At 49.2% G+C, this 143,092-nt stretch overlaps 4 protein-coding genes across 5 annotated transcripts in view; 2 read left to right on the plus strand and 2 right to left on the minus strand.

The window, feature by feature from the left end:
* Positions 1-35,699: 35,699 nt before the first annotated feature.
* NDC80 (NDC80 kinetochore complex component) lies at positions 35,700-60,007 on the minus strand. The gene is made up of 17 exons (XM_077293663.1): positions 59,869-60,007; positions 55,340-55,433; positions 52,275-52,355; positions 51,862-51,979; positions 49,002-49,174; positions 48,419-48,521; positions 48,069-48,155; positions 46,469-46,562; positions 46,073-46,179; positions 45,659-45,803; positions 45,360-45,565; positions 43,862-44,014; positions 43,658-43,747; positions 42,664-42,756; positions 42,427-42,557; positions 42,156-42,258; positions 35,700-36,060 (listed from the first exon to the last, which is right to left on the minus strand). The coding sequence occupies exons 2-17, from the start codon at positions 55,426-55,428 to the stop codon at positions 35,920-35,922; spliced, it is 1,914 nt and encodes a 637-aa protein (XP_077149778.1). The 5' UTR covers positions 55,429-55,433; positions 59,869-60,007; the 3' UTR covers positions 35,700-35,919.
* TAF13 (TATA-box binding protein associated factor 13) lies at positions 59,963-65,612 on the plus strand. 2 transcript variants are annotated; one of them, XM_077293665.1, is made up of 5 exons: positions 59,963-60,090; positions 60,246-60,324; positions 60,625-60,722; positions 65,288-65,474; positions 65,506-65,612. In XM_077293665.1, exons 1-4 carry the CDS (start codon positions 60,064-60,066, stop codon positions 65,456-65,458), a joined length of 375 nt encoding a protein of 124 aa, XP_077149780.1. In that variant the 5' UTR covers positions 59,963-60,063; the 3' UTR covers positions 65,459-65,474; positions 65,506-65,612. The 2 variants fall into 2 exon arrangements, with proteins under 2 accessions (XP_077149780.1, XP_077149779.1); XM_077293664.1 differs by having other exon boundaries at positions 59,964-60,090; positions 65,288-65,612.
* Positions 65,613-66,533: 921 nt separating this feature from the next.
* On the plus strand, positions 66,534-119,623 carry KPNA1 (karyopherin subunit alpha 1). The gene is made up of 14 exons (XM_077293666.1): positions 66,534-66,894; positions 91,897-92,030; positions 92,584-92,691; positions 92,890-92,989; positions 94,368-94,462; positions 98,084-98,215; positions 98,319-98,407; positions 98,635-98,734; positions 110,368-110,531; positions 110,616-110,694; positions 110,903-111,028; positions 111,976-112,103; positions 114,075-114,253; positions 118,286-119,623. Exons 1-14 carry the CDS (start codon positions 66,603-66,605, stop codon positions 118,471-118,473), a joined length of 1,914 nt encoding a protein of 637 aa, XP_077149781.1. The 5' UTR covers positions 66,534-66,602; the 3' UTR covers positions 118,474-119,623.
* A 22,733-nt stretch (positions 119,624-142,356) lies between these two features.
* Positions 142,357-143,092, minus strand: part of LOC143817880 (protein FAM162A-like) — a 13,557-nt gene continuing 12,821 nt past the window's right edge. Inside the window, exon 5 of the mRNA XM_077299352.1 lies at positions 142,357-143,092. This exon is cut by the window's right edge and continues 169 nt beyond it. The gene's annotated coding sequence lies outside the window, so the exon portion shown is untranslated.

Here is a 143,092-nt window from a genome sequence, read left to right on the forward strand (position 1 = left end):
GAGTTCTACTGACATCTATTAACATGAAGACAGACACTATGGATGAGGTAGTGAAAGCGTGTGTTGTCCTGCACAATTATGTGATATCCAAGGAACAGGTTTCCATTGAGGACCACTCAGAAGAAACCACCTTGGCTGATTATAACAACATAACCTATAGAAGTTCTGTGACTGTTTCCCAAATTCTTGATCAATTCGCAGAATATTTTATTTCACCCGAAGGAAGAATAGACTGGCAGGATGAGAGAGTTTGAACAATTTGTTTAACAAGTTTTTAACCTTTTACCCAAGTTTGATGTTACCTTTACCCAAGTTGTGCACCTGTTTGGGTTGTACCCAAAGTATTTAACCTTTTACCCAAGTTGTGTACCTGTTTGGGTTGTACCCAAAGTATTTAACCTTTTACCCAAGTTGTGTACCTGTTTGATTTTACCTTTTACCCAAGTTGTGTACCTGTTTGGGTTGTACCCAAATTAATTTATCTTTAAACCAATAAACCTTGTTGTACCCAAGTCTTATCTATACCTTATGAAGAAAATACAAATTGGCTGTAAACAACACAATTTTCTTAAAATTTTTTTTAACACAACAAAAACACCCCCAAAAAACTAAAGGGTGGAATAAGTCGGGGTGGAGATAGTGCTGGAGGGGCTGTCAGATAGGGACACTTCGACAGTGGGAGTGTGGAGAGAGGAATGTGTTGGTGGTGGGGAAGGATCAATAGGTAGTGGTGAAGGGGTGGAGAAGGCAATTGGACAGGAAAGTGGGATTGGGGTTAGGAATTTGGTAGGATGGAGGGGTGTAGGTGATGTTTTGGGAGGATTGGGAGGCAGAAGCAATGATGGGTGGAGAAGAGGGTTGGGAAGGTGAAAGAGGCTGTTGGTAGCGGGCAGGGGGAGGAGGAGCGGATGAAGCAGATGGGAAGTGGTATGGGTCGGGATCATCATATTGGTCAGAATGGTGGGAAGGGGCATGGGCAAGACGCTGGTAGTCTGGCTGGTTGGACTGGGCGGGATGCTGGTAGTCTGGCTGGTGGGATGGGGCACTGGAACACTGGTAGTGTTGTGGCTGGTGGGACGGGGCACGGGCACGATGTCGGTGATGGTGGGATGGGGCACAGGCAGGTTGGTGGTACGGGTCAGGAGGATGGTAGTGGCTGTAGTGATGGACAGTGGAGGAAGGGTGGGGCAGGTGCAGGATGGGTGGCAAGAGTCTCAGCTTTTGAGGCAATGAGCGCTAGAGTTGACTGGCAGGATTCCATTACTTGCATCTGCTGAGAAGCAGATAGCATCTCCATTTGCTCGAGTACCGACTGGAAAATAGTGTTCTTCGGTGACTGTCTTGCCTCTTAACTCATCGTTACCTGAAGTGTATGCAACTCAAGTATACTTTTATTTATTAAATTAAAACCTGCAGCCATTTGCTCGGACAAAACTTTGAGACAGTTCTGAAAGGATGCGTTCAGGTGTAAGTGCAGTGCCCCAGAGTCCTGGTCGTTGCAGTAACGTCGCTCACCCACCAGGGGGAGTTATGGTACGTCCGATGGTACTAAAGGAGTTCACCTGACCAGGTATCACAGTCACACACTACACTTCACACTCCAGGCCGCCAGGGGGAGCCAAAGGTTCTATCTATTAGGGCACTCCTCACACACGGGTAAAACTGGTGGGTTGGATAGGAAGTCAGTCAGAAGCTGCCTGGGTTTGACCCAGAGAGGACGTGTCAGGCAGACAGGGGGAGAAGGAGGAACATCTGAGCTGCAGACAGAGGGTCCCTGTCAGGGGTGGGATCCTGACAGAGGCCTAGCACGAGACAGAACGTTACGGAGCTGCTCCTGCACCTCATTGCGGCAGCATCCTAAGAGAGGACACGAAGTGAAGTATATTGTGGAGAGTGAGCAACGAGATCACAGCACAAGGAGATAGTACCAGGAGGAGTCCTGCCCTAAGACCGGCAACATCCTTCTGAGGCGCGTAGCCGGTGGCCGGAACACCTAGGGAGTAATAGGCTCTACACATTACTTCAGAGACCGGCAGGACAGTTAATTCCAAGTTGGCTGCCCGACCTTAATACCTATGAAGACAACGGAGGCAAATTGTGGGAGAGGGGCGTCTCTAGGGTCCCTATAAAATAGCTCCAGGCCTACCCCGTCATACGGGTTGTCCTATCCATACCATCTGGGGGACAGAGAGAGAGAGCATCAGAAACAGATACAAGAGTTGTGAGGACTATCCCGTGGTGCTCAGCAGGGAGGGACTACAACACACAGGCGCTAGTAGGAAAGCTACTGATTTCCACCTGGATAAGGGAACTCTGGATGTGCCTTCGGACCGGCCGGACTTTGCCTGCCCTGTGAGCGGTACTCTGCACTGTGGACTCTGAAGTCTTCAGTAAAAGGTAAAGAGACTGCAACTTTTGTGTCCTCGTTATTCACTGCGCATTACAACGTCCACCATCACCACCTACACATCTGGGAAGCCCTGGGGACATACTTCACCTGTGGGAAGGTAAACCATCTAGCTGCCATTCCATCACCCCAGCGGACTCCTAAGCAGCATCAGTCATCCTGACCGAATACCACAGGTGGTGTCACGAACACTTGACAAACTTCCATCACCTTTAATTGGGCGCCCCTCAGCAGGGCCACGGACCGGGTCGGGCCACTGTGACATCCCCAGAACCGAGACAGAGGGACCCGGTGCCGAGTACCCCATTGCCCTGCACCTGGGGGCGATCCATAAGAACTCGGGCGCATAGCTCTGTACCTGACCCCTCTGCCGCTGTCGCCCCGAAGCTACAGGTGTACTAGAGGTGGCAGCAGCAGAGGGGTGGGGTACAGGAAACGCTATATCCTCACCAGCAGATACATGCAATGGAACCGGCCAGGATGCTCCAGCGCTCGTGGATGGGACAGAGGGATCCGATGTGTGGGAAGGCTGGGAAGGTGCAGAGTGGGAAGGTGCAGAGGGGCCGGGACTGTCGAAGTGTCCCTCAGTGGCGGCCTCCTGAGGGATCGCCCCAGAAGGGTTCAACTGTGCTGCAGGCTCCCGACTGCTCCCGACAGTGCTGTGGAACAAAAGAGAAAAACAAACAATTAATATACTGATATTGCATGGCCCTGGCTGAAAGAGCAAAAGAGGTTTACACATGTTAAATATTGGTTATTACATATGGTGGGTAATATTTACCTTCGAGTCACCATTGTTGTCCTGAGGAACGACAGGGCTTTGGCATACTTGTATCTGCTCCTGCGTCCTCCAGAACCACTCGGGGCCCGCATCTCTTTGTTGAATTCCTTCTTAAAGCGATCCCTGATCGACCGCCACCGTTTCACAATCCTCTCACCTGTTAAAAAAGGAGAAACACAAATTGGTTAGAAACAATACTTAGAATGCATCAACAAAACTGAACTGTGGATACTTACGTTCTTGATTCTGGGCCCGAAAATCGAGGTCCTCCCACTTCGCAATAAGCTCTTGGCAGACTTGCTCCAAGAGTCGACTGGTCACGATGATATCAGCATGGCGGCAGTCACCCATGTTCCACAGCGGCTCCCTGTCTCGGATCAGCTCGATGAGGAGGTCAATATCGAGTCCGACCTCCTCACCGTCCAAATCAGGAGCACGCTGTGAAGCCTGTTGTAAAAAAGGGAAAAAAAATGAAATTAGATTGCAAACATGAAGAAAAATCCACAAAAAAAAATTAAAAAATTTACATATATGCTTACACGATGACGGCCGCCCTGACTCTGATGCCGACGACACTGGGAGCCACTGGGAGGACCTCTGGATCGAGCACCAGAATCCGAACTCTAGAAGAAAAATAACATAAAAATTATGTGCTTGTATGTAGCCTTTTTATGTGTTGTGTGCCATGTGATATCTATCATGATCATTTTGTATGTGTTGTGCGATGTCTGAAATGGTCAGTTGGTATGTGTTGTGTGCTGCGTTCTTTCTGTAAGTATCTTGTGTTGTTATGTATTGGGTGTAGTGTGCGGTTGTGGTTCTGCGATAAATGAAAGAAACATACCAATTGTGATCCCGCTCCAGGTATTTTTCCACCCCTTCGCTCTTCTTCTGGGAGCACCTCTGATGCTGCGGCAGCAGCTTCCTACAAAAAAGAAAGATGGCGAAATAAATTAATATATAAACACACACATACACACACATACATACAGACACATAAACACACACATATACACACACACATACATACAGACACATAAACACACACATACAAAGAGAGAGAGCGAGAGCAAAATTATTTAAAAAAACATATTTACCTCAGTGTGCTGCCGACGGTAGGGAGGGCTCCCAGAAGAAGACATGGCTTGGCTCCGCTCTCTGGCAGGTTTGGCTCTGCTCTCTGGCAGGCTTGGCTCCGCTCTCTGGCAGGCTTGGCTCTGCTCTCTGGCAGGCTTGGCTCTGCTCTCTGGCAGTTTTGGCTCCGCTCTCTGGCAGGCTTGGCTCTGCTCTCTGGCAGGCTTGGCTCTGCTCTCTGGCAGTTTTGGCTCCGCTCTCTGGCAGGCTTGGCTCCGCTCTCTGGCAGGTTTGGCTCTGCTCTCTGGCAGGCTTGGCTCCGCTCTCTGGCAGGCTTGGCTCTGCTCTCTGGCAGGCTTGGCTCTGCTCTCTGGCAGTTTTGGCTCCGCTCTCTGGCAGGCTTGGCTCTGCTCTCTGGCAGGTTTGACTCCGCTCTCTGGCAGGCTTGGCTCCGCTCTCTGGCAGGCTTGGCTCTGCTCTCTGGCAGTTTTGGCTCCGCTCTCTGGCAGGCTTGGCTCTGCTCTCTGGCAGGCTTGGCTCCGCTCTCTGGCAGGCTTGGCTCTGCTCTCTGGCAGTTTTGGCTCCGCTCTCTGGCAGGCTTGGCTCTGCTCTCTGGCAGGCTTGGCTCCGCTCTCTGGCAGGCTTGGCTCTGCTCTCTGGCAGGCTTGGCTCTGCTCTCTGGCAGGTTTGACTCCGCTCTCTGGCAGGCTTGGCTCCGCTCTCTGGCAGGCTTGGCTCTGCTCTCTGGCAGTTTTGGCTCCGCTCTCTGGCAGGCTTGGCTCTGCTCTCTGGCAGGCTTGGCTCTGCTCTCTGGCAGGTTTGACTCCGCTCTCTGGCAGGCTTGGCTCCGCTCTCTGGCAGGCTTGGCTCTGCTCTCTGGCAGTTTTGGCTCCGCTCTCTGGCAGGCTTGGCTCCGCTCTCTGGCAGGCTTGGCTCCGCTCTCTGGCAGGCTTGGCTCTGCTCTCTGGCAGGTTTGACTCCGCTCTCTGGCAGGCTTGGCTCTGCTCTCTGGCAGGCTTGGCTCTGCTCTCTGGCAGGTTTGACTCCGCTCTCTGGCAGGCTTGGCTCTGCTCTCTGGCAGGCTTGGCTCTGCTCTCTGGCAGGTTTGACTCCGCTCTCTGGCAGGCTTGGCTCTGCTCTCTGGCAGGCTTGGCTCTGCTCTCTGGCAGGTTTGACTCCGCTCTCTGGCAGGCTTGGCTCTGCTCTCTGGCAGGCTTGGCTCTGCTCTCTGGCAGGTTTGACTCCGCTCTCTGGCAGGTTTGGCTCCGCTCTCTGGCAGGCTTGGCTCTGCTCTCTGGCAGTTTTGGCTCCGCTCTCTGGCAGGCTTGGCTCTGCTCTCTGGCAGGTTTGACTCCGCTCTCTGGCAGGTTTGACTCCGCTCTCTGGCAGGCTTGGCCTCGCTCTCTGGCTGGTTCTTTTGGCAGGGTCTTCTGGAAGATTCTTGGCAGGGTGTGGGCTCTCTGGCTGGCAGTATGGCTGGAAATGAGTGAAGGCCTCAATGGCATTGGTTTATATATGTGTCCTGGGGGCAAGCCAATAGGTTTTGAGCATGCTCAGTTTAAAAAGCCGGATCAGGCCACCGGATCCTTTTTTCCGGATCCGGCGCAATCCGGTGTCCATAGACATGCATCGTAGCGAAAAGCTGGAAGAGCAGGATCAGGCCCTTCCGGCTTTATCACCGCAGACAAAAAACGTTACAGTAGACGTTTTTTCCAGACATCGGAATTTTAGCCGGATCCGGAAAAATTAGGAAGAAACGCAGGGCCATCTGGGGCAATCCGGTGCTAATACAAGTCAATGGAGAAAAACCGGTTCAGTTTTTTTTTTTTACCGGTTCCGTTTTTTCTCTAAAGAGCCGTAAACAGCTGGAATTAAAAAACCTGATGTGTGAAAGTAGCCTTAGGAAACACTCGTTGTGTAACACATCCCACTGCAAAACTCTTGAATGGAATTGTGCCCATAAAACTGCTGGGAAGCGTGATGTCTAAGGACCCAGCAGGGACATTGCACCCCTAGGAGACATGGAGGATTTTCTCTATTTTAGATACTGGTAGATGACATTCCAGAATTTCCGAATCGAGCATAATCCCGAGAAACTGCTGAGCTTTAAAGGCCACTAACCTGGATTTCTCTATATGCAAACAGCCAGCCCAGACTTCCTAGTAGATCATTATTTCCTCTAGGTGTTTATTACATTGGTTTGTGGAATTTCTTACCACTAAGAAATCATCCAGATGAGGGATGAATAAGATATCTCGTCTTTGCACATGAGCCATGACTTCCAACACTACCTTTGTAAATACCCTAGAGGCTAAACCAAATAGGAGGGCCCTGACTTGGAAGTTCCTAACCACTCCATCCATGACCACTGCCACCCTACAGTGTCTCTGATGTTATAAATGTATGGGCACATGATATTTACGCGTCCTTTAAATCCAGTACCGCCATGAAACAACCAGAAAAAAAAAAACAGTTTTATTGTCGACTTGATAGACTCAATCTTAGGGCTTGTTTCCACTTGTGAGAAACACATCCGTATCTCGCATGTGAAAACCAAGCTCAGGCGCCGGCACTTTGGAGCGGAGCGTGCAGCTCCATGTGCGGTTATGCGGCCGCACGCTCCGCTCTGGAGTGCAGGCGCCAGAGCTTGGTTTTCACATGCGAGATACGGACGTGTTTCTCACAAGTGGAAACAAGCCCTTAAAGGTCTGTACTATCGGGAATTTATTCAGGACTTCCCTCTGTAGGGCTGACTGCTCCCTCAGAGGAACGGGAAGGGGTCAGAACAAACCTTTTGTGAGGAATCAGTCAGAACTCTAACCTCAGACCTGATCTAATCAGGCGGAGGATCCAGTGACTAGCTGCAATGCTTTTTCGGGCAGGGAAGAAGTAATAATAATAATAATTATACTTTTATTTATATAGCGTCTACATACTCCGCAGCGCTTTACAACTTATAGAGGGGACTTGTACAGACAATAGACGTTACAGTATTAGGCCGACGTCACACTCGGCGTAAGACAATACGCCACGTATTATACGTCCGTACTACGGCTGTAATACGGAGAAATGTTCCCAAAATAGTGATCCGTAGTCAGGGTGTGTCAGCGTATTTTGCGCATGGCATCCTCCGTATGTAATCCGTATGGCATCCGTACTGCGAGATTTTCGCGCAGGCTTGCAAAACCGACATCTAATGGATTTATGTGCTCAAATGTTCATTAAAACATATATACAGTATATATATATAGATATATATATCATTGAGACACATATATATATATTCTGTATTTATATTTCATTCAGCGCGATATCTGTGAACAGCCGGTAATTCAATTGCCGGCTTTTCATTTCTCCTGCACAAACCTGACATGATATGAGACATGATTACATACAGTAAACCATCTCATATCCCCTTTTTTTTGGCATATTCCACACCACTAATGTTAGTAGTGTGTATGTGCAAAATTTCAGCGCTGTAGCTGCTGAAATAAAGGGTTAAATGGCGGAAAAAATTGGCGTGGGCTCCCGCGCAATTTTCTCCGCCAGAGCGGTAAAGCCAGTGACTGAGGGCAGATATTAATAGCCAGGAGAGGGTCCATGGTTATTGGCCCCCCCGTGGCTAAAAACATCTGCCCCCAGCCACCCCAGAAAAGGCACATCTGGAAGATGCGCCTATTCTGGCACTTGGCCACTCTCTTCCCACTCCCGTGTAGCGGTGGGATATGGGGCAATGAAGGGTTAATGCCACCTTGCTATTGGAAGGTGACATTAAGCCAGATTAATAATGGAGAAGCATCAATTATGACACCTATCCATTATTAATCCAATTGTTGGAAAGGGTTAAAAAACACACACACACATGATTAAAAAGGATTTTAATGAAATAAACACAGCGGTTGTTGTAATAATTTATTGTTCTCGCAATCCATCAGGAACACCCTCGCTTGGAAAAATAATAAACGCACAAGATACATACCTTCTGGTGAACCGTCTCGTCCCACGAAGTAATCCATCTGAAGGGGTTAACTAATATTACAGGCACAGCTGCGATAAACCACTCGCTCGTACCTGTAATCCCCGGGTGCTGAAAGGAAAGCTGGATCTGTACTTACATTGAGTCGCGGTGAGGCGCCCTCTGGTGGATGTTCTCATGAACTGCAGCCTGGGAACTTTTTCCCACGCTCCAGGTCATATGAGGACATCCACCAGGGGGCGCCTCACCGCGACTGAAGGAAATGTAGGTCAATGACCTACATTTCATTCATTCGCTGGGGAATTACAAGCACGAGCACACAGCTGAATTAGCAGGGCTCCTGCCTGTAATATTAGTTAACCCCTTCAGATGGATTACATCGTGGGACGTGATCTGACATCAGAAGGTATGTATATTGTGCGTTTATTATTTTGCCAAGCGAGGGTTTGCAAATGGATTGCGAGAACAATAAATTATTACAACAACCGCTGTGTTTATTTCATTAAAATCCTTTTTAATCATGTGTGTGTGTTTTTTAACCCTTTCTTACAATTGGATTAATAATGGATAGGTGTCATAATTGACGCCTCTCCATTATTAATCTGGCTTAATGTCACCTTCCAATAGCAAGGTGACATTAACCCTTCATTACCCCATATCCCACCGCTACAGGGAGTGGGAAGAGAGTGGCCAAGTGCCAGAATAGGCGCATCTTCCAGATGTGCCTTTTCTGGGGTGGCTGGGGGCAGATGTTTTTAGCCACGGGGGGGCCAATAACCATGGACCCTCTCCTGGCTATTAATATCTGCCCTCAGTCACTGGCTTTACCGCTCTGGCGGAGAAAATTGTGCGGGAGCCCACGCCAATTTTTTCCACCATTAAACCCTTTATTTTACAAGCTACAGTGCACAAATTTTGCACATACACACTACTAACATTAGTAGTGTGGAATATGCAAAAAAAATGGGGATATGAGATGGTTTACTGTATGTAATCATGTCTCATATCCTGTCGGGTTTGGGAAGGAGAAATGAAAAGCCGGCAATTGAATTACCGACTTTTCACTAACACCGCTGCGTATTTCTCGCAAGTCACACTGCAGGTCCGTGTGGAATCCGTATTTTTCTCGCCCCCATAGACTTTCATTGGCGTATTATTTGCGCAATACGCTGACAAACGCAGCATGCTGCGATTTTGTACGGCCGTAGAACGCCGTATAATACTGAACCGTAATATACGGCTGATAGGAGCAGCCCCATTGAGAAGCATTGTGCCGTATGTAATGCGAGTTTTACGGACGTAGTTTCTGCGCTCTTACGTCCGTAAAACTCGCTAGTGTGACGCCGGCCTAACAGAAATCACAGTTCAAAACAGATACCAGGAGGAATGAGGGCCCTGCTGCTCGCAAGCTACAAACTATGAGGAAAAGGGGAGACACGAGAGGTGGATGGTAACAATTGCTTTCGTTATTTGGACCGGCCATAGTGTAAGGCTCGGGTGTTCATGTAAAGCTGCATGAACCAGTTATCAGCCTAAGTATGTAACAGTACAGACACAGAGGCTATTAACTGCATAAAGTGTATGAGAACATGATGGAGGAACGTGATTATGTTGTTGTTTTTTTTTATGATAGGCCACACAGGGATCGTTAGGTTAATGCGTTGAGGCGGTAGGCCAGTCTGAACAAATGAGTTTTTAGGGCACGCTTAAAACTGTGGGGATTGGGGATTAATCGTATTAACCTAGGTAGTGCATTCCAAAGAATCGGCGCAGCACGTGTAAAGTCTTGGAGACGGGAGTGGGAGGTTCTGATTATTGAGGATGCTAACCTGAGGTCATTAGCGGAGCGGAGGGCACGAGTAGGGTGGTAGACTGAGACCAGAGAGGAGATGTAGGGTGGTACTGAAAAATAGAGAAAGGAGCGCACTTACCCTGAAGGAGCTTTACATCACTTTATTGGGACATAATACAAAAATCAAGAGCAGGGAGGGATAAGATCAGCCAAGGACGACGATCGTTTCGTGCTAGATAGCACTTCAACGGGTCCACACGCTGGTGAGATCCGGGGAGTGTTTTATAGACCCACCTGGGTCGCAGACTCCTCCCCTACCTTGCTCAAAACATGAACACAATTACATTTAAAAACAGCAAATTGCAGGTTAAAAACAATCTGATCAATGTGCATTACCTATAAGACGGAAAGAAAAATCAATAACTAAAGACAAAGCTGTTACAAAAAGACGGACATATCAACCTTTTCATTCAAGCCAGATGGTCCCGCTGCCTCCGTGCGCAAGATCCATCTGGCTTCCCTGCATAGCAAGAGACGATTCAGGTCTCCTCCCCCCTCAGGAAGGGAGACACGCTCCAAGCCAGCAAATCTGAGTGCATCTACGTCACTCCCATGGTGGGTACGGACATGCTCTATCAACCTCGGTGCTCCCTTCCCTGTCCTAACAGAATTGAAATGTTCTCTGATACGAACAAAAAGGGGACGGATCGTTTTTCCGATGTAGAATTTCCTACATGTACAGAACAGGACATAGACTACATGGGTAGTCCTGCAGGATATAAAATCCCGCACAATGTGTTGTATGTGACCTACTCTGATTCTATCTCCTGTGAAATGGTAAATCTTGCCGCAAGATCCCGATCTAAAAGAAATAGTAGATAGGGGGCCGTTATTCGCTAGCTGATGTAGCAGGAATATTAGAGACAGTATAGTCCGTAATCGTTTTGTGACAAAGAAAGGTAATTGGCTCACCAATAGCATCCCAAAGGGAAACTTTAAATGCGGGGGATGTAGTTTTTGTAATTACCATTTCACAGGAGATAGAATCAGAGTAGGTCACATACAACACATTGTGCGGGATTTTATATCCTGCAGGACTACCCATGTAGTCTATGTCCTGTTCTGTACATGTAGGAAATTCTACATCGGAAAAACGATCCGTCCCCTTTTTGTTCGTATCAGAGAACATTTCAATTCTGTTAGGACAGGGAAGGGAGCACCGAGGTTGATAGAGCATGTCCGTACCCACCATGGGAGTGACGTAGATGCACTCAGATTTGCTGGCTTGGAGCGTGTCTCCCTTCCTGAGGGGGGAGGAGACCTGAATCGTCTCTTGCTATGCAGGGAAGCCAGATGGATCTTGCGCACGGAGGCAGCGGGACCATCTGGCTTGAATGAAAAGGTTGATATGTCCGTCTTTTTGTAACAGCTTTGTCTTTAGTTATTGATTTTTCTTTCCGTCTTATAGGTAATGCACATTGATCAGATTGTTTTTAACCTGCAATTTGCTGTTTTTAAATGTAATTGTGTTCATGTTTTGAGCAAGGTAGGGGAGGAGTCTGCGACCCAGGTGGGTCTATAAAACACTCCCCGGATCTCACCAGCGTGTGGACCCGTTGAAGTGCTATCTAGCACGAAACGATCGTCGTCCTTGGCTGATCTTATCCCTCCCTGCTCTTGATTTTTGTATTATGTCCCAATAAAGTGATGTAAAGCTCCTTCAGGGTAAGTGCGCTCCTTTCTCTATTTTTCAGTATATTTTTGCACTTTTGCTGTTTTTTCTGGATGCGGCACCCCTGTGGTTTACCTAATGGAGCGGATGCAGAGGTTTTGCAACATTCAGGTGTTGAATGGACAGCATGATGCGGTCCTGGGTGGATTTTAATCAGCAGTGCGGATGTGTGTTTCATTCTTTTTTTGGAGGACTTTGAGTATTGACTTTCTTTCACACACTACCGGCACGCTGAGTTGCCTACACCCATATATCACACCAGGTTGTAACCTATACGTGATTGATCACTCACTGACCCGGACTCCATAACATGGAGCAGGAAGCTGCATCTTTATCACTTGGACTTTTAGCAGGGAGGGAAAATGTAGATTCCTACTTTTCAGAATGTGAACTACACGATAATGTGCTTTCTTTAAGTACCAAGACACTGGAACATAAACTTTTTTTGGCCGCTGAGAGAGAAGTAAATTTGTTTTGGACAAATAACTCTTTGAAGTCCTATATGGAATGTGGCCGGGTGCCAAGGGGACTAAGAGTCACTAAAGAAATTGCTCAGTATAAAGACAATGAATCTTTTATTAAGGAGTGGGAGAAAATTTTATTACATTGTTCCCAAGAGTTACTGCGTTTGGTCCTAAAACAAAACATTATTAATTATGAGGCCACTAAAGTCGAGTTCCTTAAGACAAAAGAAGAACTTAAGACCAGACTGTCCGAAATTCAATGGACAGCGGTGGACAAAAAACTGGATACTAAACTAGTAACCCTGCAAAACGAAATAAAAGAAAGGAAGAGAGACAAGTTCATAAGAGATAAAGTGGACTTTGAATCCGGCAGAATCTTTAACTGGAATAAAGGTGGACCGCCAGAGGGTCATCGGAGATTTCGTAAATGGAATCAGAACAAAGGACAAGTGAGGAGTAAGCCCTTCTTTAAAAAGAATAAGCGGGACTACCTCACAACGAACTCTGACTCGAGTGCTACTGAGGATCCCTGCACATCTAAAAATCTGGTGCTACTGCAGCGCCCCAGAGTCCTGGTCGTTGCAGTACTGTTGCTCCGCCACTATGGGGAGCTATGGTGCGTCTGATGGCACTGAAGGAGTTCATCTGACCAGGTATCACAGACACCAATACATTTCACAGCTGGGCCTCCGGGGGGAGCTAAGGGTGCTATTCATTAGGCCACTCCTCACCATAGTGGGTAAACTGGGGGTCAGGCAGGAAGTTAGATCAGAAAGCTGACTGGGTTGGAACCAGACAACACCTGGTGGCAGAGGGTGTTGTGGGGGAAGAGACAGTAGGGTCTCTGTCAGGGGTGGGATCCTGACAGAGGCTTGGCAACTTGAAAGAACGTAACGGGACCGTGCCTGCACAATATAGCGGCGGTGCCCAAGGAAGGATCAGAAGCGAGATAGATTGTGCTGAGTGAGAAACGAGATCAAAGCGATAGGAGAAATACCAGTAGGAGTCGTGCTGTAAGACCGAGGCAACATCCTACTGAGGCGCACTACCGGTGGCCGGAACGCCGAGAGAGTATTATAACATTCAGCTTCAAGCAATACTCTAAACAGCGGCAGGACAGTCAGTCTAAGGCGGGCTGTCTCACCTAAATCACCTATGCAGTCTTGGGGGGCAACTTGTGGAGAGGGGCGACTCTAGGGTCCCGGAAGAGCTCCGAGCCTACCCGTCATACGGGTGCCGTTCCAACCAGAACATCAGGGAGGGACGGAGGATTAGCAGAACATCATCTAATCGAGTTGTGAGGGAACTTAAGAAACAGACACAACAGTTGTGGGGACTTTCTGTAAGCACAGCAGGGAAGGACCACAACACATAGCGCTAGCAGGAAGGCACAGATTTCCACCTGTGAAGAGAACTCTGGAGGTGCCATTGGACCGGCCGGACTTGCGCAGCCTGGTGAACCGTATTCTGGACTGAGGACCCAGAGATCTTCAGTAAAGAGGTAAAGAGACTGCAACCTGGTGTCCTCGTTATTTACCGCGACCTGCACCCCACAACTGCACCACCATCACCACCACTCCATACCTATCTACCGTGCGCCCCACGGCAGGGTCACGGACCGGGGCCTAGCCACCGTGACAACCCCAGAGCAGAGACTCAGAGGCCCGGTACCGGGTACCCCTCGGCCCTGCGGTAGTGGGGGCGCTACAACTTGGCGTCACGAACAGGATGTACTTAAGCCTGAAGAATCAGGTCATGTGTGCCTTGGAACTGTGATTTATTGTGCTTGGACTGTACTTTATTGCAAAAGACTGTGTGCTGCGCCATTTACCGCCAAAGTCCGCCGCCATTACAGCGCTGAGGAGAGCCCAGGAGAAGAGGAGGGGTGTGGAGTGGGCGTAGGCAAGCTGGAGAGCGCGAACAACAATGGCCGCCCAGTCTAAATATTTCTGTGTCCTGAGGACGTGTCCGTCAACAGCCGAGGTCCGCCTCCTGATCCTGTTTGGAGGGTGGAGACCATGGAGACGGGGCCACCCACGGAAGAGACCGCGGGAAGAAGACACTGGAGAGGAGATAAAGATGGCGACGCCGGGAGCACCGCGTGGGGATAACCTGACTCGGCATGGAGCCGCATCACCAGACACAGCCTCGGAGACGCCATCGTTGCGGGGACTGGCCCTTACGGAACCACCGATGGGTCGACCCAACTGGCAGATGTCCGAGGAGTGTGTGGCCGCAGCCGAGGCCCGACAAATAGCACGCCGCTTGGAGGCTGATGCCCGCGTGCTTGCTCGGCTGGGCCAGCCCACGGAGATCCGTCTATCTCCGGTGTCCCCGACTCCTCCCAACCCGGCTGCGGCTGAAGGTACGCTGCAAACCCAGGGCATGAGGATCTTGCCGGAGGCCGAACACCTGCGGCACCTGATGACGGCGTGGCGGAGCCGGCCCCAGCCTGCAGCTCAGATTGATTTGACCAGTGTGGGAGAAACCCCGCCGTCACACTGGGGTGTAGTGGTCTCCTTCAACCCCCGACATGGAAGGGGGGTTATACAGGAGATTGGGGAGCCGCTACAAGTCCACGTGGACCGGGAGGAGGTCGAGCCCTGCGGAGGAAGGTTTGCTCGCGACCTGGAGCCTGGTGATGCTGTAACTTACACCAGGTGGAGGAGGGCAACCGGCGAAGCTGGCTGGATGGCGCGGGGCGTCCAGCGGTGCGTCGCGCTCCAGGCCGCCGCTGCAACATCTGAAGATGAACCTCCCGCCGAAAAGGCCATGGAACCTGACCCTGCGGAGCAGCGGGGAACCCGGACCCACCATGTACCTTGGGGGCGTGCCGGATCCTCGGTGAAAAGAGCATCGCGGCGAGGGATCCTGTCGTTGCTGGGACCAGAACCACTTCCTGGATCGGCAGCACGACCCGTTGGTCTGGTGAGGCCCGGAAGGAAACCACCTTCCCCACCGAAAAATGAGTGAGCATGAATGCTTTAAATATGTAAATAGTTTCCTAACTGTTTGTTTCCTGATTTATTTTTGCTGCTAAAACCCGTCCAGGGTTAACTCTTAAGGGGATCCTTTTGTTGACCCGGGATCCCTATTGTTTTGTTTGATTTTTCTAAAGTTTTGCACAAAGTTTCCAGAACTGCCGCAATCATGAACAGTGCATGATACAAACTTTTTGTATATAGTTTGCACCTTATTAAAGGTGCTCCCTACTGGTTTTACTTCAAAAAGGACTCTTTGTGAAGATACCACACTGGAACCTTTGCTGAGTAAGGACTGGTAGTTTGAGAAGATATGCTACCTCATAGAGAATTGGTCCCCTCTTAAAGGGGATGTTCAATTGTCGCACTTAAACAGTGATATTGCTTTAAGACAGGTAGCAATAATGTTCTGACACAAGAAAGGGATGATAATGTTTATATGAGAAAGTTATATGTAACCAACTAGTTAATTGTGAAGAAATACTGATGATGTTCCCTGAAAGCGAGAGAAAGATGGAAGACAGTTTAATGTTCTATAGGAAATGTTTGATAATGTTGATAGACAATGAGGATAGAAGGTAAACCCTGAGTCCTCATAGGAGCCATGTAGAGATGGCTCAGCGCTCTTAAAATTGAAGGTAATGTTATGTTCTATACTGTGTATAGTAGTTGAAAAGACAGAAGGCTCGGGCTGAAAGGAGCGGTCCTGTAAGAAAGGAGAGGCAGTAGGTCTGGTGCCGTTAGGACAGGCGGTCCTGCAGATTTAAAGAAGGAGAATGTGAAAGTTAAAATTGCCTTATAATGTGATTATAAGAAGGTCTTTAAAGGATTTAGAGTGTACGTCCTTAAGGGCAATGTTAAATTATTGTTCAACAAATTTTGCACTTAGTAGAATACCCGGTTGGGTAACAGGAGTTATTTATAGCATGTTGCTATAACATTTAACCATGTTTTGTAACGTTCAAGTGTCCTCACCTCCCATAAAGGGAAGCCTGTTTAAATATGCTTACTGTTATTGCACTCACAAAAATTGTATGTCTTTTTGCTAACCTGTATTGTTGTTTTCTTCCCAGTCCCGGAGTACTGTGTTTAACCAGGGGGGAGTGCAGCGCCCCAGAGTCCTGGTCGTTGCAGTACTATGGCTCCGCCACTAAGGGGAGCTATGGTACGTCTGATGGCACTGAAGGAGTTCATCTGACCAGGTATCACAGACACCAATACATTTCACAGCCGGGCCTCCAAGGGGAGCTAAGGGTTCTATTCACTAGGCCACTCCCCACCATAGTGGGTAAACTGGGGGTCAGGCAGGAAGTTAGATCAGAAAGCTGACTGGGTTGGACCAGACAACACCTGGTGGCAGAGGGTGTTGTAGGGGAAGATACAGTAGGGTCTCTGTCAGGGGTGGGATCCTGACAGAGGCTTGGCAACTTGAAAGAACGTAACGGGACCGTGCCTGCTCAGCATAGCGGCGGTGCCCAAGGAAGGATCAGAAGCGAGATAGATTGTGCTGAGTGAGAAACGAGATCAAAGCGATAGGAGAATACCAGTAGGAGTCGTGCTGTAAGACCGAGGCAACATCCTACTGAGGCGCACAACCGGTGGCCGGAACGCCGAGAGAGTATTATAACATTCAGCTTCAAGCAATACTCTAAACAGCGGCAGGACAGTCAGTCTAAGGCGGACTGTCTCACCTAAATCACCTATGCAGTCTTGGGGGGCAACTTGTGGAGAGGGGCGACTCTAGGGTCCCGGAAGAGCTCCGAGCCTACCCGTCAAACGGGTGCCGTCCCAACCAGAACATCAGGGAGGGACGGACGATTAGCAGAACATCATCTAATCGAGTTGTGTGGGAACTTAAGAAACAGACACAACAGTTGTGGGGACTTTCCGTAAGCTCAGCAGGGAAGGACCACAACACATAGCGCAAGCAGGAAGGCACAGATTTCCACCTGTGAAGAGAACTCTGGAGGTGCCATTGGACCGGCCGGACTTGTGCAGCCTGGTGAACCGTATTCTGGACTGAGGACCCAGAGATCTTCAGTAAAGAGGTAAAGAGACTGCAACCTGGTGTCCTCGTTATTTACCGCGACCTGCACCCCACAACTGCACCACCATCACCATCACTCCATACCTATCTACCGTGCGCCCCACGGCAGGGTCACGGACCGGGGCCTAGCCACCGTGACAACCCCAGAGCAGAGACTCAGAGGCCCGGTACCGGGTACCCCTTTGCCCTGCGGCGGTGGGGGCGCTACACTACCACAACAAGGAGCCGTCTCCAATGTCTCCCCTTTAGACGCAGGACGCGTCGAGGGGGTAGGAGAAATGGTAGAAGGAAACGCCAAAAAAAGACGACAAGTGTCGTGGAGACCAACGAAATAACTGTGGTCAATTTAACCCCACGCGTTCTAGACGAGGCGCATTTATCTGTCCTATCTAAGGGTCTCAATTTTTGTCTTTCGGAGCCTTTTGATATAGTAGATTTCAAAATTGACTTATTTAAAGCTGTTCGTAAAATACAGTTATTTAAATCGTTTGCCACAGCTCATAAGAATGTAGCCCCATGGGAGGTACTCCCAGGAGAAGTGCCTTGCCGAGTGGGCCCTCTTGGCTTTTTTGTCACCGAGGACCCATTCGGTGACGTACGGGAAGAGACTAGTGACCTTCTTGATTCACTGGGTATGATACCTAATTTAGCAGATGTTAATGAATCGGCCACTATACCCTTTACAGGGGGGGTTAAGTCCACCTATATGCCTCCAGTGTCCCCGGGCAATTTAGCTGACGTCTTTCAATTGCAAGTTCTTAAAGACATAGAGGCTTTGATCTACGAACCGCCTGTAAATAATCTCCGGTTGAGAGAAAAACGTGCCCTAGCAGAAATACGGGGTTGGCCTGATGTGATTGTCCGTGGGGCAGATAAAGGGGGAAACGTAGTTTTGATGACAAGTGACTATTACCAAACCGAAGCATTAAGACAATTATCTGATGGGAGGACATATCTTAAATTAAAGGGGGATCCCACTTCAAAATTTAAAAATCTGCTACGGTCGTTATTAAGATGCTATGTGGAAAAAAAGGTTTTTTCCTCTAGACAAGCTGAAAAACTATTACCAGCATTTCCGAGAAGACCGCACTGGTATCATATACCGAAATTGCATAAATCAGCAGAGGCCCCCCCCCTGGCCGTCCTATCGTGTCGGGGGTAGGGTCCCTGAATGAGCCACTGTCCTCCTACATTGACTGTCTGCTGCGCCCCCTGTTGCAAGATATCCCCTCGTATATTAAAGATACGGGAGATTTCCTAAAGATACTAAAAGGGTTTGAATGGCATGAATCATATGCTTTGACTTCGATTGATATCGAAAGTCTATATACAAGGATCCCACAAAAGCAAGGGGTGGATACAGTGAGGCGTATTCTAGAAAACACACCCACGGGGGTAGATACTGTACAATTCATCTGTGAAGGCCTATCCTTCATTTTAACGCATAATGCGTTCCAGTTTGATAGCCAGTGGTACTTGCAGACGGTGGGTACCGCGATGGGCACCCCCGTCGCATGTACCCTGGCTAACCTCTTCCTTGCCAGGTTTGAGGAGGAGTACATTTACTCCCCAAGTAACCCATTTCTTAGACATATCAAGCTTTATGCTAGATATGTCGACGACATGTTCATGGTGTGGGATGGGCACCAGGATACTTTCACTGAATTTGTGAGGTACCTGGGGACATCCAACACCATGAACATGGGGTTCACCTCGCAATTCGGAGGAGATAATTTGGTCTTTCTGGATGTGAAATTACACATTAATGAAGGGGGCATAACCACAGAGGTATACAGAAAACCTTCCGCTTCAAATTCTTTATTGCATTTTAATAGTGCTCATCCACCATATATGAAAAGATCATTGCCATATAGTCAGTTCCTTAGGGTCAAAAGAATCAATAATGACCCAGCAGGGTTTGCGCAGCAGTCAGTTGATTTAGTGGATAGATTCAGGAAACGTGGTTACCCCCCCGTAGTTTTAAGTACTGCTTATAACAGAGCGGTTGCCACAGATATTTCCGTCCCCTCTAGAAGAAAAAAATGTGAGAAACAGTTTGTATTTAGTTTTAAGTTTGGCCCTCTGGACAGCCACATCAGAACAACTATTCGAAGGAATTGGCAAATCTTGCGGCAAGATCCCAATTGTGGAGATCAGACTGAACCGGGGAATCCATTTTGTCTTCTTCCTGAGAAATCTGGTATACAACAAGAAATATTTCTGCAAACTTGACATTTTCTTTGTTTTGTTAGTAATCACGCGCACATTCCTCCTTGATATTGTAGCTTTTTATCTACATGCCAAATAATTGTAACTTTTTCACTAGAATAAGATTTGCTTTGTAAGTGATTGTGAAATATGAGCGCTTGTGCGCATGTCTGTAAAATGTCTAAACTTTTTATCTATATAAAGAAGGGGGAGCGCCCAGTGAGGAGAGGCGCGGGCTCCAGGGCTATCCCTGTCTATGAACACACAACCTTTGTGCTGCGTGTTATTTATTTGGATCCCATCCAGGAAGCCAGGGACGGAGAAGGACTCAACATTTCTTGGCCGCCTGAACAGGGACCCGAGGCGAGAGTATCTGCTCGAGATTCACCTGCGGATACGGACAACGGAGATCTGGGATAATGGACGGCAAATGAACTGAAAAAAAACCTGGCCAGGTAAGAGACATTATTAGTTCTCTTTTATCTGCCCTGTATTATCCGGAAGATCTCTACGAGCCGTGTCACGCTGGGTTAGTCTAGTAGTGAGTAGATACCTATAAAACTCGGGTTACCATATTGTATAGATTTATGAGTCTTGTCCCTGGCAGTGTGTGAACAGTGTGAAGGTTGTGGCATGTTGTGAAAGAAGAGCAAAAGTACGTAGAACAATAAGCCAAAATATTTGGGACACAAGCCTTATACACGAAAGTCAGCCTAACTGGGTCATGTGGTTGCGTCCTTTCGGGGAGACCTCCGCCCATGCTTGACTCTCTCTAAGTGCTTGAAACCCTTTATTTCTGGATAAGGTTTGATAGAATGAGCCCAGGACGCGGGTTTTCATGAGCCTGGGACAAGTATGCTAACTGACGCAGAAAGTTTTGTGATCTGTATGGTGTTGCTGAGTCTGTTTGCGTGCATAATAGCACTTAAGTACGTCCTGCATATTAGAAGAAACGGAGCAGACGAGCCTTTCAATATTTTAGCTCCCTAGGAGAGAAGGCAACGAGACGCCACCAACAGAGGAAGTGGTTGTCCAAACGTCACCTAGGGTAGTCATAGCTAGTATTGAAAAGAAAAATGGGAAATAAACAGACAAAAAACCGTCTTAGGACAAGTGGAAGCAGCAGATATCATACAGGAAAGATGTGGAAAGACAGTCAGAAAGCAGATTAGAAGGGTAAGAGAAAAATTGGGAATTTCAGAAGCACTTATGTTCAGCACAGAATGGGAAAGAGTAAATAAAGAAAGAGGAGGAATAGTTAAAGATAATGGGTGGGAAGATATTGTGCACTGCATGATAAAAGTCTCAAAAACAGCAAGAGAAGAAAATTGGAGATATGATCCAGACACTTTCAAATGGTCTATAGGAAGGAAAGGATGTATTCCACCTTCTTACCTAGATCCAAATGCCCAATCATTTGTACCATCTGGAGGAGCAGAGGGAGGAAAACAATTTCCAGCCTTGTATCCCAATCTTGGTTGGGTAGGAGGATGGGTATGTTCACACTGTGGACAACAAAATCCAGATTGGAGGAATGATTGCCTAGCCTGTGGTGCGCTTAGACATGACACTGTACTTGCTCCTGTTAGGGTAATACCAAGACCTTTTAGGGAAACAAATGCTGACGGGGTAATGGGAACTAGGTATCATCAAACTCGGCAATATTTCCCTTGGTCCCCCGCTGAAGGTATGTCTCTCTTGCATAACGCGCCAGACCCCACCCAGTTTCCAGTCAGATTTGCACAATATATACAGCAAATTATGCAGACTCATGCAGGAGTCTGGGCGGATGGAGAGGAATTATGTAGAATGAAAATGACTCCTGGTCTCTTCCAGGAATTACTGGCATATCTACAGGGACATAGGCCACAGGCAGGACAAGTGGGACAGGTAGGACAAGTAGGACAAGCAGGAGAAGGTGCCCTACAAACGGTAGAATCAGGCAATCAGTTTGTAGACCACTTAATAATTTTCATGAGACAGAAACAGAGGCAGAGAGGAACAACGGGAGTGGTGGCTCAGAAACCTGGTCAATCAGTAGATGAGTATTATCTAGGGGTAGAAAATAGCTTTAGAGATGAAGGAATAGATCTGACCACTCCAGGAATGATGAGGTTAATTACAAAAACCTTCATAGATGGATTGTCTCCAAAAGTAAAGGAGAAACTTAAGGCCGCAACTCCTGATTGGAGAACCTTGGAAGACCCACACTTGGCTAGGCAAAAAGCCGTAGGGATAGAGTTAGATTTAAGAGAAAATCATAAGCCTGTCAGAATAGCGCAAGCAAACACAACAGGAGGGAGAGCAAGACACAATTTTCCTTGTCATTACTGCAAAAAGCCAGGTCATTTCCAAAAAGAGTGCAGGAAAAAGTTGGCAGATATAAAGTCAGGAAAATTTGTTCCCAGAAATAACCCTCCCCAAACGGACAACCAGCAGAAATCTACCATCATAGATGGTCCCATACCAGATTCAGATTGACTCAATGTGTTACAAACTTCCCTACCAGCTAGAAGACCTATGATACAGGTGAATGTGGGGGGGAGAGAGATTCCATTTTTGATAGATACAGGTGCAACTTCCTCAATTTTGAATCAAGATTTTCTTCCAAACCCGGAAGATATTTCACAACAAACAACTTTTGCTGAGGGTTATGATGGGGTAATTCGAACACTGCCATATACTGTGCCCCTAGAGGTCTCATTAGGACCTAAATGTTTTGCATCCAGATTTTTGTATGCCAGAGGTGCCCCAACATGTCTGTTAGGAACCGATGTTCTAAAGAAATTAGAAGCTAATATCAATTTTAGGGAAGATGGCACAGTTATGTTGACTATTCCTGATGATGCAGAATCATTAGAACAATAAGTCAGAATTCAGGCTTTTGAGGATTATACTGAAGAAAAAGAGTGCACCACAGATCTAGACCTCTCAATGATCCCAGAAACACTGTGGGCACAGGGTGACACTGATGTGGGATTATTGCATATTTCTCCTGTAAAATCTGTGCAACCAGGAGCTGTTCTCCCACAGCTCAGACAATACCCTGTGAGTGCCCAGCAGGAACTAGCGATCACAAAACAGATAGAGGGATATAGAGAGAAAGGAGTTTTGGTAGAGATACAATCACCTGCTAACACTCCTCTGTATCCAGTCAAGAAGAGAACTCTTGATAAGGGTTCTATGCCCAAATATCGTATGGTACATGATCTAAGAGAAATAAACAAAGTTCTAGATCCAATCACCCCAGTTGTACCCAATCCTCATACGTTACTATCACAGATACCAGCCAGTTCTCAAGTGTTTACTGTAATAGATCTTTCAAATGCATTTTTCTCGGTTCCTTTACACCAAGACAGTTGGCATTTGTTTGCATTTACATTTAAGGGCAAACAGTTGGCGTGGACACGCCTTCCACAGGGAATGATACACTCCCCTACTCTTTATTCAAATGCCCTACAAACAGTCCTTCAGAGGTTTGAACCCGAACCACAGGTAGTAATTTTGCAGTATGTGGATGACCTACTACTTTGCTGCCCAGATCTAGAAACCGCAGAAAGGTCCACTGTAAGTTTACTATGTTTTCTAGAAAAAGAAGGGTGTAAAGTGAATAGACAAAAGCTACAAGTTTGTCAGATCAAAGTGGTCTTTCTAGGTCATTGCATTTCTCAAGGTAAAAAGCATCTTACACCTCAAAGAACTGAAGCAATAAGACAGATGAATGAGCCTAGAAATCATAAACAGCTACGAGCATTTTTAGGAATAGTGTCTCATTGTAGACAATGGATTATACATGCCAGTCAACTAATGCAACCACTGTATGACTGTGTAAAAAGTGAACCTTACTTGTTGACAAAAGAAGGTCAGATTTCGTTCCAACAATTAAAAGATGCCCTTGTTTCAGCTCCAGCGTTAGGGCTACCAGACTACACCAAATCATTTCAGCTTATGGCTGCAGAAGTTGATTCTCATGCTACAGGAGTTCTTACCCAGAAGCATGCAGGGAAACAAAGACCAATTGCATATCTTTCAGCAAGGTTAGATCCAGTAGCCAGGGCAGCGCCAACCTGTGTACGTGTGGTTGTTGCTGTCTCACTATTGTTGGACAAAGCATCAGAAATTGTCCTAGAGCATCCACTCACAGTTCAAACTACACATGATGTTTATGGGATATTAAACCAGGTCCAACCAAAACACATTTCCATGGCCAGACACTTGCGGCTACAGTGTTCTTTGCTGCTTCCCTCTACTATCACATTTGCAAGGCTTCAGACTCTTAATTTAGCAACACTGCTGCCTCTCAAGTCTGAAGGGGGGAATAAGGACACTGATCCACACGCAAATTTTTTCCCTACAGACACACATGATTGTACAGAGCTCATTTTACAAGAAACGGCAGGCTTACCCAATGTATCCGAAACACCACTTCAAAATCCAGATTTAGAGCTGTTTATAGATGGTAGTAGGTTTGCAGATGACACAGGTAACTTTCATACAGGGTATGCAGTTGTGTCAGAATCTGAAACTCTCAAAGCAGAACCACTTCCACCGAAACAGTCTGCACAAGAAGCAGAACTAACAGCATTGATTGAAGCGCTAAAAATAGCTGAGAATCAGACAGCTAATATATACACTGATTCTAGGTATGCACATGGTATTGTGTTTGATTTTGGAGTAATCTGGAGAGCTAGAGGTTACATGACAGCATCAGGACAACCTGTAAAACATGCTTCTCTGATCAAACAGATCTTAGAGGCTGCACAAGAAACAAAAGAAGTAGCAGCAATCAAGGTAGCTGCACATGTGAGACTCGACACTAGGGAATCTAGGGGAAATGATAGGGCTGATAAAGCAGCCAAAGCAGCAGCAGTCAAACCCTTACAGCAGGTTCATACTGTAAACCCCACAGAAAATACTGAAGATAGACTGAGACAAGCACAGGAAGATGCAGGAGAAGAGGAGAGGGACAGGTGGAAAAAGGAAGGGGCAGAAGAACAAGCGGGAAGAAAGATGGACTAATATGTCTACCTAGAGCCTGGTACCCGATTGTAGTTGGTGGACTACACCACCCTACTCATGTGTCTGCAAATGCAATGACACTGCTGGCAAAGCAAGTCTGGTTGGCTCCAGGTTTTGGCAACTATGCAAGAGACTATTGTGCTGCATGCGCTATATGCCTGGCACATAATCCCGGACAGACAACAAAGACCCCTATGAAACACCACGTCCGACCCCTCTACCCGTTTCAGCGGTTACAGATAGACTTTATCCAGCTGCCAAAAAGAAATGGGTATGAGTATGTGTTGGTGTGTGTGGACATGTTCTCAGGGTGGCCAGAGGCCTATCCAGTTCGGAAGGCTTCAGCTAAAAACACTGCTGTAAAGCTAGTTGCCGAACTGGTGCCCCGTTACGGTCTCCCTGAAGTGATCGAGTCAGATAGGGGTACTCATTTCACTGGAGAAATATTTCAAAATGTACTGAAAATGTTGGGTGTTGAAAGTCAGTTACACACTCCATACCATCCTCAAAGTTCTGGTAAGGTGGAACGCATGAATGGAACTTTAAAATTAAAAATACAGAAAGCCATGGCTGAAACAGGAAAGCCTTGGACAGAATGCCTTCCACTGGCCCTGTACTCAATACGCAATACCCCAAGGGGTAAGACTAAACTGTCTCCATATGAAATTTTGTTTGGCAGGACTGCCAATTTAGGATGTTATTTTCCACAGCAACTTGTATTAAATATTGAGTCATTGACTTCTTATGTGCAAAGTCTTCAGAAACAATTAACTAAGGTGCATGCACAAGTTTTTGCTTCCCTTCCAGATCCTGACAACACTGAAGGAAGTCACAAGTTGGAACCAGGTGATCAAGTCTATGTAAAAAGACACACCAGAAAGGCTCTTGAACCAAGATTTGACGGACCCTTTCAAGTCCTGTTGACAACACCTACATCAGTCAAGCTTGAAGGAAAGGCATCATGGATACATGCAAGCCATTGCAAAAGAGCAGTATAAAACTCATGATATTGATGTTAATAGTATTAACCACGACGAAGGCATGGGAAAGACTAAATTCTCTAACCCCTTTGAACAATAGATTCGTACAACATCATAGAAAATTAGTGCATGATTTGTTAAATAATATGCAACCTTTGGCAGATTGTTGGATCTGTACCCATTCACCGGTATCAGCCACAAGTATACCTTTTCTAGCAGTCCCCGTGTTAGCAGAAGAAATATTCGCTTGGCCTAATTGTTCAGACAACCTGGCCAACAACCAAACTGGTAATGCTAGGCTGTGGAATACTACAATCGCCATACCAATTGTGGGATGGGTAGAATTTCCTTGGTGGCAGGGTAATCTCTCAGGGAGTAATACACATCTACAATATTTAGCATTTAAGGGAGGAAAATGGGTACCTAGGAATAAGACTGGATTAACTGATCTAGGACAGGTCCCCACTGAAAATCTACAGCTCAGTTTCAGTACAACCGTCCCTTCCTCTGATGCCTTCAAACCTGTAGTATTGGAAAGATACATACATAATAGAAAATGGGAACATTCTGAGTTGTTCCCCCAAGGTGATGCAAACAGTTGTACAAGTAAGCCAGGGAACCTGATTTGTAATGAATCCGATGAGTATGTCAAAGGAATGCCTGTATGTGGGAATCCCGCAGCCGGGTACTGTAGCCCTTTGGGACAAAAACCCTCTTGGTGTATGCTTCAGAATGTATCTAGTTTTGTGGATTTGGCTCACAGATTGGTATTGCAGCACTCAGCTTTGTGGGATCTGCCTGAGGGTACATTTTGGATATGCGGAGAAGGAGCATATAAATGGCTTCCCGTAGGTATAAAGGGTACTTGTACATTAGGACGCCTAACCCCGGCTACTTTCATAATTTCAAATAAACAAGTGAATATGCAAGCCGTGCCCAAGCACACACTGTATAAAAGAGCTGCAGATAACTCACCACGTCCTTCGGGGAGACCACACATAGTGCAAATGGGTATAGCCAATAAAATTGTCAGTTCTATTTTTATTTATCCTATGATTACACAAATGTGGGATAAATTAGTTAGAGCCACGGATTATCTAGATGATCAGATCTGGGATATATTGGATATACTAAACACTAGTATAGCTGTACAGAACCAGCTTATAATAGTCATCAACCAACATACTCTGGTATTGGATTACCTAACTGCCTCACAAGGGGGTATGTGTCAAATCATTGGACCCACCTGTTGTCATTATATAGACCCGAATAGTACTATGAGTATGACATTTAAATTAAAGGACGTACAACGACTCAGAGATCAGTATGACAAAGATAATGACCAGAATAAGGATAGCTGGTGGTCAGATACCTTTTCTTTTCTTAACCCAGCCAACTGGTTCAGAGGGATCGGTGGGTGGGTTGCTGGGATCATGCAGAGCATAATACATATAGTTATAATTATTGTAATTATATATGTATTATTTAAGATTGTGCTCAAGGGTATCTCAGTATGCACAGATAAATTTTGTGTAATAGATGCAAGAGTATAAATTTTTTTTTTTTTCTTTATTCTTATGTTATCCTCTAGTGATTCTAATTAATATTACCGTACTAATTTTTGTTTTTATATTTTAGTATACTGCTAAAGAAGAAAATAATTTGCGATAGAAGAATTAATACTAGATTTGATTCTCTTATTAATAATATAAGTGTGTGCATGTGTAATACCAAAAATAAAGGCTTTGTCTTTGGCCCTGTGGTAATAAAAAAAGAATATGTCAAAGGGGGGAATTGTGGAGATCAGACTGAACCGGGGAATCCATTTTGTCTTCTTCCTGAGAAATCTGGTATACAACAAGAAATATTTCTGCAAACTTGACATTTTCTTTGTTTTGTTAGTAATCACGCGCACATTCCTCCTTGATATTGTAGCTTTTTATCTACATGCCAAATAATTGTAACTTTTTCACTAGAATAAGATTTGCTTTGTAAGTGATTGTGAAATATGAGCGCTTGTGCGCATGTCTGTAAAATGTCTAAACTTTTTATCTATATAAAGAAGGGGGAGCGCCCAGTGAGGAGAGGCGCGGGCTCCAGGGCTATCCCTGTCTATGAACACACAACCTTTGTGCTGCGTGTTATTTATTTGGATCCCATCCAGGAAGCCAGGGACGGAGAAGGACTCAACACGATCTAAAAGAAATAGTAGATAGGGGGCCGTTATTCGCTAGCTGATGTAGCAGGAATATTAGAGACAGTATAGTCCGTAATCGTTTTGTGACAAAGAAAGGTAATTGGCTCACCAATAGCATCCCAAAGGGAAACTTTAAATGCGGGGGATGTAGTTTTTGTAATTACCATTTCACAGGAGATAGAATCAGAGTAGGTCACATACAACACATTGTGCGGGATTTTATATCCTGCAGGACTACCCATGTAGTCTATGTCCTGTTCTGTACATGTAGGAAATTCTACATCGGAAAAACGATCCGTCCCCTTTTTGTTCGTATCAGAGAACATTTCAATTCTGTTAGGACAGGGAAGGGAGCACCGAGGTTGATAGAGCATGTCCGTACCCACCATGGGAGTGACGTAGATGCACTCAGATTTGCTGGCTTGGAGCGTGTCTCCCTTCCTGAGGGGGGAGGAGACCTGAATCGTCTCTTGCTATGCAGGGAAGCCAGATGGATCTTGCGCACGGAGGCAGCGGGACCATCTGGCTTGAATGAAAAGGTTGATATGTCCGTCTTTTTGTAACAGCTTTGTCTTTAGTTATTGATTTTTCTTTCCGTCTTATAGGTAATGCACATTGATCAGATTGTTTTTAACCTGCAATTTGCTGTTTTTAAATGTAATTGTGTTCATGTTTTGAGCAAGGTAGGGGAGGAGTCTGCGACCCAGGTGGGTCTATAAAACACTCCCCGGATCTCACCAGCGTGTGGACCCGTTGAAGTGCTATCTAGCACGAAACGATCGTCGTCCTTGGCTGATCTTATCCCTCCCTGCTCTTGATTTTTGTATTATGTCCCAATAAAGTGATGTAAAGCTCCTTCAGGGTAAGTGCGCTCCTTTCTCTATTTTTCAGTATATTTTTGCACTTTTGCTGTTTTTTCTGGATGCGGCACCCCTGTGGTTTACCTAATGGAGCGGATGCAGAGGTTTTGCAACATTCAGGTGTTGAATGGACAGCATGATGCGGTCCTGGGTGGATTTTAATCAGCAGTGCGGATGTGTGTTTCATTCTTTTTTTGGAGGACTTTGAGATGTAGGGTGGTGCTGAGCCATGGAGTGCTTTGTGGATGAGGGTAGTAGTTTTGTACTGGATTCTGGAGTGGATGGGTAGCCAGTGTAATGACTGGCACAAGGTAGAGGCATCGGTGTAACGGTTGGTAAGGAATATGATCCTGGCAGCAGCATTCAGGACAGATTGGAGCGGGGAGAGTTTGGTAAGAGGGAGGCCGATTAGTAGAGAGTTACAATAGTCCAGACGGGAATGAATAAGAGAAACAGTAAGAGTTTTTGCAGAGTCAAAAGTAAGAAAAGGGCGAATTCTAGAAATGTTTTTGAGATGCAGATAAGAAGAGCGAGCCAGTGATCGGATGTGGGGGGTGAATGAAAGCTCGGAATCAAGGATGACCCCAAGGCAGCGGGCATGTTGCTTTGGAGTAATGGTGGAACCACACACGGAGATGGCAATGTCAGGCAAAGGTAGGTTAGTAGAGGGAGAGAACACGAGGATTTCAGTTTTTGACAGGTTCAGTTTCAGATAGAGGGAGGACATGATGTTAGAGACAGCGGTAAGACAATCACTGGTGTTTTCTAAGAAGGTCGGCGTGATAACAGGAGAAGAGGTGTATAATTGGGTGTCGTCAGCATAGAGATGGTACTGGAACCCAAATCTACTGATTGTTTGTCCAATAGGGGCAGTATACAAAGAGAAGAGGAGGGGGCCTAGGACTGATCCTTGAGGAACCCCAACAGTAAGGGGAAGGTGAGAGGAGGAGGAACCAGCAAAAGATACAGTGAAGGATCGGTCAGAGAGATAGGAGGAGAACCAAGAGAGAACGGTGTCCTTGATGCCGATGGAGCAGAGCATAGTGAGGAGGAGCTGATGATCCACAGTGTTGAATGCTGCGGAAAGATCCAATAGAATTAGCATGGAGTAGTGACCATTAGATTTAGCTGTTAGTAGGTCATTAGAGACTTTAGTGAGGGCAGTTTCAGTAGAGTGTAAAGAGCGGAAGCCAGATTGAAGAGGGTCGAGAAGAGATATCTGAGAGATAGCGGGTAAGACGGGAGTGAACCAGGCGTTCCAGGAGTTTAGAGATGAAGGGAAGATTAGAGACAGGTCTATAATTAGCGGCACAGTTTTGGTCGAGGGAGGGTTTTTTAAGTAATGGATGTATGATGGCATGCTTAAATGAGGAGGGAAAAATACCGGAAGTGAGGGAAAGGTTGAATATTTTTGTTAGGTGAGAGGTGACAGCCGGGGAAAGGTACTGGAGGAGATGTGACGGAATGGGGTCATTGGTGCAAGTGGTCGGGCGAGAAGATGCAAGGAGCCTGCTTACTTCTTCTTCTGTAACTGGTTCAAAGTCAGAGAGTGAACTAGATGCAGTGGAGGAGGGAGGACAGTGCATTGTATGAGGGGATTGGGAGATAATTTCCTGTCGGATGTGGTCAATTTTTTCTTTGAAGTAATTGGCCAGATCGTCAATGCGGAGATCCGTGGTTGGGGCCTGGACTCTTGGGTTGAGTAGGGAATGGAAAGTGTCAAAGAGACGTTTAGGGTTATTGGACAGTGAGGTGATGAGGGTGTTGAAATAGGTTTGTTTGGAGAGGTGAAGGGCAGAGTTGTATGTTTTAAGCATGAACTTATAATGGATGAAATCTTCGGGTAGATTAGATTTTCTCCACAGACGTTCGGAGCACCTGGAGCACCGCTGCAGGAAACGTGTTTTATGTATAGGAGGTGCCGCTTCATCCAGGGCACTTTGCAGGGTTTCATTGTAATGCTTCAGTGCAGAATCAGGACATGAGATGGAGGAGATAGGGGCCAATGAGGACTGCAAGTTTCTGGGTGTTAATGGCCTGTATGTTTCTATAAGTGTGCAAAGTGGGGGTGACCGGAGCGGGATGGCAGTTCTTGATAGAGAATGAAAGAAGGTTGTGGTCAGAGAGCGGGAGATTGTGAAATCATCCACTGAGCAAAGCCGGGAGAAGACCAAATCAAGGGAGTTTCCATCATCATGTGTTGGAGAGTTAGTATGCTGCGAGAGGCCGAAAGAGGAGGTTAGAGATAAAAGGTGAGAAGCAGATGGGGAGAGGGGAGAAGCAATGGGGATGTTGAAATCACCCATGATGAAAGTGGGGATGTCACAGGAGAGAAAGTGTGGAAGCCAGGTGGCAAAATGACCTCAAAGGAAGGGAATACAAGTGAGGGTACTTGGGGGATAACTTGGAAGGTACATTTGGGTGAAAGGAGCAGACCAACGCCTCCACCTGCTCTGTTGTCCGATCATGGGGTATGAGAAAAGTGTAGTCCACCATATGTCCAGCAGCGGTGGTGTCTGACTGCTGGATCCAGGTTTCAGTAAGGGCCAGGAGATTAAGAGAATCAGAAAGGAAGAAGTCATGAATGAAGGAGAGTTTATTACACACAGAGCGAGAATTCCAAAGGGCACAATTGAAAGAGACAGAAGGCATGCATGGAATATTAATAAGGTTAGAGGGGTTTCTGGGTGTAGCAGTTGGGAGGTTTGACTGGCTAAAACATGGGGGGCCGGGGTTGGGAGAGATGTCTGCTGCAACTTGAAGAAGGAGGATAGAAAGAGTGAGCAGATGGTTAAGTGATTTGTGAGAGCGTCTCTTGTGTTGGATGGTGGGACTGAATGGATTTGCGCTGTTAAGCAATGTGAACAGAGCGTGAGTGCTATACATAGGAGAGGAGAGGACAGAGGGGCCGATATGGATGGAGTGTGAAGAGTTTATGCAAGAGCGGTGAGTGAGTGAATACAGCAGCCAGGAGACAAATGCATACGGTGAATAGTTGTTGTGTTCCAAATGAACAGGGAGTTGAAAGATTAAAGTATCTTACCTGTCTCCTGCCCTGTCTAACTTACATGTTATAACTGCGAGTACTTAAAAAACTGTACTTCGAATAACTGTGCACGAATAATAGTGCACGGATGTGTCCCCAAACTATGTCTAAATTTATAGGCGGCTAGCTCTTAGATCTCACTTTTTTTTCCTCTCTCGTTAGCAATCAATCTAGCTCAGTTGAGACAGCAGGACACAATAATAATTTTATTTATATAGCGCCAACATATTCCGCAGCGCTTTACAACTTATAGAGGGGACTTGTACAGACAATAGACATTACAGCATAACAGAAATCACAGTTCAAAACAGATACCAGGAGGAATGAGGGCCCTGCTGCTCGCAAGCTACAAACTATGAGGAAAAGGGGAGACACGAGAGGTGGATGGTAACAATCGCTTTGGTTATTCGGACCAGCCATAGTGTAAGGCTCGGGTGTTCATGTAAAGCTGCATGAACCAGTTATCAGCCTAAGTATGTAGCAGTACAGACACAGAGGGCTATTAACTGCATAAAGTGTATGAGAAAATGATGCGAGGAACCTGATTATGGTTTTTTTTTTTTTTTTCTATTTTTAATAGGCCACACAGGGATAGTTAGGTTAATGCGTTGAGGCGGTAGGCCAATCTGAACAAATGCGTTTTTAGGGCACGCTTAAAACTGTGGGGATTGGGGATTAATCGTATTAACCTAGGTAGTGCATTCCAAAGAATCGGCGCAGCACGTGTAAAGTCTTGGAGACGGGAGTGGGAGGTTCTGATTATTGAGGATGCTAACCTGAGGTCATTAGCGGAGGGCACGGGTAGGGTGGTAGACTGAGACCAGAGAGGAGATGTAGGGTGGTGCTGAGCCATGGAGTGCTTTGTGGATCAATAATAATAATCTTTATTTATATAGCGCCAACATATTCCGCAGCGCTTTACAGTTTAACAGACACAATAAATGTAGTGAACAGATAAACAAATGTCCAGGTCTGCATGGATCATAAACCCCTTTGAAAACAGTTATGTGATCTCTCTGCATAAGGACAAGCAGAAGTGAGATCAATATCTATGTACAAAAAACAATGGCTTACTAAGATGGCTAACAAATCTGCATACATGCAGGATTCAATGCCTGAGATAGAATATGATTTACCATTCAGGCTGCTTGCTGACAATGAATGGAGGAAAAAGACATGCCCCTACCTGGGCTGGGAGTCATTGACTTGATTTTTGGGAGCCTGACCCGAATAAGAGCCCTCTATCTCTTCATCTGCGATCTTCCCATTTATCCTGATCCTTAGAAGGCTTTCTTTGGACAAATCTTTTTTTTCTGGAAAGATCGCCTATAGGTAGGCATGAATAGACTAGGGAATCCTTTCTTCACATCTCCTGCTTTTTCGAGGATCTTGTCCAGAATGGGCCAAAGAGAAAGTCTCCCTCACGAGGGATGGAACGTAGTCTTGTTCTAGTGGTGACTATCTTCTGGCCAACACTTCAGTCACAAAATCGTACGGGCAGCATTAGAAAGGGCTGTTGACCTTGCTGCCAATCTCAGAGTCTGCCAAAAAGGCTTATATCAGCGGAATGGTGGACAAGACATCTTCTGTTGCCATCTTGTCTTTCAGCTGGGATTCCAGCTTCTCCAGCCCGATCATCAATGATCTGGTCATGCATGCTGCTGCTTCCGCCGGCTTCAAGGCACCTGCCGATGTCTCCCAAGTGCCTTTGAGAATGGTGTCAGCTTTTCTGTGGAGTGGGTCCATCAAAGCCCCCATATTGTCAAAGGGCAGAGGTTCTCCTGGATGCCTTAGTAATTGCCACATCCTTTCCCGGCCTCTGTCCATCAGGGGGAAGAAGGTTCCTCAAAGGGGTATGTTCTTTTGAATGAAGTGGGAAGGGAACCCTTCCTTTCAGGCTTATTCCACTCTTTCTGCACCAGCCCCTGGATTTTCTCATTTAACGGGAAACACCTTTTCTTCCTTTTATCCAGGCCACGGAACACCAAATCCTGCACTGACCTCTCAGGCCTAGCGTCCACAATGCCCATGGTAGATTGGACTGTTTTAATCGATCCATCAATCTCTTTTTTTTTATAACTGTAATTTTGATTACATTTTATAATTTTAACATTCAAAAACAAGAATTTAAACAATCACATAAATAAAACGTAAAGAATCCTCAAAGACGAAGAATAAAGATGGATTATTGGGGAACACTCCCCCTAGTGGTGACAGACGAAATTGCATAGTAAAACAGCGCTAAAGTAAGCATTAGATCAACTCCGTCCTTATAACAGAATACTTGTCAACACATAAAAAAAAACACAAAGAGGGGAATGAAAGACACAAGGGTCCAAAGAAACAGAAACACTAGCTGTTATTTTGAGCCCATTAGTAGTCCCAGGGAGCCCAGACAACTTCATGTCTGCCCACTCTCCCTCCCATCAAGGCCGTCATATATTCCTTCCTACGAATGTCAGCTATTCTATTAAGCTTTGATGAGGAGAGGACCGCTTCCACTGAAGAGCGATCAATCATCTCGCTGCAGTCAGAATATGGAGCAGTAATCCAGCCGCGCTCTTCCCTCTGGGAGAAGTGTTTAATAGATATTAGATTTGGCCGCTTTTCCCCCCAAATGTGCTGCCAACATTGGGGGGACGGCTCCTTCCCAAGGAGAGACTCCTATCTGCTGATATAGGAATGTATAAGGGGTGGTCCCCGCTGAGGGTGGTTTATAATCCTAGAAATGTCCGATATTAACCCTTTAGTCGACGGTTCCTTTTGCATAGCCTTTCAAAACCATCCGGTAAAGACGCCTTCGTAGAGCCATATAGTGAGGACGCAAGAGGTTTCATCTGCATAAACTGAAAAAAAACAAACAAAAAAAAACAATTGGTTATAGCAAATTTAGACTTGATAGCATCAATTGAAAGAACTTCCGACGTGTCCCCATCCACCAAGTCCACGAATCTGAATAAACCCGTGGGTGAAGCATTGTGGAATCCAGGCTACGTGGGATCAGTGATTGATAAATAACGGAGATCTAATCCGCTTCATCCATGAAAGCCAAAGCTCCCTCGTAAACTACATGGAACCCAATAAAGCAGTTGGAATCGTCATGGACTAAGTCGTCCACATAAAAGAATTCGGATGAATCGGGGCCAACCATAATTTTTCTATTTCTGTCCATTTATTATAAGCCGATGGTGAAGCCCATGAAGGATCCTTCTTAGGGGAGCTGCCCAGTAGTATTCAATGATGTCCAGGACCAACAGACCCCTGTGATTTATGAGAGGTGAGGACACGCTTGGAGATCCGGTGATACTTCACTGAAGATGGACGGGCAGATACAATTATATAGACCATTATAGGTGGAGGATAGATGGACCCCCAGATATTGGACCGCCTTGTTTTTCTATCTGAATTTAAAGTTAATTTTTGATGGTCAAGAAGGTTGGGGGGATATTCAGAGGCAAGGCTTCTGCATCCAATCTATATCCTGATAAGTGACCACGAGATTATGGAGCGCTGTGTGACTCCTAGTGAGGCCAGAGTCATCCGCTAATCTTATAGACTTGGTATATAGCCTCCACTCCTGAGATATTGGGGATTTAATGGGTCATTGCCGCCAGCGGCTCCATACACATTACATAGAGGGGGCAGGTGCCGCTTGAGATGTTACATGAGGGGGAAATATGGAAGTAGTTTCATTGAAGCCGAAGGGGATCTATACAATCTAAAAGCCGTTAAGAAAGCTCCCGAGATCCCCAACGTCTTCATTGTTTCAGACAAGAACCAATTCAGGCCAATATCCTTCTGTGCATCAGCGATCAGTACGAGGGTCTGCGAGTTACTTTCCTTAGATACATCTATTAGATCTATCGTCCGTCTAGTGTCGTCTCCACCCTGACGGAGGGGACAAGACCCACCCGGCCCTTAGGGTGAAGTGTTCTGTACCCCAGCTTATTAATATTTTCAGATCGGAGATTAATAAGGCTGTGGACGGTAGTTGGGGCAGTGCAGGGGTCCCTTCCTAATCTAGGGATGAGGATCATGTAGGAGAGCGACATTGTATCCGGGATGGGATCTGAACATCTTAGTCATGTAAGGAGCCAACTCTTCTGGAATAATCGCCATAAAGAAAACGCGAGGAAACAAATAACATCCTTTTATTCTTCATCACATCAGAAAGGGAACAAAGCAAAAAACTGTAAATATCCTAAAAAAAAAAAAACTCAAGAGCGGCATAAATAGGAAATGTATAATAAACCAAACTAAACACACAGGGGTACAACCGCGGGCAGCTGCTGAACAGCGCGGAGAACTTGGAGGAGGAGTCACAGGGAGGAGGCGGAGCCCCACAGAGGCGGAGTCTACTTCCCAGGCGCCGTGTGTAAGGCTTTGGCGGCTTCCTTGTATTTTGCCACCAGTTCCCGCAGGTCGTGCAGCGGATCCTCCCGGTTGAACTCCTCGTACTGCCGCTCCGTCTGCAGCCGCTTCTCTTCAATGTGTTTCTGTAAAAAGTGCAGAGAAGGTTACATCTTAGGCTGTGTGCACACATTGCTGATTTTTCGCTATAAAACCGCAAAAAAAAACCCAGCATACATTATGCATCCCATCATTTAGAAAGAATTCCGCAATTTTTGTGCACATGAGGCTTTTTTTTTTCCACAAAAAAATGCAGCATGTTCATTAATTTTGCGGATTTTTTGCGGATTTCCCACTATATAATGCATTGGGAAATGTCCAGAAAAATCCGGAAAAAAAAAAAAGCACCAAAAACGCACAAAAATGGGTATTAAGCTTACCGTTAATTATGTTTCCAGGAGTCCATCCTGACCGCACTATGGAGGACGTCCTCCTCCCCCTTGCTGGGACAGGAAACACACGAGAGTTCAAAAGGTCCGGTCCCACCCCCATTCCTCAGTGTTGTAACAAGAACCGCCTCAAGGGAGATGCAAAAAATAATATTTAATGGTAAAGAACATAACCACATATATTAGGAACATATTACATCATATGTTAGGAACATACTACAGACATGTCAGGTTCATATTACAAAAGCATAGTTATATTAACAGGGAGGGAATTACCCGTGCTGTCAGGATGGACTCCTGGAAACATAATTAACGGTAAGCTTAATACCTATTTTCCAGGACGTCATCCTGACAGCACTATGGAGAGTACCAAAGCACCTCCTCAGGGTGGGATTACCGCTTGGAGAACTTTTCTCCCGAATGCAGTATGCTGACCGGACAGAACATAGAGTTTATAATGTTTGCAAAAGGTATTCGCACTAGCCCATGTAGCGGCCTTGCAAATCTGCTCTAGAGAGGCGCCTGCCCTCTCGGCCCAAGAAGTAGCCATCCCTCTAGTAGAGTGTGCATGAAGACCCTTTGGAGGAGGGATGCCCTCCGACTGATAGGCCTCGGAGATCACAGATGTGATCCATCGAGCAATGGAGGCCTTAGAGGCCTTTTTTCCCTTACTTTTTCCCCCAAACAAAATAAACAGATTTGGGTCAATATGCCATGAGTTGGTGGCTGACAGGTAGTCGATGACCGCCTGTCTGACATCAAGGGAATGCAGAGCTTCCTCTTTAGAATTAGAAGGGTTACAGCAAAAGGATGGTAACACTATCTCCTGGTTTCTATTTTTTAGAGTTCCCACTTTTGGAATGAACGAGGGATCTAGTTTAAGGATCACGCTATCGTCTCTAATCTGGAGGTACGGGTCCCTTGTACACAGGGCTTGGATTTCCCCCACCCTCTTAGCCGTGGTGATCGCCACTAGGAATGCCGTTTTACGTGTCAGGGCCGAAATGGACATGTTATCTGCCGATGCGTAATTATTTTTGCAGAGGAATCTCAGGACAAGGTTAAGGTTCCAGGGAGGAGATAACTGTCTAATGGTGGGGCGCAACCTTTGGGTGGCTCTGATAAATCTTAACTATCCAAGGGTGAGTTGCCAGAGGATAGTCTAGAAAGGAGCTAAGTGCCGAGATCTGCACCTTCAAGGTGCTCGGCCTGAGCCCTTTATCGAACCCAGTTTGCAGAAATTCCAGAATTCTGGGTAAGTCGGGAGTGCCTGCCGCAACCTCAGACCTGCCACCCTCCAGACAGAAACGCCTCCAGATCTTCAAGTAGATGGTTGACGTGACCGGCTTCCTGCTAGCCTTGATAGTGGTTATGACTTGGTCAGACAGGCCTCTTGCCTTCAGGATGTTCCTTTCAGCATCCAGGCTGAGAGATGTAGCTTCTCTGGGTCCGGATGGAACACTGGGCCCTGGTGGATTACATCTGGTCTGTGAGGGAGCTCCACTGGACTCTCTATCGCCAGGTCTACCAGAAGGGAGAACCAACTCCTTCTTGGCCAGTATGGAACTACCAAAATTACTCGAGCCTGTTCTTCCTTGATCTTCCTGAGAACAGCCGGGATTAATGCTAGAGGAGGGAATGCATATGAGAGGGGCTCCGTCCAACTTTGACTTAGACCATCTATCCCTTCCGGCAGATCCTGAGGGTTCAGCGAGAAGAACCTTGAGACCTTCGAGTTTCTCCTGTTTGCGAAGAGGTCTATACTGGGAGTGCCCCAACGCCGGCACAGCTCCTGGAAGATGTCCTGGTTGAGCTCCCACTCTGTTGCAAACACTGTTCTTCTGCTCAAGTAGTCTGCTACGACATTCTGAGAGCCTTCTAGATGGACTGCAGAGATGGAAAGGACCGACCTTTCTGCCCAGCGAAATATTCTCCCCGCCAGCTCCTGGAGAAGATGGTGCCTTGGGCCTCCTTGGTGTTTTAGGAAGGAAACAGTTGTCACGTTGTCGGACAATATCCTGACATGACGATTCTCCAGAGTGCGACGATTTCTTCTCAGGGCTTCCCAGACAGCATACAGCTCTCTGAAGTTGGATGAGTTGCCGGCTACGTCTGGAGGCCATCGTCCCTGGAGGATCCTTCCTTCTAAGTGAGCTCCCCAGCCCCTGGCGTCTGTAGTAACCACTACATAGGGATCGGTAGTCCATAGTACCCCGATTCTTAGATTCTTTGGGTCTGTTCACCAAAGGAGAGATCTTCGTACTGGATCTGGTAGATATAAAATACTGTCCAGAGAAGATTGACGACGGTCCCACTTGTAGAGGATTAAGCTCTGTAGTGGTCTTGAATGGAACTGTGCCCATCTTACACATGGTATGCATGCCGTCATTAGGCCTAGCACTCTCATGGCCATCCTTATTGAAACTCTGCGTTCTAATAGGAGTCTGATCTGAATCTGTATTGTCTCCAGCTTGGATTCGGGCAGTAGGGATATTCTGTTTGCAGAATCCAGACAGACACCCAGGAAGACCTTTTTGTGTTCCGGAATCAGGTCTGATTTCTGCCAGTTGACGATCCAACCCAAGTGTTCCATTACCGCGATGGTCCGGTTCCTGTGATCCGATAGGATCTCTGGTGTTCTTGCTATCAGAAGAAAGTCGTCGAGATAAGGGACTATTATAATCCCCTGGTTTCTTAGGAAAGCCACTATCTCTGACACCAGCTTTGTAAACACACGAGGTGCTGAGGCAAGTCCAAACGGCAGGCACTGGAACTGGTAGTGACAGGTCCCGGACGGCAGAACTACCGCAAACCTCAGAAGCCTCTGAGATAGATGATGGACAGGGACCTGATAATAGGCACTCTTCAAATCGAGAGTGCACATTACCGCGTTCTGATCTATGAGAAGGACTGCAGAACGGATGGACTCCATGCGAAACCTCTTGTACCTGACCCAGGCATTCAGAGGTTTCAAATTTACGATCGTACGTGAGTCGCCTGACGGTTTTGTTATGGAGAACAGGGAGGAGTAGTGACCCTGGCCTACTTCTAGCAGTGGTACTGGTATTATGACTTTTGAGGAAAGCATGTCCATTAAGTCTTTTAACATGGGAGAGTCTTGCATAACCACCGTGGGTACGATGTACCTGTCTGGTGGAGGGGAGTAGAACTCTATACTGTAGCCCTCTGACACAGTGCGAAGGACCCATTGATTCTGCGTGACTCTGCTCCAGTTTACCGCGAAATGGCGAAGCCTTCCCCCTATAAGAGTGGCGTCATTGTGATTTAGACTTAGAGGAGGGGCTGAAGAAGAAACTTCTGTTCTTACTGCCGTGGCCACGGGAACCCCTATTAAAGCCTCTAATGGACCTTCCCCCTCGGAAGTCGGACCTGTAGTCGGACTGTCTTCTAAAGGGAAACCCCCTCCGAAAGGACTGAGGCCTCTTAGGCTTGTCCTCTGGGAACCCTTTTTTCTTGTCCGAAGCCGACTCTAATATAGTGTCGAGGGAAGGACCAAACACCCTCGCGCCTGAGAAGGGGATTGAGCACAACTTAGTTTTGGAAGCGTTATCGCCAGACCAAGACCTCAGCCAGACCGCTCTTCTAGCCGCATTGGACAATGATCCATTTCTGGCTGAAAATCTGACTGACTCAGCCGTCATGTCAGATAGAAAAGCAGTAGCCGATCTCATTATTGGGAGAGAGTTTAGGATCTCTGACCTTGGGGTCTTATTAGAGAGATGCTCCTCTAATTGACCCATCCAAAGGTGCATAGACCGGGCTACCGAGGTAGCTGCAATGTTGGTCTTAATTAGAGCCGCAGAGGACTCCCAGGCTCTCTTTAGCAATATGTCCGCTTTTCTATCCATCGGCTAGAGTGGATAGAAGAGTCCTCGAATGGAATAGCTGTCTTTTTTGTGACCTTCGCCACCGGGACATCCACCTTGGGTATCTCGTCCCATAGTTTTACATCATCCAGCTCAAAGGGTAGGCGCGCCTTAAAGTCTTTAGACAGAGTCAGCCGACGTTCTGCCTCCTACCACTCTTCAAGCACCATAGCCTTGATATGTTCGCTAACTGGGAAGACGGTCTGCCGACGTGACATAAGTCCCCCAAACATCAGGTCTTGCCTGGATTGCGGCTTAGATGTCTCCTCTACTTGCATGGTGCATCGAACCGCCTGCACCAGCTCATTCGTGTCCTCCGCCTGGAAAAGGTACTTCCTTCGATGGTCCTGGCTTCCAGATGGAAGCTTGCCCTCTTCCTCAGAGACAAGATCATCAGATTCAGACCTGTCGTCAGAACTATAATCCGGCTCCCGTCTGGCCCTCTTTCGGCTGGGCATAGGGCTGGACTTTTCCACCATGTTGGCCAGAGAAGCTTGGACCTCTTCTCTTATTAAGGACCTCATCTCAGACAATAGAGAGGGCTGCTCATCTCTCATAACCTTAGATGTGCAATCTGCACATAAGGTCTTGCCATGAGTGTCCGGGAGCTTTGCACTGCATACCGGACATCTACTGGACTTCCCAGATTTCTTAACTTGACCAGGGGGGACCACTGGAGTTCCCTTATCCTTAAACAATATAAGATAGGGAAGTAACAGGGTGGCTCTTACTACCAGGGTGCAGGGGGAGTTTGCGCTCTGCGCACTTACCCCATCCTCAGGTGGCATGCTTTCCATAGCTCTGGAGTATCGGTGCTCCTTGCGGCTGTCAGCGTCTGCCTGAGCGCTGTAATTCCTGAGTTCTCGCTGGAGCGCACGCCTCCCCTGTATCTCCAGCGTTACCGGAAGTGCCGGCAACGAATGGCGCAAACCGGAAGTGACGCGGTCCCCGGACCTTCCGCCGGAAGAGTCAGAGCCCGGCGTCCACGCCGCATGGAGGCTGCCGACCTCGGGGACCGCGTCCGCAGCCGAGAGCCCCCCCACCGGGAGGAGCGCCGCTGGTCTTTGGAGCAGAGGGACCCCCCTCTGGAGGGTTTCTGCCCTGAGCCTCTTGACAGGGGGAAGGATCTGGCAAGCCGCACGATCCCCCTGAGCTCCGGTAAGCTGCGCAGCTTCTCTCATGTGTCCCTTGCAGGGACAGGAAAAAACACTGAGGAATGGGGGTGGGACCGGACCTTTTGAACTCTCGTGTGTTTCCTGTCCCAGCAAGGGGGAGGAGGACGTCCTCCATAGTGCTGTCAGGATGACGTCCTGGAAAAACACATGCAGATTTCTTGCAGAAAATTTCAGGTTTTTCTCAGGAAATTTCCGCAAGAAATCCTGAACGTGTGCACATAGCTTTAAAGGGATTGTCCTGAACCACCGCCATATTGAGAAGCGGCCATTATCCTGCACAGTGAGGGGAGGCCTCCTAATCCTACAAAGCAGGGGTTATCTCCAATCAACTAAATGTATGACTGTTGGGGTCTGACTGCTGACACCCACCTGGATCTTGAGAATCGGGGTCCTAAATCCACAGGTTTGAGTGCAGCGTTACTGAGCATGTGCGACCACCTCTCTCAATCCAGTGGGTGGAGCAGTGGTCGCACATGCTCAGTGCTGCTTTACTCACACGGGGGGTTTGGGACCCCCATTCTTGTGATCAGTAGAGTTCCCAGCAATTAGACCCTCACTGATCAAACACTAATCTTTCATTCTGGGGATTTATGTTGTTTATGGGACAACCCCTTTAAATAATGTCAGCGGGATCAGTGCAGCGTGTGCACGTTAAAGGGGTTGTCTGGTGAAAACAAGTTATTATCCATCTATACGATGGGCGACCTTCTTGTGCCCACGATTTCCTCACCTCGATGGCACCCATGTGAGAGGCCACGGCGTTCACCACCCGCACCAGCTTGCCCTCCATGTGCCTCATCTGCTCTTCCGTCTGATGCTCCACCAGCTGCAGCCTGCGGACGGGGACACGGCGTCACTGACATTACATGGACGGCGGCAGCCAGGAGAGGGTGCTATATTCTGCCCTATAACCTCGGTCTCTGGGCTCCGCAGACACCGGGAGATCACCCAACACTGCGGCATATGAATACATGAGCACTGATCATCCGCCCATCACTCACTCCTGCTGAGCCTTCTCCAGATCCTTCATGGCCTCCTCCAGACTCTTGTTCACCCCGGACTCCAGCAGGTGGCGATGTTTCTCCAGAGACTTGATCTCCTCCGTCCACCTCTTCTCCTCCTCGTCCGCTTCCTGAGAGGAGAGTAGGGATCACATATATGAAGGAAAGGTGCTGAATCCTCCCGTCAGCCGCTATGACACCGCCACTGCCCCTCCATTCTGCCCACCCGCCCCTCACCTCCGCTTTCTTCGCTAACAGCTCATCCAACTTCTGCGCTTCTTCTTTCAGGATCTTTACATCATTTCTCTTCTCTCCAATCAATGAATTCAACTACAAGGAAAAACAAACGATAAAAAACATGAAATCCTTCCTCCATGCAGACGAGTACAATCTGTGGGGTACAGCAGAGGTGAATGCCCCCCGCTACACGTCCTGTAGAGAGGAGCACAGAGGGGGTGAAGGCCCCCCGCTACACGTCCTGCAGATGGGAGCACAATCTGTGAGGTACAGCGGAGGTGAAGGCCCCCACTACACACGTCCTGCAGAGAGGAGCACAATCTGTGGGGTACAGCGGAGGTGACCGCCCCCCGCTACACGTCCTGCAGATGGGAGCACAATCTGTGGGGTACAGCAGAGGTGAATGCCCCCTGCTACACGTCCTGTAGAGAGGAGCACAGAGGGGGTGAAGGCCCCCCGCTACACGTCCTGCAGATGGGAGCACAATCTGTGGGGTACAGCAGAGGTGAATGCCCCCCCGCTACACGTCCTGTAGAGAGGAGCACAGAGGAGGTGAATGCCCCCCGCTACACGTCCTGCAGATGGGAGCACAATCTGTGGGGTACAGCAGAGGTGAAGGCCCCCCGCTACACATCCTGTAGAGAGGAGCACAATCTGTGGGGTACAGCGGAGGTGACCGCCCCCCGCTACACGTCCTGCAGATGGGAGCACAATCTGTGGGGTACAGCAGAGGTGAAGGCCCCCCGCTACACGTCCTGCAGATGGGAGCACAATCTGTGGGGTACAGCAGAGGTGAAGGCCCCCCGCTACACGTCCTGTAGAGAGGAGCACAATCTGTGGGGTACAGAGGGGGTGACCGCCCCCCGCACAGCTGCCAACACCAATAATGGCGGCAGAAATAACTCTACATCACTGAGGGTCTCCTTAGTAAAGTTTAGGGACACAAACATGGGATGTAGACGTGACATCCAGGCGTGGGGGGAGTGCGGCTCACCTGCTCCAGCATCTCCTCCGCTTCCATGTTCTTGTTGGTGGCGCTGGTGACCTGCTCTTCGGTCTTTGTTAGCAACTCCAGCAGGGGGAGCTGTGCGAGGAGGAACAGAGAAGAAACATAAGTGACCGCTCCTCCCCGTATTCAGAGCCGCATCCCCCGGACACACCGCCTCCGATATTGCAGCGGGGGCTGCAGGCGACTCACGCTGATCTTGTTCCTGCACACGTTCAGGCCGTGCTGCTCTCCGTCCAGGTTGCACTCGATCTGGAAGTCGTGGCCGTTGGCGTTTTCTGCCGAGGACGGAATCAGCCGCAGTTTCCGCGCTACTTTGTGGAACTCGGCCACCTGCGTCTCCACCTACAAGACAGACGGAGGGTCACACGCTGAACTGGACGCCGGCTGCACCAACGCTTCATCTGCTCTGCAGTCACTGGTTCAGTAAGTGACGTTTTTAATGAGCAGTTACAGTATCTCTCCTGACAGAGCAGCAGTTTGTGCTCCGGAGCAGCGCTTCCTCCTATAACGAATGAGTGTCTGCTGAAAGGGTGTGTTAGGGTGCGTGTCCACGGGCCGGATTACATCCAGTTTATCAGTGTCCAGATGTTACCGCATAGTGGAGGGGATTTTATGAAATCCCGTCTCCAGTATACGTGGTAACACGCACCCGGCAGCCCTGTGTTTACGGACATGCGGAGCATCTTTAGAACACAGCATGTCTGTTTACCTTGCGGTGACGCTCCGTCGACACAAGGTAAATAACAGGGTCCTATGTATGGGGTGCGGAGAATCCGGATGTGTGCAATAAACACATCCGGAATTACCGCGCGTATAGAAGGGGGCGGTGCGGGTTTTCCCGCTCCGTCCAAAGCGCCGACAATCTGGACCATGGACACGCAGCCTTAGAGGCAGTGGAGCTGCAGACAAACCCCCAGGAGCGCCACATGACAGCCCCCCAGCACTGTCTGTGGATATGGAAATGCATCAGATTTTCGGGCTCATCTTGCGGCGCTCTGTGTAACACGATTCCTCATTACTATTAGTTTTTTATTTTCAGATTTAGCAGTAAAAAACAAACAAAAAAAAAATAAAGTTTGCATTAGAAAAAAAAAAGTTTTTTTTTTTTTTTTTAAATTGTGTGTCGCTCTTTTCAAACACCCATAACTTTTTTTTAAAGTTTGGCAAGATGTGGCCGGGTGAGGATGTGTTCCCCGTGTGCAGAGCTTACTTTTTTATTAATTACATTTTTCAGCGATGATGTGGTGTCTGAACAGGGACAATTCTGGGATTTTTATTTTTTTGGAGTGGGAGGGAGAGAGGATACGATATACACGCTGCTGACCACAGTCAGACTAGACTTTCCAGCCTCGGCCAATGCAAGCGCATGTCTAGTCGGCATGTGACCGCATGTATGCACATCACATACTCACGGTCAGGTGCCGGCCGCTCCGGGGGAATCCTCACACTGTGCGTCATGTCAGGATTCACAAGTCTGCAGTCACATAGAATAACTGCAGACTTGTAGCCTAAGGCCAGACGGCTTCTTTAACCCGTTCACAGTATCGCAGACAGTATGGCGGTATATGGCTAAGAATCCCAGCTGGATTCTCCGGGGGATAGATGGGCATCTCCATAGACACGCCAGCTCGGCCCCCCCCCCCCCCCCCCCCATCTACACACACCACCATCATCATGTCCTCATTACCGACTCCTTGATCTTGGCGTACTTCAGCTCCTCGCTCCACAGATGCTGCTTGTCCTCGTCCAGCTCTTTGCTCAGCTTGCTGATGGTCTCCTGCAGCTCGTTCTCTTCGTACTTGATCCTCTCGATGTCGGCCACCGAGTACTTCTGGTGCTCCAGGACGTTCTTCAGCCGCAGGTTCTCCTGTCTTATGGCCTCACTTTCCATCTCTGCAGAAAAAGATGAGGTGCAGGAGGTTAACAAGACTCACCCCCCCCAGGGCAGAGGACCCCCGTATGGCAGCTCCGTTTCCTTGGCCTCACCTGCGGCCTCCAGCTCCTCGCTCAGGCTGTGGACTCGCTTTTCCAGTAAGGAGGAGTGAGACTCCATCTCCGTCAGGTAGTTCTGGTATTTCTGGATGTCGGCTTGGAGGGAAACCTTCAGCTTCCTCATGGAGGCCAAGCGGTCCTGGGAGCCCAAAAACACAGACTCAGGTACCCAGCATCCCACCTGAATCAGAAAAACATGGCCGAAATCTCCCAGGAGCAGCGCCACCCCTGTATGCAGGTTGTGTCTGGTATTACAGCGTCACTGAAACTAATGGTGCTTAGCTGCAGTACCAAACACAACCTGGAGGCAGGGGTGGCGCTATTCTAGAAAAAGATGGCCATGTTTTCCTAATCCTTCTGTACCTGCGGCCGCCATACTGGTCGTCACCCCAGGAGGCCGACACTCACCGGCTCCCGCTCCTTGTCCTTCTCCAGGCGCTCGATCTCCTCCATCAGTCTCCGGATCTCGGCCTGCTGAGACTCCACCTGAGACTCCTCCACGGCGTACATGTCCTCTGCCAGGAGAAGAACCAGTGAGGGCAATCTCCAAAGCCCGAGACCTCTGTCTGCTGTCACACCTGTCTTCTGTTACAGTGTATCAGCGCAGGGAAAATATGTCACATTCATCGGCTCAGAGGATTGTCTGCACTGGATACAACTGCAACAAACCCTCAGCTGTGAAGCTGGAAATTAGGAAAAGATTCCCAGTGGCTCCGTGTAAACAAGACGGCCAATACTGACCGACAGCAAGCGGAGATCCTGAAAACGGGGCTGGGATGAAATTCAGAGAACAATGGAACTTACTGAGCCGGGAATAAACCTCCGAGTCTATCTCCTCAAACGTGTCCCGGCCATCCATGAACTGCTCGTAGCACCGCGCCGTGTAATCCAAGAAGAGCTGCAGCAGGAGAGACAGATCAGTGCACAAGTCACTGCAGAAGAACACTGAGCGCAGCTCCGGAGCATAATACAGGACAGGCAATGTGATGTATGTACACAGTGACTGCACCAGCAGAATAGTGAGTGCAGCTCTGGGGAATAATACAGGAGGTAACTCAGGATCGGTAATGTATGTACACAGTGACTGCACCAGCAGAATAGTGAGTGCAGCTCTGGGGTATAATACAGGATGTAACTCAGGATCAGTAATGTAATGTATGTACACAGTGACTGCACCAGCAGAATAGTGAGTGCAGCTCTGGAGTATAATACAGGAGGTAACTCAGGATCAGTAATGTAATGTATGTACACAGTGACTGCACCAGCAGAATAGTGAGTGCAGCTCTGGAGTATAATACAGGATGTAACTCAGGATCAGTAATGTAATGTATGTACACAGTGACTGCACCAGCAGAATAGTTAGTGCAGCTCTGGAGTATAATACAGGATGTAACTCAGGATCAGTAATGTAATGTATGTACATAGTGACTACACCAGCAGAATAGTGAGTGCAGCTCTGGAGTATAATACAGGACGTAACTCAGGATCAGTAATGTAATGTATGTACACAGTGACTGCACCAGCAGAATAGTGAGTGCAGCTCTGGAGTATAATACAGGACGTAACTCAGGATCAGTAATGTAATGTATGTACACAGTGACTGCACCAGCAGAATAGTGAGTGCAGCTCTGGAGTATAATACAGGATGTAGCTCAGGATCAGTAATGTAATGTATGTACATAGTGACTACACCAGCAGAATAGTGAGTGCAGCTCTGGAATATAATACAGGACGTAACTCAGGATCAGTAATGTAATGTATGTACACAGTGACTGCACCAGCAGAATAGTGAGTGCAGCTCTGGGGTATAATACAGGATGTAACTCAGGATCAGTAATGTAATGTATGTACACAGTGACTGCACCAGCAGAATAGTGAGTGCAGCTCTGGGGTATAATACAGGATGTAACTCAGGATCAGTAGTGTAATGTATGTACACAGTGACTGCAGCAGCAGAATAGTGAGTGCAGCTCTGGGGTATAATACAGGAGGTAACTCAGGATCAGTAATGTAATGTATGTACACAGTGACTGCACCAGCAGAATAGTGAGTGCAGCTCTGGGTATAATACAGGATGTAACTCAGGATCAGTAATGTAATGTATGTACACAGTGACTGCACCAGCAGAATAGTGAGTGCAGCTCTGGAGTATAATACAGGATGTAACTCAGGATCAGTAATGTAATGTATGTACACAGTGACTGCACCAGCAGAATAGTGAGTGCAGCTCTGGAGTATAATACAGGACGTAACTCAGGATCAGTAATGTAATGTATGTACACAGTGACTGCACCAGCAGAATAGTGAGTGCAGCTCTGGGGTATAATACAGGATGTAACCTGTAGAACACTACACAGCGGATCATCTGTTTGTTCTAGGTTGTATTGCGCTGATGTTTCTGTACCTGGTTGAAGTCGATTCCTTCATCACTTGGTTCTGACATCTGTGGCTCCTCGAACACGTGGTCGTCTTTCGTCAGCACAGTGGACAGCTGGGAGGTGAAGACAGAGGAGAGGTCAGTAATCGTAAGATTTGCATTAAAGCAGAGATTTAGTTATTGTCTCTTCACCGTGGGGCACACGACCGGTCACTGCCTGCACCATAGGGGAGAGACATGACCCAGTGCAGGGTCTCCTGTGCTCTCAGGCTGTGGCTCTGCCCTATGCTTTACACTGCAGCTCTTCCTTCACACACACACACACACACACACTTCCGCCTGGTCACATGAACTGATTATTACAGAAAAGTCTGCACCTTAATACAGTCCAACAGCCAGACCAGAGCTGCCACGATCTGCGGCCACGTGTGGGGGGCACCAACGGTGTACATGGAGCTTTTGGACAATGCAAAGGGATATCTGCGAGAGAAAAACAGATTTCATTAAGACAATTAAGGGGAGTCGGTCACCCCCAACATACATTTTATAGAGGCAGCACAGTGTTGTAGGGGGATTGCCCCCCTAACATCCACACCAGCACTGCCTGAGAACATGGGTGGCTGCGGACCCCTGTACAATATCAGATAGGATCCTGCACGTTAGATACAATGCATACAGCCTGATGATAGGAAACAATACATTAGTGACACAAGAACAAGAAAGAAAAGAGACGAGATTCTCTGCTCTCTGGATACAATCTATGAGTGGACGATCCCGTCAGAGGGCAGAGAGAAAATTTATATAATAAAATTATATATATATATATATCCATATGTGACGGATATCAGCCCCTCTTATAAAGCTCCAGTACTGATAACTCCCAGACATTACACCGTATGTCCGCTGGTTTATTTCAGGTCACTGGCCCTTTAATAGGATGTGATCGGGGGCCGCACTCACCCCAGCTCTTTGAACACTTTAGGAATTTCCTCCTCAAACTTGGAATCAGGGAGTTCGTAGTTTGGGCAGATGAAGCTGTAGATGAAAGCAAAGATTTTGAGGAAATCCTTGGTGGAGGGGCCTTGTAAGGACTTCACCGTGAGGGTCTGCGAGTAGCTGTTCTCATTGAGAAACTGCAAAACACAACAAGAAAGGAGACGGATGAGACCCCCACAGAGCGCCCGGCGGGACACCCCCAACAGGGGAAATCACACAGATCCCACTGCCGCCTCCGACCGTCAGGCTATGTGCACATGGTGCGGATTTGACGATTTTCCATGCGGTGTACAGCACCATGTAAACCTATGGAAAACAAAATCCGCTGTGCACATGGTGCGGAAAATACCGCGCGGAAACGCTGTGTTGTATTTTCTGCAGCATGTCAATTCTTTATGCGGATTCCGCAGCGTTTTACTCCTGCTCCATAATAGGAATCCGCAGGTGGAATCCACACAAAACACGCAGGTAAAATGCACTGCATTTTACCTGCGGATTTTGCAAAAACAGTACGGATAAATCCACACACGAATCCACAATGTGGGCACATAGCCTCAGGACATTCATGCCATTGCCTGACGAATGATGGAGGCGGCTGCTTCCACTACTAGGCCGGTTATTGGGGAAGTCACAGTGAGCGTATGGTATATACACCTCCAATTCCAACACATGGAATATAAAAAATAAATGACACACACACACACACACTAACAAAAGAATCTATAGTTGTTTATACCGCGACCGGATGCCCGTTACAGGCAGCGTATGGCTTCAGGGTGCGGTTTACAGAGCAAGAGGAACAGAGCTAATAAATGTATCTATTTAATCCAGCAAGGTACGCAGTGTTATATATATATATATATAAAAAAAACAACCCACAAGTCAGAACCACATACCTCCCCTCCAGTGACTAATAACAGAGCTGGTCAGGGATGTGGCTGATCCTTAGAAAATTATGAGATTTATAACTTCCAGGATCTCTCCACCCCTGGAGGTCCTAGGTGGGAGATATTACTGCCATGTTTCTCATCACAATTTTATCTATCCATGGATAGCATCATCCATCTGACGACATTAGTTTAAAAGGTGTTGTAACCACCCAGAGATGCAAGACAAAGCATTATGTTCTCCACAATGTCTATACTGGTTATAAAATCCAATATTCATACTTTGCAAGTGGAAGACAAAAGCTTAAAGTAGCTTCCGAGCCAGTTCTGTCACACAGGCAGACAAGGGCCATAAATCTGTCACCTCATTCTTCTGCAGCTGAGGATTAAGGCGATCGCTTCTCTACAGGCCATAAATCTGATAAATCGCAATCCACCCACGGCTATTAAGCAGTTAAATGCCGCTTTCAAATGCTGGAAACCTCTATGGTTGTCAGTGCCGTCTTGCTGTGAGCGCCACCCAGTGGTCGGTGCTCATAGCAAGTGAGTAATTCAGCTACATACAGGCGAACTGATCCAATCAAGTTATGGCAGCTTCTAGCCTCCCATGAAGCATGCCAAAAGTAAAATAAAAAAAATGTTTTTAAAAATATGAAATAAAAAAATATATAGAGTGCTAATCACTTCTTTTTCTGCCTTTTTCAAAATAAAATGATAAAAAAAAAAAAAAAAAAAAAGGATAAACCTGATTACTAAAGCGGCGCAGCAAGAAAAAAGTTAAAAACGCCAGAATAAGTTTTTTTGGGGGCGTCGCGACATTGCATTAAAATGCAATAACCTGCGCTCAAAAGAACGTATCTGCACCAAAATTGTATCATTAAAAAGGTCAGCTCGGCACGCAAAAAATAAGCCCTCACATTACGAAAAATGGAGACGCTTACGGGTAATGGAAAATTGCGGGTTTTTTTTGGTTTTTTTTAAGCAAAGTTTGGAATTTTTAATTTTTTTTTTCTTTTCAACCACACAGATAAAAAGAGAACCAAACAATTGTGGGATTGCACTTTTTTGGCAATTTCACCGCACTTGGAATTTTTTTTTTAGCACACGACATGGTAAAACCAATGATGTCATTCAAGAGTACATCTCGTCCTGCAAAAAATAAGCCCTCACATGGTCATATTGACGGAAAAATAATATAAAAAAAAGTTATGGCTCTGGAAATAAGGGGAGCGAAAAACAAACGCAAAACAATACAATACCTCTGGGGGTTCAGGATACACCAGGGAGATACAAGAAGGTTTTCCTTTGGGAGTGTGACAGGACGATGCCACTACACGCTGTGATCCGCTGTACAGCCCACGACCGTGCATTATGTACACCGCCATGTGTCAGGCAGGGAGCGGAGCACTCAGCACTGCACGGCCGATCCCCTCCGTTCCACAGCCTGACTATAGACGGCTCCGTCGCCCTCCCTCTGCTGCCTCCAGTCCATCAATAAATGTCAAACTCTACCGCAGAATGTGAGCCCCAATGGGGACAGAGCCAATAATGTAAGTAAAGGGCTGTGGAATGGCGCTATATAAGTGAGTAATATAAATAAAATGTCGCATACCGTGCTGCCAATGAACTCTCTAAAGGGAATAAAAGGATTTGGTTTTGCCTTTGTCCCGACTGCTTCACATGTAGATGCATAATGGAACACAGGAGGACACTGTCAGGTTGGGCCCCTTTACATTTATTACATTTTACAGAGGCTCAAAGGGCAAGAAAAAAGCCCAACCTTCCCCTTCTGAGCCAGTGATAATTGTGTGTGCGTCACCTGATTGGGGGGGGACCCATTATACACAGAATCGCATAGGGGCGGCTTTTTAGGTCAGACCCCCCACATGTCCGGCAGTGTGATCTGATGTGATATAGCTCAGGCCTAAGACACTCGCCTCGCACAGCTGTCGGATGCACTGCTGGATGAAGGCCTTATCGTGTAGAGGTCGGGGGTCCTTAATCTTCTCAGGGGCACCAAAAACCCCATACTGACTGTTCCTGTTATTACTGCTCCTAGAGGAAAAATGTACGGTACACATCGTTACCACACGTCACTGAAAACATGGGGACCTCACCCCCAATGGCCCGACGGGGGACCACACCCCCAATGGCTCGACGAGGGACCACACCCCCAACGGCCTGCAGGAGGACCTCACCCCCAACGGCCTGCAGGAGGACCTCACCCCCAACGGCCTGCAGGAGGACCTCACCCCCAACGGCCTGCAGGAGGACCTCACCCCCAACGGCCTGCAGGAGGACCTCACTCCAATGGCCGGCGGAGCTCAGTTGCACTATAATGACTTTTTACCTTCTCCCAAAGAAGCTGGTCTTGCGGTCGGAGGCTCCGGAGAGCGGTTTGCTCATACTCAATTTTCCCAGTCGCTCCTTCCTACAAGTGAAAGACAAAATCAGCAAAATAAAGATGAAAAACATCCTGAGCAGTAGAGGGGATCAGGCTTGTCAGAACACGTCTCCACCACTGCCTCGAATTGTCAGGATAATTACACCATTTTTTTACAGTTTGCATCAATTCATATAGAGAAGATGCCGACAACTGAACATTTGGTTCTTTTTTTTTTTTTTATAGTGAAGCTAAGATGAAATGACAAAGTAACTGAAAACTTCAGTGTGCGTAACGTCACCCCCATAAAGTCAGTACTTTGTAGAGCCTCCTTTTGCAACAGTTACAGCTGCAGTCGCTTTGGATGAGTCTCTATGAGGTTTCCACTCGATTTTTCCCCTTCCTCAAGGCCAAACTGCTCCGGCTCCTTCAGGTTAGAGGTTTCCTCTGGTGAGCAGCGATCTTCACGTCTGACCACAGATTCTCCAGAACATCTCCATGTTTCCCCTTACTCCCCTCGAGTGTTGCTCTAGCAGTATGCTGGGGGTCATTGTCTTGTTGGAAGGTGAATCTCCGTCCCAGTCTCATCACTGACAGACAGGTTTTGCTCAAGAATATCCCTGTATTTCGCGCCATCCATCTTCCCTGTCCCTGCTGCCGACAATCATCCCCACAGCACGATTCTGCCAGCATGTTTTACTGTGGGTCAGAAAATGCTGAACCAAGGCAATACATATATATCAATAGAATAAGTGATAGTAATGATATATATGTGCACACGATGGAATGGCAGAACATTCAGAAAAGTACAATAATACCAACAGGGAAGAAACCAAATACAGGTCATCGGGAGTCAGGAAAACAATCGGTGAAATGGTGGCACAACGAACAGGAGCGACTACACGTACAATCAGCAATAAACCATGGAGGTATATACAACAAAACTGCACGCAGAGCGTTACACCAAGGTAGAGGTGAAAAATGTGAAGTTAGCAGCTAATATAATATAACTATATATGTGTGTCCAAGTGAACAACTCTTGCCAGACAATAGGGCCAGTAGCAAAAGTACACAAGGTATATAAAGAGTAAATAGGCCAGAGTCGGACATGTACCATTGGTGTAATAGTGCAGAGTGCTGAAGGCGTGTAGAGAGGTGAAGCACAGGAGAAAGCATATGCCAAAATGGAGGAGTAACTGAAAGTATAGATGAATTTTTGGCCACCAAGTTAAACACCAAGTTTGCTCTCATCTGACCACAGCACCTTCCTCCCGACAATTAGGAATCTACCACGTCTTTCAGCAAACTCAAAACGAGCCTTACAAGCCGTGTACAGGTTAAGGCTTTAATTTGCCCACTCTGCCATAAAGGCCACCTCTATGTGATCATTGTGGTCGTAGGGACAGATGTTCCAGTCTCTGCAGCTCCTTCAGGATCACCTTTGGTCTTTGTGCTATGATTAATGCCCCCCTTGCCCGGCCTGAGAGTTTTGGTGGGCGCCCTCTCTTGGTAGGTTTGTTGTACCACGTTCTTTCCATTTGACAATAATGGATTTGATGGTTCTCTGGGGAGGGGGGGGGGATCATCAGAGATTGGGAGATTGTTTATAAACCAACCCTCCAAACAAATCAGGGACGAAGTTGTGGAGGTCTCCCTGGTGGAGTTTGGAGGTCTCCCTGGTGGAGTTTGGAGGTCTCCCTGGTGGAGTTTGGAGGTCTCCCTGGTGGAGTTTGGAGGTCTCCCTGGTGGAGTTTGGAGGTCTCCCTGGTGGAGTTTGGAGGTCTCCCTGGTCTTCATGGTGGTGTTTGGAGGTCTCCCTGGTGGAGTTTGGAGGTCTCCCTGGTGGAGTTTGGAGGTCTCCCTGGTGGAGTTTGGAGGTCTCCCTGGTCTTCATGGTGGTGTTTGGTTCGTGGTGCCTCTTGTTAGTGGTGTTGCAGCCTCTGTGGCCTTTCAGAAAAGATACGGTATATACAGACAGACGTGTAACACTTAGATTGCACACAGATGGAGGTTTGGTCACCAGGCATGGGACTTATGTAGGGAATTGCTTGCACATTAAGTTTTTAGGGGATTCATCGCAAAATGGGTGAACACAAACACACATGCAATTTATAAGTGGTTTTATCCCATAAATTTAATTTATGCCTTCTATTTTTCTCACTTCACCAACTTAAGACTACTTAGTGCTGACAAATCACACACAAACTTGATGACAAAGATATTTATTAACAGTCTGTAGTGTAACAAAATAGGTAAAAAGTCTGGGGAGGTCGGGGGGGGAAACTCTTGCAAGTCACTGTATTTAATCCAGAAGAGTGGGCAGTGTATATAAATAATAAAAGAAACGATATGGTAACAAAGAATATGATCTATACAATCACAAAGGGGAGAAATGTACTAAACCTGATGTCGCAGGGTTGGTTGTGTCTGTTATAGAGGGGAGCGCTTCCTTTGAGGAGAGGGGTAACAGTAGTGAACTGCAGCACCGTGCCCCAGGACAGGCACTGATCAGAGTTAGTCTTTGGTCACAACCACAAACCTCCCCCTTCGGTGACTCATAACAGGGATAGTCAGTGATGTTTCATATTATGATTTTATCTATTAATAGAGAGGAAACCTGGCATGGATAGCATCATCCATCTGATAGATATTGCTTTGGAGGTGCTGCCACAAGTGCCCAATGTTGTAAGACAATGTCTATACAGATCATAAAATTCCAATATTAATACTGGAGCTTTATCTCAGGCAGTCTGCTTGTATTTCTGGTCACAGTGAGGCCAAGGGTGATAGGGCGCCCCCCAAGGCAATAAGTCCGTCATCTCACAAACGCCTCTGTCAGCCATGCCTGATGTGCAATCCATCACAAAAACAACTTTGAATACTTGTCACAGCAGGGGGTCCCCACTGCATAGGGGTCATGTAGAGGTTACGAGAGTGCGACCCTTGATGTTCACTATGATAACTGTGAGACGCCTTTAGATTTTGCAAATACATCTCTGACCAGGACCAAACAGTTCTGCCGCAGCACTTACGTCTGGGGCGTGGTGAGACCCGTGCGGTTGGTGTCCTGGACCCGCAGAGGCTGCAGGGACTGCCTGCTAGTGACCGAGCTCTTCCGCATGGTTCCTGCAGAAAGGAGAGAGAACATCAACGATCCGAAAACTGGAGGAGGGGGAGAGGCCAAGACTAAAGAGGCAGCTCCCGACCCCGCACTATCAGGGGGCAGCTCCCGGCTCCTCACTATAAGAGGACAGCTCCCGGCCCCGCTCCCTCCGGGCTCCTCACCACCAGGGGGCAGCTCCCGGCCCCGCTCCCTCCTGGGCTCCTCACTATCAGGGGGCAACTCCCAGCCCCGATCCCTCACTATCAGGGGGCAGCTCCCGGCCCCGCTCCCTCCGGGCTCCTCACTATCAGGGGGCAGCTCCCGGCCCCGCTCCCTCCGGGCTCCTCACTATCAGGGGGCAGCTCCCGGCCCCGCACTATCAGGGGGCAGCTCCCGGCCCCGCTCCCTCCGGGCTCCTCACTATCAGGGGCAGCTCCCGGCCCCGCTCCCTCCTGGGCTCCTCACTACCAGGGGGCAGCTCCCAGCCCCGCTCCCTCCGGGCTCCTCACTATCAGGGGGCAGCTCCCAGCCCCGCTCCCTCACTATCAGGGGGCAGCTCCCGACCCCGCTCCCTCCGGGCTCCTCACTATCAGGGGCAGCTCCCGGCCCCGCTCCCTCCAGGCTCCTCACTACCAGGGGGCAGCTCCCGACCCCACTCTCTCCTGGGCTCCTCACTATCAGGGGGCAGCTCCCGGCCCCGCTCCCTCCGGGCTCCTCACTATCAGGGGCAGCTCCCGGCCCCGCTCCCTCCCGGCTCCTCACTATCAGGGGGCAGCTCTCGGCCCCGCTCCCTCCCGGCTCCTCACTATCAGGGGGCAGCTCTCGGCCCCGCTCCCTCCCGGCTCCTCACTATCAGGGGGCAGCTCTCGGCCCCGCTCCCTCCCGGCTCCTCACTATGAGGGGCAGCTCCCGGCTCCTCACTATCAGGGGGCAGCTCCCGGCCCCGCTCCCTCCGGGCTCCTCACTATCAGGGGGCAGCTCCCGGCCCCGCTCCCTCCGGGCTCCTCACTATCAGGGGGCAGCTCCCGGCCCCGCTCCCTCCGGGCTCCTCACTATCAGGGGGCAGCTCCCGGCCCCGCTCCTCGCTATCAGGGGCAGCTCCCAGCCCCGCTCCTCACTATCAGGGGGCAGCTCCCGGCCCCGCTCCCTCCCGGCTCCTCACTATCAGGGGGCAGCTCCCGGCCCCGCTCCCTCCGGGCTCCTCACTATCAGGGGCAGCTCCCGGCCCCGCTCCCTCCCGGCTCCTCACTATCAGGGGCAGCTCCCGGCCCCGCTCCCTCCCGGCTCCTCACTATCAGGGACAGCTCCCGGCCCCGCTCCCTCCCGGCTCCTCACTATCAGGGGGCAGCTCCCGGCCCCGCTCCCTCCCGGCTCCTCACTATCAGGGACAGCTCCCGGCCCCGCTCCCTCCCGGCTCCTCACTATCAGGGGGCAGCTCCCAGCCCCGCTCCCTCCTAGGCTCATCACTATCAGGGGGCAGCTCCCGGCCCCGCTCCCTCCCGGCTCCTCACTATCAGGGACAGCTCCCGGCCCCGCTCCCTCCCGGCTCCTCACTATCAGGGGGCAGCTCCCGGCCCCGCTCCCTCCCGGCTCCTCACTATCAGGGACAGCTCCCGGCCCCGCTCCTCGCTATCAGGGGCAGCTCCCAGCCCCGCTCCCTCCCGGCTCCTCACTATTAGGGGGCAGCTCCCGGCCCCGCTCCCTCCCGGCTCCTCACTATCAGGGACAGCTCCCGGCCCCGCTCCCTCCCGGCTCCTCGCTATCAGGGGCAGCTCCCAGCTCCTCACTATCAGGGGGCAGCTCCCAGCCCCGCTCCCTCCCGGCTCCTCACTATCAGGGGGCAGCTCCCGGCCCCGCTCCCTCCCGGCTCCTCACTATCAGGGGGCAGCTCCCAGCCCCGCTCCCTCCGGGCTCCTCACTATCAGGGACAGCTCCCGGCCCCGCTCCCTCCCGACTCCTCACTATCAGGGGGCAGCTCCCGGCACCGCTCCCTCCCGGCTCCTCACTATCAGGGGCAGCTCTCGGCCCCGCTCCCTCCCGGCTCCTCACTATCAGGGGGCAGCTCCCAGCCCCGCTCCCTCCCGGCTCCTCACTATCAGGGGGCAGCTCCCAGCCCCGCTCCCTCCCGGCTCCTCACTATCAGGGGGCAGCTCCCGGCCCCGCTCCCTCCGGGCTCCTCACTATCAGGGACAGCTCCCGGCCCCGCTCCCTCCCGACTCCTCACTATCAGGGGGCAGCTCCCGGCACCGCTCCCTCCCGGCTCCTCACTATCAGGGGCAGCTCCCAGCCCCGCTCCCTCCGGGCTCCTCACTATCAGGGGCAGCTCCCAGCCCCGCTCCCTCCGGGCTCCTCACTATCAGGGGCAGCTCCCAGCCCCGCTCCCTCCGGGCTCCTCACTATCAGGGGCAGCTCCCAGCCCCGCTCCCTCCCGGCTCCTCACTATCAGGGGGCAGCTCCCAGCCCCGCTCCCTCCGGGCTCCTCACTATCAGGGACAGCTCCCGGCCCCGCTCCCTCCCGGCTCCTCACTATCAGGGACAGCTCCCGGCCCCGCTCCCTCCCGGCTCCTCACTATCAGGGACAGCTCCCGGCCCCGCTCCCTCCCGGCTCCTCACTATCAGGGACAGCTCCCGGCCCCGCTCCTCACTATCAGGGACAGCTCCCGGCCCCGCTCCCTCCCGGCTCCTCGCTATCAGGGACAGCTCCCGGCCCCGCTCCCTCCCGGCTCCTCGCTATCAGGGGCAGCTCCCAGCCCCACTCCCTCCCGGCTCCTCGCTATCAGGGGGCAGCTCCCAGCCCCGCTCCCTCCCGGCTCCTCACTATCAGGGGGAAGCTCCCTCCCGGCTCCTCACCATCAGGGGGCAGCTCCCGACCCCGCTCCCTCCGGGCCCCTCACTATCAGGGGGCAGCTCCCGGCCCCGCTCCCTCCCGGCTCCTCACTATCAGGGGGCAGCTCCCGGCCCCGCTCCCTCCGGGCTCCTCACTATCAGGGGGCAGCTCCGGGCTCCTCACTATCAGGGGGAAGCTCCCTCCCGGCTCCTCACTATCAGGGGGCAGCTCCCAGCCCCGCTCCCTCCCGGCTCCTCACTATCAGGGACAGCTCCCGGCCCCTCTCCCTCCCGACTCCTCACTATCAGGGGCAGCTCCCGGCCCCTCACTATCAGGGGGCAGCTCCCAGCCCCGCTCCCTCCGGGCTCCTCACTATCAGGGACAGCTCCCGGCCCCGCTCCCTCCCGGCTCCTCACTATCAGGGGGCAGCTCCCGGCACCGCTCCCTCCCGGCTCCTCACTATCAGGGGCAGCTCCCGGCCCCTCACTATCAGGGGGCAGCTCCCAGCCCCGCTCCCTCCGGGCTCCTCACTATCAGGGACAGCTCCCGGCCCCGCTCCCTCCCGGCTCCTCACTATCAGGGGGCAGCTCCCAGCCCCGCTCCCTCCGGGCTCCTCACTATCAGGGACAGCTCCCGGCCCCGCTCCCTCCCGGCTCCTCACTATCAGGGACAGCTCCCAGCCCCGCTCCCTCCCGGCTCCTCACTATCAGGGACAGCTCCCGGCCCCGCTCCCTCCCGGCTCCTCACTATCAGGGACAGCTCCCGGCTCCGCTCCCTCCCGGCTCCTCACTATCAGGGGGCAGCTCCCGGCCCCGCTCCCTCCCGGCTCCTCACTATCAGGGACAGCTCCCGGCCCCGCTCCCTCCCGGCTCCTCACTATCAGGGGGCAGCTCCCGGCACCGCTCCCTCCCGGCTCCTCACTATCAGGGGCAGCTCCCGGCTCCTCACTATCAGGGGGCAGCTCCCAGCCCCGCTCCCTCCGGGCTCCTCACTATCAGGGACAGCTCCCGGCCCCGCTCCCTCCCGGCTCCTCACTATCAGGGGGCAGCTCCCAGCCCCGCTCCCTCCGGGCTCCTCACTATCAGGGACAGCTCCCGGCCCCGCTCCCTCCCGGCTCCTCACTATCAGGGACAGCTCCCGGCCTTGCTCCCTCCCGGCTCCTCACTATCAGGGACAGCTCCCGGCTCCGCTCCCTCCCGGCTCCTCACTATCAGGGGGCAGCTCCCGGCCCCGCTCCCTCCCGGCTCCTCACTATCAGGGGCAGCTCCCGGCCCCGCTCCCTCCGGGCTCCTCACTATCAGGGGCAGCTCCTGGCCCCGCTCCGATCTCTCCCGGCCCCGCTCCCTCCCGGCTCCTCACTATCAGGGGCAGCTCCCGGCCCCGCTCCCTCCCGGCTCCTCACTATCAGGGGGCAGCTCCCGGCCCCGCTCCCTCCCGGCTCCTCACTATCAGGGGCAGCTCCCGGCCCCGCTCCCTCCCGGCTCCTCACTATCAGGGGGCAGCTCCCGGTCCCGCTCCCTCCGGGCTCCTCACTATCAGGGGGCAGCTCCCGGTCCCGCTCCCTCCGGGCTCCTCACTATCAGGGGGCAGCTCCCGCTCCCTCCCGGCCCCGCTCTCCCTCCCGCACTCACCGCCGCTGTTTCTGTCTCTTTCTCTGACTCGTCGTCTCCCAACAGTTAATTTTAAACTGAGGCGCCGCGCGGTCACGTGGTGTACATGACGTTAGATCACGTGCCGTCGGGAGTGGAGTGCAGTGGGAGAGGCCTACTTCCTGTTTACCGGCGCCATATTGGTGCTCCCGGAAGTTGTTTCTTGGAGGCGGTAAGATGGCGGATGAGGACGAAGATCAGCCGGTGAGCGGAATAAAGGGGTGACAATGTTGGTTTCTTGTGTTTCTGTATGTGCTGCAGTCTGTCTGTAGAACCATAAGTCTCAGCATGTCTCTTCCGTCGGTTTTCTGCACGTGTGGTGATTGTTTTCCTCTGACTTCTAATCACTTTCTTTGTAGTTTGAGGAGGAGACTGACGACCCGGCGGGAGGAACGGAGGGCGGCGGAGGGCGCAGGAAGCGGCTGTTCTCCAAAGAGCGTAAGTGCGCACTGTCTCCCCCGTGCTCTGCTGGATGGTGGCGCTGAGAACTACAAGTCCCAGCATGCTCCTGTGTGGTAATGCTTTATGGCAGTGCTGTGACACCGGCCACCTGTGCGACACTTTGGTCTTCCCAGCGCTGCCATAAAGCACAGACCAGGGCTGCTCCCATCGTCCTGCTCTGAGGCGTGCTGGGAGTTGTAGTTCCCCCCAGCTGGCGGTGTAGACCCCATGTTATATATCCTGCCTGTATCCGTAGAGCCGGAGTCTCCACCGCTCACCGCCATCTCTTCTCCGCAGTCCGGTGTATGATGTACGGCTTCGGGGACGATCAGAATCCCTACACCGAGTCTGTGGACATCCTGGAAGATCTGGTGATCGAGTTCATCACAGAGATGGTGAGGACACGGCTGCGGGGGGCCGCGGGGTGCGGCAGATGGGGGTGCAGAGCTCTTCAGATGGGGGGGCCGTGGGGTGCGGAGCTCGGCTGAAGGGGGGCCGCAGGATGCAGAACATTCTGGGGGTGAGCTGTGCTGGCGGGTGCAGAGCATTCAGGGGTGAGCTGTGCTAGCGGGTGCAGAGTATTCTGGGGGTGAGCTGTGCTGGCGGGTGCAGAGCATTCTGGGGGTGAGCTGTGCTGGCGGGTGCAGAGCATTCTGGGGGTGAGCTGTGCTGGCGGGTGGAGAGCATTCTGGGGGTGAGCTGTGCTGGCGGGTGCAGAGTATTCTGGGGGTGAGCTGTGCTGGCGGGTGCAGAGTATTCTGGGGGTGAGCTGTGCTGGCGGGTGCAGAGTATTCTGGGGGTGAGCTGTGCTGGCGGGTGCAGAGTATTCTGGGGGTGAGCTGTCCTGGCGGGTGCAGAGTATTCTGGGGGTGAGCTGTGCTGGCGGGTGCAGAGCATTCAGGGGTGAGCTGTGCTAGCGGGTGCAGAGTATTCTGGGGGTGAGCTGTGCTGGCGGGTGGAGAGCATTCTGGGGGTGAGCTGTGCTGGCGGGTGCAGAGCATTCTGGGGGTGAGCTGTGCTGGCGGGTGCAGAGCATTCTGGGGGTGAGCTGTGCTGGCGGGTGGAGAGCATTCTGGGGGTGAGCTGTGCTGGCGGGTGCAGAGTATTCTGGGGGTGAGCTGTGCTGGCGGGTGCAGAGTATTCTGGGGGTGAGCTGTGCTGGCGGGTGCAGAGTATTCTGGGGGTGAGCTGTCCTGGCGGGTGCAGAGTATTCTGGGGGTGAGCTGTCCTGGCGGGTGCAGAGTATTCTGGGGGTGAGCTGTGCTGGCGGGTGCAGAGCATTCTGGGGGTGAGCGGTGCTGGCGAGTGCTGACATTTATCTATAACCCGTGGCTACTGGCGCTTTCTGCTACCTGCGCGGGTGGAGGCGACGTCTGCGCAGTGAATATTCCCCACCTGCCTGTAGTGATGTTACTGAGGCCTCCTGTAGATTCCGGCTCCAGGGAGGGATCGGCCCACATAGAATATGACTGAATCATCCAGATTTGTGGCTGTTCCCTGTGGGGTGCGCTGTGTACGGGGGGTAATGAGATTTGGGGGCATCTACATACACAGTGCGACTCGTACACCCCGGGGCCGTCCTCCAGGGCCGGACTGGGACTAACATTCAGCCCTGGCATTTGTAGTTACACAGGCCCACTTGTCACATGGTGACTGTATAATATCTTTGTACACTTGTAGGTTACAAGAAGTTAGGGGAGTGTAACCCAACTATATAACATATAATCACAGCTGTATCCAGCATTACAGCTCGGTCCTATTTATGGCTTTTAGTTGCAGTACCAAGAAAAGCCGCACATACACCTACATAACTGGATCTCGTAGATAATGAAGGGATTGTGGAACCTCATTCTGATGCTCCATAAACTTTGCCTACAGCCACTTTTGGTTCCGCTGCGCAGCACAAGACCCGGTGACTCTGAAGAGCAAAGACATCAATAGAATGTAATACAGCCCCCCCCCCCATAGAATGTAATACAGCCCCCCCCATAGAATGTAATACAGCCCCCCCCATAGAATGTAATACAGCCCCCCCCCATAGAATGTAATACAGCCCCCCCCATAGAATGTAATACAGCCCCCCCCCATAGAATGTAATACAGCCCCCCCCCATAGAATGTAATACAGCCCCCCCCCATAGAATGTAATACAGCCCCCCCCCATAGAATGTAATACAGCCCCCCCCATAGAATGTAATACAGCCCCCCCATAGAATGTAATACAGCCCCCCCATAGAATGTAATACAGCCCCCCCCATAGAATGTAATACAGCCCCCCCCATAGAATGTAATACAGCCCCCCCCATAGAATGTAATACAGCCCCCCCATGAATGTAATACAGCCCCCCCTAGAATGTAATACAGCCCCCCCTAGAATGTAATACAGCCCCCCCCTAGAATGTAATACAGCCCCCCCCTAGAATGTAATACAGCCCCCCCATAGAATGTAATACAGCCCCCCCCATAGAATGTAATACAGCCCCCCCATAGAATGTAATACAGCCCCCCCATAGAATTTAATACAGCCCCCCCCATAGAATGTAATACAGCCCCCCCATAGAATGTAATACAGCCCCCTCATAGAATGTAATACAGCCCCCCCCATAGAATGTAATACAGCCCCCCCCATAGAATGTAATACAGCCCCCCATAGAATGTAATACAGCCCCCCCCTAGAATGTAATACAGCCCCCCTAGAATGTAATACAGCCCCCCCTAGAATGTAATACAGCCCCCCCATTAGAATGTAATACAGCCCCCCCATAGAATGTAATGCAGCACAGCCCCCATAGAATGTAATGCAGCACAGCCCCCATAGAATGTAATACAGCCCCCCCATAGAATGTAATACAGCCCCCCCATTAGAATGTAATACAGCCCCCCCATTAGAATGTAATACAGCCCCCCCATAGAATGTAATACAGCCCCCCATAGAATGTAATACAGCCCCCCCATAGAATGTAATACAGCCCCCCCATAGAATGTAACACAGCCCCCCATAGAATGTAACACAGCCCCCCCATAGAATGTAACACAGCCCCCCCATAGAATGTAATACAGCCCCCCCCATAGAATGTAATACAGCCCCCCATAGAATGTAATACAGCCCCCCATAGAATGTAATACAGCCCCCCCATAGAATGTAATACAGCCCCCCCTAGAATGTAATACAGCCCCCCCTAGAATGTAATACAGCCCCCCCCCTAGAATGTAATACAGCCCCCCTAGAATGTAATACAGCCCCCCTAGAATGTAATACAGCCCCCCTAGAATGTAATACAGCCCCCCTAGAATGTAATACAGCCCCCCTAGAATGTAATACAGCCCCCCCATTAGAATGTAATACAGCCCCCCCATTAGAATGTAATACAGCCCCCCCATAGAATGTAATACAGCCCCCCCCATAGAATGTAATGCAGCACAGCCCCCATAGAATGCAATACAGCCCCCCCATTAGAATGTAATACAGCCCCCCCATTAGAATGTAATACAGCCCCCCCATTAGAATGTAATACAGCCCCCCCATTAGAATGTAATACAGCCCCCCCATTAGAATGTAATACAGCCCCCCCATTAGAATGTAATACAGCCCCCCCATAGAATGTAATACAGCCCCCCCATAGAATGTAATACAGCCCCCCCATAGAATGTAATACAGCCCCCCCATAGAATGTAATACAGCCCCCCCATAGAATGTAATACAGCCCCCCCATAGAATGTAATACAGCCCCCCCATAGAATGTAATACAGCCCCCCCATAAGAATGTAATACAGCCCCCCATAAGAATGTAATGCAGCCCCCCCATTAGAATGTAATGGAGCCCCCCCATTAGAATGTAATGCAGCCCCCCCATAGAATGTAATGCAGCCCCCCCATAGAATGTAATGCAGCCCCCCCATAGAATGTAACACAGCCCCCCCATAGAATGTAACACAGCCCCCCCATAGAATGTAACACAGCCCCCCCATAGAATGTAACACAGCCCCCCCATAGAATGTAATACAGCCCCCCCATAGAATGTAATACAGCCCCCCCATAGAATGTAATACAGCCCCCCCCATAGAATGTAATACAGCCCCCCCATAGAAGGTAATACTGCCCCCCCCCGTAGAATGTAATACTGCCCCCCCCGTAGAATGTAATACAGCCCCCCCGTAGAATGTAATACAGCCCCCCCCATAGAATGTAATACAGCCCCCCCATAGAATGTAATACAGCCCCCCCCATAGAATGTAATACAGCCCCCCCCATAGAATGTAATACAGCCCCCCCCATAGAATGTAATACAGCCCCCCCATAGAATGTAATACAGCCCCCCCATAGAATGTAATACAGCCCCCCCATAGAATGTAATACAGCCCCCCCATAGAATGTAATGTAGCGCCCCCCCATAGAATGTAATACAGCCCCCCCCCCCCATAGAATGTAATGTAGCGCCCCCCCCCCCCCCCCCCCCCAATAGCCCTACAATCCTGCTCCTGGCTCCAGTCTCAGGGGCCGCAGTCTGCCCGGCACACAGCAGGTACGTGATGATATCATCGTGCACCCGCAGTGTCAGAGGCAGAGCGGGGAATAATGGGAGAGGGAGATCAGCAGACGCTCTCTCCTCCATCATTGCATTCAACTAGTAGAATGCAAATAGTTGAAATAGTTGAATGTGGGGCGCTGGCGGGGGGAGTAGGCCCAGTGGCAGAGCGTGCGGGGACCGAGCGCCCCACTACTGCCACCGACCTTCTGGCACTTGCCAGAAGTGCCCGATGGCCAGTCCGGCCCCGCCGTCCTCCCTGCTGCGCCCCTGCTGCTGTTGTGGCATTTAGGAAGCATAAGAGCCTGGATTTGAGGAGCGGTCTCTGGCACTGAGGGGGGTGCAGGGCAATGATGGACCCTGATGCTCAGTGCTGGGGGTGGAGGTCTCCGCAGCAGCCGCTTCTGTCTCCTGATTCTACTCTTCTTCTTCCAGACCCATAAAGCCATGTCTATCGGGCGGCAGGGCCGGGTGCAGGTGGAGGACATCGTCTTCCTGATCCGGAAGGACCCACGCAAGTTTGCAAGAGTGAAGGATCTACTGACCATGAATGAGGAGCTGAAGAGGGCGAGGAAGGCCTTCGACGAAGCCAATTATGGCTCCTAGTGACTCTGCCTGCTCTGTGGGGGCGGGGCTCTGCCTGCTCTGCGGGGGCGGGGCTCTGTGGCTTCATTATAGTAACAAGGTCATAATTTTTTTTTTTAATTATTATTTAAATGTTCTGTAAAACAAAAAAAAATAAATCCCTTTTTTACACCTCGGTGCTGGAGGACTCTGGTTTCTTTAGAGACGTTCCGCGCTGCAGCAGCAGCAGGAGGTCGGGCGACGGTTCATCTGTATGACGAGTAGATCAGTAGTTTGAGCCTCGGGCTGAAGAGCAGATGATGCTTCTGTGGAGCTGCAGTGTCGCCACTGCCGCGCTTAGTTTATGTGTGAGCAGTTGTGCAGTGTTATCACTGGCTGTCCAGCGTCCAATAAGCTTCAGGCGGCTTCTGTTCTGCCCCCATGCTCTACACTGCAGCTCTGATTGATTCTATTGGCTCCTGTACACATTGAGCTCACGTCCATTGTACAGAGAACAGTGATTGTCAGCTGTTGGCCCCCCTCTGTGGCGCCGGGCCCCCCTCTGTGGCGCCGGGCCCCCCTCTGTGGCGCCGGGCCCCCCTCTGTGGCGCCGGGCCCCCCTCTGTGGCGCCGGGCCCCCCTCTGTGGCGCCGGGCCCCCCTCTGTGGCGCCGGGCCCCCCTCTGTGGCGCCGGGCCCCCCTCTGTGGCGCCGGGCCCCCCTCTGTGGCGCCGGGCCCCCCTCTGTGGCGCCGGGCCCCCCTCTGTGGCGCCGGGCCCCCTGCTGCCTGTGGCGCCGGGCCCCCCCTCTGTGGGGATGGGGGCTGCTGCTGCCTCTGTGGTGTTGGGGGCCCTCTGTGGTGTGGGGGGGCCCTGCTGCCTGTGGTGCGGGGGGCCCTGCCGCCTCTTCTCTACTCTCCTGTGACCTCTGCACTTTCTGGATTTCCCTCTGATGCTTACACTACCTAAACTGAACCAGCAGGTGGCGCCCTGACAGCAGTTAACATTACGCTGCTGTGCGCTCTTTCCACCAGGCGGTGGCGCTCGCTGCCTCTGGCCGAGTTCTCCCATGCGATGTCGTGTTGGTGACAGCAGGCGGCGCTGTTTCCTCTGCTTTTGTACTGGCGATGACACTGAATGTAACACACAAACGACTGCGATCACTGCTCTCTGTATGAGGATTAAAAGATGAAGGTTAATCTCTGGGAGTACCATGATGGCGGATCTTGGTCTACAGAGCCGGGGAGTACTAAGATGGCGTCCGCTACAGGAGCCGCGGAGGGTCAAAGCGCGTGTCCTGCGTCTGTCATTAGACGAGCCCTTACCAGAAGCGTCCGTGGGGTTCGGCCACTGCGCATGCGCACTTGCCTCACACGCAGGACTAATACCGGCGGCGGCGGAGGGCCTGACACCGGAGACAGCGGCTACCGAGCAGGACAGCGGCAGCAGCGGAGCCAGGAGACCCCGGAGGAGGCAGCAGGTGAGCGGCGAGGCCCGTGTTCTCCCGGTGGGATCCTCCGGGCCGGTGCAGACCGAGCGTCCCCGGGAGTGCGGCATTACCGCGGTATACCGGCTGCCTCAGTGTCCTGCGATCCCTGTGCGGTATTACCGCTGTGTGTACAGGGCTCTGCCACCAGTATTATTATTATTGGTCCTTCGTCTTGTGTTTACAGTGATGTTTCCTGTTTTCGTTTTTATATAAATATTTCTATGACTTTCCTAGAATCTTCCGTTATCTGCGTCTCTCCGGTTTGTCCCTTTCTCCTCCCGGTACGAGGTCGCGGCTTTTTGCTTTTGTCATTTTCATATTTTCTCATCTTTGTATTTTTTTTAATTTCTTCATGATACAAAAAATCAGGTGAAAATCTTATTATTTATTTACCTTCCAGGAAGCAGTCAGGACACAGGTGTCGTCATGGTAACTGTATATTGTGTACATGTGGGCCCCAGCAGGGCCGCACCCCGTGACCCCCGATGCTTGGCTGCTGGGGGGTAACGCTACTGATGTGCTATGGCGCAGACACCGGAGTACACACAGGGGGTCTTCAGTCACCCCCGCTGCAGGAGACCATCGGCTCCATGTATGGGGCGGCAATCGCCCGCACTGTATTGTGGGAGCCCATCGCCCGCACTGTAGGGGGCCAATCACCCTTGCTATATGGGGGACATTGGCCCACACTGTATGGGGGCAGGCACGGAGCGTGAAACCTGCGCAGAGCGGCCCCTGCACGTGCCCTGGTCTGGGGCTGTTCCCATTGGTCCCACATAGTATACATAAGCGACTGTGATGATCCCTTTAAGGGCTCCTCGCAGGTTAAAACCCTGCTCTGCCGCCAGCACTCTGGAGCGGAGCGTACGGCCGCACAGCAATACATGGAGCTGCACGCTCCGCTCGGGAGTGCCGGCGGCAGAGCAGGGTTTTAACCTGCGAGACTCGGACGTATGTCTCGCAAGTGAGAAGGAGCCCTAAGTCTGATAAGTGTGCGGAAGCATCCCTCTAATCCGCCATGACTGGACCGCTCCTCCTGGATTATCAGATGCTCGGGTCACACAAGCGCTGGAGCGTTGCGCCATTTTCTGGTGGGAGGAGGGATGTCAGGGCTTACACCTGCTCAATGGTTCTGCAGCTGCCATTAGTTTTGCTTTTTGGCAATGCCGCAAAGTTGGGCGACAAATAAGGTGAAATCTGCATTTTCCACACCGCCAGCCCCCCTAAGAAAACAACACAATTTCATGCAATAACAAAAAAGCTAAAAAAAGTGAAAGTTTACAGTAAATGAGGATGTTCCCTCCGGGCCCCCGTCTTTAACAGCGCAGACATGGCGGACCTGGAGACAGTGCAGCAGACACATTAATGGAGGACCTGGAGACGGTGCAGCAGACACATTAATGGCGGACCTGGAGACGGTGCAGCAGACACATTAATGGAGGACCTGGAGACAGTGCAGCAGACACATTAATGGCAGACCTGGAGACGGTGCAGCAGACACATTAATGGCGGACCTGGAGACGGTGCAGCAGACACATTAATGGCGGACCTGGAGACGGTGCAGCAGACACATTAATGGCGGACCTGGAGACGGTGCAGCAGACACATTAATGGAGGACCTGGAGACGGTGCAGCAGACACATTAATGGCGGACCTGGAGACGGTGCAGCAGACACATTAATGGAGGACCTGGAGACGGTGCAGCAGACACATTAATGGCGGACCTGGAGACGGTGCAGCAGACACATTAATGGAGGACCTGGAGACGGTGCAGCAGACACATTAATGGCGGACCTGGAGACGGTGCAGCAGACACATTAATGGCGGACCTGGAGACGGTGCAGCAGACACATTAATGGCGGACCTGGAGACGGTGCAGCAGACACATTAATGGCGGACCTGGAGACGGTGCAGCAGACACATTAATGGCGGACCTGAAGATTGTGCAGCAGACACATTAATGGCGGACTTGGAGACTTATTTTCTCAGGATTTCTACATCCCCCCCCCACCATTAGAGTTTTAAAGTAAAGCAAAAAAAAAAAACTTGAGCCCATGTGTCCATAGTGAGTATCTGAGCTCTCTGTATCCATCGCTGTAATCTGACAGTTGTATGTAGTGAGTATCTGAGCTCTCTGTATCCATCGCTGGAATCTGACAGTTCTATGTAGCGAGTATCTGAGCTCTCTGTATCCATCGCTGGAATCTGACAGTTCTATGTAGCGAGTATCTGAGCCCTCTGTATCCATCGCTGCAGTCTGACAGTTGTATGTAGCGAGTATCTGAGCTCTGTGTATCCATCGCTGCAGTCTGACAGTTCTATGTAGCGAGTATCTGAGCTCTCTGTATCCATCGCTGCAGTCTGACAGTTCTATGTAGCGAGTATCTGAGCTCTCTGTATCCATCGCTGTAATCTGGCAGTTCTGTGTAGCGAGTATCTGAGCTCTCTGTATCCATCGCTGGAATCTGACAGTTCTATGTAGTGAGTATCTGAGCTCTCTGTATCCATCGCTGGAAGCTGACAGTTCTATGTAGTGAGTATCTGAGCTCTCTGTATCCATCGCTGGAGTCTGACAGTTCTATGTAGTGAGTATCTGAGCTCTCTGTATCCATCTGTATCTGAGTCCGGGTCCAGTAATCCCCCAAATTCCAGGCTCCTTATTTCTACCACATTAATAATCCTCTTAGTCAGGAGCCGGAGCTGACGCGACTGTGAGACTCCTCCAATTCAGGAAACACGGCGACTTCTGCAAAATAATCCGTCCAATAATCCAGAATACCTGATAATCCAGCACCGGCCACGTCACATTTCACTGTAAGGGCTCTTTTCCATTTGCGAGAAACACGGCCAAGTCTTGCAGGTGAAAACCAAGCTGTGGCGCCGGCACTCCAGAGCGGAGCGTGCGGCCGCATAGCAACACATGGAGCCACACGCTCCGCTCCAAAGTGCCGGCGCCAGAGCTTGGTTTTCACATGCGAGACACAGACGTTTATCTCGCAAGTGGAAAGGAGCCCTAAAGCCTCGTTTCAAAATATTCTTATGTTCCTGTGTCACAGATTTTCTCCACCCAGCAGTTTTTCTCCATTACCCACATCCAGCCCCTTTCTCTGTCCATTTGGTGGCTCATCCAGGCATTCCTTCCATCTTCAGCTCCTCGGGGGTGGGGCTTACTGGTACAGATCCATTTTCAGCCAATCTGAGTGCAGTGTTCTCACATCTGACTATAACTGTACCGATGATGGACTGACATATTCACTGGTGGTCACGCCATGCCCGTGTGCGGCTTCTCAGGGGTTTTACTACAGCCCCGTCACATTGTAGCGCTTCCTGTCGGGCTCCTGACTGAGGGTGTGTGATCCCCGGGCAGTTACTGCAACCATGAGATACAGTGAGCAGATCCTGGGGCCTCGAGTCTCTGACAGCAGCAACAAAACAATGTAAACTCTCCAGAATCCGTACCTGGGTCATATATGAGATCAGAACAAGATCTGAGACTGCTCTGGAAATCCTGACAACTTCTAGTCATCCGTACAAGTCACAAGTCTATAACAGTAGTCAGAAGTGAGAACACAGACAGGATGATGAGAGCGAGAGCAGCGAGGCCGGTGATTAATAACCTGATCCTCCAAGGACCCGACCACAGAGACCAGCAGTGATCTCAGTCATCCCGCACCCCGGTGACCTCACGGGTTATTTATACCCCAGTGTATGACCAGGAATGGATGATGTCACCGGGAGCAGTGACATCACACCTCGATATACAGCAGCCTCCTGTCCATATCCAGGGTTCTAGCAGTTATATTCCTTTACATAAGGGCAGTATTATAGTAGTTATATTATTGTGTATACGGGCAGTATTATAGTTATATTCTTATGTATAGGAGCAGTATTATAGTAGTTATATTCTTGTACATAGGAGCAGCATTATAGTAGTTATATTCTTGTACATAGGGGCAGTATTATAGTAGTTATATAGTTATATTCTTGTACATAGGGGCAGTATTATAGTAGTTATATTCTTGTACATAGGGGGCAGTATTATAGTAGTTATATTCTTGTACATAGGAGCAGTATTATAGTAGTTATATTCTTGTACATAGGGGGCAGTATTATAGTAGTTATATTCTTGTACATAGGGGCAGTATTATAGTAGTTATATTCTTGTACATAGGGGCAGTATTATAGTAGTTATATTCTTCTACATAGGACCAGTATTATAGTAGTTATATTCTTGTACATAGGGGGCAGTATTATAGTAGTTATATTCTTGTACATAGGGGCAGTATTATAGTAGTTATATTCTTGTATATAGGAGCAGTATTATAGTAGTTATATTCTTGTACATAGGAGCAGTATTATAGTAGTTATATTCTTGTACATAGGGGCAGTATTATAGTAGGTATATTCTTGTACATAGGGGCAGTATTATAGTAGTTATATTCTTGTACATAGGGGCAGTATTATAGTAGTTATATTCTTGTACATAGGGGCAGTATTATAGTAGTTATATTCTTGTACATAGGAGCAGTATTATAGTAGTTATATTCTTGTACATAGGAGCAGTATTATAGTAGTTATATTCTTGTACATAGGGGCAGTATTATAGTAGTTATATTCTTGTACATAGGAGCAGTATTATAGTAGTTATATTCTTGTACATAGGAGCAGTATTATAGTAGTTATATTCTTGTACATAGGGGCAGTATTATAGTAGTTATATTCCTGTACATGGGAGCAGGATTATAGTAGTTATATTCTTGTACATGGGAGCAGTATTATAGTAGTTATATTCTTGTACATAGGAGCAGTATTATAGTAGTTATATTCTTGTACATAGGAGCAGTATTATAGTAGTTATATTCTTGTACATAGGGGCAGTATTATAGTAGGTATATTCTTGTACATAGGGGCAGTATTATAGTAGTTATATTATTGTACATAGGGGCAGTATTATAGTAGTTATATTCTTGTACATAGGAGCAGTATTATAGTAGTTATATTCTTGTACATAGGGGCAGTATTATAGTAGTTATATTCTTGTACATAGGGGCAGTATTATAGTAGTTATATTCTTGTACATAGGAGCAGTATTATAGTAGTTATATTCTTGTACATAGGAGCAGTATTATAGTAGTTATATTCTTGTACATAGGGGCAGTATTATAGTAGTTATATTCTTGTACATAGGAGCAGTATTATAGTAGTTATATTCCTGTACATAGGAGCAGTATTATAGTAGTTATATTCTTGTACATAGGGGCAGTATTATAGTAGTTATATTCCTGTACATGGGAGCAGGATTATAGTAGTTATATTCTTGTACATGGGAGCAGTATTATAGTAGTTATATTCTTGTACATAGGAGCAGTATTATAGTAGTTATATTCTTGTACATAGGGAGCAGTATTATAGTAGTTATATTCTTGTACATAGGGGCAGTATTATAGTAGTTATATTCTTGTACATAGGGGCAGTATTATAGTAGTTATATTCTTGTACATAGGGGCAGTATTATAGTAGTTATATTCTTGTACATAGGAGCAGTATTATAGTAGTTATATTCTTGTACATAGGAGCAGTATTATAGTAGTTATATTCTTGTACATAGGGGCAGTATTATAGTAGTTATATTCTTGTACATAGGAGCAGTATTATAGTAGTTATATTCTTGTACATAGGAGCAGTATTATAGTAGTTATATTCTTGTACATAGGGGCAGTATTATAGTAGTTATATTCCTGTACATGGGAGCAGGATTATAGTAGTTATATTCTTGTACATGGGAGCAGTATTATAGTAGTTATATTCTTGTACATAGGAGCAGTATTATAGTAGTTATATTCTTGTACATAGGGAGCAGTATTATAGTAGTTATATTATTGTACATAGGGGCAGTATTATAGTAGTTATATTCTTGTACATAGGAGCAGTATTATAGTAGTTATATTCTTGTACATAGGAGCAGTATTATAGTAGTTATATTCTTGTACATAGGGGCAGTATTATAGTAGTTATATTCCTGTACATAGGAGCAGGATTATAGTAGTTATATTCTTGTACATGGGAGCAGTATTATAGTAGTTATATTCTTGTACATAGGGAGCAGTATTATAGTAGTTATATTATTGTACATAGGGGCAGTATTATAGTAGTTATATTCTTGTACATAGGGAGCAGTATTATAGCAGTTATATTCTTGTACATAGGGGAAGTATTATAGAAGTTATATTCTTGTACATAGGGGCAGTATTACAGTAGTTATATTCTTATACATAGAGGCAGTATTATAGTTGTTATATTCTTGTACATAGGGGCAGTATTATAGTAGTTATATTCTTGTACATAGGAGCAGTATTATAGTAGTTATATTCTTGTACATAGGGGCAGTATTATAGTAGTTATATTCTTGTATATAGGAGCAGTATTATAGTAGTTATATTCTTGTACATAGGGGAAGTATTATAGAAGTTATATTCTTGTACATAGGAGCAGTATTATAGTAGTTATATTCTTGTACATAGGGGAAGTATTATAGTAGTTATATTCTTGTATATAGGAGCAGTATTATAGTAGTTATATTCTTGTACATAGGGGAAGTATTATAGTAGTTATATTCTTGTACATAGGGGCAGTATTATAGTAGTTATATTGTACATAGGGGCAGTATTATAGTAGTTATATTCTTGTACATAGGAGCAGTATTATAGTAGTTATATTGTACATAGGGGCAGTATTATAGTAGTTATATTCTTCTACACAGGGAGCAGTATTATAGTAGTTATATTCTTGTACATAGGGGCAGTATTATAGTAGATATATTCTTGTACTTAGGGGCAGTATTATAGTAGTTATATTCCTGTACATAGGAGCAGTATTATAGTAGTTATATTCCTGTACATAGGAGCAGTATTATAGTAGTTATATTCTTGTATATAGGGGGAAGTATTATAGTAGTTATATTCTTGTATATAGGGGGCAGTATTATAGTAGTTATATTCTTGTATATAGGAGCAGTATTATAGTAGTTATATTCTTGTACATAGGGGAAGTATTATAGTAGTTATATTCTTGTACATAGGAGCAGTATTATAGTAGTTATATTCTTGTACATAGGAGCAGTATTATTGTAGTTATATTCCTGTACATAGCGGCAGTATTATAGTAGTCATATTCTTGTACATAGGAGCAGTATTATAGTAGTTATATTCTTGTACATAGGAGCAGTATTATAGTAGTTATCTTCCTGTACATAGGAGCAGTATTATAGAAGTTATATTCTTGTACATAGGGGCAGTATTATAGTAGTTATATTCCTGTACATAGGAGCAGTATTATAGTAGTTATATTCTTGTACATAGGAGCAGTATTATAGTAGTTATATTCTTGTACATAGGGGCAGTATTATAGTAGTTATATTCTTGTATATAGGAGCAGTATTATAGTAGTTATATTCTTGTATATAGGAGCAGTATTATAGTAGTTATATTCTTGTACATAGGAGCAGTATTATAGTAGTTATATTCTTGTACATAGGAGCAGTATTATAGTAGTTATATTCTTGTACATAGGAGCAGTATTATAGTAGTTATATTCCTGTACATAGGAGCAGTATTATAGTAGTTATATTCTTGTACATAGGAGCAGTATTATAGAAGTTATATTCTTGTGCGGTGTCTGCGCTCTATATCTACAGTGGCATGTAAGTTTGTGCACCCCTGGTCCAAATTACTTTTATTGTGAACAATTAAGCAAGTTGAAGATGAAATGATCTGTGTATTTTAGGTCCCCCAAAAGTCTAATTGCGTGATGACATTTGGGTCACCAGAGCGAGCAAACTTGTTGCACCATGCTAAAATCCTGGTGTATCAAGCTTGTGCGTCAGTGCAAAAGCTAACCGGTTATGAAGCATAGCAATGCTCGTGCATTGCTATGCTTTATAAGCATTCTTTAAAAAAGTGAAATTCCCATAGCGGAACTACGGCAAATAAAAAAAGTAAAAAAAAAAATTGTAAAAATATGTTGAACACAGTCACTAAATAATAAACAAAAAATCAAATATATTGTACATATTAATATTTTTATGAAAAAAATAATCAAAAGTACACACAGTATTGCCACGTCTGGAATGACCCGACCTATAAGGCCGGCGTCACATTAAACGTATGAAAAATCAGTCCGTTTCTCCCTGTCGAGAGTCACATGAGTGTTCGCCGTATGGTCACCCGTGTGTAATGCGTTTGCAATGCAATGATGCGATTTCCTTGTATCTATATGACATCCGTATGACATATGTATGGCTTTACATTTCTCACTACTTTTCCCCATTAAAGCCAATTGGTCACCTGCTATTGATTTGTTCATTCTGCCTCCCAGAGATCGCAGTAAGGCTCGGCGCACATTTATCCTTCTCTCTGCGTTGAGCTCTTACACCTGTGTTTCTGTGTAAATCTCTGAAGTACGTGATTCAGACGGAATCTCTGGCGGAAGATTCCCTATATTGAGGCAGATGGAGGCACTGTGGGCGCCATAGGACCTGTGATCTGGCGGTGTCCGTCTTTTTAGGAATGCATTAAAGCGACGTTGGCCACAGTTTTGTGCACTATTGAAAAGCAGGACACCGCTGAACAGAGGCCATATGGAGTCCAGAGTAACTCTGCTGCCTCATTATAGTGAGTGGATCCCTCAGGGGTTTCATCTGAATCACATCACTAGATGGAAATCCCAAAGTAAGTGCTCAGCGTAGAGTGCAGGATAAATGTGATCCTAAATGTTATGTAAACTGTTCCCATTGTGTGGTGTCAATATAATCACTGCACCCCTGGATGAATTCATTGAGATCTGTAGTTTGTAATGTGGGGTCACTTTTGGGGGATTCTGCTGTTCTGGCTCCTTAGGGGTTCTCCCAATGTGTCATGGCACCCTCAAACAAATCCCCACAAAATCTGAACTCCAATATGGTGCTTCTTGCCTTCTGAGCTTTGCACTGTGCCCCCAATCAGTAGTTTTCCCCCACATATGATGTATCTGTGTACTCAGGAGAAATTGTACAACAAATTGTGTGGTGCAATTTTTCCAGTTACCCTTGGGAAAATGCCAAATTTGGGGCCAAAAACATTCTTGTGGGAACATTTTTTTTTATTTTCACTACTTTACTTTATAAACTTCTATGAAGCAGTTAGGGGTTCAAGGTGCTCACCACACATTTAGATATATTCCTCAAGGAGGTCTGTGTTTCCAAATTGGAGAGTACATCAGGGACTCTCCAAATGCAACATGGCGTCCGTTAGTGTTTCCAGCCAATTTTGACCTCCAAAAGTCAAATGGCTCTCATTCACTTCAGAACCCTGCCGTGCACCCAAACAGTTATTTCCCCCCACTTATGTGGTATCAGCGTACAGGAGAAAATGGACCCCACAATTTGTTCTACAAAAAAATTGAGGTTAAAAGAATATTTTTGTGGGAAAAATTATTATTTTTTTTTTATTTTCATCGCTTAACGTTATAAACTTTTGTGAAGCACCTGGGGGTTCAAGGTGCTCATCACACATCTAGATACATTCCTTGAGAGGTCTAGTTGTCAAAATGGTGTCACTTGTGGGGAGTTTCCACTGTTTAGCATATTAGGGGCTCTCCAAATTTAGAAAAGGTGTCCGCAAATTATTCCAGCAAGTTTTAAATTCTAAAAGTCAAACGGTGCTCCTTCCCTTCCGAGTTCTGCTGTGCACCCAAACAGTGGTTTTCCCCCACATATGGGGTATTAGCGTAGGATAAATTGCATGATGAAATTTCTACTTTTTACATGAAATACAATATGTCACGAAAAAACAATCTCATAATCAGTGGGATCCATTGAAGTGTTCTAGTGCTATAAACACAAAGTGACAGTGGTCAGAATTGTAAAATTTGACCTGCTCATGAAGGTGAAAACTGGGGAGTGAAAGGTTTAAAAATTACGAAAATGGCCCGATTCAAAAGTTTGTGCACCCTTAGGCTGGTTTCACACTTGCGTTTTGATCTGCAGCGTTTTACAGCTAAAAAATGTATGCGTTTTTTTTTTCTATACTTAACATTAAAAACGCATACTTTTTTTAGCATGCGTAATTTCTAGCGGCGTTTTTTTGCCGCAAAAAACGCATGCGTTTATTCGCGGCAAAAAAATGTATTGCTGTCTATGTAAACGCATGCGTTTTTAGGCACATGCGTTTGCTTGCGTTAAAAACGCATGCGTTTTTATAGAAAAACACAAGAAAACAAAAAAAACCCCAAGAAAACCCTAACCCTAACCCTTGGGTTACTAGGGATCCTAACCCTAACCCTAAGGTTAGGATCCCTAGTAACCCTAGGGACCCTAACCCTAGGGATCCTAACCATTAGGGTTAGGATCCTAACCCTTAGGGTTAGGGTTAGGATCCCTAGGGTAACGGTTAGGGTTAGGGTTAGGATCCCTAGTAACCCTAGGAATCCTAACCCTAACCCTAGGGATCCTAACCCTTAGGGTTAGGGTTAGGATCCTAACCCTTAGGGTTAGGATCCTAAGGGTTAGGGTTAGGATCCCTAGGGTTATGGCTAGGGTTAGGGTTAGGATCCCAAGGGTTAGGGGTAGGGTTAGGGTTTGGATCCCTAGGGTTATGGTTAGGGGTAGGGTTAGGGTTAGGGTTTGGATCCCTAGGGTTAGGGTTAGGGTTTGGATCCCTTTATCACCTTGATGGTGGGGGGTGGCTTATCAGTGACCTGGTGACCAGGACATTCTTCTAATAAAAAGCTACCCCTAACCCTAACCCTAGGGATCCTAACCCTAACCCTAGCTAATTCTATTAATAGTGGGTTTTCTAGTTGATTTTGATGATCGGCAGCTGTTACACACTTCCCAGCATGCGTTTCAAAAACACAAACGCAGGAAAAAACGCATGTAAACGCGTCAAAACGCCGCGGTTTTTTTTCTGCATGCAAAAACGCATGCGTCTAAAAAACGCAGCGTTTGCATGCGTTTACATGCGTTTTTTCACCACCTGCGTTTTTTTTTTTTTTAAACGCTGCAGATCAAAACGCAAGTGTGAATCTAGCCTTAGATATTTGTGTGCTCAGATGATTTTGACCGAGGTTTCAAACATTATCAACATGTTAGGGTTATTTTTCCTTCACCATCATCGTTAGGAAAGGCCAGGTGATGCAAGTTTCCCAGCTTTATAAAAAACCCATCCTCCTGTAACCTTCTGGCAAAAACCATTAGCCATGGATTCTTCTAAGCAGCGGCCGCGCACTCTGAAAATGAAAATGGTGGAGGCCCACAAAGCAGGAGAAGATGTAAGAAGATGGCAACACATTTCCAAGTTGTCCTTTCCTCAGTTTGAAATGTAATTAAGAAATGGCCGTTACCAGGAACAGTGGAGGTCAAGATAAGGTCTGGAAGACCAAGCAAAATTTCAGTGAGAGCTGCTCGTAGGATTGCTAGAGAGGCAAATCAGAGCACCCGCTTGGCTGCAAGAGACCTTCAGAAAGATTTTGCAGCCTCTGGAGTTGTGCTACATTGTTCTACTGTTCATACACATCTGCGCAAATATGGCCTTCATGGAAGTCATCAGAAGAAATCCTCTCCTGCGTCCTCACCATAAAAGTCAGCATCAGAAGTTTGCAAAAGAACATTTGTAGATTGTGAGCCTTCGCGGGCATGGTCGTCTCTCCTCCTGTTCCAGTCATGACTTGTACTTGTTTTTTAATATGTATTCCCTTATCACATGTAAAGCGCTATGGAATAATTAGTGCTGTAATAATAATCTAAACAAGCCTGATGCATTTTGGAAACAAGTCCTGTGGACCCATGAGGATAAAATAGAACTGTGTGGCCACAATGACCAAATGTCCCATGTGTGGAGAGAAGGGACACAGAATTTCAGGAGAAGAACATCTCGCCAACCATGAAGCCTGGAGATGGATCAATCATTCTTTGTGTTGTGTTGCAGCCATTGGCACGGGGAACATTTCACTGGTAGAGGGAAGAATGGATTCAATGACATTTCAACAACAAATTCTCTATGTAAACATAACATTATCTGTTAAAAAAGGCTGAAGGTGAGAAGAGGAAGAGGATGGCTTCTACAAATGGAGAATGATCCTAAACACACGTCACAGTCCACATTAGACCACCTCAAAAGGCGCAAGATGAAGGGTTTACAGTGGCCCTCACAGTCCCCTGATCTGAGCATCATTGAAAATCTGTGGCGAGACCTCACAATAGCAGAGGATGCAAGACGCCCCAGAAATCTCACAGAACGGGAGGAATTCTCCAAGGACAAACGGAGGAAAATCCCTCAAAGAAGAACTGAACGACTCTCGTCTGGCTGCTAGGGATGAGCGAGTGTGCTCGTTACTCGAGTTTTCCGAGTATTTTGGGCATGCTCGTAGATTGTGACTCTGCAGCTGCAATCTGTTAGACAACCTGAACACATGCAGGAATTGCCTGTTTGTTAGGGATTCCCCACATGTATTCAGGCTGTCTAGCAGCTGCGGAGTCAAAAACAATCTACAAGCACTACAAAATACTCGGAGACCACCCGAGCATGCTCAGGAAAACTCAAGCAGCGAGCACACTCGCTCATCACTACTGGCTACAAAAAGCGTTTACAAGATGTGATACTTGCAAAAGGGGGTGTTACTAGGTACTAACCATACATCGACCCAGTTTCCTTTTTTGTAATGTTTAGGCTATGTGCACACGTTCAGGATTTATTGCAGAAAATTCCTGAGAAAAACCTGAAATTTTCTGCAAGAAATCTGAAAAAAATCTGCATGCGTTTTTTGCGTGTTTTTACCACGTTTTTGGTGCGTTTTTTTCCGGACATTTCCCAATGCATTTTGTAGTGGGAAAGCCGCAAAATTAATGAACATGCTACGTTTTTTACCGCAATGCGTTTTTTTCAGGGAAAAAAACGCATCATGTGCACAAAAATTGCGGAATTCATTCTAAATGATGGGATGCTTAATGTATGCTTTTTTTTGTGTGGTTTTATAGCGTTTTTATAGCGAAAAAAAGCGAAAAATCAGCAACGTGTGCACACAGCCTTAAAATCTAATAGATTACAATGTATTTTTCATCTGTAACTTTAGGCCTTTTAGATCATTTCATCTTCCACTTGCTTAACTGTTCACAATAACAGTAATTCTGACCAGAGGTGCACAGACTTTTACATGCCACTGGAATAGATATATTCTTCTGTGTATGTATGTGGTCAGTAGTGGCACATTATTATTTTATATCACAATATTTCGTACTGTTCCTGGTGTGTTCTATATCTGCATGTAGCGATGTGTTGATTGCGGTGTGTAGCGTTGTTAGTTGCAGTGTGTTGGTTGAGGTGTGTTGGTTGCGGTGTGTAGCGGTGTGTTGGTTGAGGTGTGGCGGCGTGTTGGTTGCCGTGTGAGGTGGTGTGTTGGTTGAGGTTTGTGGTGGTGGGTTGGTTGCAGTGTGTAGCGGTGTGTTGGTTGCAGTGTGTTGGTTGCAGTGTGTATAGTGGTGTGTTGCTGCGTGAGGCGGTGTGTTGGTTGTGGTGTGTTGGTTGCAGTGTGTTAGTTGCGGTGAGGCGGTGTGTTGGTTGTACTGTGTAGCGGCGTGTTGGTTGCAATATGTTGGTTCCTGTGTGAGGCGGTGTGTTGGTTGCAGTGTAGCGGTGTGTTGGTTGCTGCGTGAGGCGATGTGTTGGTTGCAGTGTGTTGGTTGCTGCGTGAGGTGGTGTGTTGGTTGCAGTGTGTTGCGGTGTGTTGGTTGTGTGTTGGTTGCGGCATGTTGGTTGCTGTGTGTAGCGGTGTGTTGGTTGCAGTGTGTAGCGGTGTGTTTGCGGTGTGGTGGTTGCAGCATGTTGGTAGCTGTGTGTTGGTTGCGGTGTGTAGCGGTGTGTTGGTTGTGGCATGTTGGTTGCTGTATGTTGGTTGCGGCATGTTGGTTGCTGTGTGTTGGTTGCGGTGTGTTGGTTGCAGCATGTTGGTAGCTGTGTGTTGGTTGCGGTATGTTGGTTGCGGTGTGTTGGTAGCTGTGTGTTGGTTGCGGTGTGTAGCGGTGTGTTGGTTGCGGCATGTTGGTTGCGATGTGTAGCGGTGTGTTGGTAGTGGTGTGTTGGTAGCGGTGTTGTGTCTGGGTGCAGTCGTCTCTCGGCTCAGTGGAATCTGCTCTCCGGATATCGGTGAAGCTTTCTTCTCGTGCCCCCATTATTGTGAGTTGCTGTGTGGTGTATTGAGCTGATCTCTCATCCTCGGGGTCCACAGTCCCTGGTGCGGGATCTTCGCTGTCTCTCCAGTCCATTATGGCGGGTGAGATCTATGTAAATCCTGATAATCCCCCCGGGAGGCCGCTCCATCTGTCCCTGCGCCAGTGCTGACCGTGCTGCCACAATCTGTCGTATATCAGGTAATGACCTGATGTCCCGGGTCCTCCTCCTGTGGCAGCAGATGAGCGCTGGACGTCCCTGGTCGTCCTCCTGTGGCAGCAGGTGAGCGCTGGACATCCCGGGTCGTCCTCCTGTGGCAGCAGATGAGCGCTGGATGTCCCGGGTCGTCCTCCTGTGGCAGCAGGTGAGCGCTGGACATCCCGGGTCGTCCTCCTGTGGCAGCAGATGAGCGCTGGACGTCCCGGGTCGTCCTCCTGTGGCAGCAGGTGAGCGCTGGACATCCCGGGTCGTCCTCCTGTGGCAGCAGATGAGCGCTGGACGTCCCGGGTCGTCCTCCTGTGGCAGCAGATGAGCGCTGGACGTCGTCCCGAGTCGTCCTCCTGTGGCAGCAGGTGAGCGCCTGATGTCCCGGGTCGTCCTCTTGTGGCAGCAGGTGAGCACTGGATGTTGTCCCGGGTCGTCTTCCTGTGGCAGCAGGTGAGCGCTGGATGTCCCGGGTCGTCCTCCTGTGGCAGCAGGTGAGCGCTGGATGTCCCGGGTCATCCTCCTGTGGCAGCAGGTGAGCGCTGGATGTCCCGGGTCGTCCTCCTGTGGCAGCAGGTGAGCGCTGGACATCCCGGGTCGTCCTCCTGTGGCAGCAGATGAGCGCTGGACGTCCCTGGTCGTCCTCCTGTGGCAGCAGGTGAGCGCTGGACATCCCGGGTCGTCCTCCTGTGGCAGCAGATGAGCGCTGGATGTCCCGGGTCGTCCTCCTGTGGCAGCAGGTGAGCGCTGGACATCCCGGGTCGTCCTCCTGTGGCAGCAGATGAGCGCTGGACGTCCCGGGTCGTCCTCCTGTGGCAGCAGGTGAGCGCTGGACATCCCGGGTCGTCCTCCTGTGGCAGCAGATGAGCGCTGGACGTCCCGGGTCGTCCTCCTGTGGCAGCAGATGAGCGCTGGACGTCGTCCCGAGTCGTCCTCCTGTGGCAGCAGGTGAGCGCCTGATGTCCCGGGTCGTCCTCTTGTGGCAGCAGGTGAGCACTGGATGTTGTCCCGGGTCGTCTTCCTGTGGCAGCAGGTGAGCGCTGGATGTCCCGGGTCGTCCTCCTGTGGCAGCAGGTGAGCGCTGGATGTCCCGGGTCATCCTCCTGTGGCAGCAGGTGAGCGCTGGATGTCCCGGGTCGTCCTCCTGTGGCAGCAGGTGAGCGCTGGACATCCCGGGTCGTCCTCCTGTGGCAGCAGATGAGCGCTGGACGTCCCGGGTCGTCCTCCTGTGGCAGCAGGTGAGCGCTGGACATCCCGGGTCGTCCTCCTGTGGCAGCAGATGAGCGCTGGACGTCCCGGGTCGTCCTCCTGTGGCAGCAGATGAGCGCTGGACGTCGTCCCGAGTCGTCCTCCTGTGGCAGCAGGTGAGCGCCTGATGTCCCGGGTCGTCCTCTTGTGGCAGCAGGTGAGCACTGGATGTTGTCCCGGGTCGTCTTCCTGTGGCAGCAGGTGAGCGCTGGATGTCCCGGGTCGTCCTCCTGTGGCAGCAGGTGAGCGCTGGATGTCCCGGGTCATCCTCCTGTGGCAGCAGGTGAGCGCTGGATGTCCCGGGTCGTCCTCCTGTGGCAGCAGATTGTGTGAATCCACATCGCTTTCAGCAGAAGGTCCTGGCAGATGCTCGTCTTTTCTCCATACTTTACACTGCAGCTCTCCTTCATTACGGCAGATGCTCGTCTTTTCTCCATACTTTACACTGCAGCTCTCCTTCATTACGGCAGATGCTCGTCTTTTCTCCATACTTTACACTGCAGCCCTCCTTCATTACGGCAGATGCTCGTCTTTTCTCCATGCTTTACACTGCAGCCCTCCTTCATTACGGCAGATGCTCGTCTTTTCTCCATACTTTACACTGCAGCCCTCCTTCATTACGGCAGATGCTCGTCTTTTCTCCATGCTTTACAGTGCAGCTCTCCTTCATTACGGCAGATGCTCGTCTTTTCTCCATACTTTACACTGCAGCCCTCCTTCATTACGGCAGATGCTCGTCTTTTCTCCATGCTTTACACTGCAGCTCTCCTTCATTACGGCAGATGCTCGTCTTTTCTCCATGCTTTACGCTGCAGCTCTCCTTCATTACGGCAGATGCTCGTCTTTTCTCAATACTTTACACTGCAGCCCTCCTTCATTACGGCAGATGCTCATCTTTTCTCCATGCTTTACAGTGCAGCTCTCCTTCATTACGGCAGATGCTCGTCTTTTCTCCATGCTTTACACTGCAGCTCTCCTTCATTACGGCAGATGCTCGTCTTTTCTCCATGCTTTACACTGCAGCCCTCCTTCATTACGGCAGATGCTCGTCTTTTCTCCATACTTTACACTGCAGCCCTCCTTCATTACGGCAGATGCTCGTCTTTTCTCCATGCTTTACACTGCAGCTCTCCTTCATTACGGCAGATGCTCGTCTTTTCTCCATGCTTTACACTGCAGCCCTCCTTCATTACGGCAGATGCTCGTCTTTTCTCCATACTTTACTCTGCAGCTCTCCTTCATTACGGCAGATGCTCGTCTTTTCTCCATACTTTACACTGCAGCTCTCCTTCATTACGGCAGATGCTCGTCTTTTCTCCATACTTTACACTGCAGCCCTCCTTCATTACGGCAGATGCTCGTCTTTTCTCCATGCTTTACTCTGCAGCTCTCCTTCATTACGGCAGATGCTCGTCTTTTCTCCATACTTTACACTGCAGCTCTCCTTCATTACGGCAGATGCTCGTCTTTTCTCCATACTTTACTCTGCAGCTCTCCTTCATTACGGCAGATGCTCGTCTTTTCTCCATACTTTACACTGCAGCTCTCCTTTATTACGGCAGATGCTCGTCTTTTCTCCATGCTTTACACTGCAGCTCTCCTTCATTACGGCAGATGCTCGTCTTTTCTCCATACTTTACACTGCAGCTCTCCTTCATTACGGCAGATGCTCGTCTTTTCTCCATGCTTTACACTGCAGCTCTCCTTCATTACGGCAGATGCTCGTCTTTTCTCCATACTTTACACTGCAGCTCTCCTTCATTACGGCAGATGCTCGTCTTTTCTCCATGCTTTACACTGCAGCTCTCCTTCATTACGGCAGATGCTCGTCTTTTCTCCATACTTTACACTGCAGCTCTCCTTCATTACGGCAGATGCTCGTCTTTTCTCCATGCTTTACACTGCAGCTCTCCTTCATTACGGCAGATGCTCGTCTTTTCTCCATGCTTTACACTGCAGCCCTCCTTCATTACGGCAGATGCTCGTCTTTTCTCCATGCTTTACACTGCAGCCCTCCTTCATTACGGCAGATGCTCGTCTTTTCTCCATACTTTACAGTGCAGCCCTCCTTCATTACGGCAGATGCTCGTCTTTTCTCCATGCTTTACACTGCAGCCCTCCTTCATTACGGCAGATTCTCGTCTTTTCTCCATGCTTTACACTGCAGCCCTCCTTCATTACGGCAGATGCTCGTCTTTTCTCCATACTTTACACTGCAGCCCTCCTTCATTACGGCAGATGCTCGTCTTTTCTCCATACTTTACACTGCAGCTCTCCTTCATTACGGCAGATGCTCGTCTTTTCTCCATGCTTTACACTGCAGCTCTCCTTCATTACGGCAGATGCTCGTCTTTTCTCCATGCTTTACACTGCAGCCCTCCTTCATTACGGCAGATGCTCGTCTTTTCTCCATGCTTTACACTGCAGCCCTCCTTCATTACGGCAGATGCTCGTCTTTTCTCCATACTTTACAGTGCAGCCCTCCTTCATTACGGCAGATGCTCGTCTTTTCTCCATGCTTTACACTGCAGCCCTCCTTCATTACGGCAGATGCTCGTCTTTTCTCCATGCTTTACACTGCAGCCCTCCTTCATTACGGCAGATGCTCGTCTTTTCTCCATGCTTTACACTGCAGCCCTCCTTCATTACGGCAGATGCTCGTCTTTTCTCCATGCTTTACACTGCAGCCCTACTTCATTACGGCAGATGCTCGTCTTTTCTCCATACTTTACACTGCAGCTCTCCTTCATTACGGCAGATGCTCGTCTTTTCTCCATGCTTTACACTGCAGCTCTCCTTCATTACGGCAGATGCTCGTCTTTTCTCCATGCTTTACACTGCAGCCCTCCTTCATTACGGCAGATGCTCGTCTTTTCTCCATGCTTTACACTGCAGCCCTCCTTCATTACGGCAGATGCTCGTCTTTTCTCCATGCTTTACACTGCAGCTCTCCTTCATTACGGCAGATGCTCGTCTTTTCTCCATACTTTACACTGCAGCCCTCCTTCATTACGGCAGATGCTCGTCTTTTCTCCATTCTTTACACTGCAGCTCTCCTTCATTACGGCAGATGCTCGTCTTTTCTCCATGCTTTACACTGCAGCCCTCCTTCATTACGGCAGATGCTCGTCTTTTCTCCATGCTTTACACTGCAGCCCTCCTTCATTACGGCAGATGCTCGTCTTTTCTCCATGCTTTACACTGCAGCCCTCCTTCATTACGGCAGATGCTCGTCTTTTCTCCATGCTTTACACTGCAGCCCTCCTTCATTACGGCAGATGCTCGTCTTTTCTCCATACTTTACACTGCAGCCCTCCTTCATTACGGCAGATGCTCGTCTTTTCTCCATTCTTTACACTGCAGCTCTCCTTCATTACGGCAGATGCTCGTCTTTTCTCCATGCTTTACACTGCAGCCCTCCTTCATTACGGCAGATGCTCGTCTTTTCTCCATGCTTTACACTGCAGCCCTCCTTCATTACGGCAGATGCTCGTCTTTTCTCCATGCTTTACACTGCAGCCCTCCTTCATTACGGCAGATGCTCGTCTTTTCTCCATGCTTTACACTGCAGCCCTCCTTCATTACGGCAGATGCTCGTCTTTTCTCCATACTTTACACTGCAGCTCTCCTTCATTACGGCAGATGCTCGTCTTTTCTCCATGCTTTACACTGCAGCTCTCCTTCATTACGGCAGATGCTCGTCTTTTCTCAATACTTTACACTGCAGCCCTCCTTCATTACGGCAGATGCTCGTCTTTTCTCCATGCTTTACACTGCAGCCCTCCTTCATTACGGCAGATGCTCGTCTTTTCTCCATGCTTTACACTGCAGCCCTCCTTCATTACGGCAGATGCTCGTCTTTTCTCCATGCTTTACACTGCAGCCCTCCTTCATTACGGCAGATGCTCGTCTTTTCTCCATGCTTTACGCTGCAGCTCTCCTTCATTACGGCAGATGCTCGTCTTTTCTCCATACTTTACGCTGCAGCCCTCCTTCATTACGGCAGATGCTCGTCTTTTCTCCATGCTTTACACTGCAGCTCTCCTTCATTACGGCAGATGCTCGTCTTTTCTCCATGCTTTACACTGCAGCCCTCCTTCATTACGGCAGATGCTCGTCTTTTCTCCATGCTTTACACTGCAGCTCTCCTTCATTACGGCAGATGCTCGTCTTTTCTCCATGCTTTACACTGCAGCTCTCCTTCATTACGGCAGATGCTCGTCTTTTCTCCATGCTTTACACTGCAGCCCTCCTTCATTACGGCAGATGCTCGTCTTTTCTCCATGCTTTACACTGCAGCCCTCCTTCATTACGGCAGATGCTCGTCTTTTCTCCATGCTTTACACTGCAGCCCTCCTTCATTACGGCAGATGCTCGTCTTTTCTCCATGCTTTACACTGCAGCCCTCCTTCATTACGGCAGATGCTCGTCTTTTCTCCATGCTTTACACTGCAGCCCTCCTTCATTACGGCAGATGCTCGTCTTTTCTCCATGCTTTACACTGCAGCTCTCCTTCATTATGGCAGATGCTCGTCTTTTCTCCATACTTTACACTGCAGCTCTCCTTCATTACGGCAGATGCTCGTCTTTTCTCCATGCTTTACACTGCAGCTCTCCTTCATTACGGCAGATGCTCGTCTTTTCTCCATGCTTTACACTGCAGCCCTCCTTCATTACGGCAGATGCTCGTCTTTTCTCCATGCTTTACACTGCAGCTCTCCTTCATTACGGCAGATGCTCGTCTTTTCTCCATACTTTACACTGCAGCCCTCCTTCATTACGGCAGATGCTCGTCTTTTCTCCATACTTTACACTGCAGCCCTCCTTAATTACGGCAGATGCTCGTCTTTTCTCCATGCTTTACACTGCAGCTCTCCTTCATTACGGCAGATGCTCGTCTTTTCTCCATACTTTACACTGCAGCTCTCCTTCATTACGGCAGATGCTCGTCTTTTCTCCATGCTTTACACTGCAGCCCTCCTTCATTACGGCAGATGCTCGTCTTTTCTCCATGCTTTACACTGCAGCTCTCCTTCATTACGGCAGATGCTCGTCTTTTCTCCATGCTTTACACTGCAGCTCTCCTTCATTACGGCAGATGCTCGTCTTTTCTCCATGCTTTACACTGCAGCCCTCCTTCATTACGGCAGATGCTCGTCTTTTCTCCATTCTTTACACTGCAGCCCTCCTTCATTACGGCAGATGCTCGTCTTTTCTCCATGCTTTACACTGCAGCCCTCCTTCATTACGGCAGATGCTCGTCTTTTCTCCATACTTTACACTGCAGCCCTCCTTCATTACGGCAGATGCTCGTCTTTTCTCCATGCTTTACACTGCAGCTCTCCTTCATTACGGCAGATGCTCGTCTTTTCTCCATACTTTACACTGCAGCCCTCCTTCATTACGGCAGATGCTCGTCTTTTCTCCATACTTTACACTGCAGCCCTCCTTCATTACGGCAGATGCTCGTCTTTTCTCCATACTTTACACTGCAGCTCTCCTTCATTACGGCAGATGCTCGTCTTTTCTCCATGCTTTACACTGCAGCCCTCCTTCATTACGGCAGATGCTCGTCTTTTCTCCATGCTTTACACTGCAGCCCTCCTTCATTACGGCAGATGCTCGTCTTTTCTCCATACTTTACACTGCAGCCCTCCTTCATTACGGCAGATGCTCGTCTTTTCTCCATACTTTACACTGCAGCTCTCCTTCATTACGGCAGATGCTCGTCTTTTCTCCATTCTTTACACTGCAGCCCTCCTTCATTACGGCAGATGCTCGTCTTTTCTCCATACTTTACACTGCAGCTCTCCTTCATTACGGCAGATGCTCGTCTTTTCTCCATACTTTACAGTGCAGCCCTCCTTCATTACGGCAGATGCTCGTCTTTTCTCCATACTTTACACTGCAGCTCTCCTTCATTACGGCAGATGCTCGTCTTTTCTCCATGCTTTACACTGCAGCTCTCCTTCATTACGGCAGATGCTCGTCTTTTCTCCATTCTTTACACTGCAGCCCTCCTTCATTACGGCAGATGCTCGTCTTTTCTCCATACTTTACACTGCAGCTCTCCTTCATTACGGCAGATGCTCGTCTTTTCTCCATACTTTACACTGCAGCTCTCCTTCATTACGGCAGATGCTCGTCTTTTCTCCATACTTTACACTGCAGCTCTCCTTCATTACGGCAGATGCTCGTCTTTTCTCCATGCTTTACACTGCAGCCCTCCTTCATTACGGCAGATGCTCGTCTTTTCTCCATACTTTACACTGCAGCCCTCCTTCATTACGGCAGATGCTCGTCTTTTCTCCATGCTTTACACTGCAGCCCTCCTTCATTACGGCAGATGCTCGTCTTTTCTCCATACTTTACACTGCAGCCCTCCTTCATTACGGCAGATGCTCGTCTTTTCTCCATACTTTACACTGCAGCTCTCCTTCATTACGGCAGATGCTCGTCTTTTCTCCATGCTTTACACTGCAGCCCTCCTTCATTACGGCAGATGCTCGTCTTTTCTCCATGCTTTACACTGCAGCCCTCCTTCATTACGGCAGATGCTCGTCTTTTCTCCATACTTTACACTGCAGCCCTCCTTCATTACGGCAGATGCTCGTCTTTTCTCCATTCTTTACACTGCAGCCCTCCTTCATTACGGCAGATGCTCGTCTTTTCTCCATACTTTACACTGCAGCTCTCCTTCATTACGGCAGATGCTCGTCTTTTCTCCATACTTTACACTGCAGCTCTCCTTCATTACAGCAGATGCTCGTCTTTTCTCCATACTTTACACTGCAGCTCTCCTTCATTACGGCAGATGCTCGTCTTTTCTCCATACTTTACACTGCAGCCCTCCTTCATTACGGCAGATGCTCGTCTTTTCTCCATACTTTACACTGCAGCCCTCCTTCATTACGGCAGATGCTCGTCTTTTCTCCATACTTTACACTGCAGCCCTCCTTCATTACGGCAGATGCTCGTCTTTTCTCCATGCTTTACACTGCAGCTCTCCTTCATTACGGCAGATGCTCGTCTTTTCTCCATGCTTTACACTGCAGCCCTCCTTCATTACGGCAGATGCTCGTCTTTTCTCCATACTTTACACTGCAGCCCTCCTTCATTACGGCAGATGCTCGTCTTTTCTCCATACTTTACACTGCAGCTCTCCTTCATTACGGCAGATGCTCGTCTTTTCTCCATGCTTTACACTGCAGCTCTCCTTCATTACGGCAGATGCTCGTCTTTTCTCCATACTTTACACTGCAGCTCTCCTTCATTACGGCAGATGCTCGTCTTTTCTCCATGCTTTACACTGCAGCCCTCCTTCATTACGGCAGATGCTCGTCTTTTCTCCATACTTTACACTGCAGCCCTCCTTCATTACGGCAGATGCTCGTCTTTTCTCCATACTTTACACTGCAGCCCTCCTTCATTACGGCAGATGCTCGTCTTTTCTCCATACTTTACACTGCAGCTCTCCTTCATTACGGCAGATGCTCGTCTTTTCTCCATGCTTTACACTGCAGCTCTCCTTCATTACGGCAGATGCTCGTCTTTTCTCCATACTTTACACTGCAGCCCTCCTTCATTACGGCAGATGCTCGTCTTTTCTCCATACTTTACACTGCAGCCCTCCTTCATTACGGCAGATGCTCGTCTTTTCTCCATACTTTACACTGCAGCTCTCCTTCATTACGGCAGATGCTCGTCTTTTCTCCATGCTTTACACTGCAGCCCTCCTTCATTACGGCAGATGCTCGTCTTTTCTCCATACTTTACACTGCAGCCCTCCTTCATTACGGCAGATGCTCGTCTTTTCTCCATACTTTACACTGCAGCTCTCCTTCATTACGGCAGATGCTCGTCTTTTCTCCATGCTTTACACTGCAGCTCTCCTTCATTACGGCAGATGCTCGTCTTTTCTCCATACTTTACACTGCAGCCCTCCTTCATTACGGCAGATGCTTGTCTTTTCTCCATACTTTACACTGCAGCCCTCCTTCATTACGGCAGATGCTCGTCTTTTCTCCATACTTTACACTGCAGCCCTCCTTCATTACGGCAGATGCTCGTCTTTTCTCCATACTTTACACTGCAGCTCTCCTTCATTACGGCAGATGCTCGTCTTTTCTCCATGCTTTACACTGCAGCCCTCCTTCATTACGGCAGAGGCTTTGGCTGTTATTTTCTCCATGCTTTACACTGCAGCTCTGGTTGCTTCTGAGCGCAACATATTTATGTGAATTCACTTTTATTTATACTTCTGATATTTTTTGCCATTAAGCATCGATTCTTATCCTCCCGGCCAGGCTGTGTTTGGGGGGTTTCTGGGCTGGGACCCCTCTCCAGAGTGATGGTGTGACGGCGGCCGGGCTTGTAACATAACCATCAGTGACACCAGAGCCGGGGTCATACACTGTAGTTATATAACATAGAGCGCCCTCCGGTGGTGAGATCATGATACATCTGTACACACAATGCGGCTGCAGTCACAGCCAGAGCTGAAATCACACTCCTGCCGCCATCAGTCAGGGTTTCTGCAGCTGATGTTTCTTTACCGTCTATCTGATAAACCGCACAATGGCGGACAGTAGAGGACGTCCCTCGTCCAGCAGTGTAATGTCCGGCTTCATTATAATCGCAGCTCTGGAGGTGATTGGAGTAGAGCATGTGATGCCTGGAGCGCTCCACCGCAGCAGATGGGGGATAGTAATGTAGAAAATGGGGATAACCACAGACGCCTTAAAAAAAAATGTTACGGACTGTCCTGGAATTTCTGGATGGTGGTGACTGCGATCTGGGGGCGGCCGCGGTATAAAGCCCCAAGCACCTCCGGCCCATAGATCCTGGCGGATATGGAGCCCTGAGGGGCGCAGTGTGGTGAGCCCCTCCATGTCCGCAGGGTGGGGACCCCCTCACTGGAGGAGCCTTTATCCACGCCGGGGGTCCAGGTCGTGTGGATCGTCCCATAGATCAGAGGGCTTGTGAGCCTTGTTCCCAGCTTGCTGACGGTCTCCCCTGCCGGAGGCCGCAGATACAATGTGACAGCCGCGTGGCCCCGGAGTTATACACGGTGACGATCACGGGTCTGTGCGGCCAGGGGCAGAGCACTGAGGGCACCATCCAGTGTCACATGACCCGAGCCGGGATTCAAGAGGCGCTGCAGGATCCCATTAAGTAGTAATGTCTCTGGCCTGGGATAGGGCGGCGCCCCCTGCTGGTGGTCATTGCAGCCCGTGGTTATTTGGGGTCCGGTGCCCCTCGGTGATGCAGTCTGCAGACGTGGCCCCCCGGAGGACGCCTCCTGGTGGTACGCAGACACATTGTCGGCTCCGTTCTCTTCCAGCGACAATGACGAGCTCCGGAAAGGAAAACTCGCGGCTGAAGAGCTACAAGAACAAGTCCCTGAACCCGGACGAGATGCGGCGGAGGCGAGAGGAAGAGGGGCTGCAGCTGCGGAAACAGAAGCGAGAGGAGCAGGTGGGTGCGGGGGTCCGGGGACACGCAGGGGGGCCACTAATAATAAAGCTCAACATCGTCACCATCTCTGCTTGCTGTCAGTGAGCGGGAATAGGTTAAAAATAAATGGTGCGGTCCGAATGTTCCCGATTGGTTTTAATGATTTTGTTTTATTTAACCCTTTCCTGTAAAGTGGCAGAGCGGTGCGATGAGATGGGAGCGCCGAGGCGTTACGTGTAACCCCTTAGATGCCGCGCTGTAATAATGGGGCCCCCACCTGTGTCGTGATGATGGGGCCTGTTAATAGCAGGAGGGTGAGATAAGCCGGGCTCGGCCAGGACCCCAGAGCAGCCATAGCCACCTGGCGCCATCGATGCATTCACTGACAGCAAGCAGAGATCCTGGAAATAGTGAAGGAAGCGCCACCTTCATCCTCTCCGTGTTTATGGGGTTTTCCCTAATTATAAGGCGACCTCTTTCTACTCACGGGGTCAGAGGGCATCGCACGGGTTGTGGGGTCCGAGCGGCCGGCACCTTCAGGACCTGATCGTCCAATCTTCGTTTTTTCTTGCAGTTATTCAAAAGAAGAAATGTGGCCACCGCAGAAGACGCGGCCGAAGACGACGGCATGTTTGACCCCAACTACCACGAAGCCCCCACAAATAATATGGAGATGGCAGCGGTGAGTGTGGGAAGCCCTGATGGGACGGGGCCGGCGGACGTCTTCTGCTCCGCCATTGTGGTCTACTAACGAGGCAGGAAACAAATCAGGAGAGTCCCCCATAATCAGCGTGTGGTGGGACCCCCCAGGGGACAGCGGGAAGGGAGAAGGGGCAGAATGTTCTCCTGTATCTGTGTCACCTCCTCCTTCTCTCCGCAGAGCGGCGTCATCACCTCCGACATGATTGACATGATCTTCTCCAATAATCCGGAGCAGCAGCTCGCAGCCACCCAGAAATTCCGGAAACTCCTGTCCAAAGGTAATGTCCCTGCGCCCCCCGGTATATCTGCGCACCCCGAGGACATCCGGCCCTATATCTGTGCACCCCGGGGACATCCGGCCCTATATCTGTGCACCCCGAGGACATCCGGCCCTATATCTGTGCACCCCGAGGACATCCGGCCCTATATCTGTGCACCCCAGGGACATCCGGCCCTATATCTGTGCACCCCAGGGACATCCGGCCCTATATCTGTGCACCCCAGGGACATCCGGCCCTATATCTGTACTCCCCGGGGACATCCGGCCCTATATCTGTGCACCCCGGGGACATCCGGCCCTATATCTGTGCACCCCGGGGACATCCGGCCCTATATCTGTGCACCCCGGGGACTTCCGGCCCTATATCTGTGCACCCCGGGAACATCCGGCCCTATATCTGTGCACCCCGAGGACATCCGGCCCTATATCTGTACTCCCCGGGGACATCCGGCCCTATATCTGTGCACCCCGGGGACATCCGGCCCTATATCTGTGCACCCCGGGGACATCCGGCCCTATATCTGTGCACCCCGGGGACATCCGGCCCTATATCTGTGCACCCCGGGGACTTCCGGCCCTATATCTGTACTCCCCGGGGACATCCGGCCCTATATCTGTGCACCCCGGGGACATCCGGCCCTATATCTGTGCACCCCGGGGACTTCCGGCCCTATATCTGTGCACCCCGGGAACATCCAGCCCTATATCTGTACTCCCCGGGGACATCCGGCCCTATATCTGTACTCCCCGGGGACATCCGGCCCTATATCTGTGCACCCCGGGGACATCCGGCCCTATATCTGTGCACCCCGGGGACTTCCGGCCCTATATCTGTGCACCCCGGGAACATCCGGCCCTATATCTGTACTCCCCGGGGACTTCCGGCCCTATATCTGTGCACCCCGGGAACATCCGGCCCTATATCTGTGCTTCCCGGGGACATCCGGCCCTATATCTGTACTCCCCGGGGACATCCGGCCCTATATCTGTGCACCCCGGGGACATCCGGCCCTATATCTGTACTCCCCGGGGACTTCCGGCCCTATATCTCTGCTGCCCACGTACCATCCAGACATCCTGATGATCAGGAATCTGCTCCACTGTCGTGGCCGCTGCTGAAGATGGCGCAGCGCAGGGGACGTCTCCCCCATTGTCTCATTGCCACCTGCGCTCTAATGTCTGCGCCGGCCCTGGCATCATGTACTTATGTGTATAGGCATCCAGTAATCCAGAATATCTGATAATCTGGCACCTTGTATACTATGAGGAAGGCGAATGATCTTTTCCTCCTCGTGGTTCTGTAGCTATTGCAGTGGTGGGCTTCACACCAGGGCTTAGTGACATCGGCTCGTCCGCTCCTCTATTTGTTTTCTCAGAGCCAAACCCCCCGATAGATGAAGTGATCGGGACGCACGGGGTGGTCGCCAGATTCGTGGAGTTTCTGAAGAGGAAAGAGAACTGCACTTTACAGGTGAGAGGAGACCCCCAAAGTGTAATAATAGGGGTCTGCACATTACAGGTGAGGGAGACCCAGCAGTGTAAAAGTAAATCCTAGAATTTTAGAGGTGGAAGGGACCCCCAGGTTCACCTTGTCCAACCCCCTGCTCAATACAGGAGTCACTAAATCATCTCAGACAGATGTCTGTCCAGCCTCTGTGTGAAGACTTCCATTGAAGGAGAACTCACCACCTCTCGTGGCCGCCTGTTCCACTCATTGATCACCCTCACTGTCGAAAAGTTTTTTCTAATATCTAATCTGTATCTTCTCCCTTTCAGTTTCCTCCCATTGCTTCTAGTCTTTCCTTGTGCAAATGAGAATAAAGATGATCCTTCTACACTGTGACGGCCCTTCAGATATTTGTAGACGGCTATTAAGTCTCCTCTCAGTCTTCTTTTTTGCAGCTAAACATTCCCAGATCCTTTAACTATTCCTCGTAGGACATGGTTTGCAGACCCGTCACCATTCTGGTCGCTCTTCTCTGAACTTGCTCCAGTTTTTCAATGTCTTTATTAAAATGTGGTGCCCAGAACTAGACACAGTATTCCAGATGAGGCCTGACCAAGGAGGAGTAGAGGGGATAATTATTTCTATACATCCTAGAACTGTGTTTGTCTTTTGCCCTTTTTGCTGCTGCATCACACTGTTGACTCCTGTGCAGTCTGTCATCTATTAGTATACCCAAGTCTTTTTCACACATGCTGTTGCTTTGTTCTATTCCTCCCATTCTGTAGATGTAATTTTAGTTTTTCTTGCCCAGATGTAGAATATTGCATTTCTCCCAGTCAAATACCATTCTATTAGTCGCTGCCAATTATTCAAGCTTATCTAGATCCTTCTGAATCCTTTCTCTGTCTGCTCTAGTGTTAAGGTACCTTCACACTACAGGACTTAACAACGATAACGACAGCGATCCGTGACGTTGCAGCGTCCTGGATAACGATATCGTTGTGTTTGACACGCAGCAGCGATCTGGATCCTGCTGTGATATCGTTGGTCGTTGCTGAAAGTCCAGAACTTTATTTGGTCGTCAGATCGGCGTGTATCGTCGTGTTTGACAGCCAAAGCAACGATACCAGCAATGTTTTACAATGGTAACCAGGGTAAATATCGGGTTACTAAGCGCAGGGCCGCGCTTAGTAACCCGATATTTACCCTGGTTACCATTGTAAAAGTAAAAAAAAACCCACTACATACTCACCCTCTGATGTCTGTCACGTCCCCCGGCATCCGCGCTGCTGCTCAGAACTTCCTGCACTGAATGTGTCAGTGCCGGCCTTAAAGCAAAGCACAGTGGTGACGTCACCGCTGCGCTCTGCTTTTACTTTACGGCCGGCACTCACAGTCAGTGCGGGAAGCAGACGGCGAGGAAGGTGACACCGGAATGTGAATATGTACTGTTTGTTTTTTTTTTACATTTACGATGGTAACCAGGGTAAACATCGGGTTACTAAGCGCAGCCCTGCGCTTAGTAACCCGATGTTTACCCTGGTTACCCGGGGACTTCGGCATCGTTGGTCGCTGGAGAGCTGACTGTGTGACAGCTCTCCAGCGACCACACAACGACTTACCAACGATCACGGCCAGGTCGTATCGCTGGTCGTGATCGTTGGTAAATCGTTATGTGTGAAGGTACCTTTAGCTATCCCTCCTAGCTTTGCGTAGTCTGTAGATTAGATAAGTTTACCTTCAGTTCACTTACCTAGATCAATTATAAAAATGTTGAACTACACTGGGGCCAGGACAGAGCCTTGTGGTCCCCACTTGAAACACTCTTCCAACTGGATGTGCAACCATTTATTACCACTCTTTGAGTCCGATCATTGAGCCAGTTATAAATCCACCTAACCGTAGCCTTGTCAATCCCATTTTTTTTCAATAAGGATAGTAAGAGATACCGTACTTTATCAAATGCTTTGCTTAAGTCTAGATATACTATACCACATTTCTGTGACCCACCCAGTCAGTGATTCCATCTTAGAAGGAAATTAGATTAGTCTGATATGACTTGTTTCCTGCAAACCCATGCTGGCTCTAGTTAATTACTGTATCCTTATCCAAGTACTTATATACATGCTGTTTAATAATTTATTCACAGATCTTCCCTGGTATAGAAGGAAGACTCACTGGCCTGTAATTTCCGGGCTCCGTTTTCTTTCTTTTTTTGAAGATAGGGACAACATTTGCCCTTCTCCAATCTTCTGGGACTTCTGTTCTCCAGGATTTTTCAACGATTCTGTCTAGTGGTTCAGCAATTTCCTCTGCTAACTCCTTCAGTGCACTAGGATGTAATTCATCTGGACCAGGAGATGTAAATTCATGTAAATTAGCTCAGTGTTCCCTCACCATCTCTCTGTTTATGGATAGTAGGGATTATTTTATTCCTTCGATGACATTGAAGATCAGTTGATGTTACATTTACTTTCTTAGAGAACACAAATGCAAAATAGGATTTTAAATATTCATCCTTCTCAACATCATTTCTGACCACTTCACCCTTTTCATCCTGTGAAAATCGTATAGCATTTTCACTTTTCTTTTACCTCCAAAATCTTTTTTTACTGCTTTTGGTTTCCCTTACAAGTCACTTCATTACTGGCTTTAGCTCCTCTAACTCTTGCCCTGCAATCCCTGCAGACAGCATTATATTCTTCTTTAGATATGCCTCCTCTTTCCATATACGTTTCTTTTTTTCTTTTTAACAAGTGATTAAGTTCTGTGTTCATCCATCCTGGTCTCTTTAAATTACTCCAATTCTTCCTTCTTTTCGGGATTGTTACCGATTGTGCGGTGATAATTTCATTTAGTAAAATCTCCCAACCTTCACGGACATTTCTGTCCTTTAGAATATCCGGCCATTGGACCTTTCCTACCCTCTTCCTGAGTCCATTAAAATCTACCTTTCTGAAGTCCAACCCTAAAGGTCTTCATCTTCTTGTAATGCAAAATTCAAGGATAGCATGATCTCTGTCTCCTAAATTCCCGGCCACCTTTACTTCCTCAACCATTTCCTCTCTGTTGGTAAGAATTAGGTCCATGATTGCAGATCCTCTTGTTATCTCTTTACCTTTTGAAAGATAAAGTTGTCAGCGAGAGAAGATAAGACATTTCTGGACCCAGTACTTTTGCCTGAGAGAGATTCCCAACAAATATCTGGATAGTTAAAATCTCCCATGATCACTTTGTCGTACTTTTTTGAGAACAGAGACATCTGATGTAAGAAAAGTTCATCCATATCTTCAGTCTGTCCTGTCTAGTAAACATCTACAATACTGTCCTTTCTGTTCTTCTCTCCTTGAATTCTTACCCAAACAGTTTCTACGGAGCTACCAGTCTCTGGAGCCTGGATCTCTGTGGAGATATACGTTTTCCTAACATACAGTGCAACACCCACTCCCCTCTTGTTAATCCTATTTATAATAAGTACATGTATTTATGGGGGTCTGCATATTACAGGAGAGAGTAGACCCCACAGTTTAATAATACATGTTTTATGGGGGTCCGCACATTACAGGTGAGAGGAGACATGTAGTAGTGCGTGTGACATGTTGGGGGGCACTCACACTCACGTTGGGGTCCCATTGTCATCCGCAGTTCGAGGCCGCCTGGGTGTTAACAAACATCGCCTCGGGAAACTCGCTGCAGACCCGGATCGTCATCCAGGCGGGGGCTGTGCCCATCTTCATAGAGCTGCTGAGCTCGGAGTTTGAGGACGTGCAGGAGCAGGTAACGTGATGTCGCCCCGTTCTGTGTTGTCCCGTTCTGTGCCTCCCCGTTCTGTGCCGCCTGCTCGTGTGCCGTCCTTACATGCGTGTTTCCTCTCCGGCAGGCGGTGTGGGCTCTGGGGAACATCGCTGGAGACAGCACGGTGTGCAGGGACTACGTTCTGGACTGTAACATCTTGCCCCCGCTGCTACAGTGAGTGCAATGCAGCCCCTCCTATAGTGACGGTACTGAGTGTTGGGGAGGAGGACGACGGCGCATCCCCGCAGTCAGACAGCAGCCGTCCCTCCGTGGTGTCACCTAGTAACAGATGGACAGACTTCCCCGACCTCCTGCCTGTTGTAGATACATAGACACCACCGGCAGCTCCCCGCGGTATGTGACGTACCGCACATGTCACCTACTGTCATTATATATTGCAGGTTACTCGCCAAACAGAACCGCCTGACAATGACCCGGAACGCTGTCTGGGCCTTGTCTAACTTGTGCCGAGGGAAGAACCCACCTCCGGAGTTTGCCAAGGTGAGAGACGCTGTCTGTGTGTGACTGTGAGCGGAGGAACGAGGACCCTTCAGGCTCAGGTAAAGGCGTCTATAGTCTGGGACGCCCCCTTGTATGAGCCGGAGCTGAGCGCTGCTGACAGTCACCGTCCTCGCCTGTCCACGGATGACCGATAGTCTGACAAGCTGCCATGTGAAACTGCCGCACCGCAGGAGAGAGGTCCGGCCGACTGTGACTTCACGGTGGAGAGCTGATGATTGTTGGGGGGATTCTGAAGCTCGATCTGCGCTGATTGCGGGGGGATTCTGAAGCTCGATCTGCACTGATTGGGGGGGTTTGAAGCTTGATCTGCACTGATTGCGGGGGATTCTGAAGCTAGATCTGCACTGATTGTGGAGGATTCTAAAGCTTGATCTGCACTGATTGCGGGGGATTCTGAAGCTCGATCTGCGCTGATTGTGGGGAATTCTGAAGCTCGATCTGCGCTGATTGCGGGGGGATTCTGAAGCTTGATCTGCGCTGATTGCGGGGGGATTCTGAAGCTCGATCTGCACTGATTGGGGGGGTTTGAAGCTTGATCTGCGCTGATTGTGGGGGATTCTGAAGCTAGATCTGCACTGATAGTGGAGGATTCTAAAGCTTGATCTGCACTGATTGCGGGGGATTCTGAAGCTCGATCTGCGCTGATTGCGGGGGGATTCTGAAGCTCGATCTGCGCTGATTGCGGGGGGATTCTGAAGCTTGATCTGCGCTGATTGCGGGGGGATTCTGAAGCTCGATCTGCACTGATTGGGTGGGTTTGAAGCTTGATCTGCACTGATTGCGGGGGATTCTGAAGCTAGATCTGCACTGATTGTGGAGGATTCTAAAGCTTGATCTGCACTGATTGCGGGGGATTCTGAAGCTCGATCTGCGCTGATTGTGGGGAATTCTGAAGCTCGATCTGCGCTGATTGCGGGGGGATTCTGAAGCTTGATCTGCGCTGATTGCGGGGGGATTCTGAAGCTTGATCTGCGCTGATTGCGGGGGGATTCTGAAGCTTGATCTGCACTGATTGGGGGGGTTTGAAGCTTGATCTGCACTGATTGCGGGGGATTCTGAAGCTAGATCTGCACTGATTGTGGAGGATTCTAAAGCTTGATCTGCACTGATTGCGGGGGATTCTGAAGCTCGATCTGCGCTGATTGTGGGGAATTCTGAAGCTCGATCTGCGCTGATTGCGGGGGGATTCTGAAGCTTGATCTGCGCTGATTGCGGGGGGATTCTGAAGCTCGATCTGCACTGATTGGGGGGGTTTGAAGCTTGATCTGCACTGATTGCGGGGGATTCTGAAGCTAGATCTGCACTGATTGTGGAGGATTCTAAAGCTTGATCTGCACTGATTGCGGGGGATTCTGAAGCTCGATCTGCGCTGATTGTGGGGAATTCTGAAGCTCGATCTGCGCTGATTGCGGGGGGATTCTGAAGCTTGATCTGCGCTGATTGCGGGGGGATTCTGAAGCTCGATCTGCACTGATTGGGGGGGTTTGAAGCTTGATCTGCGCTGATTGTGGGGGATTCTGAAGCTAGATCTGCACTGATTGTGGAGGATTCTAAAGCTTGATCTGCACTGATTGCGGGGGATTCTGAAGCTCGATCTGCGCTGATTGTGGGGAATTCTGAAGCTCGATCTGCGCTGATTGCGGGGGGATTCTGAAGCTTGATCTGCGCTGATTGCGGGGGGATTCTGAAGCTCGATCTGCACTGATTGGGTGGGTTTGAAGCTTGATCTGCACTGATTGCGGGGGATTCTGAAGCTAGATCTGCACTGATTGTGGAGGATTCTAAAGCTTGATCTGCACTGATTGCGGGGGATTCTGAAGCTCGATCTGCGCTGATTGTGGGGAATTCTGAAGCTCGATCTGCGCTGATTGCGGGGGGATTCTGAAGCTTGATCTGCGCTGATTGCGGGGGGATTCTGAAGCTTGATCTGCGCTGATTGCGGGGGGATTCTGAAGCTTGATCTGCACTGATTGGGGGGGTTTGAAGCTTGATCTGCACTGATTGCGGGGGATTCTGAAGCTAGATCTGCACTGATTGTGGAGGATTCTAAAGCTTGATCTGCACTGATTGCGGGGGATTCTGAAGCTCGATCTGCGCTGATTGTGGGGAATTCTGAAGCTCGATCTGCGCTGATTGCGGGGGGATTCTGAAGCTTGATCTGCGCTGATTGCGGGGGGATTCTGAAGCTCGATCTGCACTGATTGGGGGGGTTTGAAGCTTGATCTGCACTGATTGCGGGGGATTCTGAAGCTAGATCTGCACTGATTGTGGAGGATTCTAAAGCTTGATCTGCACTGATTGCGGGGGATTCTGAAGCTCGATCTGCGCTGATTGTGGGGAATTCTGAAGCTCGATCTGCGCTGATTGCGGGGGATTCTGAAGCTTGATCTGCACTGATTGCGGGGGATTCTGAAGCTTGATCTGCACTGATTGCGGGGGATTCTGAAGCTTGATCTGTGCTGATTGGGGGCTTTGAAGCTTGATCTGCACTGATTGCGGGGGGATTCTGAAGCTTGATCTGTGCTGATTGCGGGGGATTCTGAACCTCGATCTGCACTGATTGCGGGGGATTCTGAAGCTCGATCTTCGCTGATTGCGGGGGATTCTGAAGCTCGATATGCACTGATTGCAGGGGGATTCTGAAGCTTGATCTGCACTGATTGGGGGGGTTTGAAGCTTGATCTGCACTGATTGCGGGGGATTCTGATGCTCGATATGCACTGATTGCGGGGGATTCTGAAGCTTGATCTGCGCTGATTGCGGGGGATTCTGAAGCTTGATCTGCGCTGATTGCGGGGGATTCTGAAGCTCGATCTGCACTAATTGTGGGGGATTCTGAAGCTTGATCTGCGCTGATTGCGGGTGATTCTGAAGCTCGATCTGCACTGATTACGGGGGGATTCTGAAGCTCGATCTGCACTGATTGCGGGGGATTCTGAAGCTTGATCTGCACTGATTGCGGGGGATTCTGAAGCTTGATCTGTGCTGATTGCGGGGGATTCTGAACCTCGATCTGCACTGATTGCGGGGGATTCTGAAGCTCGATCTTCGCTGATTGCGGGGGATTCTGAAGCTCGATATGCACTGATTGCAGGGGGATTCTGAAGCTTGATCTGCACTGATTGCGGGGGGGTGTTGTGAATTTGGTTTCTGGGCTCCCCCGGTGGTCACTGGTGGTACTGAACGTGGGTTTGTCATCTCCTCTGTTCACCTGTTTTCATCAGGATGTGGGAGTTTCTATTTAGCCTTGCTCCTCAGTCATTTCTATGCCGGCCAACAATGTTACCAGAAGCCTTTCTGTTGCATGTTCCTGCTCCCAGACTACTTTCAGCTAAGTTGGATTTTTTGTCCTAAGTTTGTTTGCATTTTTGTTCCAGTTCTCTGTGTTTGAATATTTCTGAGGCTGGAAGCTCTTGTGAGCTGAAATTGCCACTCTGGTGTCATGAGTTGATATTAGAGTTCTAAAGTAATTTCAGGATGGAATTTTGAATAGGGTTTTCAGCTGGCCGTGAAGTCCCCTTTTCTGTCTTCCTTCTATCTAGTAAGCGGACCTCAATTTTGCTAAACCTATTTTCATACTTTGTATGTCAATTTCCTCTAAAATCACCGACAATATTTGTGGGGGCTACTGTCCGCCTTTTGGGGTTAATTTCTCTAGAGGTGAGCCAGGTCTGTATTTTCCTCTGCTAGGGTCAGTCAGTTCTCCGGCTGGCGCTGGGCATCTAGGGATAAAACGTAGGCACGCTACCCGGCCACTTTCAGTTGTTGTGATAGGTTTAGCTCACGGTCAGCTCGAGTTCCCATCTTCCAAGAGCTAGTCCTTTTTGTATGCTCAACTATGTTCTCTGTGTGTTGAGAACCATGACAGTTTGGCCGGCCAAGGGTTAAAATAATTGGCTGAAGAAAGGAGAGAATTAGAAGTCTGCAGAGAATTTTTTATTTTTTTTTTCCCTGAGTTTGCTCATTAGTTTATTCATTAGCTTCTCTGCTTATACTGCAGCCTTCGTCTCTCTCTCCTTCTAATCCTTGAATGGCTCTGATCTCACCTGATTAAAATGGATCCTCAGAGTTTAGCTACTGGTTTGAGTAATCTCGCTAATAAGGTTCAAAGTTTACAGGATTTTGTTATTCATGCTCCAATATCTGAACCTAGAATCCCTTTACCTGAATTTTTCTCCGGGGATAGATCTCGCTTTCAGAATTTCAAACATAATTGTAAATTGTTTTTGTCTCTGAGATCTCGCTCCGCTGGAGATCCTGCACAGCAGGTCAGGATTGTAATTTCCTTACTCCGGGGCGACCCTCAGGATTGGGCATTTGCTTTGGCACCAGGGGATCCTGCGTTGCTCAATGTGGATGCGTTTTTCTGGCCTTGGGGTTGCTTTATGAGGAACCCCATTTAGAGATTCAGGCTGAAAAAGCCTTGATGGCCCTGTCCCAGGGTACAGATGAGGCGGAAATATACTGCCAAAAATTTCGTAAGTGGTCTGTGCTTACTCAGTGGAATGAGTGCGCCTTGGCGGCGATTTTCAGAGAGGGTCTCTCTGATGCCATTAAGGATGTTATGGTGGGGTTCCCTGTGCCTGCAGGTCTGAATGAGTCCATGACAATGGCTATTCAGATTGATCGGCGTTTGCGGGAGCGCAAACCTGTGCACCATTTGGCGGTGTCTACTGAGAAGGCGCCAGAGAATATGCAATGTGATAGAATTCTGTCTAGAAGCGAACGGCAGAACTTTAGGCGAAAAAATGGGTTGTGCTTCTACTGTGGTGATGCAACTCATGTTATATCAGCATGCTCTAAGCGTACTAAGAAGCTTGATAAGTCTGTTTCAATTGGCATTTTACAGTCTAAGTTTATTCTATCTGTGACCCTGATTTGCTCTTTATCGTCTATTACCGCGGACGCCTATGTCGACTCTGGCGCCGCTTTGAGTCTTATGGATTGGTCCTTTGCCAAATGCTGTGGTTATGATTTAGAGCCTTTGGAAGTTCCTATACCTCTGAAGGGTATTGACTCCACACCATTGGCTAGTAATAAACCACAATACTGGACACAAGTAACTATGCGTATTAATCCGGATCACCAGGAGATTATTCGCTTCCTTGTGTTGTATAATCTACATGATGTTTTGGTGCTTGGATTGCCATGGCTGCAATCTCATAACCCAGTCCTCGACTGGAAAGCAATGTCTGTGTTAAGCTGGGGATGTCAGGGGACTCATGGGGACGTACCTTTGGTTGCCATTTCGTCATCTATTCCCTCTGAGATTCCGGAATTTGTATCTGATTATCGTGACGTTTTTGAGGAACCTAAACTTGGTTCACTGCCTCCGCACAGAGATTGCGATTGTACAATAGATCTGATTCCGGGCAGTAAGTTTCCAAAAGGTCCTTTATTTAATCTGTCTGTGCCTGAACATGCTGCTATGCGTGAATATATTAAGGAGTCCTTGGAAAAGGGACATATTCGTCCTTCGTCATCCCCTTTAGGAGCCGGCTTTTTCTTTGTATCTAAAAAGGATGGCTCTTTGAGGCCGTGTATTGATTATCGGCTTTTGAATAAAATCACGATTAAATATCAGTACCCTTTGCCATTGCTTACTGATTTGTTTGCTCGCATAAAGGGGGCCAAGTGGTTCTCTAAGATTGATCTTCGTGGGGCGTATAATTTAGTGCGAATTAAGCAGGGGGACGAGTGGAAAACCGCATTTAATACGCCTGAGGGCCATTTTGAGTATTTAGTAATGCCTTTTGGTCTTTCAAATGCCCCTTCAGTCTTTCAGTCCTTTATGCATGACATTTTCCGTGAATATTTGGATAAATTTATGATTGTGTATTTGGATGATATTTTGATTTTTTCGGATGACTGGGACTCTCATGTCCAGCAGGTCAGGAAGGTTTTTCAGGTTTTGCGCTCTAATTCCTTGTGTGTAAAGGGTTCTAAGTGCATTTTTGGGGTTCAAAAGATTTCCTTTTTGGGATATATTTTTTCCCCCTCTTCCATTGAGATGGATCCTGTCAAGGTTCAGGCTATTTGTGATTGGACGCAACCCTCTTCTCTTAAGAGCCTTCAGAAATTCTTGGGCTTTGCTAATTTCTACCGTCGATTTATAACTGGGTTTTCTGATGTTGCTAAACCACTGACTGATTTGACTAAGAAGGGTGCTGATGTTGCTGATTGGTCCCCTGATGCTGTGGAGGCCTTTCGGGAGCTTAAGCGCCGCTTTTCTTCCGCCCCTGTGTTGCGTCAGCCTGATGTTACTCTTCCTTTTCAGGTTGAGGTCGACGCTTCAGAAATTGGAGCTGGGGCGGTTTTGTCGCAGAAAAGTTCCGACTGCTCCGTGATGAGACCTTGCGCGTTCTTTTCTCGTAAATTTTCGCCCGCGGAGCGAAATTATGATATTGGTAATCGTGAACTCTTAGCTATGAAGTGGGCTTTTGAGGAATGGCGTCATTGGCTTGAGGGGGCTAGACATCAGGTGGTGGTATTGACCGACCACAAGAATTTGATTTATCTTGAGTCTGCCAGGCGCCTGAATCCTAGACAGGCGCGCTGGTCGTTATTTTTCTCTCGGTTTAATTTTGTGGTTTCATACCTACCAGGTTCTAAAAATGTGAAGGCGGATGCCCTTTCTAGGAGTTTTGAGCCTGATTCCCCTGGTGATTCTGAACCTACAGGTATCCTTAAGGATGGAGTGATATTATCTGCTGTTTCCCCAGACTTGCGACGGGTCTTGCAGGAGTTTCAGGCGGATAGACCTGATCGTTGCCCGCCTGGTAGAATGTTTGTTCCTGATGATTGGACCAGTAGAGTCATCTCGGTGGTCCATTCTTCTGCGTTGGCAGGGCATCCTGGAATCTTTGGTACCAGGGAGTTGGTGGCTAGGTCCTTCTGGTGGCCTTCCCTGTCACGAGATGTGCGAGGTTTTGTGCAGTCTTGTGATGTTTGTGCTCGGGCCAAGCCTTGTTGTTCTCGGGCTAGTGGATTGTTGTTATCTTTGCCTATTCCGAAGAGGCCTTGGACTCACATCTCCATGGATTTTATTTCTGATCTTCCTGTTTCTCAGAAGATGTCTGTCATCTGGGTGGTGTGTGACCGTTTCTCTAAGATGGTCCATTTGGTTCCCTTGCCTAAATTGCCTTCCTCATCCGAGCTGGTTCCTCTGTTTTTTCAAAATGTGGTTCGCTTGCATGGTATTCCGGAGAATATCGTTTCTGACAGGGGGACCCAATTCGTGTCTAGATTTTGGCGAGCGTTCTGTGCTAGGATGGGCATTGATTTGTCTTTTTCGTCTGCTTTCCATCCTCAGACTAATGGCCAGACCGAGCGGACGAATCAGACCTTGGAGACATATTTGAGGTGTTTTGTGTCTGCAGATCAGGATGATTGGGTTGCCTTCTTGCCCTTGGCGGAGTTTGCCCTCAATAACCGGGCTAGTTCTGCCACTTTGGTTTCTCCTTTCTTCTGTAATTCGGGGTTTCATCCTCGTTTCTCTTCCGGTCAGGTGGAGTCTTCGGATTGTCCTGGAGTGGATGCTGTGGTGGAGAGGTTGCATCAGATTTGGGGGCATGTGGTGGACAATTTGAAGTTGTCCCAGGAGAAGACTCAGCATTTTGCCAACCGCCGTCGTCGTTTTGGTCCTCGTCTTTGTGTTGGGGATTTGGTGTGGTTGTCTTCTCGTTTTGTCCCTATGAAGGTTTCTTCTCCTAAGTTTAAGCCTCGGTTCATCGGCCCGTACAAGATATTGGAGATTCTTAACCCTGTGTCCTTTCGTTTGGACCTCCCTGCATCTTTTTCTATTCATAATGTCTTCCATCGGTCATTGTTGCGCAGGTATGAGGTACCGGTTGTGCCTTCCGTTGAGCCTCCTGCTCCGGTGTTGGTTGAGGGTGAGTTGGAGTACGTTGTGGAGAAGATCTTGGACTCCCGTGTTTCCAGACGGAGACTTCAGTATTTGGTCAAGTGGAAGGGCTACGGTCAGGAGGATAATTCTTGGGTGACAGCCTCTGATGTTCATGCCTCCGATTTGGTCCGTGCCTTTCATGGGGCTCATCCTGATCGTCCTGGTGGTTCTGGTGAGGGTTCGGTGCCCCCTCCTTGAGGGGGGGGGGTACTGTTGTGAATTTGGTTTCTGGGCTCCCCCGGTGGTCACTGGTGGTACTGAACGTGGGTTTGTCATCTCCTCTGTTCACCTGTTTTCATCAGGATGTGGGAGTTTCTATTTAGCCTTGCTCCTCAGTCATTTCTATGCCGGCCAACAATGTTACCAGAAGCATTTCTGTTGCATGTTCCTGCTCCTAGACTACTTTCAGCTAAGTTGGATTTTTTGTCCTAAGTTTGTTTGCATTTTTGTTCCAGTTCTCTGTGTTTGAATATTTCTGAGACTGGAAGCTCTTGTGAACTGAAATTGCCACTCTGGTGTCATGAGTTGATATTAGAGTTCTAAAGTAATTTCAGGATGGAATTTTGAATAGGGTTTTCAGCTGGCCGTGAAGTTCCCTTTTCTGTCTTCCTTCTATCTAGTAAGCGGACCTCAATTTTGCTAAACCTATTTTCATACTTTGTATGTCAATTTCCTCTAAAATCACCGACAATATTTGTGGGGGCTACTGTCCGCCTTTTGGGGTTAATTTCTCTAGAGGTGAGCCAGGTCTGTATTTTCCTCTGCTAGGGTCAGTCAGTTCTCCGGCTGGCGCTGGGCGTCTAGGGATAAAACGTAGGCACGCTACCCGGCCACTTTCAGTTGTTGTGATAGGTTTAGCTCACGGTCAGCTCGAGTTCCCATCTTCCAAGAGCTAGTCCTTTTTGTATGCTCAACTATGTTCTCTGTGTGTTGAGAACCATGACAGGGGGGATTCTGAAGCTTGATCTGCACTGATTGCGGGGGATTCTGAAGCTTGATCTGTGCTGATTGCGGGGGATTCTGAACCTCGATCTGCACTGATTGCGGGGGATTCTGAAGCTCGATCTGCTCTAATTGTGGGGGATTCTGAAGCTTGATCTGCGCTGATTGCGGGGGATTCTGAAGCTCGATCTGCGCTGATTGTGGAGGATTCTAAAGCTTGATCTGCGCTGATTGCGGGGGATTCTGAAGCTTGATCTGCACTGATTGCGGGGGATTCTGAAGCTTGATCTGCACTGATTGCGGGGGATTCTGAAGCTTGATCTGTGCTGATTGGGGGGGTTTGAAGCTTGATCTGCACTGATTGCGGGGGGATTCTGAAGCTTGATCTGCACTGATTGCGGGGGATTCTGAAGCTTGATCTGTGCTGATTGCGGGGGATTCTGAACCTCGATCTGCACTGATTGCGGGGGATTCTGAAGCTCGATCTGTGCTGATTGTGCGGTATTCTGAAGCTCGATCTTCGCTGATTGCGGGGGATTCTGAAGCTCGATATGCACTGATTGCAGGGGGATTCTGAAGCTTGATCTGCACTGATTGCGGGGGATTCTGAAGCTCGATATGCACTGATTGCGGGGGATTCTGAAGCTTGATCTGCGCTGATTGCGGGGGATTCTGAAGCTCGATCTGCACTGATTGGGGGGGATTCTGAAGCTTGATCTGCGCTGATTGCGGGGGATTCTGAAGCTTGATATGCGCTGATTGCGGGGGGGGGTTCTGAAGCTCCATCTGCGCTGATTGCGGGGGATCCTGAAGCTTGATCTGCGCTGATTGCGGGGGATTCTGAAGCTTGATCTGCGCTGATTGCGGGGGGATTCTGAAGCTTGATCTGCACTGATTGCGGGGGATCCTGAAGCTTGATCTGCGCTGATTGCGGCGGTTTCCTTGTTTTCTCAGTCCTTTCCTGCTGTACGTGCTTTGTGGATCTGTTCGGCCTCCTCCCTGTGACCACATGATGAGACTGAAATAGAGACAAGGCGCACAGCTATCTAAATATAATGCTATTTAGGAGGGTGCAACAGGCAGTGATAAACGAAGCCAGGAAAAACATGTAAAGAAAAGCATCACTGCATAACATGCACACCATCCAATTAATGACAAAATATATAAGAGAAAAATATATATAGTTTATTTGTACATTTAAAACACACCAATAACAAAATAAAACATACTTAAAAACCAAAGACAAAACATGACAGGTTGAATATTTATACAAAATAAGGCAAGCTCCAAAATAACCTGACCTAACTGGCTCATATAGTAAGATCCCATGTGGTTGTAGTAAAATAACCCAACCACTATTATGGATCCAACATGAGGAGCATCAATACATCCCTGCTAATACATAGCCAGGGCCAGATTAGTAACCCGAGTCCTAAAATAAGGACAAAGGGTAGAGACAATCAGCCATATGCACGGCACAAATAAAGACTCAAGATGAGATCCAAATGTGCATACAACCTGATGTTACACCGATATCCCACGCGTATCGCCCGGCGAACCGGGCTTCCTCAGGGAGTGTGTAGATCAGCACAAACATAAAGCTTATATACATATGACATAATGGTATACAACATACCGGTGTGCAGACACAGCTGACCGGAAGGAGTAGAAAACTCGCGTCGCCGCATAGCATATAAGGCATCGTTGGGGAAACAACCTCCTCCATGGGAAACAACCATGGAAACCAAGCGGCGCCGCTTGGTTTCCATGGTGTTGGAGGTAGCGGAGTTGTTGTTCGTAACAGCATGTCTGCGCAGGTGCCCTCGCCCCTGTCTGTCTCACGATGGAGGGCGGAGCTTCACCTTTGTTTGTGGTTTCCCCAACGATGCCTTATATGCTATGCGGCGACGCGAGTTTTCTACTCCTTCCGGTCAGCTGTGTCTGCACACCGGTATGTTGTATACCATTATGTCATATGTATATAAGCTTTATGTTTGTGCTGATCTACACACTCCCTGAGGAAGCCCGGTTCGCCGGGCGATACGCGTGGGATATCGGTGTAACATCAAGTTGTATGCACATTTGGATCTCATCTTGAGTCTTTATTTGTGCCGTGCATATGGCTGATTGTCTCTACCCTTTGTCCTTATTTTAGGACTCGGGTTACTAATCTGGCCCTGGCTATGTATTAGCAGGGATGTATTGATGCTCCTCATGTTGGATCCATAATAGTGGTTGGGTTATTTTACTACAACCACATGGGATCTTACTATATGAGCCAGTTAGGTCAGGTTATTTTGGAGCTTGCCTTATTTTGTATAAATATTCAACCTGTCATGTTTTGTCTTTGGTTTTTAAGTATGTTTTATTTTGTTATTGGTGTGTTTTAAATGTACAAATAAACTATATATATTTTTCTCTTATATATTTTGTCATTAATTGGATGGTGTGCATGTTATGCAGTGATGCTTTTCTTTACATGTTTCACATGATGGGACTGGACTGTGACTATTGAGTCTCGGTGGTCCCCGCACTTCTCAGGGGTCACCACTTGTCTCGCTCTACATTGGGGGGAGGTGTTATGGTCCGCGGCGCTCACGGGCAGCAGAGGATGTTTTTCCCTCATCCTCTTAATCATGGGAGCAGCGTGCGATCCCCGCGAGGCCTGGCGGGCGGCTGACGGACGGTGCCGGACATCCCCTTTAATGTGCAGTAATGGTGATTCCTGGTCTCCGGCACTGATGCGCTGCCGCTGTCTCCGCAGGTCTCCCCGTGTCTGACCGTGCTGTCATGGCTGCTCTTCGTCAGTGACATCGATGTCCTCGCTGACGCCTGCTGGGCGCTCTCTTACCTGTCGGACGGGCCAAACGATAAAATCCAGGCGGTGATCGATGCCGGAGTGTGCAGGCGGCTGGTGGAGCTCTTACTGTAAGACATGGCGGACGGGCCGAGATCGCTGGGATAAGCGGCGCCTGCTGAGCCGGTAACAACCTTCTGCCTCTCTCCTTCCAGGCACAGCGACTACAAAGTGGTGTCACCGGCCCTGAGAGCGGTGGGGAACATCGTCACCGGGGATGACGTGCAGACTCAGGTACGGAGCAGACGAGAGTGCCGCTCTTAAAGGGGAAGTCCATAGATGTGTCAGGTATTCATGCGAGAGTATGACCCCTTTACCGTTTGCGTGGAGCCGTACATGAGACAGTTCTGCCCTCCGGTGGACGAGTGCATGAACAGCGGGCGACTCTGTGGCCACGTGGGCGACTGTGCTGTGATATAAGAGTGGCGCCTCTGCTCCGCAGGTCATCCTGAACTGCTCCGCTCTGCAGAGCTTACTCCACCTACTGAGCAGCCCCAAGGAGTCGATAAAGAAGGAGGCGTGCTGGACGATATCCAACATCACCGCCGGGAACCGAGCTCAGATCCAGGTCAGTGCGGCCTCCGTGGCCCGGGCGACCGCCCAGATCCAGCCGTCCATCCACCTTACAAGCAGCTGGCCACTGATAGACTATAGAGGTGGCCGGTAACCTTGGCAACGAGCTGTAAACTAAACAAAAATCCCTATCTTCTTGAGAACGGAGGTAGATCACCACACCTCTCGAGTCTAAAGGAAATTTACCTATTTATTAAGGTGAGAAACCCCCTCGTCCCATGCCGGACCTGGCGCTTTGTGCGCTGGGTCGGTGCGGTTCTGGTGCCGGGGCCGCTGTAGTTTTTATTATTTTGGGGTACAAACAATTTCTTGATTTTTTTTTTTCCATATTTTTCAGGAGGTAAATTGACCACGTAACAGCGATTGTTCCGTTATTTATCTTCTTGCCCGCGATCTCCATATTGGAAGGAGGGTTAATAGGACGTTCTGTTTGGGCGGCTCACGGCGCTCCGAAAAGTGATCATTCTTTTTCTTTTTTTCTTTTTTTTTTTAAAGGGGTTTTCAATTTATAATGAAGTGATCCCCAAACGATGCCAGTAATGTAATTAGCAATGACAGTTTTCCTCCAGTGCAGTGTCGGTGCTCCAGTCTGAGTGATTGGTTACAGCGGTGACATCACACTGATGTCTCACATCAATGCTGCAGCCGATCACTGAACCTGGCGGCTTTTTTGCTTTTTGCGTTCACCTTCTGTCATAGTTTGTCCTGTTTTACAATGAGACCAAATATCTTCATTTTTATTTTACGTTTTGGGAAAAGGGGGGATTTTTTTTTTAAAGATTTTTACCCTTTTGCACATATAAGAGCTGCGGTCACAAACTGTAAGATTCCCATTATCCGTCATTTGCTGGAAGCTCCGGTGCGCGGTCCCGGTGTCTGCGGGGTGGATGATGGGGGTTCTGCTCCGTGTTAACCCTTCCCCCTCCTCTCCTCTCTCTACAGACTGTGATTGAAGCCGACATCTTCCCTGCTCTTATTAACATCCTGCAGACGGCCGAATTCAGGACCCGGAAGGAGGCGGCGTGGGCGATCACAAACGCCACGTCCGGGGGCTCCGCAGAGCAGATAAAGTAAGGCTCCGGATACATGTGTGTACAGGGTCTATGATGAGCGAGCGGCCCCTGAGGACGAGGGGCGCACACAGACGCTGCATGCTCACTGGGGGCTGGTGATGATTGCTTATGTCCCCCACAATCAGCACCAGACCTGAGAGCATCCTTATGTCCGAAACAACCTAGACGTCTTCAACTGAAGCCATCTCATCGATGAAAGTCCTGCACCCGAACCTCGAGAAAATGGCTGCAAATGTGGCCAGAATGTCTCTGCGAGAGTGTCAGCCCCTCTGTCTACAGATCTGGGTGCTCATCGGGTGCAGGAGTAGATTCCAGACGGACTCTGTGTTGTCTGTGGGGAGTAGTAGTCGTAGGTTTAACACTTTTATTGCAAGGCATTATCCTCATCTGTGTGAGCTGCGACTATTACAGAAAAAAAACAAGAAGTGCGGTGCTGGTAACGGTGCGGTGCTGGTAACGGTGCGGTGCTGGTAACGGTGCGGTGCTGGTAACGGTGCGGTGCTGGTAACGGTGCGGTGCTGGTAACGGTGCGGTGCTGGTAACGGTGCGGTGCTGGTAACGGTGCGGTGCTGGTAACGGTGCGGTGCTGGTAACGGTGCGGTGTCGGGAGCGGTGCGGTGCTGGGAGCGGTACGGTGCTGGTAACGGTGCGGTGCTGGGAGCGGTGCGGTGCTGGTAACGGTGCGGTGCTGGTAACGGTGCGGTGCTGGGAGCGGTGCGGTGCTGGTAACGGTGCGGTGCTGGGAGCGGTGCGGTGCTGGTAACGGTGCGGTGCTGGGTGCGGTGCTGGTAACGGTGCGGTGCTGGGAGCGGTGCGGTTCTGGTAACGACGCGGTGCTGGTAACGGCGTGGTGCTGGTAACTGCTTTGCTGGTAACGGCGCGGCGCTGGTAACGGCGCGGTGCTGGTAACGGTGCGGTGCTGGTAACGGTGCGGTGCTGTGCTGGTAACGGCGTGGTGCTGGGAGCGGTGCTGTGCTGGTAACGGTGCGGTGCTGGTAACGGTGCGGTGCTGGTAACGGTGCGGTGCTGTGCTGGTAACTGTGCTGTGCTGGTAACTGTGCTGTGCTGGTAATGGCGTGCTGGGAGCGGTGCGGTGCTGGTAACGGTGTGGTGCTGGTAACGGTGCGGTGCTGGTAATGGTGCGGTGCTGTGCTGGTAACTGTGCTGTGCTGGTAACGGCGTGGTGCTGGGAGCGGCGCTGTGCTGGTAACGGTGCGGGGCTGGTAACGGTGCGGTGCTGGTAACGGCGCGGTGCTGGTAACTGTGTGGTGCTGGTAACTGCGTGGTGCTGGTAACGGTGCGGTGCTGGTAACGGTGCGGTGCTGGTAACGGTGCGGTGCTGGTAACGGTGCGGTGCTGGTAACGGTGCGGTGCTGGTAACTGCGGTGCTGGTAACTGTGCGGTGTCGGGAGTGGTGCGGTGCTGGGAGCGGTGCGGTGCTGGTAACGGTGCGGTGCTGGGTGCGGTGCTGGGAGCAGTGCGGTGCTGGTAACGGCGCGGTGCTGGTAACGGTGCTGTGCAGGTAACGGCGTGGTGCTGGGAGCGGTGCTGTGCTGGTAACGGCGCGGTGCTGGTAACGTCGCGGTGCTGGTAATGGTGCTGGTAATGGTGCGGTGCTGGTAGCGGTGCGGTGCTGGTAACGGTGCGGTGCTGGTAGCGGTGCGGGGCTGGTACCGGTGCGGTGCTGGTAACGGTGCGGTGCTGGTAACGGTGCGGTGCTGGTAACGGTGCGGTGCTGGTAACGGTGCGGTGCTGGTAACAGAGCGGTGCTGGTAGTGGTGCTGGTAATGGTGCGGTGCTGGTAGCGGTGCGGTGCTGGTAACGGTGCGGTGCTGGTAACGGTGCGGTGCTGGTAGCGGTGTGGGGCTGGTACCGGTGCGGTGCTGGTAACGGTGCGGTGCTGGTAACAGAGCGGTGCTGGTAGTGGACGGTTCCGCTGATTCACGTCCATGTCGTCTTCTGTGTCAGGTACCTGGTGGATCTGGGCTGCATCAAACCGCTCTGTGACCTCCTCACCGTCATGGACTCCAAGATCGTGCAGGTGGCATTGAACGGCTTAGAAAATATCCTGAGACTGGGCGAGCAGGAATCGAAGCGAAGCGGATCGGGCATAAACCCGTACTGCGCTCTCATCGAGGAAGCCTACGGTAAGGATGAGCACGTCTGCGCGACCAGGGATCGGGAGACTCGGCCTCCGTCTATTATACTCCAGTCACATCCAGAGCTGCAGGCACAAAGGTCACTGGACAGAACCCTGTACGTCCCTATAAATCATTAGGTGAGCATTGAACTCACAGGGGTCATCGGAGAAATGAAGCGGCAGCATTGTGAGTGCAGCTCTGGATATACAGGGGCTTGTGATAGTATTCACCCCCTTGGTATTTTTCATAGTTTATCTTGCAATCTGGAATTTCACAGGTTTTTTTGAGAGTTTGTATCGTTCATGTAGAGAAGATGCCGACAACTGAGAACGTTTGGTTTGGTATTGTGAAGCAAACAACAAATAGGGCAAAATAACTGAGTATTTCAGTGTGCAAAACTCTTCACCCCCCTAAAGTCAGTACTGTGTAGAGCCTCCTTTTGCGGCAGTTACAGCTGCAGTCGCTTTGGATGAGTCTCTATGAGGTTTCCACTGGATTTTTCCCCTTCCTCAAGGCCAAACTGCTCCAGTTCCTTCAGGTTAGATGTTTCCTCTGGTGAGCAGCGATCTTCACGTCTGACCACAGATTCTCCATTGGATTAAGCTCTGGGCTGTGACTCGGCCACTGCAGAACATCTCCACGTTTCCCCTTACTCCCCTCGAGTGTTGGTTTAGCCGTATGCTGGGGGTCATTGTCTTGGTGAATATCCATCCCAGTCTCAGATCTCTGGGTAGCTAGAAGGAATATAGAGCGCACATTGGGTCTCATCAGATAAAGGGAATATTCGTGAGAGATAATATAAATTCACTCACCTATTATGGGTGTGTGAGACACAACCTCTGCACTTAGCATTGGCGGCTGCTGCAAGCCCCGATGTGATGATCCTCTGCCAGGTGAAGAGAATGGGGCATCAGACTGCGCTGCTCGCCGGTCAGGATCATGGACCAGAGAAGTCCAAGTAGATGTAATGGAGAATAGACTTTATTTCTTTGTACCACGTCCTCAGGACAGTCTATACACATACAGGGTCTTGTATTTATAACACAAGAAGCACATGGAGACGCCTCCTATCAAACAATACGCTACACCCAGTGGGCGGGAATCTGACTTAAACATATATTCAATCACATATGTCCATCATAAAACATACGAAACAATCATAAAATATCATTGAGTATAGCACGTAAAACCATCGCTCCTACATGGAAAAATCTAAATACAGAGAAACACATTAAAAAGAGTAAAGTAAATGAATAACTTTTGCTGGGGGAGCGCTGGAACCTGCGGTGTTCGAACATTTACTCTTTGCCAGGACCCTGCGACTGAGGTTTGGAACCATTGAGCCCTGGGTGGATTTGGTTGGATTGTTTTATTTGGTGCTAGTTTTGCAAGAGTCTGTGAAATCAAAGAGATAACAGTGGAAAAAAAAATCCACATAATTAGCAAGGTTTGATGTCAGGGACCCTATCCCTGAAATTATGGGTCTCCCAGGGGGTCTTTTAGCATCCTTGTGGATTTTGGGAAGGTGATAGAAAAAAGAAATCGGGGGATTGACAACTCTTAAAAATGTTTTCTCTGATTTGTTCAGAATGTTCTATCAGCTTCTGATATCAAATCGTTATAAACAATAACTGCACATCACAACAAAAGGCTCTCCTTCAGGGTGATCCCTATTGACCATGTCCCCCTCGATAATCCTCTCAACAGAAAAGAGATCTTCTGGATTCACTAGCTGAGCACTATAAATCCCCATGGACTCAACGAAACAACTGATTTGTTCAACTGACTTGGATACTTCTATGGATTCTGCTGTTCCCTGTAGAACCTCATCATTCCTCCGCACGTTCTAATGTTTGTTTTTATTTATTTAAAAAAGGGTAGGGAAAGAGAAAAGGGAGAAGAAAAATAATAATTCTCAGGGACTTTCTTCGGGAGTTTTTTTTTTTTTTCCACTGTTATCTCTTTGATTTCACAGACTCTTGCGAAACTAGCACCAAATAAAACAATCCAACCAAATCCACCCAGGGCTCAATGGTTCAAACCTCAGTCGCAGGGTCCTGGCAAAGAATAAATGTTCTACCACCGCAGGTTCCAGCGCTCCCCCAGCAAAAGTTATTCATTCACTTTACTCTTTGTAATGTGTTTCTCTGTATTTAGATTTTTACATGTATGAGCGATGGTTTTACGTGCTATACTCTATGATATTTTATGATTGTTTCTTTTTTTATGATGGACATATGTGATTGAATATATGTTTAAGTCAGATTCCCGCCCACTGGGTGTAGAGTATTGTTTGATAGGAGGCGTCTCCATGTGCTTCTTTTGCTATAAATACAAGACCCTGTATGTGTATAGACTGTCCTGAGGACGTGGTATAAAGAAATAAAGTCTATTCTCCATTACATTTACTTGGACTTCTCTGGTCCATTCTCCTGACCGGCGAGCAGCGCAGTCTGATGCCCCATTCTCTTCACCTAGCAAAAGAGTCTCAAATCACTGACACACAAACCGGTTTTGCTCAAGAATATCCCTATGTTTCACACCATCCATCTTTTCTTGGCAGGTTTGTTGTGGTACCATGTTCTTCAGGGTGGAAGTTGGAGATCTCCTTGGTCTTCATGCTGGCATTTGAAGATCTCCTTGGTGTTCATGGTGTTGTTTGGAGATCTCCTTTGTCTTCATGGTGGTGTTTAGAGATCTCCTTGGTCTTCATGGTGGTGTTGGAGATCTCCTTGGTCTTCATGCTGGCATTTGAAGATCTCCTTGGTGTTCATGGTGTTGTTTGGAGATCTCCTTTGTCTTCATGGTGGTGTTTAGAGATCTCCTTCGTCTTCATGGTGGTGTTTGGAGATCTCCTTGGTCTTCATGGTGTTGTATGGAGATCTCCTTGGTCTTCAGGGTGTTGTTTGGAGATCTCCTTGGTCTTCATGGTGGTGTTTGGAGATCTCCTTGGTGTTCATGGTGGTGTTTGGAGATCTCCTTGGTCTTCATGGTGACATTTGGAGATCTCCTTGGTCTTCTTGGTGGCATTTGGAGATCTCCTTGGTCTTCATGGTGTTGTTTGGAGATCTCCTTTGTCTTCATGGTGGCGTTTGGAGATATCCTTGGTCTTCATGGTGGTGTTTAGAGATCTCCTTGGTCTTCATGGTGGTGTTGGAGATCTCCTTGGTGATCATGGTGGTGTTTGGAGGTCTTCATGGTGTTGTTTGGAGATCTCCTTTGTCGTCATGGTGGTGTTTGGAGATCTCCTTGGTCTTCATGGTGACACTTGGAGATCTCCTTGGTCTTCTTGGTGGCATTTAGAGATCTCCTTGGTCTTCATGGTGGTGTTGGAGATCTCCTTGGTGATCATGGTGGTGTTTGGAGGTCTTCATGGTGTTGTTTGGAGATCTCCTTTGTCGTCATGGTGGTGTTTGGAGATCTCCTTGGTCTTCATGGTGACACTTGGAGATCTCCTTGGTCTTCATGGTGGCGTTTAGAGATCTCCTTGGTCTTCATGGTGGTGTTTGGAGATCTCCTTGGTCTTCATGGTGGTGTTTGGAGAGCTTCTTGTTCTTCATGGTGGTGTTTGGAGATCTCCTTGGTCTTCATGGTGGTGTTTGGTTAGTGGTGCCTCTTGTTAATTGTTTTGCAGCTTCTGTGGCCTTTCAGAGAAGGTAAAGTGTAACTACTGACAGACATGTGACACTTAGATTACACACAGGGGGACATCCTGTCACTAAGCATGGGACTTATGAAGGGAATTGCTTGCACCAGAAATTTTTAGGAGCTTCATCGCAAAAGGGGTGAATACATATGCACATGCCAATTTTTAGTTATCTGATCCCATACATTTAATTTGTGTCCATATTTTTCGCATTTCACTTTACCAACTTAGACTATTTAGTGCTGATTCATCACACATAAATCAGATTCTAAAATAGGTAAAAAGCCAAGGGGGTGAATATTTTCGCCAGCCCCTGTAGAGTAAGTCCAGGTGGGTGACGCAGAGATGTTCTTACCCGCTCTCACCTTTCCGTGTCTTTCTCCCCCGTCCAGGCCTTGACAAGATCGAGTTCCTGCAGAGCCACGAGAACCAGGAGATTTACCAGAAGGCGTTTGACCTGATCGAGCATTACTTCGGCACGGAGGATGAAGACAGCAGTATTGCCCCCCAAGTAGACCTGAGCCAGCAGCAGTACATCTTCCAGCAGCGTGAGACCCCAGTAGAGCGATTCCAGCTGTAACGCCATCCTCCGGGGCTCAGCATGCCACACAGTTAGATCTCCACCATCCTCCTCCATCTGTCTGCCGCGTGCACAATTTTCTCTTCCCTCCCTCTTTCCACTCCGTAAATTTTTATTTCTTCTTTTCCTCTGTATTTTTTTTTTTTGGTTTCTTTTTTTTCCAAACCTTCGCCTTTCCTTTTTGGCGCCCCCCAACCTACGCCATGACGGAATGGCGTCGCCCATCTGATTGCTTTTAACATATCTCCATTATTTCACCTCCGACATCAAGGACACAATGACAAAAGGAAAAGACCAGACCAACCGCACACACCTGACTGTACTGACAAAGCGAGGCCCGGACCCAGGAGACTGGCTCCGCCGGGACATGGACCCTCCCGATACAAGATGTCAGAGAAGGACGAAGTAAAAGACTTATTCTACGAGGCCGAGGGACACGGAAAGTCCAGGATGGACCTAGCGCCGGGATCGGCCGATCACTACTGACCATCTCACTCCCTGGTGGTTCAGAGCTCACCGCGATCTTCAGGCTGCCTTGATTTTTTTTTTTTTTTTTTTTTCCCATTTTGCTCCATTTTGTGTCTCTTCCCTCGGACCCCATGAGACTGTGGACGGCTGATGTCCTTACTCTCTTCCCCAGAGACATGACGGACTTTGGAAAATTCTTTTTGTGGAGACTTTTCTAGTGACTCTTTAAATTAAAAAAAAAAAAACATGAAAAAAATGACAAAAAAAAAAGTTCCCCGTCCCTTTAAACGGACCTCCTCCAATCACAACACAAAGAAATAATAGTAATAATAATAATAATAATGTGACGGGACTGAATCTTGGACGCCGCTGTCGGCCGTGACGTTCCTGAGTGAGGTCTCCTCCTCCCCTCTCATCTGTCTGGTTTACAAAGAGAAGCCGCCGTAGGTTAGAGTATATATATATATTTTTATTTTACGTTGATGCAGCAATTTTTTCTTTGCTGTGTAAATTATTGCATTATTTTAATGTCGTTTATTGTTCCCACGGCCATTTTACAGGTCACAGGGCGGTGACCCTCTAGAGATCTATACAGAGCATTTCCCGGAGCGGACGCCCGGCGTCCTCAGGGCTCTCCTGCATTTTCTGGATTTGCCACAATTAAACCATGCTCATTTCTCTCCGTACGGTGATTCCTGTCTGTGACGACCGAGCAAAACGTGTAAATTATATGTGTGTACAGCGCCGTGCGGAGGAGGCGCAGCAACGGGGGAAGCCGCAGACGTAGAAGGGTTAATTGTATCCGCAAAGTACTGAGCAAACAAGAGAAATGTAAATACTATCAGTATCTGGTGACCGCCCATCACCTCCATCATCAGTATCTGGTGACCGCCCGTCACCTCCATCATCAGTATCTGGTGACCGCCCGTCACCTCCATCATCAGTATCTGGTGACCGCCCGTCTCCTCCATCATCAGTATCTAGTGACCGCCCGTCTCCTACATCATCAGTATCTGGTGACCGCCCATCACCTCCATCATCAGTATCTGGTGATCGCCTGTCACCTCCATCATCAGTATCTGGTGACCACCCATCACCTCCATCATCAGTATCTGGTGACCGCCTGTCACCTCCATCTTCAGTATCTGGTGACTGCCCGTCACCTCCATCATCAGTATCTGGTGTCCACCTGTCACCTCCATCATCAGTATCTGGTGACCGCCCATCACCTCCATCTTCATATCTGGTGTCCACCCGTCACCTCCATCTTCAGTATCTGGTGTCCACCCGTCACCTCCATCATCAGTATCTGGTGTCCACCCGTCACCTCCATCATCAGTATCTGGTGTCCACCCGTCACCTCCATCTTCAGTATCTGGTGACCGCCCATCACCTCCATCTTCAGTATCTGGTGACCACCCGTCACCTCCATCATCAGTATCTTGTGATCGCCCGTCACTTCCATCATCAGTATCTTGTGATCGCCCGTCACCTCCATCATCAGTATCTTGTGATCGCCCGTCACCTCCATCATCAGTATCTTGTGATCGCCCGTCACCTCCATCATCAGTATCTGGTGACCGCCCATCACCTCCATCATCATCATCATCTGGTCACTGCCCGTCACCTCCATCATCAGTATCTGATGAATTTCTCTTTACATTCCGATAATTGATACAAATAATCTATTAACCCTTTTCCTGCGGTGCCGCCCGTTTCCACCTCTGCACGATACGTTATATATGTAGATAGGAGGCGTTACATTACATTATACAGTGTAGAGCGGGGTCCGTCCCCGGGAGGACGAGGTGGTCTCTGGTAAGTTCTTTTCCATGATGTCTTATATTCCGGTCACCTCCAGAGCAGCACTCTCCATCCATCAGCGGCTTCTCTGTACAGATATTCTGCCAGCGGTGCCGAACCTGAGAGATAACAGAAAGGCAGCAGGATTCTGTCCATGTGAAATAATACAGGATCAGAGGAGGATAAGGCTCATGGCTGCACAGAGAAATGGTGTCCTGAGGATCCAGGAGGTGGTTCTGTGCAGGGACCTGTCTCTGTGATGCGGCCCCTGTCTCTGCTGTGCGGCCCGTCTCTGCTGTGCGGCCCCTGTCTCTGCGGTGCGGCCCCTGTCTCTGCGATGCGGCCCCTGTCTCTGCGATGCGGCCCCTGTCTCTGCTGTGCGGCCCCTGTCTCTGCGGTGCGGCCCCTGTCTCTGCGATGCGGCCCCTGTCTCTGCGATGCGGCCCATGTCTCTGCTGTGCGGCCCCTGTCTCTGCTGTGCGGCCGCTGTCTCTGCTGTGCGGCCCCTGTCTATGTGATGCGGCCCCTGTCTCTGCGGTGCGGCCCCTGTCTCTGCTGTGCGGCCCCTGTCTCTGCGGTGCGGCCCCTGTCTCTGCTGTGCGGCCCCTGTCTCTGCTGTGCGGCCCCTGTCTCTGCAGTGCGGCCCCTGTCTCTGCAGTGCGGCCCCTGTCTCTGCTGTGCGGCCCCTGTCTCTGTGGTGCACCCCTGTCTCTGCTGTGCGGCCGCTGTCTCTGCTGTGCGGCCCCTGTCTCTGTGATGCGGCCCCTGTCTCTGCTGTGCGGCCGCTGTCTCTGCTGTGCGGCCCCTGTCTCTGTGATGCGGCCCCTGTCTTTGCTGTGCGGCTGCCCCTGTCTCTGCTGTGCAGCCCCTGTCTCTGCTGTGCGGCCCCTGTCTCTGCAGTGCGGCCCCTGTCTCTGCGATGCGGCCCCTGTCTCTGCTGTGCGGCCCCTGTCTCTGTGATGCAGCCCCTGTCTCTGCTGTGCGGCCCCTGTCTCTGCTGTGCGGCCCCTGTCTCTGCTGTGCGGCCCCTGTCTCTGCTGTGCGGCCCCTGTCTCTGCGATGCGGCCCCTGTCTCTGCTGTGCGGCCCCTGTCTCTGCTGTGCGGCCCCTGTCTCTGCTGTGCGGCCCCTGTCTCTGCGATGCGGCCCCTGTCTCTGCTGTGTGGCCCCTGTCTCTGTGATGCAGCCCCTGTCTCTGCTGTGCGGCCCCTGTCTCTGCTGTGCGGCCCCTGTCTCTGCTGTGCGGCCCCTGTCTCTGCGATGCGGCCCCTGTCTCTGCTGTGCGGCCCCTGTCTCTGCTGTGCGGCCCCTGTCTCTGCGGTGCGGCCCCTGTCTCTGTGATGCGGCCCCTGTCTCTGCGATGCGGCCCATGTCTCTGCTGTGCGGCCCCTGTCTCTGCGATGCGGCCGCTGTCTCTGCTGTGCGGCCCCTGTCTATGTGATGCGGCCCCTGTCTCTGCGGTGCGGCCCCTGTCTCTGCTGTGCGGCCCCTGTCTCTGCGGTGCGGCCCCTGTCTCTGCTGTGCGGCCCCTGTCTCTGTGGTGCACCCCTGTCTCTGCTGTGCGGCCCCTGTCTCTGCTGTGCGGCCCCTGTCTCTGCTGTGCGGCCCCTGTCTCTGCTGTGCGGCCCCTGTCTCTGCTGTGCGGCCCCTGTCTCTGCTGTGCGGCCCCTGTCTCTGCTGTGCGGCCCCTGTCTCTGCTGTGCGGCCCCTGTCTCTGCTGTGCGGCCCCTGTCTCTGCAGTGCGGCCCCTGTCTCTGCGATGCGGCCCCTGTCTCTGCTGTGCGGCCCCTGTCTCTGCTGTGCGGCCCCTGTCTCTGCTGTGCGGCCCCTGTCTCTGCTGTGCGGCCCCTGTCTCTGCTGTGCGGCCCCTGTCTCTGCTGTGCGGCCCCTGTCTCTGCGATGCGGCCCCTGTCTCTGCTGTGCGGCCCCTGTCTCTGCTGTGCGGCCCCTGTCTCTGCTGTGCGGCCCCTGTCTCTGCGATGCGGCCCCTGTCTCTGCTGTGCGGCCCCTGTCTCTGTGATGCAGCCCCTGTCTCTGCTGTGCGGCCCCTGTCTCTGCTGTGCGGCCCCTGTCTCTGCTGTGCGGCCCCTGTCTCTGCGATGCGGCCCCTGTCTCTGCTGTGCGGCCCCTGTCTCTGCTGTGCGGCCCCTGTCTCTGCGGTGCGGCCCCTGTCTCTGCGATGCGGCCCCTGTCTCTGCGATGCGGCCCATGTCTCTGCTGTGCGGCCCCTGTCTCTGCGATGCGGCCGCTGTCTCTGCTGTGCGGCCCCTGTCTATGTGATGCGGCCCCTGTCTCTGCGGTGCGGCCCCTGTCTCTGCTGTGCGGCCCCTGTCTCTGCGGTGCGGCCCCTGTCTCTGCTGTGCGGCCCCTGTCTCTGTGGTGCACCCCTGTCTCTGCTGTGCGGCCGCTGTCTCTGCTGTGCGGCCCCTGTCTCTGCTGTGCGGCCCCTGTCTCTGCGGTGCGGCCCCTGTCTCTGTGGTGCACCCCTGTCTCTGCTGTGCGGCCGCTGTCTCTGCTGTGCGGCCGCTGTCTCTGCTGTGCGGCCCCTGTCTCTGTGATGCGGCCCCTGTCTCTGCTGTGCGGCCCCTGTCTCTGTGATGCGGCCCCTGTCTTTGCTGTGCGGCCCCTGTCTCTGCTGTGCGGCCCCTGTCTCTGCTGTGCGGCCCCTGTCTCTGCAGTGCGGCCCCTGTCTCTGCGATGCGGCCCCTGTCTCTGCTGTGCGGCCCCTGTCTCTGTGATGCAGCCCCTGTCTCTGCTGTGCGGCCCCTGTCTCTGTGATGCTGCCCTTGTCTCTGCTGTGCGGCCCCTGTCTCTGCTGTGCGGCCCCTGTCTCTGCTGTGCGGCCCCTGTCTCTGCTGTGCGGCCCCTGTCTCTGCAGTGTGGCCCCTGTCTCTGTGATGCAGCCCCTGTCTCTGCTGTGCCGCCCCTGTCTCTGTGATGCGGCCCCTGTCTCTGTGATGCGGCCCCTGTCTCTGCGATGCGGCCCCTGTCTCTGCGGTGCGGCCCCTGTCTCTGCGGTGCGGCCCCTGTCTCTGACCTGCCATCCCTCAGGCCGCCAGTTATTGTATCATCTCCGTCCACCGGAAGCGACTATTTGGACGGATCTGAAAAAATACGGATGAAACGTCTGCCCATCAGGCGCAATGCAACTCTATGACAAAAAAATGGATCCAACGTAAAAAAAACTAATACGTTTTTTTAAAAACTTGCCTGATTGTGCCTGAAACAAAAAACCTGATGTGTGAAAGTAGCCAAAGAGGCGTCATGTCCTCTGCAGCAGATAACATCACCCGAGGGCGGCCGCCAAATGCCCGAGCTCAGAATATTCCCTACCAGCACAGCGTCATCTGTGAGCTCACTGATAGTTATCACAAGTGTCTGTAGCTGCAAAGATTACACTTATCTGCAGTCAAAGCTCCAGAGCAGCGCTCCATTACTGAGAGAGAACTCACATCAATGTCTAGGCAGTAACCGTATATGAGGAGTATACAGCAATGTATAATACAAGATGTAACTCAGGATCAGTAATGTAATGTATGTACACAGTGACTGCACCAGCAGAATAGTGAGTGCAGCTCTGGAGTATAATACAGGAGGTAACTCAGGATCAGTAATGTATGTACACAGTGACTGCACCAGCAGAATAGTGAGTGCAGCTCTGGGGTATAATACAGGATGTAACTCAGGATCAGTAATGTAATGTATGTACCCAGTGACTGCACCAGCAGAATAGTGAGTGCAGCTCTGGGGTATAATACAGGATGTAACTCAGGATCAGTAATGTAATGTATGTACACAGTGACTGCACCAGCAGAATAGTGAGTGCAGCTCTGGAGTATAATACAGGAGGTAACTCAGGATCAGTAATGTATGTACCCAGTGACTGCACCAGCAGAATAGTGAGTGCAGCTCTGGAGTATAATACAGGATGTAACTCAGGATCAGTAATGTATGTACCCAGTGACTGCACCAGCAGAATAGTGAGTGCAGCTCTGGGGTATAATACAGGATGTAACTCAGGATCAGTAATGTAATGTATGTACACAGTGACTGCACCAGCAGAATAGTGAGTGCAGCTCTGGGGTATAATACAGGATGTAACTCAGGATCAGTAATGTAATGTATGTACACAGTGACTGCACCAGCAGAATAGTGAGTGCAGCTCTGGAGTATAATACAGGAGGTAACTCAGGATCAGTAATGTATGTACACAGTGACTGCACCAGCAGAATAGTGAGTGCAGCTCTGGAGTATAATACAGGAGGTAACTCAGGATCAGTAATGTATGTACCCAGTGACTGCACCAGCAGAATAGTGAGTGCAGCTCTGGAGTATAATACAGGATGTAACTCAGGATCAGTAATGTATGTACCCAGTGACTGCACCAGCAGAATAGTGAGTGCAGCTCTGGGGTATAATACAGGATGTAACTCAGGATCAGTAATGTATGTACACAGCGACTGCACCAGCAGAATAGTGAGCGCAGCTCTGGAGTATAATACAGAAGGTAACTCAGGATCAGTAATGTAATGTATGTACACAGTGACTGCACCAGCAGAATAGTGAGTGCAGCTCTGGGGTATAATACAGAAGGTAACTCAGGATCAGTAATGTAATGTATGTACACAGTGACTGCACCAGCAGAATAGTGAGTGCAGCTCTGGAGTATAATACAGGATGTAACTCAGGATCAGTAATGTATGTACAATTACTGCACCAGCAGAATAGTGAGTGCAGCTCTGGGGTATAATGCAGAATGTAACTCAGGATCAGTAATGTAATGTATGTACACAGTGACTGCACCAGCAGAATAGTGAGTGCAGCTCTGGGGTATAATGCAGAATGTAACTCAGGATCAGTAATGTAATGTATGTACACAGTGACTGCACCAGCAGAATAGTGAGTGCAGCTCTGGGGTATAATACAGGATGTAACTCAGGATCAGTAATGTAATGTATGTACACAGTGACTGCACCTGCAGAATAGTGAGTGCAGCTCTGGAGTATAATACAGGAGGTAACTCAGGATCAGTAATGTAATGTATGTACACAGTGACTGCACCAGCAGAATAGTGAGTGCAGCTCTGGGGTATAATACAGGAGGTAACTCAGGATCAGTAATGTAATGTATGTACACAGTGACTGCACCAGCAGAATAGTGAGTGCAGCTCTGGGGTATAATACAGGATGTAACTCAGGATAAGTAATGTAATGTATGTACACAGTGACTGCACCAGCAGAATAGTGAGTGCAGCTCTGGGGTATAATATAGGATGTAACTCAGGATCAGTAATGTAATGTATGTACACAGTGACTGCACCAGCAGAATAGTGAGTGCAGCTCTGGGGTATAATGCAGGATGTAACTCAGGATCAGTAATGTAATGTATGTACACAGTGACTGCACCAGCAGAATAGTGAGTGCAGCTCTGGGGTATAATACAGGATGTAACTCAGGATAAGTAATGTAATGTATGTACACAGTGACTGCACCAGCAGAATAGTGAGTGCAGCTCTGGGGTATAATATAGGATGTAACTCAGGATCAGTAATGTAATGTGTGTACACAGTGACTGCACCAGCAGAATAGTGAGTGCAGCTCTGGGGTACAGTTATGCGTCTGGATGCTGCTGTTTCTGTAGATTGCCCAGAACACTGATCCTCCAGTGATTCGTTCTCAGCTCTTATTTCTTCTGGTTTTCCTCTTTGTTGTCTCAGTCTTTTCTCTCCATTCTTCCGTTTTTCTAATTTTTACTTCTAATTCTTGAGTAAATTACTTTATCTGGTGTAAATCTATATATTGTGAGTGCAGCTCTGGACGGGGGCTGTCGGGGACACTGCACTGAGACCGTGGCCGGCGTCCCGCACCGTGACTTCACGCTCAGACATTTCTCGTCCTTTTTTGGGGGTGGACATTATCTGTAATTTGTTTAGATCTGGGACATATTTCCTCCATCTTCCTGCAGAGCTGTAATCTTCGGCACAAGTTGCCTGTCGTCAGTCTGCTGGGGTCACACTGAACCAACGATTGATATCTCTTGTGATACTTGTGGGGGGATGTGACCTCTGAGGGGGTCGCCTACTGTTACAGAATAGAAAGTGTTAATCCCGGCATACGCCTGGTCTGTATAGTGAGGTCCTGCTGATCCAGCAGGGGGCGCCGCACCACGTCCTCCATTACCGGTCATTTCAGTGTCGCCGGCACTTGAATGTCCCCCAGGTGTGAACACGTCCTGACTGCGCGACTCATGGCCGCTGTTCATCTCCCTGGACTTGTGCTTTTACTTGGTCTGCAAACCGTGACACTTTAACCCCCAGCATGCCAGTCAGTTCACACTTGTTATCTCCTAGTAGTGGCCACTCATTTACGGGTCAAATATCCTAAACTTGTGACACTACAACTCCCAGCATGCCCTCACTGTGTGTGTCAGTAGTTACTAACAACCCCTGACCCTGCGTCCTCCGTCCTCAGACCTTCATGATAACCTCTAGACAGTAAAAGCAGGATCCGACTACGATCAGGACAGTTGTAGTCTGTTACCATGGCGACATGGAAGCCTGAAAAGCGCTGGAGACATAAAACGGGAGAAGGTTAATGTTCAGTTTTTCACAAAGCTCATTCATTCTATAAAAACTGGAGCCTCGATATCTCGTTCCTCTGCCCTCAGGGGTAAGAGGGTGACATCGCCCCGGGGCGGCCACTAATAACATCTCCATCAGGAATCACTGAAAAGACGGGAACTTTAGGTGAAGAAACGACTAAAGTCGAGAGAATGAAAGTGAACCACTGCGATCACCAGCCAAAATAATCACTTCCATCCTGCGTCTCCTGTGTTTATTCCACGCCGTGGACAATCAGAACCAATATGGCCGCTGTCCAAGCTCCCACCTGTGTCCACACAAGACCCAGATCGCCCCGACTGCCGCATGTACAGCGGAGGTCGGGCTGGGGCTTCCGATACCAACACGGACCATGAACCAAAAACGATTCCTCCCCCACCAAGAATCACAGCACGCGGCATCCAATAAACGGTGGTCCTGTGATAAAGCCCTCCCCCGCCCATCGTGTCCTGTGACACAGCCCTCCCCTGCCCATCGTGTCCAGTGACAAAGCCCTCCCCCGCAAATTGTGTCCTGTGATAAATTCCTCCCCCTCCCATCGTGTCCTGTGATAAAGCCCTCCCTCGCCCATAGTGTCCTGTGATAAAGCCCTCCCCCGTCCATCATGTCCTGTGATAAAGCCCTCCCCCGCCCATCGTGTCCTATGATAAAGCCCTCCCCCGCCCATAGTGTCGTGTGTTAAAGCCCTTCCCCACCCATCGTGTCCTGTGATAAAGCCCTTCCCCACCCAACGTGTCCTGTGACAGAGCCCTCCCCCGCCCATCGTGTCCTGTGGCAAAGCCCTCCCCGCCCATAGTGTCATGCGATAAAGCCCTCCCCCGCCCATTGTGTCCTGTGATAAAGCCCTCGCCGCCCATAGTGTCATGTGATAAAGCCCTCCCCCGCCTCCCATCGTGTCCTGTGATAAAGCTCTCCCCCGCCCATCGTGTCCTGTGATAAAGCCCTCCCCCGCCCACCGTGTCCTGTGATAAAGCCCTCCCCCGCCCATCGTGTCCTGTGATAAAGCCCTCCCCGCCCATAGTGTCCTGTGATAAAGCCCTCCCCCGCCCATAGTGTCCTGTGACAAAGCCCTCTCCCGCCCATAGTGTCCTGTGATAAAGCCCTCCCCCGCCCATAGTGTCCTGTGATAAAGCCCTCCCCGCCCATAGTGTCATGTGATAAAGCCCTCCCCCGCCTCCCATCGTGTCCTGTGATAAAGCTCTCCCCCGCCCATCGTGTCCTGTGACAGAGCCCTCCCCCGCCCATCGTGTCCTGTGGCAAAGCCCTCCCCGCCCATAGTGTCATGCGATAAAGCCCTCCCCCGCCCATTGTGTCCTGTGATAAAGCCCTCCCCGCCCATAGTGTCATGTGATAAAGCCCTCCCCCGCCTTCCATCGTGTCCTGTGATAAAGCTCTCCCCCGCCCATCGTGTCCTGTGATAAAGCCCTCCCCCGCCCACCGTGTCCTGTGATAAAGCCCTCCCCCGCCCATCGTGTCCTGTGATAAAGCCCTCCCCCGCCCATAGTGTCCTGTGACAAAGCCCTCCCCACCCATAGTGTCCTGTGATAAAGCCCTCCCTCGCCCATAGTGTCCTGTGACAAAGCCCTCCCCGCCCATAGTGTCCTGTGACAAAGCCCTCCCCGCCCATAGTGTCCTGTGATAAAGCCCTCCCCCGCCCATAGTGTCCTGTGACAAAGCCCTCCCCTGCCCATAGTGTCCTGTGATAAAGCCCTCCCTCACCCATCGTGTCCTGTGATAAAGCCCTCCCCCGCCCACTGTGTCCTGTGATAAAGCCCTCCCCCGCCCATCGTGTCCTGTGATAAAGCCCTCCCCACCCATCGTGTCCTGTGATAAAGCCCTCCCCCGCTCATCGTGTCCTGTGTTGTGAACTCTGTTTCCGGGCTCCCTCCTGTGGTCATGAGTGGTACTGTGTGAGTTCTCTCTTTGGGCTCCTCCTGGTGGCTCTTTTTGTTATTTTGCAGGTTTCTGGCAGGATCAGCTGTCTCGTCATCTGCTAGTTAGGTTTCCTATTTAATCCACCTGGTCCTTCATTCCTTGCCTGTTGCCGTTGTATTCAGTGCTATTCTGATTGCTCCTGTCTACATCCGTTATCAGTCTCTTCAAGAGAAGCTAAGTTCTGTTTGCTTATTTTTGCTCATCTGTGTTCAAGATGTTTCCTAGTATATGATGAGTTTTTGTCCAGCTTGCTAATATGTGATTTCCCTGCTTGCTGGTGCTCTGGGGTGCTGAGTTGCTCCCCCCACATCGTTAGTTGGTGTGGGGGTTCTCGCATTCTCTGCGTGGATATTTTTGCATAGGGTTTTTTACTGACCGCACAGATCCCTTGCTATTTTCTACTATCTAGCGTTAGCGGGCCTCATTTGCTTAACCTGTTTCATCTCTGCGTTTGTCTTTTCCTCTTAACTCACCGTTATTATTTGTGGGGGGCTTCTATATCTCTGGGGGATTTCTCTGAGGCAAGTGAGGTCTTTACTTTCTCTTTAGGGGTAGTCAGTTTCTCAGGCCGTGAAGAGACGTCTAGGATTTCAGGAAACGTTCCACGGCTGCCTATAGTGTGTGCGGTTAGGATCAGGTTTGCTGTTAGTCCAGTTACCACATCCCCAGAGCTCATCCTATTATTTTCTACTTAGCTGGTTAGATTTGTGATCCTCAGCCACTAAGATCATAACAGTGCAACAGGCCAAAAGTGTTAAATGCATGGCAAAAGTGGGATAAGAGAAATCCTGAGTTCAATTTTTTTTTTGTTGTTCACAGTCCTATGTCTGAGCCAAAAGTACCTATTCCTGAGTTTTTTTCTGGAGATAGATCTAGGTTTCTGAATTTTAAGAATAATTGTAAGTTATTTCTGTCTCTGAGACCTCGTTCCTCTGGTGATTCCGCTCAGCAAGTTAAAATTATTATCTCCTTATTACGTGGCGACCCTCAAGATTGGGCCTTCTCCCTGGCGCCAGGAGATCCTGCATTGCTGAATGTGGATGCGTTTTTTCTGGCGCTTGGACTGCTTTATGAGGAGCCTAATCTGGAGAACCAGGCAGAAAAAGCCTTGCTGGCTCTCTCTCAGGGTCAGGATGAAGCTGAGGTGTATTGTCAAAAATTTCGGAAATGGTCGGTGCTTACTCAGTGGAATGAGTGTGCCCTGGCTGCAAATTTCAGAGAAGTATACATAATTAATCCATAAATATTTGGAATAACACATTCATTGATACTAAATAACACAAAGGCCTCTCTAAAGAACCTATGAAGATAGGCCACAAGAATGTTTTGTTAACAAATGCAAATTTTTATTTCAAACCAAAAAACAAAGGTATCATATTCATATATACAGAATTATACGGTTAAAAAATGGCTCCAATCTAACAAAAGTCCAGTGCATAATCCCTAAGAAAACTAAATCACACTATGGTGCAATTCTATGCTTCAAGTATGCCACCTAGTGGCTATTGGTTTGTATACAACGGCATAACAAGTTAAAGTGCACGGTGCTTGTATTGTTATATATCTATACCCGCAGCTGATTTTCTGTGATGTACTGATAGATATACTTGGCCACTAATGTATCTCCAGTACTAGAAGGGCCAGATATAAACATCAATGTTTGTTACGGTATTCAATGCTGCCTCCTTGCCTCTAGAGTGTAAGTATAATATCAGGAAGTGCTGCAGCAGAGAAAATCTACATGCGAAGATAACAATGCTTTTGTAGCAAGCAGAACAAAGTCTTGCATAAAATTGCACACCAATAGTACTGGGATTAATAGTATAATTACCAGAATGGGAGACGCCGGACCTGTGTACCCCTACGCGCGTTTCGATGTGTATTTCTTCTTCCGGGGGCGTCACTATTAATCCCAGTACTATTGGTGTGCAATTTTATGCAAGACTTTGTTCTGCTTGCTACAAAAGCATTGTTATCTTCGCATGTAGATTTTCTCTGCTGCAGCACTTCCTGATATTATACTTACACTCTAGAGGCAAGGAGGCAGCATTGAATACCGTAACAAACATTGATGTTTATATCTGGCCCTTCTAGTACTGGAGATACATTAGTGGCCAAGTATATCTATCAGTACATCACAGAAAATCAGCTGCGGGTATAGATATATAACAATACAAGCACCGTGCACTGTAACTTGTTAAGCCGTTGTATACAAACCAATAGCCACTAGGTGGCATACTTGAAGCATAGAATTGCACCATAGTGTGATTTAGTTTTCTTAGGGATTATGCACTGGACTTTTGTTAGATTGGAGCCATTTTTTAACCGTATAATTCTGTATATATGAATATGATACCTTTGTTTTTTGGTTTGAAATAAAAATTTGCATTTGTTAACAAAACATTCTTGTGGCCTATCTTCATAGGTTCTTTAGAGAGGCCTTTGTGTTATTTAAATTTCAGAGAAGGTCTTTCCGAAGCCCTTAGGAATGTCATGGTGGGGTTCCCCACGCCTGCGAGTCTGAATGAGTCAATGGCTTTGGCCATTCAGATTGATCGGCGTTTGCGGGAGCGCAAACCTGCGCACCATCTGGCGGTGTTTTCTGAACAGAAGCCTGAGTCTATGCAATGTGATAGGATTCTGACCAGAATTGAACGGCAAAATCATTGACGTCAGAATAGGTTGTGCTTTTACTGTGGTGATTCTACACATGTTATCTCAGCATGCTCTAAACGCACAAAAAACTTCGCTAGATCTGCCACCATTGGTACTGTACAGCCTAAATTCATTTTGTCTGTTACTTTAATTTACTCTCTGTCATCCTACTCGGTTATGGCTTTTGTAGATTCAGGTACCGCGCTGAATCTGATGGATTTGTCATTTGCCAAGCGCTGTGGTTTTATCCTTGAGCCATTACAGTTCCCTATTCCATTGAAGGGAATTGATGCTACACCATTGGCCAAGAATAAACCTCAATACTGGACTCAAGTGACCATGTGTATGACTCCAGCACATCAGGAGGTGATTCGCTTTCTTGTGTTATATAATTTGCATGATGTTGTCGTATTGGGTCTGCCATGGCTGCAGGTTCATAATCCAGTCCTGGATTGGAAAGCTATGTCTGTGTCTAGTTGGGGTTGTCAGGGGATTCATGGCGATGCTCCGTTGGTGTCTATTGCTTCTTCCACTCCTTCTGAGGTCCCTGAGTTTTTGTCTGACTACCAGGATGTATTTGATGAGCCCAGGTCCAGTGTCCTGCCCCCTCATAGGGATTGTGATTGTGCTATAAATTTGATTCCTGGTAGTAAGTTTCCTAAGGGATGACTGTTTAATTTGTCTGTACCAGAACATGCCGCTATGCGGAGTTATATAAAGGAGTCTTTAGAGAAGGGACATATTCGCCCGTCCTCTTCCCCTCTTGGTGCGGGATTCTTTTTTGTGGCTAAGAAGGACGGTTCGTTGAGACCTTGTATAGATTATCGCCTTCTAAATAAAATCACGGTCAAATTCCAGTATCCTTTGCCATTGTTGTCTGATTTGTTTGCTCGGATTAAGGGTGCCAGTTGGTTCACCAAGATAGATCTTCGCGGTTCGTATAATCTTGTGCGTATAAAACAGGGCGATGAATGGAAAACTGCATTTAATACGCCCGAAGGCCATTTTGAGTACTTGGTGATGCCTTTTGGACTCTATAATGCTCCTTCTGTGTTTCAGTCCTTCATGCACGATATCTTCCGCGAATATCTGGATAAATTTATGATTGTTTATCTGGATGATATTCTGGTTTTTTCCGATGATTGGGAGTCCCATGTGAAGCAGGTCAGGATGGTGTTTTAGGTCCTGCGTGCCAATGCCTTGTTTGTGAAGGGTTCCAAATGTCTATTCGGAGTCCAGAAGGTTTCCTTTTTGGGCTTTATTTTTTCTCCTTCTATTGAGATGGACCCAGTCAAGGTCCAGGCTATTCATGATTGGACTCAACCTACATCGGTTAAGAGTCTTCAGAAGTTCTTGGGTTTTGCTAATTTTTACCGTCGCTTCATCGCTAATTTTTCTGGTGTGGTTAAACCTTTGACGGATTTGACCAAGAAGGGTTCTGATGTGACTAATTGGTCTCCTGCGGCCGTGGAGGCCTTTCAGGAGCTGAAGCGCCGGTTTTCTTCGGCTCCAGTTTTATGTCAGCCAGATGTCTCTCTCCCCTTCCAGGTCGAGGTTGATGCTTCTGAAATTGGAGCAGGGGCTGTTTTGTCACAGAGAAGCTCTGATTGCTCTGTGATGAAGCCATGTGCCTTCTTTTCAAGAAAATTTTCGCCGGCTGAACGAAATTATGATGTTGGTAATCGGGAGTTGTTGGCTATGAAGTGGGCATTTGAGGAGTGGTGTCATTGGCTAGAGGGAGCTAAGCATCGTGTGGTGGTCTTGACTGATCACAAGAATTTGATTTATCTTGAGTCGGCCAAGCGGTTGAATCCTAGACAGGCTCGTTGGTCGTTGTTTTTCTCACGTTTCAATTTCGTGGTCTCGTACCTGCCTGGTTCGAAGAACGTGAAGGCTGATGCTCTTTCTAGGAGTTTTGTGCCTGACTTTCCTGGAGTTTCTGAGCCGGTTGGTATCCTCAAAGAGGGGGTAATTTTGTCTGCCATTTCCCCAGATTTGCGACGGGTGTTACAGGAATTTCATGCGGATAGACCTGACCGTTGTCCATCAGAGAGACTGTTTGTCCCAGATAGATGGACCAGCAGAGTTATTTCCGAGGTTCATTGTTCAGTGTTGGCGGGTCATCCTGGGATTTTTGGTACCAGAGATTTGGTGGCTAGGTCCTTCTGGTGGCCTTCCTTGTCGCGGGATGTGCGTTCCTTTGTGCAGTCCTGTGGGATTTGTGCTCGGGCTAAGCCTTGCTGTTCTCGTGCCAGTGGTTTGCTGTTACCTTTGCCTGTTCCGAAGAGGCCTTGGACGCATATTTCCATGGATTTTATTTTGGATCTTCCGGTCTCTCAGAGAATGTCTGTCATCTGGGTGGTTTGTGATCGTTTTTCTAAAATGGTCCATTTGGTGCCCTTGCCTAAGTTGCCTTCTTCCTCCGATTTGGTTCCGTTATTTTTTCAGAATGTGGTTCGTCTGCACGGCATCCCTGAAAACATTGTGTCTGACAGAGGATCCCAGTTTGTGTCCAGATTTTGGCGGTCCTTTTGTGCTAAGATGGGCATTGATTTGTCTTTTTCGTCGGCCTTCCATCCTCAGACGAATGGCCAAACCGAGCGAACTAATCAGACGTTGGAAACTTATTTGAGATGCTTTGTGTCTGCTGACCAGGATGATTGGGTGGCTTTTTTGCCATTGGCCGAGTTTGCCCTTAATAATCGGGCTAGTTCGGCTACTTTGGTTTCGCCTTTTTTTTGTAATTCTGGTTTTCATCCTCGTTTTTCCTCGGGTCAGGTTGAGTCTTCTGACTGTCCTGGGGTGGATTCTGTGGTGGATAGGTTGCAGCAGATTTGGAACCATGTGGTGGACAATTTGATGTTGTCACAAGAGAAGGCTCAGCGCTTTGCCAACCGTCGTCGCTGTGTGGGTCCCCGACTTCGTGTGGGGGATTTGGTATGGCTGTCTTCTCGTTATGTTCCTATGAAGGTTTCTTCTCCTAAGTTTAAACCTCGTTTTATCGGTCCTTATAAAATTTTGGAAATCCTCAACCCTGTGTCATTTCGCTTGGACCTCCCGGCATCGTTTACCATCCATAATGTGTTCCATAGGTCTTTGTTGCGGAGGTATGTGGTGCCTGTGGTTCCTTCTGTTGAACCTCCTGCTCTGGTGCTGGTTGAGGGAGAATTGGAATACGTGGTGGAGAAGATCTTGGATTCTCGTATTTCAAGACGGAGGCTTCAGTATTTGGTTAAGTGGAAGGGCTATGGTCAGGAGGATAATTCCTGGGTTGTCGCCTCTGATGTTCATGCGGCCGATTTGGTTCGTGCCTTCCATGTGGCTCATCCTGATCGCCCTGGGGGTTCTGGTGAGGGTTCGGTGACCCCTCCTCAAGGGGGGGGGGTAGTGTTGTGAACTCTGTTTCCGGGCTCCCTCCTGTGGTCATGAGTGGTACTGTGTGAGTTCTCTCTTTGGGCTCCTCCTGGTGGCTCTTTTTGTTATTTTGCAGGTTTCTGGCAGGATCAGCTGTCTCGTGATCTGCTAGTTAGGTTTCCTATTTAATCCACCTGGTCCTTCATTCCTTGCCTGTTGCCGTTGTATTCAGTGCTATTCTGATTGCTCCTGTCTACATCCGTTATTAGTCTCTACAAGAGAAGCTAAGTTCTGTTTGCTTATTTTTGCTCATCTGTGTTCAAGATGTTTCCTAGTATATGATGAGTTTTTGTCCAGCTTGCTAATATGTGATTTCCCTGCTTGCTGGTGCTCTGGGGTGCTGAGTTGCTCCCCCCACATCGTTAGTTGGTGTGGGGGTTCTCGCATTCTCTGCGTGGATATTTTTGCATAGAGTTTTTTACTGACCGCACAGATCCCTCGCTATTTTCTGCTATCTAGCGTTAGCGGGCCTCATTTGCTTAACCTGTTTCATCTCTGCGTTTGTCTTTTCCTCTTAACTCACCGTTATTATTTGTGGGGGGCTTCTATATCTCTGGGGGATTTCTCTGAGGCAAGTGAGGTCTTTACTTTCTCTTTAGGGGTAGTCAGTTTCTCAGGCCGTGAAGAGACGTCTAGGATTTCAGGAAACGTTCCACGGCTGCCTATAGTGTGTGCGGTTAGGATCAGGTTTGCGGTTAGTCCAGTTACCACATCCCCAGAGCTCGTCCTATTATTTTCTACTTAGCTGGTTAGATTTGTGATCCTAAGCCACTAGGATCATAACAGTCCTGTGATAAAGCCCTCTCCGCCCATCGTGTCCTGTGATAAAGCTCTCCCCCGCCCATCGTGTCCTGTGATAAAGCCCTCCCCCGCCCATCGTGTCCTGTGGCAAAGCCCTCCCCGCCCATAGTGTCATGTGATAAAGCCCTCCCCCGCCCATAGTGTCCTGTGATAAAGCCCTCCCCCGCCCATAGTGTCCTGTGATAAAGCCCTCGCCCGCCCATCGTGTCCTATGATAAAGCCCTCCCCCGCCCATCGTGTCCTGTGATAAAGCCCTCCCCCGCCCATCGTGTCCTGTGATAAAGCCCTCCCCCGCCCATAGTGTCCTGTGATAAAGCCCTCTCCGCCCATCGTGTCCGGTGATAAAGCCCTCCCCCGCCCATCGTGTCCTGTGATAAAGCCCTCCCCCGCCCATCGTGTCCTGTGGCAAAGCCCTTCCCGCCCATAGTGTCATGTGATAAAGCCCTCCCCCGCCCATGGTGTACTGTGATAAAGCCCTCCCCCGCCCATCGTGTCCTGTGATAAAGCCCTCCCCCGCCCATGGTGTCCTGTGATAAAGCCCTCCCCCGCCCATCGTGTCCTGTGATAAAGCCCTCCCCCGCCCATCGTGTCCTGTGACAAAGCCCTCCCCGCCCATCGTGTCCTGTGATAAAGCCCTCCCCCGCCCATCGTGTCCTGTGATAAAGCCCTCCCCCGCCCATCGTGTCCTGTGATAAAGCCCTCCCTCACCCATAGTGTCATCGCCTATACTCCAGTCCCATCTGGAGCTGCATTCACAGCACATTGGTTTTCCCTTGGAAACTGTCCGCATTAACGGCCTGAACTGCTCCTTAGCGGAGTCCCCATATTGCTCTGTACTCCATTAGTATCCCACAATGCACCACTGCGGAGCATGCTCAGTACATGAGATGCTATATACACACGCCAGGCTGAGTGCCCTCTGGAAATTCTTCACCTTGGACTGATCAGTTACATCCAGAGCTGCATTCATAACTCTGCTTATCGCTCTGTCTCATCCCATGCAGATTGATGCTGTGAATTCAGCTGTCAGGGCCCCTGGCGGAGTCACTGTGTGTACAGCCGGTCTGGTCTCACCCGTTACCGTAGGACATGGCTAGGATGTGACATGTCTGCTCAGGCAGTGTGAATGCAGCTTTGGATGTGACTGGAGTAAAACGATGTGTCTCCAGAGTAAAGGAGAACCTGGAGCATCGTCCCAGGAGGAGCGAGAATAGTCCCATCAGGACGGCACCTCCTGGATGCAGAACACCAGAGCAAGCAAGGAAGCCTGGAAGATTTCAGCTCTGGAGCTGCCAGATTGTTAATCCTTCTTTGTTCTGCAGGATTGTTACATCAGCGCTGGAAGCGTAGAGGCGTAAAAATAATCCAGATTACTGGCTCCGGCCCCCGAGGGTAAACCAGATCCACCCGGAGGCTCCGGAATACAGATGTGGGGTCGATTCATTGTTCCGTCTGCAGATTTTCTTGTTCTACTTGTTCATCTGTTTTTCTCTCTTCGGCATTCTGGTGATGCTGTCAGTCCTCGTGATGGTGTTAGTCCTGGGAACGCTGTTAGTCCTGGTGACGCTGTTAGTTCTGGGGACGCTGTTAGTTCTGGGGACGCTGTTAGTCCTGGGCACTCTGTTAGTTCTGGGGATGCTGTTAGTTCTGGGGACGCTGTTAGTTCTGGGGACGCTGTTAGTTCTGGGGACGCTGTTAGTCCTGGGCACTCTGTTAGTCCTGGTGACGCTGTTAGTTCTGGGGACGCTGTTAGTTCTGGGGACGCTGTTAGTTCTGGGGACGCTGTTAGTTCTGGGGACGCTGTTAGTTCTGGGGCCGCTGTTAGTTCTGGGGATGCTGTTAGTTCTGGGGATGCTGTTAGTCCTGGTGATGCTGTTAGTTCTGGTGACGCTGTTAGTTCTGGGGATGCTGTTAGTTCTGGGGATGCTGTTAGTCCTGGTGATGCTGTTAGTCCTGGTGACGCTGTTAGTTCTGGGGACGCTGTGAGTTCTGGGGCCGCTGTTAGTTCTGGGGATGCTGTTAGTTCTGGGGATGCTGTTAGTCCTGGTGATGTTGTTAGTTCTGGGGACGCTGTTAGTTCTGGGGATGCTGTTAGTCCTGGTGATGCTGTTAGTCCTGGTGATGCTGTTAGTCCTGGTGATGCTGTTAGTCCTGGTGATGCTGTTAGTTCTGGGGACGCTGTTAGTTCTGGGGCCGCTGTTAGTTCTGGGAACGCTGTTAGCTCTGGGAACGCTGATAGTTCTGGGGATGCTGTTAGTTCTGGGGATGCTGTTAGTTCTGGGGACGCTGTTAGTTCTGGGGACGCTGTTAGTTCTGGGGATGCTGTTAGTCCTGGTGATGCTGTTAGTCCTGGTGATGCTGTTAATCCTGGGGACGCTGTTGTGAATTAGACTTTTTGGCTCCCTCTTGTGGTCACTAGTGATATGACTCTGGGATTGTCTTTCCTCATTTTGGCACCCACCTGGGTCGTTAGTCCAGGGGTGTTGCTATATTAACTTCCTGGATTCTTAGTCCAGTGCCTGGCATCGTTGTAATCAGATCCTTTCTGTTTGCTCCTGTCTGCTGGTCCTGGTTCTTGCAAAATTAAGCTAAGTCCTGCTTCTTTGTTTTTTGGTTATTTGCTTTGCACTTATTTTTTGTCCAGCTTGTACTAAATTTGATTTCTGTCCTTGCTGGAAGCTCTGGGGGGCTGGTGTTCTCCCCCCAGGCCGTTAGACGGTTCGGGGGTTCTTGAATATCCAGCGTGGATATTTTGATAGGGTTTTTGCTGACCATATAAGTCATCTTACTATATTCTGCTATTAGCTAGTGGGCCTCTCTTTGCTAAATACCTAGCTCATTCTTACGTTTGTCTTTTCCTCTTACCTCACCGTTATTATTTGTTGGGGGCTTGTATCCAACTTTTGGGGTCTTTTCTCTGGAGGCAAGAAAGGTCTTTCTTTTCCCTTCTAGGGTTAGTTAGTTCTCCGGCTTGCGCGAGACGTCTAGAACCAACGTAGGCACGTTCCCCGGCTGCTGTTATTTGTGGTGCTAGGATTAGATATATGGTCAGCCCAGTTACCACTGCTCTATGAGCTGGTTATTTGTGTTTGCAGACTTGGTATTTATTTCTGAGACCCTCTGCCATTGGGGTCATAACAGGACGCTGTTAGTTCTGGAGACGCTGTTAGTTCTGGGGACGCTGTTAATTCTGGGGACGCTGTTAGTTCTGGGAACGCTGTTAATTCTGGGGACGCTGTTAGTTCTGGAGACGCTGTTAATTCTGGAGACGCTGTTAGTCCTGGGGCAGATGTTAGTCATGGTGACGCTCTTAGTTCTGGGCACTCTGTTAGGTCTGAAGCCGGTTAGTCCTGGGGCCGCTGTTAGTTCTGGGGACGCTGTTAGTTATCTGGATGTCTGTGACCTTCTTATTATTACCCACTTTTATAAGATTGCAAAAGTTCTTGCTCAGATTTACTTTAGCTCCTCACAGAAGGAATTTATTTAGTTTTTGTTTGCCAGAAATGTTACATTGCAACAGATCCTGTGAAAAGGCGCAAAATACAATAATGAAGCTCACAGATAAATAAAACAAATAAAGATCATTTTTGATTAGCGTAAAATCTTCGATCCCGCATGCGCCATTATGAAGAATTTGGAGAATAAAAATCATCACTAAACACCCCAAGACAAAAAAAAGACGCAAATGATGAATCCTCACCATTATTAATATCTGTTTGCAGATTCTGGTCACAACTGAGGGTTTTTTTTTTAATACATGATGGGTTACAGATCGGCTCAGTATAGAGACATTACACTATTTCATATGTAAACTGAATCTCCGTTTGTTATCACTATTGTTTTCAGTGCAGTTCTGATTATTATTAATACGTTTCCTTGGCTGTCAGAGCTTCGGCTCCATATTCCCTGCAGAGACGGGGCAGGTGTGTGCAAACTGTAAAGCGCTGCGGGAATATGTTAGCGCTATATAAAAAAAAAAGAAAGACGACGTAGCGATGCAATGTATTCCTCACCTCCTGCAGTCACCACTAGGGGGAGCTCTGTGTACTGCTGTCAGTGAGGTCACTGTATAACCTGTATGGCGGGAGCTCCCCCTAGTGGTGGCTGCAGAAAGGATGTTATTATGTATCTCTATATACAGGGAGCTCCCCCTAGTGGTGGCTGCAGACAGGATCTTATCATGTATCTCTGTATACAGGGAGCTCCCCCTAGTGGTGACTGCAGACAGGATCTTATCCTGTATCTCTGTATACAGGGAGCTCCCCCTAGTGGTGGCTGCAGACAGGATCTTATCATGTATCTCTGTATACAGGGAGCTCCCCCTAGTGGTGGCTGCAGGCAGGATCTTATCATGTATCTCTGTATACACGGAGCTCCCCCTAGTGGTGGCTGCAGACAGGATCTTATGTATCTGTATACAGGGAGCTCCCCCTAGTGGTGGCTGCAGACAGGATCTTATCATGTATCTCTGTATACAGGGAGCTCCCCCTAGTGGTGACTGCAGACAGGATCTTATCATGTATCTCTGTATACAGGGAGCTCCCCCTAGTGGTGGCTGCAGACAGGATCTTATCATGTATCTCTGTATACAGGGAGCTCCCCCTAGTGGTGGCTGCAGACAGGATCTTATCATGTATCTCTGTATACAGGGAGCTCCCCCTAGTGGTGGCTACAGACAGGATCTTATCATGTATCTCTGTATACAGGGAGCTCCCCCTAGTGGTGGCTGCAGACAGGACATTATCATGCATCTCTGTATACAGGGAGCTCCCCCTAGTGGTGGCTGCAGACAGGATCTTATGTATCTCTGTATACAGGGAGCTCCCCCTAGTGGTGACTGCAGACAGGATCTTATCATGTATCTCTGTATACAGGGAGCTCCCCCTAGTGGTGGCTGCAGACAGGATCTTATCATGTATCTCTGTATACAGGGAGCTCCCCCTAGTGGTGACTGCAGACAGGATCTTATCATGTATCTCTGTATACAGGGAGCTCTCCCTAGTGGTGACTGCAGACAGGATCTTATCATGTATCTCTGTATACAGGGAGCTCCCCCTAGTGGTGGCTGCAGACAGGACATTATCATGTATCTCTGTATACAGGGAGCTCCCCCTAGTGGTGGCTGCAGACAGGATCTTATGTATCTCTGTATACAGGGAGCTCCCCCTAGTGGTGACTGCAGACAGGATCTTATCATGTATCTCTGTATACAGGGAGCTCCCCCTAGTGGTGGCTGCAGACAGGATCTTATCATGTATATCTGTATACAGGGAGCTCCCCCTAGTGGTGGCTGCAGACAGGATCTTATCATGTATCTCTGTATACAGGGAGCTCCCCCTAGTGGTGACTGCAGACAGGATCTTATCATGTATCTCTGTATACAGGGAGCTCCCCCTAGTGGTGACTGCAGACAGGATCTTATCATGTATCTCTGTATACAGGGAGCTCTCCCTAGTGGTGACTGCAGACAGGATCTTATCATGTATCTCTGTATACAGGGAGCTCCCCCTAGTGGTGACTGCAGACAGGATCTTATCATGTATCTCTGTATACAGGGAGCTCCCCCTAGTGGTGACTGCAGACAGGATCTTATCATGTATCTCTGTATACAGGGAGCTCCCCCTAGTGGTGACTGCAGACAGGATCTTATCATGTATCTCTGTATACAGGGAGCTCCCCCCTAGTGGTGACTGCAGACAGGATCTTATCATGTATCTCTGTATACAGGGAGCTCCCCCTAGTGGTGGCTGCAGACAGGATCTTATCATGTATCTCTGTATACAGGGAGCTTCCCCTAGTGGTGGCTGCAGACAGGATCTTATCATGTATCTCTGTATACAGGGAGCTCCCCCTAGTGGTGACTGCAGACAGGATCTTATCATGTATCTCTGTATATAGGGAGCTCCCCCTAGTGGTGGCTGCAGACAGAATCTTATCATGTATCTCTGTATACAGGGAGCTCCCCCTAGTGGTGGCTGCAGACAGGATCTTATCATGTATCTCTGTATACAGGGAGCTCCCCCTAGTGGTGACTGCAGACAGGACATTCTCATGTATCTCTGTATACAGGGAGCTCCCCCTAGTGGTGACTGCAGACAGGATCTTATCACGTATTTGTGTACAGGGAGCTCCCCCTAGTGGTGACTACCAGAATCTCTTCATTTAATATTCAAGATTTGGAGCTCAGTAGCAAAATTCTGGGGGTGAAATACGCTGACTCTGGGTCTTTTTCTATAGAAGTGAATGGCGACGTGACTGCACATCCTACTCTAAAATTAAAGTTTATGTAAGTTATTGAGTAGCTGCAGTGCGGACCCCTTTACTTTCCCTCTTATATGATTTATGTGCCATAAAGCTGAAGCTCAATAAACCCCATTTCAGAAATTAGAGAATCAATTTAGGTTAGGAAAAGGAAATCCGGGTTTAAGGACAGGCAGTCACTTAAATTTTTTTTCCTTTTTAAAACGTGCGGTCTGCTATTAAAGGGGTTGTCCTGCGCACACTAAGCACCCCTCCTCCACACACAAACTGTCCTGCTACCGGATTGGTGATAACTTAGTTTATTGTGCAGCAAAACCTGTGAAATGAAACTGGGGACCGCGAAAATAATACTGGGGACCGGCGAAAGTAATACTGGGGACCGGCGAAGTGATACGGGGCCCAATGTAACATTAGATGAGGCACGTGTTCCTCTCCCACCCTCCATGGCTTCCGGGGAGCTGAGCTTTAGGCTCCTGATCCCGTCTCCAGAGCCTCCGAGAACCTTCCCTACAGCAGCCGATATCTCAGCTTCCGGAACCATTGTGCGACATCAGATGCAGCTTGTACGCTGCCTGACACTTTGCGGACCCCCTCCCATTCCCCAGCAGTGTGCCGGACCCCCCCTGTCTCTCATAATGGGGGCCATAGACCCCGGCACAGAACA

This window comes from Ranitomeya variabilis, chromosome 3 (assembly GCF_051348905.1).
Source record: "Ranitomeya variabilis isolate aRanVar5 chromosome 3, aRanVar5.hap1, whole genome shotgun sequence".
In the NCBI taxonomy this organism is placed as follows: domain Eukaryota; kingdom Metazoa; phylum Chordata; class Amphibia; order Anura; family Dendrobatidae; genus Ranitomeya; species Ranitomeya variabilis.

Coding starts and splice junctions, on each gene's coding strand:
- NDC80 (XM_077293663.1), bottom strand. CDS start 55,428: ATGCGGAAGAGCTCGGTCACTAGCAGGCAGTCCCTGCAGCCTCTGCGG. Junction 52,356..55,339: donor GGTCTCACCACGCCCCAGAC/GTAAGTGCTGCG, acceptor TTTCACTTGTAG/GAAGGAGCGACTGGGAAAAT. Junction 49,175..51,861: donor GCATCCGACAGCTGTGCGAG/GCGAGTGTCTTA, acceptor TGTGTTTTGCAG/TTTCTCAATGAGAACAGCTA.
- TAF13 (XM_077293665.1), top strand. CDS start 60,064: ATGGCGGATGAGGACGAAGATCAGCCG. Junction 60,091..60,245: donor ATGAGGACGAAGATCAGCCG/GTGAGCGGAATA, acceptor CTTTCTTTGTAG/TTTGAGGAGGAGACTGACGA. Junction 60,723..65,287: donor TCGAGTTCATCACAGAGATG/GTGAGGACACGG, acceptor TTCTTCTTCCAG/ACCCATAAAGCCATGTCTAT.
- KPNA1 (XM_077293666.1), top strand. CDS start 66,603: ATGAAGGTTAATCTCTGGGAGTACCATGATGGCGGATCTTGGTCTACA. Junction 92,990..94,367: donor CCGGAAACTCCTGTCCAAAG/GTAATGTCCCTG, acceptor TTGTTTTCTCAG/AGCCAAACCCCCCGATAGAT. Junction 112,104..114,074: donor GGCTCCGCAGAGCAGATAAA/GTAAGGCTCCGG, acceptor CTTCTGTGTCAG/GTACCTGGTGGATCTGGGCT.